At 39.8% G+C, this 121,896-nt stretch overlaps 3 protein-coding genes across 8 annotated transcripts; 1 reads left to right on the top strand and 2 right to left on the bottom strand.

The window, feature by feature from the left end:
• Positions 1 to 5,723: 5,723 nt before the first annotated feature.
• On the top strand, positions 5,724 to 9,272 carry tob1b (transducer of ERBB2, 1b). The gene is made up of 2 exons (XM_017484255.2): positions 5,724 to 6,001; positions 7,167 to 9,272. Coding segments are annotated over exons 1-2 (1,110 nt in total). The 5' UTR covers positions 5,724 to 5,999; the 3' UTR covers positions 8,275 to 9,272.
• Positions 9,273 to 48,007: 38,735 nt separating this feature from the next.
• wfikkn2b (WAP, follistatin/kazal, immunoglobulin, kunitz and netrin domain containing 2b) lies at positions 48,008 to 51,827 on the bottom strand. Its single transcript, XM_017483774.3, has 2 exons — positions 51,267 to 51,827; positions 48,008 to 50,477 (listed from the first exon to the last, which is right to left on the bottom strand). Exons 1-2 carry the CDS (start codon positions 51,492 to 51,494, stop codon positions 48,978 to 48,980), a joined length of 1,728 nt encoding a protein of 575 aa, XP_017339263.1. The 5' UTR covers positions 51,495 to 51,827; the 3' UTR covers positions 48,008 to 48,977.
• A 10,870-nt stretch (positions 51,828 to 62,697) lies between these two features.
• Positions 62,698 to 121,452, bottom strand: abcc3 (ATP-binding cassette, sub-family C (CFTR/MRP), member 3). Of its 6 annotated transcripts, none has more exons than XM_017483772.3 (31): positions 121,182 to 121,448; positions 96,984 to 97,160; positions 95,838 to 95,963; positions 94,954 to 95,091; positions 93,901 to 94,026; positions 93,716 to 93,777; positions 92,756 to 92,887; positions 90,670 to 90,900; positions 88,354 to 88,531; positions 86,205 to 86,366; positions 85,701 to 85,793; positions 84,969 to 85,172; positions 82,483 to 82,629; positions 82,074 to 82,161; positions 81,919 to 81,985; positions 80,038 to 80,164; positions 79,760 to 79,936; positions 79,359 to 79,526; positions 78,296 to 78,479; positions 77,243 to 77,351; positions 76,789 to 76,945; positions 76,350 to 76,557; positions 72,672 to 72,985; positions 70,376 to 70,575; positions 70,044 to 70,170; positions 69,272 to 69,373; positions 68,357 to 68,503; positions 68,027 to 68,185; positions 66,096 to 66,262; positions 65,789 to 65,983; positions 62,698 to 63,885 (listed from the first exon to the last, which is right to left on the bottom strand). In XM_017483772.3, the coding sequence occupies exons 1-31, from the start codon at positions 121,215 to 121,217 to the stop codon at positions 63,777 to 63,779; spliced, it is 4,617 nt and encodes a 1,538-aa protein (XP_017339261.2). In that variant the 5' UTR covers positions 121,218 to 121,448; the 3' UTR covers positions 62,698 to 63,776. The 6 variants fall into 6 exon arrangements, with proteins under 6 accessions (XP_017339261.2, XP_017339262.2, XP_053540875.1 ...); XM_017483773.3 differs by lacking the exon at positions 72,672 to 72,985 and adding an exon at positions 74,226 to 74,536 and having other exon boundaries at positions 121,182 to 121,447; XM_053684899.1 differs by lacking the exons at positions 62,698 to 63,885; positions 65,789 to 65,983; positions 66,096 to 66,262; ... (2 more) ...; positions 69,272 to 69,373; positions 70,044 to 70,170 and having other exon boundaries at positions 70,459 to 70,575; positions 72,766 to 72,985; positions 121,182 to 121,452.
• Positions 121,453 to 121,896: the final 444 nt, after the last annotated feature.

A 121,896-nucleotide genomic window follows, 5' to 3' on the forward strand; every position in this document is an offset into this window, starting at 1 on the left:
TGCTGTAAAGACCAAATCAAGAAGCTTTTTGTTCCTAATTGGAAACTCTTATGCAGCGATGCACTATGCCGGGTTTCTTAATTAGCAGCTTGGATTACTGATTCAATCTCAATATTTATAGTATTGTAGAACCAGAATGGTTTCATGCTTCTTAAAAACGGAGTGGGGCATACAACATTTCCGGGGCTCTTGATGCCAACACACATAAAGAAGCACATTCATTTTCTAACCAGTAGGTATATTAACACTGTTACCATCCTGTGTTTTTACGACTGTTATGAAAAGCATTTAAAAAAAAAAGAGTCTTCTCCTCTTGTGTATGCAATCAAATCCCTAGAGAGTGAAGATTAAAGTGCTGAATCAGACTGTAGGACAAGTCCTCTCCATTACAGCGTTACTGGTCTTTTTTGTGCTTTTTACTCACTTGCTCTGCCTATCAGCTTTCTCTTACATTTTCTGGAATCATCCGTCAGTGAAATTTAGCTCTGCCTCTTTTTTTCACTGCGTGTGCATTATCGCATGTGTACTGTAGGGTTGTGAGTCTGTGTGTGAGTGTGTGTGTGTGTGTGTGCGCATGTGCTTGAGAGAGTGTTTTCACACCACACATTCTTTCTCCCTGTTCAAGAAACAATGTCTCTGTGTTTGAAATCATAGTCATATTCCATCTGCTTCGTACTTTATCTCCAGGTGACAAGCAAAACACATGACTCATCTCCAGGCAGCAAACACTTCTCATCTCCTTCTTTTGTTTCTGTCCTTTTCTTATGCCCTGTACACGGAACAAATCAGATTCATTTATTCAATGACGGCGAGAATTCAATTGACCAGGCTTTCCTTTCTGTTTCACTGTGGAGAGGACTGAGATTATCTTTACCATCGATAGTTGCCATGGATACACGGCTCACGTCTTGTTGGCATTGCTGAAGCTGTAAACACTTGAGTGTACTTCAAACTTAATGGCCATGTTGCCACTACTTGCACAATACAATGTTATGGAACCTGCTCTAAAATGGAGTGCGTAGTGAAATGATCCTGTCAGGTTCACACATTAACTGTATTAATAGACTCGAGGTAATATGGCATGTTTCCCCTTGAAACTCAGTATGCCTAGATAGATTTCAAAACATAAGCCACACTATGAAGGTGAAGCTGAGGAACCTCGAAGAAACTCACACTAAACATTTGCGAGTGACGACTATAACCTCAACTAAGTGGCATGAAGGATGCTTGGAGAACTGTTAAACGTGCTGAGAACTTTGAGAACATGGGCTTTGTGGATTCTGGTGTGTGTTAGAAAGCCAAGCCTCTGATTAAAGACTCTTTGGTAGGAGTTGTTAAATATACTGTAGGGAGGAGACGGGGAGGTGGTGGAGAAAGAGAGAGAGAGAGAGAGAGAGAGAGAGAGAGAGAGAGAGAGAGAGAGAGAGAGATGAAAATGTTAAAGGAAGTTAACTAGGAAGAAAGTGAAGCTTCTGGCATGTTCTTTCTCCCAAACTTCTAAACCAAACAGTTCATTTCAATGACGTGGCTGACAAAATAACGTACTATATATTGTAATAGATTCACTGACCACTTTAAGTACATGCGAACTAGAAGATAATGGCAAACATGCTGGGAAAAGTCCATATCTGACTGTGAGAGTCGAGCACGTACACATTTTCCAGTAAACTGTAATATGCATGTGTTCTGGCATTTTTAGGAAGATATGATATTTATGATATTTTCCACTTAGTCATTATGTGACTCATGACGGTGTCCTCAAATGGCTAAAAATGCCTACACATACTACAGTGCCTTGAAGAAAGTGCCCTCTGATAGTCCCCTCTGAAACTATTGGAACGGCAAGGCCAATTCAGTTGTTTTTGCTGCAGACTGAAGACATTTGGGTTTTAGATTAAAAGAGAAATATGAGAAGAGAGTTTAGAATTTCACCTTTTATTTCCTGGTATTTATATGTATATGTGTTAAACGACATAGAACATAGCACATTTTGTATCAGACAACCCAATTTGTAGGCGAGCAAAAATACTGGAACACGTTATATACTGTATAGTGTGTCCTGTTCGATTGATTGTTTAAACAATAAATAGCTTTGAACATCGACTCTTGGTTTTAGCCTTCAGTTTCACCTGTGAAGACGGAATTTTTGTTAAAAGTATCAACCAAAATTGAGAGCAGAGAGCTGCCTATGGGAGAAAAGCAAGCCATTTTGAAGCTGAGTTTCACAAGAGTGGCTCCCTCCCTTGGGTGCATTTCAACTGCTGGCATCGGACAGCTGCTGGAACACATTGACAGTTTATCAGGTAAAACCTACATACTGTATGCACTGTGGACACAATTACAGACTGAAGCCATGTATAATTTGTCAGCCATCCTCAACCCTGAACTAAAATCAGTGGAAAGGGACCACCACAGAAATATTAATTACCACACATTATATGAGTGTTTATTATTACTACTATGTCAGGGTTACTGACAATACTCCACCAACCAAACAATATCTTGTCACCGGCGATCCTGTGGTGGTCCATTTCCGTTAATAAACTTGTACATCCCCACACAGTGTACAGACATGTAATAGGACTACTGGTGTAGCTTGGTACAGGATAAGGTGTTGAGAAACAGAACATAACACCGTGCAGCTAGTTTTGCATTTGTTTTGCACTAAATACATTTCAAGCTTCTGGATGAGGTTCATAACTGAAGCGAGGCCCTCCTTAAGGCTTTTAACTAGGTAACACCAGCCCTAGGGAAAGCCTGTTGGATGTTGTTCTACTAATTCACACATCTTCTTACGAAGTTCCTTCATTGCAATGCCTTATGTTTTAACAGTTGACAACTTCCTAGTTCATTCCATCCATTTTCCCACACTGGATATTTTCTACTGAGGCAACTAAGAGGTGACTTCACTGGCATCAATACTCTGAACCCAAGCCATGAAACTGTGCCAATGACTTCATCAACCTGACATATTTGAACTGTGAAGTACTGCAAAATGCCTGTGTCAGATGCTAATCTAAAAATTAATCCGTTTTAATTTTTGTCTCCCCAGTAAACAGACTGCGGCTTGTAATCTGCATGTGAAATAAACAAATACTAATCATACCAGTGACAACAAACAGGTTTCTGGTGCAATTTCGCTGCTTTTTGCCACAATGTGCCGGCACCTTTAAATTTCATGTTCCATCTGTGCTGGCACGACTCCAATGTATGAGTCAGTGTCATGCTGGAAATGCTTATGCGGTGTCTTCTGGGCTCCTGCTACTAAAGACACTCACATCCCCTGTAGTGGTACAATCTGGAATCTATCTCACCTTTCTTTACCTGTTGTTTTTGCCCACCATGTCTGCCCACCATGACTGATATTTACTGCAAACATATCAGAGATTCTCCTCCTGTTTCTCCTTATCTAGCTTTGGTTCAAATGAACAGTGGAAATGAGAGAATGATGAGAACAATTTCAACATCCAGAATACACATACAGAATTCTCCAGTTAAACTGACACTTTTAGGATAAGACAGGTGTGGTGCCTTTGTGAGATATACAAGGGTGTAACACAGTGCTGACACGCTGGAGATCAGGTGCACGTCACGAAGGGGCGGAGTAGACGTTTGTTATGGATTGAGTTGTCTTAGGTTTGTGGTTGCTACGCTATGCGCTGTTTAAAGCATGAGCTCAAACCTGCCAACTCATACTGAATGGAAGACATTATGGCAGCTTATATGGGTAAAACAGTGTTGATGTATATAAAATATGATATATTGTTAATAATCTGTTTACACACTGTACATTGAGGATAAGGGCCTAGAAGCTGACCACTGTCATAACGTTTTACGTTCCAAACACAGGTTGCAAACGGATCAGGCCACTAGCTTATTTTGTCAGCAGCCACTTGTGCCCGGAGAGGCTGATAATAAATAAAGACAGAAACTTTGATCCTCTTTCTCTGCACTATGAATGTTTATAACCTCACCAAATGATCCAGTCTTACAGTGCTGGTTCAAAGTCTGACCTGGATTACTGCCCTGTACTATTACAAGTCAGAATGGAGACTCAAGAAGAAAGGATTTCTTTGGTCCATTAATTGAGTCTAAATCAGTTCATATACACATTTAACAACAGGGACTAAATATATTAGATCTAGTATAAATTAATGTGTTCAGTCTGAAATCAGTATCCTAATCAGTAGGGTAATGTTGTAATTCAACATTAAGATAAAGATAAATTACTTTAGTTTGTAATTCCCCTTTAAGTGTACAATGGGCATAACCAAGCAAAGGGAAACACTATGTAACTGTAGTAAACAACACTTAACATTAAGACCACTGAAAATATGTATATCTCTATCTATATCTTTAAATCTTATATATATATATATATATATATATATATATATATATATATATATATATATATATATATATATATCTTTTTATGTATATCCAGTGCTATAAATATTAAGTTTTGTCTAAATTTACATAGTATCTAGATAGATAGATAAAATATAACTATGATAGATAGATAGATAGATCGATCAAATATAATTATGATAGATGGATAGATAGATAGATAGACAGATAGATAGATAGATAGACAGATCAAATATAACTATGATAGATGGATAGATAGATTGATAGATAGGTCAAATATAAAATATGATAGATAGATAGATAGACCGATCGATAGATAGATAGATAACTATGAGAGATAGATACATGGATTTTTTTTTAAAAAAAGTTCTTAATATTTTATTTGTTACATTATTTATAGAATTTGTTAAATTTCTACTCAAAGGCAAAGATTTTATTTTGTATTATTATAAATATTATTTTAGTTTATCTGCAGTAATTCCCCTTTAAGTGTGCAGTAGACGTGGCCAACATATCATTAGAGTAAATACAACTTATTTGTACAATATTTGTACAATAAAAAATAAAACATGAAAGGGGGGAAAAAGCCGCACCAGACATCTTAATAACTCGTGTAGTTTCTCAGGGGAAAGGTTGTCAACGAATAAAAATAAAGCCTCCTATAGGTTCTGTACGTCTCTGGCATACTAATTAGCACGGCAGTGTGCGGGTTGGGACGTAGCCATGGCTTCCCCTGTCAAAACAAGGCGTGGCCATGACTACGTCAGAAAGCCAAGAACCAATAGCTAAGAGTCTTTATCGCCCCCACCCACCCATCCACCCACCGAGACAAAACACTCAAGGGCACAAGCAGGTTTAATATCAGCTGCAAAAATACGAGATATTTTATGTATTTATATGTAAATCTCGAAAAAAAAAAATTATCGACAAAATGACCACCGACTACATGCTACTGAAATAAATACTTATGTTACAATAAGCTATAAGAAACGGTTGCGTGCCTGCGTGCATATGACAGGATAATGACAATACATCTATGCTTTTTTCATAGTGAAAAAAAAAGCATAAGAAGCCATAGCAACTACTCACTGTATTGAGGTTCCCTGTGTAGGCACAGAAACAATGTTAATACATAACTAGGGGACAACTGCTCTAATGTACTTGTCGCTGATTGGTCAAATAACAATATGGGTTCTCCATGGCGATTTTTTTTTTTTTGACACGCCCGTCAACAGCCAATAAGCGCTAAGGCACGATAGTGACGCCGGCTAAAACAATCCAATCGCTGATGTCGTCGGGGGCGTGGTCTTGTGGTCCTGCGTATCCGCCCACCTCAGGACCAGAGCGGAGGATTTGCTATAAAGCTGCTGTGTGACTGGTTTAAAGGGCAGAGTTGTAAAAACTCCCAGGCAGTGGGGGAAGTCAGGTTGCTTATCAAGCAGCAAACTGGCCCATCAGAGAACGAAAAAAACGAGGAAAAAAAAGGAAACAAACAAACAAAAACACCAAAAGCACTAAAACGCTGTAACTGGAATAACAATTTTACCAAACCTACAGAGATTAGAGGTAGAGATAATTGCGGAAGCTACTAACTACATCCGGGATCTACACCTGAGTCCTGCTCGTGCATGTGAGTACCAGCTCTGTTTTACTGTCAACATTTCTGAGTATAGCGTGTGATTTATTCCACTTTATTAGCAAGAGAAATACATGTAAATATGCGGTGTGATTAAATCCTCCTAAAACAAGCAGTCCGTCGAGTGCTGCTCCTGGATACAAGCTCTTTTTTCTTTTTCATGCGTAGCAACCATATCAGATGTGCTGCATGTATCCGGGTGTATTTTCAGTCAGGTTAGCTTGTTTGACTAGCTGCACTGGGACTAGGAGAGATTATCTCACAGCCTTGGTAGATATTAAGCGAGCTGGCTAGTTCTCTGCTAGTTTGCTTGTGATTTTTTTTTATTTATTTATTTTTCTCGCTGAATCCTTTTACCAACATTTCTGACGCTGGGGAAGAAAAACAAAAACAAAACAACCCCGAGTCGGACTAAAAGAAAGTCCGTGTTTTAGCCTGGAGGTGTCGTGGATAATGAAGTTCCAGTCTGTAGGACGTGTTTGACTTGGCTACAGCAAACCAAATGAAAGGGTAGTGAGGAAAGAGGGGCCAAAACAAAACCTTGTCAAAATGCCAGAAAAGGAACAAAATGTCCTAGCTACAAAAACTTCTTTTCTTTTTCTGATTTTAAATGAAAGGAACAGGTTCCGAAAATAAACCTTGCTGTTTTGGAGTCACTATGGCACCATTAGGAGAAACACGTACTGTACTAATTTGGTAAACCCTGGTGGTGGTGGTGGTGGTGGAGGAGCTACACCCCATTCACTTCGCTATGTTATTGGCTGCTTTATGGAGGAAACCCGATCGCTAAAGCGATTGCGCAATGTCATCTCCAAGTGTCGCATCGTTAGAAGAAATGCCCTATCGAGCCCTGAGAATCTCCTTGTTTTAGCAGCGTCGTGCTTTGATAATCGCCTATAACTCGAACATTTCTTCTCATGTGTCTGAAAACGGTATTAAGCGACTGTCTTTAAGCTGAAAGAATGATAAAAATGCTTCTCTCAGACCCTGCATATTAGTCTTCGGTGAATATCAAGCATTCAAGACCTGAGCTGTCTCTTGGCAGTCGGTGTAAACATAATGAACTTTAATGCAGAAAGTATTAGATGGTTGAGTTGAGAAAACACACACATGCACACAACAGGATTGAACCTTTTTTGCCTCTTTTCCCCTTCCTAAGGATAGAGAAGACTTCCTTTGTCCTGTGGAGGGAGAAATCAGCGTCCTGTTCGCCACAAACTGATCACTTACTGCCTAGGAGGTTTTTGCAACGCTCGGCTCACGAAGGCACACACGCTTGCAACTGGGAAGCAGCTATGCAGCTTGAAATCCAAGTAGCACTCAACTTCATAATATCCTACCTGTACAACAAACTCCCTCGACGTCGGGTGAACATCTTCGGGGAAGAGCTCGAACGGCAGTTGAAAAAGAAATATGAAGGGCACTGGTACCCCGACAAGCCATACAAAGGGTCCGGGTTCAGGTGTATACATGTCGGGGAGAAGGTCGACACGGTAGTGGAAGAAGCAGCCAAAGAGAGCGGGATTGACATCGAAGACATTCGGAACAACTTGCCTCAGGACCTCAGTGTGTGGATCGACCCGTTTGAGGTGTCCTACCAGATTGGGGAGAAGGGATCCATTAAGGTGCTTTACGTGGATGATACCGGCGAGAACGGGTCAGAGTTGGACAAGGAGATCAGGAACAGTTTTAACCCCGATGCTCAGGTCTTCATGCCAATCAGCGATCCTGTAGGGGTCTCCTCTGAGTCTAGCTCCCCGTCACCACCGTTTGGTCAGTCTGCTTCTGTCAGCCCGTCATTCATGCCACGCTCCACTCAACCTTTAACTTTCACCACAGCCACGTTCGCCGCCACCAAGTTCGGCTCCACCAAAATGAAGAACGGCAGCCGCAGTGGTAGCAAGGTGGCACGCACATCTCCCACCAACCTGGGCCTGAATGTGACCAGCCTACTGAAGCATAAAGCCATTTCCAATTCCATGCATTCTCTCTACGGTCTTGGTCTCGGAGGGCAGCCGAAGGCTTCCGCGCTCTCTCCTAACGCCAAGGAGTTTGTTTTCCCTAACCTTCAGAGCCAGGGCAGCTCCACCACGATGTTCAGCAACGAGAATCCGCTCAGCCTCAGCCCTCTGCAGTACAACAATGCCTTCGACGTGTTTGCAGCCTACGGGAGCCTCAACGACAAGTCTCTCATGGATGGTCTAAACTTCAGCCTAAGCAACATGCAGTATTCTAACCAGCAATTCCAGCCAGTCATGGCTAACTAACGAATCCAGAATTTATTCATGAATTTATTGTTGGCAAAAGGAAGGAGATAAAATGACGCACACTAACAAAGGACATAAAAAGATCTGTGGAAGCAAAAAACAAAAACAAAAAAAAAACAACCCTGTTAGTCACCGAAAAGAGCATGTGCCCAAGGGTGTTTGTCTTTCTGTGCCCCCTTGAGTTTGTTTCTACTAAAAGCTTGTTGTATGTGTCCAAGCTTGGTTACTTTCACATTATTTTCATTTTTTCCTATTTTTGCCAACAAAGCACACAATTTTTTTACTGTTTAAAAAAATGCTAAAATATATAAATATATATATATATTAAAAAAACAACATAGCTTCAAGTTCTGGCCTCCTACAGTATTTTCAAGTTGGTTAAGACTTGGCTGATTTTTAAGAAATTGGCACTAATGAATATATATCTGGGGTTACTTGGTCTTTTTTTCTAATTGTATAATTTAATTGAGTACAGAATTTGTAAAGTATCAGAGTATATATATTGTTTCTATGACACGGTATTGCATTTATATCTTTTTACTACTCCAGTGATCTGTGATGGCTGCAGCAGCTTTATGTTGTGTGTGTATATACATATATATATATATATATATATTTTTTTTTTTTTTTTTTTTTTTTTTTTTTTTTTAAAAAAGAAAAGAAAATTTATCGAGGAAATCCACCTTTAAAATAGATCAACAATTCTACAGATAGTGTACAGGCTATACTTTAGTGACGAAAATTCAGTGTAGGAATATTTAGCTTTTTTTTTTTTTTTTTTTTTTTTTTTTTTTGGAGAAACACAAGTTGTATTTTCTGTTAAGAGTTGAGAAGATTTTTGCTATATTAAGGACAATGTAATCATATATTAATTTTGTACCTACATTGTGCAATACTTGATAAAATACGGTATAACAAAGTATTTTGAGTCAGTGTCTTACACGTGAAGAGGGACTGAAATAGTTTATATTGAGTTTGTATTAAAATGCTTAAAAATATATGCTTGTCTTTATTTTTTTCATATTTGCACCCTGGCCTTTTTCAATAAAAGCAACTTTAGTCAAAAAATGTGTTCCCGGCATGATTCATGTGTTCTCCTTTTTCTTTAGTAATCAGGGACTGTTTTTCATGTATCACTTTAAATGCCTCGTAGCTCAAAGGTCATGATCGAAATTACCGTGTATGGTTTTTATCTTCGTTCACCTGCACGCATTTATTCAATGTGACTTCAATGTGTGAGGCAGAATCCAGTTTAAACGTACACATTCACAGTTAATGGTTAAATCTTGTGCTCAAACTCCTATGCCGTCTCTCTTCCTATCCTGGGTTTTGAGCTTACAACCTCCTGGTCTCTAGAGCAGAATCTTAACCAATGTGGTGATTAGTCGTATGAGGAAATCATGCTCAGGACTGCTTTGTTGTGTCCAACCTTCTTTATCTACTATGTTTTCCCAACACAAATGGGATCTATAGTCTATTCAAAGGATGAACTATTGATCTGACTCTCCCCCTGTCGTCGTCCCTCTTTTCTCATGACTAATATCCACATGCCAACTGGAAGGTTATTGGCTATTAGTCACTTGGATGTCTCTGGCACAGAGTCAGACACGTGTTATCATACCACGTTGTACATTTCGGGGCAAAAGTAGATGTTTTTGTTGTTCTTTAAACACCTGGTTGATTTGTACTGCTAATTATTGATTTTTTTTGTGAAATAAATTGCGTTTGGAACTTGAAGCCACTGAACAAACTAATATTAAGATGACAATGAGCTCATGAGTGTTTATTTTGTTGTGGGTTACATCAGTGTAGGATATTTAGCACTTAGGGGTAAGGAGCATTCCCAACAGCCCAGTGTCAAATGTCTCCTCATGCTTTTGGTTCAGATGACTTTCACAACGGAAAACGGGGGCAGGCTAAATTCCGTTCGGTTTGCATCTTTCATATTGTAAATGAAAATGTAATTAAGGATGTGTGTGTGTGGGGTTTTTTTTTTGTGCCTGAAACCTTATTATTAGCATGGGCCTATAATATAATGTAGACCATGGATTTTAATTTGCATAACCATGCGTGTGAGCTGTAAATATCAGCATGTGGGCTTAATACAGGTCGCACGTTTATTAAACTTTCCATGGTTTATGTCAGAGTGAGTAATCACATTGAAGTCATGTGTAAGGAGAATTTTTCGTTTGTTTTGTTTTGCTGCACGTGTACAGCTCTATCATGTTGGAGCCTCTGTAGGTCTGTAGGAGCTTGTTACTGTTGTGGACATACCAACCTTGCTATTAATCTTGAAATGTGTGCTTTGTTTTCCCAGCTGACTGTAAGCCCCGCTTGTGCGAGCTGAGATTAGAGCGTTCACAAAGCCTCCTTGTTTATTTTCAATGCTGTGGTTTAAAAGCAAGCTGTTAATGTGAACCTGGATACTGTCATATACCCAACCGTACCCTCGTCTGTTTCGGGCGCTTCTCATAATCTTTCGAATTCTCACATCATAACTAATGAGCATATTTCACAGATAGTTCCGGTCACACATGACTGTAGGTCGTATGATACAAAAACAATTTTCCTTATGAGTCATCCAAAACAATGTTGAGCTATGAGAGAAACTCCAAGCTGCGAAACACAGAGTTGTGACTTTATGAACCTATTAAGTATCTTCTAAACTGGTGCCTCAGTGTATATTGAAATGATTTCCTGAGTATTAGGACCTCGTCTGTTTTCTCTTTGGGTGGTAGAATATTGTGAGTGCACACATACAGAGGTTTTCTTCAGTCATTACAGATGTGATGTTTTCGTCGTTGTGGTCCGTAAAATAATAGAGTATCAGTGCAAAATATTGTAATATAATGAATTTAGGATCGAGTAAGGTCTGATTGTTTCGCTCCTAGATGTCTACACATTAGCCAGCACTGGTATTGAAAATCATTGTCAATGAGACAAAAAGGCCACTTTCGACATGTTTAGACTTGCTCATGAAATGCTGAGATACCGTTTAATAAGGCAGTGACTTTAGCATCACTAATCTCATTGAAGTGACCTTTCAGAGGAATGAGGTGTAGCAGAACATTACAGTTTGGGAGGTTCATTGCCCTTCCAAAAATGCTTGGCATGCAGGTAGATGTTGAAAATCCGGTTTTCCTGATCGTCAAGAACTATTTATAGGACATGTGGACGTGTCTTCCGTTTAGTCTTTTGTAATCACTTAGTGTTGTAAGTCACATGACAACTCATCATCAGTGTTTTTACAGAATGCTGTACCGTTGATTTTTAATTTCTGCCTGTAAATCATTATCGATGACAATGTCCTATATGGCTTCTAAATATAACGCGATGTTTCATAGCGTAACAACCAATTATGTAATCACAACAAACTCCAATATCTTCCCACACTATAGAGGGCTCGGAGCAGATGTGGACTTATGAAACACCAGCTTTCTGAAAATGCCCCCTTTTCTTGTTCACCCCATCGTCATTTATAGCGTACACAGTGCACAATGGCTGAGTGATTCTGTTGCAACAAAACCCATTGCACAATGAATAATTTGTCACCAAGGAGGACTCGAGCTCAAGCAGATGCAGTATTGATGGGTTTTGTTTGCCGTTTTCAAGCCTCCCTCTTTAGAGTGTATGGGTGGTGGTGGAGACCATTCCTCTCCTCATGGTCCCTAAAGTATTTGATGTTTCTGGCCCTGTGTAATTTAATCTCAGCTGGCTCCCTGTAGCTCTTGCCCATAAACCTCTGCTCTTATTATAGGAAGCTGTAACACAATTTCTCCTCTAATCTAGCCACTTCTGTTCAACCAAGATAAGATTGGTCATGCAGGGTTTTTCTGGAACTTAATTGTCTGTGTAATGTATGGTAGCCTTGGTGCACCTAACTTTGGTTAGGCTTGTGTTAGGTACGTGATTTCATTAGGATAAGGCTAACCTTTTCAATCAGAATAGGTTTTTATGCCGCCTTATGTTTTTATGCTGGTCTTCGGTAACTGTTTGGAACTGGAAAGCCTAGCGAAAGAGTTGTTTTGACGACACCCACGTGTTCGCACTCCGCGGGACTTCTCATAAGGAAACACCCTGTGCGTCAACGCTAAGGAATTTCTCAGTGATTGAAGGAATCCCTGTCAGACGTCTGATGACGTGAAGGAAACCAGCAATCAGTTTAAACCTGTACGTATTTTTTTATTTTTTTTTTTAAATCTCTGCTCTTAAGACTTCCTGTTCAAATGTTTTTCGCTCAAATTTCCCATTAACGTTACACTTCAACCTTGTTTCTAAGAGCTTCCAGCAAGCAGACAACTGGCTATGCATCTTCAATGTCAGATTAGAGTCCACAGAGGTAGGAAAATCAGTTCAGCACTCAGAGGAACTCTGCTCAACCTAAATTATTCAGCATAGATGAAACTAAAAGGCTCACTGATGTGCTATATGACTTTCAGTAAAGGTCAAGGTAAGATGGAAAAATCGATGACTTTTCCCACACTGTGTAAACAGAAAAAAAAATCAAGTGTAACGTGGGTGATGATAGAAGGACGAGGGCCAAACTCTCAGGTAATATCTTTGAAGATTCAGCTCCATCAGTGATGTACTGTCTTTCATTGTTTCAGATACAAACAAAACAACAACTGCGTGTTATAAAATTCTACACTCCGATGCAATACACATTCAAATGAGTCACAGGCAGTTTCTTACATAACTATAGTCTTTACATGTTTGTTTTTTTAATGCATTACCGCCTCAGAACGTTGATTTATAATGTTTATAATATTTGAATTTATACCTAGCGCTTTACTTATGTTTTTTTTTTTTTTTTTTAATTATTATTATTTAAGTAAATACAGTAAATTATTAAATACATACAGTAAACAAGAATATAAATAAGAATGCAAAAAATCTGACCTATAATTTCTGTTATATCTTTTGGAATGGTTTCCATTTAAAATGACTTTATGATATACAAAGGGCAAAATGCTTGTATTAAGTTTAAAACAAATCTGAGTTATTTTGCTATATTCGATGTGAAATGCGATTTCTTCTTATTAAACTGGTCATTTTATCAAACATTTTTGAATGCATGGGTTTTCTTTCAATTGTATTATTATTAAGAGAAAAATGTTGCATTCCTAAAGCACACAAGATCATTATAAGCAAAACAAATGCACTGCATAATACATAGAGACACCGCGATCCTGCACTGAATCTATTAGTACATATCTCTGTACCACAGTGGATAACTAGTGGCTTCAATCTCTACATGCCTTCAAAATCATTTCCTTGCAAAAAAAAAAAAAAAAAAAAAAAAGACGAAGCAGTTTGTCACATAACTCCCAAAACATTTCACTCACTCATATCTGTGTCATTCAAAATGATATCATAGATTCTTCAAAGTAAGCTTTAATTCGGCTTGACATACACTTGGTCTTCTCTGAGGAGTCACCTGGGAGAAATTTCCATATGCTCAGCAGTTCTTGGCTGCTTTCTAAATGAAACGACTTAAATGAACATTACTTGTCCATCCATCCATCCATCCATCTTCTATACCGCTTATCCTTTTCTTCAGGGTCACGGGGAACCTGGAGCCTATCCCAGGGAGCATCGGGCACAAGGCGGGGTACACCCTGGACAGGGTGCCAGTCCATCACAGGGCACACTCACGTTCACACACCCATTCGTACACTACGGACACTTTGGAAACGCCAATCAGCCTACCACGCATGTCTTTGGACTGAGGGAGGAAACCCCTGCAGCACAGTGAGAACATGCACACTCCACACACACAGGGGCACGGTGGGAATCGAACCCCCGACCCTGGAGGTGTGAGGCGAACGTGCTAACCACTAAGCGCAACATTGCGTGTTTCATTTTAAAATTCATACATAAATTCCCTCCTCTCTCCCATATTTGCTTAGCTCAACGGATTGCAGAACAACAGGGTGTTTAGATGGAATGAAAATCCAATAATCTTCTCCATGTGAACCATCCGTCACAGGAACAGACCACAGTCTGCGATATTTTTTGTGTGTGTTTTTTTTTTCATCATAACACAGTGCATAACACATACGCTACACTAACACATTACCAGTGATGTAATCATTAGTAATCTAGGGCGTCGTTCGGTGGATACACGTGCTCATTAAAAGCCCTTCGGTGGTGCAATGAACATCACAGACAAGATATTACTATAGGAATTCTGAAAACATTTTCCACTTCGATATGTCCCTAGTTATGAGAAGCTTTCCAGACATACAAATGATGCAGAGGACACTTCATTTAGTCTCAGACAGACAAGTGTTTGGGAAAGAGTCTGAGTGGTAGAATGTTAAATGGTAAATTCGGTTATATTAATTTTTATTTTTTTTTTAAAGCAGAGAGAGAATGAAATCATTTTAGAAATCAAAACTATGAGAATAATACGGTATATACTCTTCTAGTGATAACACTTGTCAGAGAATAGAAATATAAAAGATAAATACTGAAATGACCGAATTTACTACTTTTGCAAATATAACATCACTGTGTCTTATCTCGTCTTGTCTTATAAGGTTTGAGAGCTTTCCACATTGCAGAATAATATTATGTCTACTGACATTACGCCTGGGGGGCACGGTGGCTTATGGGTTGGGGGTTTGAATCCTGGCTCTGCCCTGTGTGCGTGGTTTCTCCCAGTTCTCCGGTTTCCTCCCCCAGTCCCCAGACATGCGTTGTAGGCTGATTGGCATTTCCAAATGTCTGTAGCTTGTGAATTGGTCTGTGAGTGTAGGTGTGTGATTTTGCCCAGGGTGTCCTCGCCTCGTGCCCTCGTGCCCAGAGTCACCTGGGATGAGCTCCAGGCTCCCACGACTCTGTGTAGGACAAGCAGTACAGAAAATAGATGGATGGATGGATGGACATTATGTCTGTTCTTCAGTTAGGGATCAGGTTCCTTAATGCATGACCATTATATATATATATATATATACTTATAATCTCAAAACTCTTCAAATGCTCTATTAAGTTTAAGACCACAGAGAGGGGTTTCAAAGTTCCAGTGCTGTTTGGCAAGCTCCAGACGCGACTTTCATCTGGCAAGTAGCTTGTTGCCATGGAGGCTGTGCTTTTACAGATTTTCAGAGATATGATGACCCTGAAATGCAATCATCATCCATAATCCTCCAACTTTGATTAATCAAGCATTTTCTTGCCTTTCTCCCATCTCTCCTTCCTTTTGAAGACCTATCCAGCTGTTTTATAATGATAATTATTTGTCAATTATCAATTTTATTGTATACAAGTCACCTGATTTACCATTATTAAGCGTGTTTTGTCTCTCTGATGTTTCTCATGTTCCTTATGTTTATATTCCAATCAGTAGTAATTCAGGTAGTGTTGAGTACAATGCTTTTTTTTGTTCCCTTATGACAAAAATGAAGAATACAAAGACATTTATTTTCTACCAACAGGACATTTTATAGTGTGTTAGGGTTTCACTGGTGTTCCTTCAGTACCAAAAGTAGTAAAATAATTCATTGTTGGATTTGAATAGTAACAAATGTATCATTTTCATTGAAAAGTTCATATTGAATGTGATATAAGTAGTCGCTGATAAAGTGTACGTCCAAACCTTGTCTTTGCCTCCAGCCTTTTGTAGTCTTCTCTGAATAGCTTTAGTATCCTCACAGTTGTGGCGTTCGCCCCCTGTAGCCTACCTCCCACACATCTTTCCTGACATGTCTGCTTTAACTTTACCGATCTACTTGGTCAATCTTCGCCCATTCTTTCTAACATATCTGTTGCAACTCTGCCAGATAACTCCTTCAAACCAGGTCTAGAGAGGGTCATTTAATGATTAATTCCTGAAGTGATCATTTTGTATAAAAAAAACACTTTCCCATGCATTCACCAAAGATGAGCCTTCTCTGGAACTATGACTATGATATATAAAAAAAAAATAATAATAAAAAAAAGGATTTATAATTATAACTTAGCTGTAATATAAGCTAGATGTTTGTGAGATGCATTTTTTATTTAAAGCAATAACACGAGGTATTGAGATCACTGTTTATCTTTACAGTATATTTGTAAGTGATCTATTCTGGAAAATGTTGTGTGCTTAAAAGGCTGATAAAAAAACAATGGTTAACCTTGAAATCTGTAAATTAGATGTCTTTTTCTGTTTGTTCAGTGTGTTGATCGTGTGAACATTATTATTCTGTGTTCTTGATTTATTGTTGTTTTGACACAAAGTTACATATTACAGAACCTTAAGTTGAAGCCGGCCAAAAAATCCTCAAAGATTAAAAGATTTGAATTATTATCTTCTTTCTTGGAATCCTATTAACTTGTAGCAGTAATAGCTACTCGCCTATTGTGTGTGTGTGTGTACTACTGCAATAGTTGTTGTGATCATTTTTTAAAGCCTGGGAATGTTATGGTGAATAAACTCCCGAGTGGAGCCCAAAACAAGATCCTTTACTGAGACTGTGTTTTAGTGTGATTGTGTGTGAGTGTGTGTGTGTGTGTGTGTGTGTCTGCTGGCTGCCTCCCCCGTGGCTGGAATGAGAAACACTTGTGTTTTGGGTCGGGTGTTTTTCCTGTACTGCTCCCCGTGTCCCAGGGTGTGTGAGAAAGCTGGCTGAGTACCTGGCAGCGACTCGAGCAGGATGAATTACAGGCTAAGCTGCACTATTCAACACCCTCTTTTTTCCTGTTTGGGTCACGACTGCTAGGCTTCATCACGGGATCAGCGAACACCAGCCGTCACCACTGCTGCAGTGTGCCACAATACATGCACAGTCTAACTGGTGATTAGGCAGTCAGGAGGAGGCGGCTTATTCGTATGGATTGCGCATAGGTTAGACCACTGGAAACCGATCTGCAGAGCCCCTGTGTGGAATTATTACAGTCTAAGATACGTTCCCTTAACCACTCATCCAGAGAGGTGCCGTAGCATTATGTGGGGCAGGAAAACAAATTAAGCATGGAAATATGGGGTAGCTGCTTATGTCTGGTATGGGCCTGGGAGTTTAATAACATAGTTTTACGGAAGTCTGTACTCAATGTTCTTGGAATGAAGCAATTATTGGAAAAATATTTATTAAAGAACCATACAATTAAATGAGCTTTATAGATTATAGATTTGATAAGCACATCATTTCTAATCTTAAAATAAAATACACCAACATTAACTGAGATATGGGATCTGATAGGTTTTGCTATTTTTCTGATTTTCCTTTGAAGCACGTCTAGCACAAACCAAAACATTTTTGGTTTTATATCTCTATAAGAACCCTGCCAAATGATTTCTGAACTATTTAAATCGCTGGCATTAAGTCTTAAAGGAATTATTTGGATTTTTAAAAAGCTTTACCCCCCCCACCCCCCGCCCCAGAATGCAGGGCAACAAAAACTGTCTAACATGCTGGATTTCCAGTCAAGTCTAAAACATAGAAATCAAACAAAACCCAACTAATGGGTGGTCTTCACCTTCACTGTGTACTGTAGTGTGTTACAGTGAGTGGTACATTGGAGCGAGCGATGACCTGCATGACGGCCTCACCTTAATGCCCTGACAAAAGATTGTCGTGTCCAATTACGGAAGCTAATTCTCAATCTAATCCCTCCCAAGCTACGAGGAAAGGGTGAATCTGAAAGACAGCAGACGGAGAGCCTAAAAAGCCGGACATCGTTCAAAGCCCAGATGGACGTATTCATTATCCGGCTTGTTAAAAGATCAGAGTGAAATTTACAAATCAAACAAGACTTTTTATAATCTGGGTTCTCTGAACGGACTGTCAATACGCGAATGCTGTCTGCCTGCTAATGGAAGATATGAAGATGGTTGGGATTTTACTGGTCTACAAGCAGGAGGAAAACATTTGACCAGTATTTGTCTAAACTACAAGTGCATTGATAGCTTTCTTTCAACGGTAAACGTACAAGTACATGTTTTTTGGTTCTTGTCAGTAACAATTCCATTACTAATACCAAAATGAGTAACCTACATCGTATTAAGCAATCATGGAGGATTTTATTTAGCTCTGTTTACATTGGTGCAGTCTAACTCTGTTTACATTGGTGCCACTAGCAATGAACTCCTCATGCTCAGTTTAATGTTTACAATGTTATGCCATTTATACAGTGTCAGAGAGCGCATTATAGTCATCAAAATGGGCAGAGGATCCCATGAATTGCACCTTGACTTGCAAAGTGACTTTCAATAAGGAGGATCAAAATAAATGATTGAACTAATCCAATACCATACAATGATGTTTGTGTACGCAGCTGCATATGACAAATTATATAAACAATTTGAAATGATGCACGTTTAACTCATGTTCTTTCTTATAGAGCAGGTTCGATTTAGTTGACCCCTACGGGTTAATCAATACATTAATTAACAAACATATGCTAACTTAAGGTGGTCGTTATTCACGCATGAATCGATAAGACTCGCATCGTAGTTAAGGCGAGCTCTTCATTAGTTCGTATTTAAGTAGATATTCATTCAGGTATTAGCGCATGATTATTCATGTACTGTTATTGCAGAGTGTTACCGCATATAGGAAGCATGCTCACAGAGCTAAAGTGCTCTCATGTGCAAGAGTTTCTCTGAACGCTCAGAGAATTCTTTGTGTGTTCGCAATTCATGGCCCCTTGCTAATACTGCTCTGCAAACTCAGGTCGACCATCTTAACACTCTTTATTAACGAGACTGTTTAAATGCCATGAAATGCCTTATCGGATACACAGCCCGCTGTCATTTCGTGTCGCCTGTTCATGCTTACATCACATGGTATTGGAAGCTGGTATCAGAACATTTTGATGAGAATGTATTGATGCATTCCTAGTCTAAAAAAATAGTCTTATATTCCAGATGTGTTATAGAGAATCCCACATGTATATTGAAACACGATTAGCATATTTCTACCTTGTAGCTCATTAGGACAGGCATTAAATTGTGTCATCAGATTTCAGTTCATCATGGCTTGCGCTGACTTTAATGAGTCTTTATTGATCACATATACATATGTACAATGAAATTTTTTTCTTCGCGTATCCCAGCATGTCAGGAAGCTGGGGTCAGGGCGCAGGGTCAGCCATGATACAGCGCCCCCTGGAGCAGAGAGGGTGAAGGACCTTGCTCAAGGGCCCAACAGTGGCAGCTTGGCAGTGCTGGGACTTGAACCCCCAGTTGACTTGCTGCAGAAGTCTCACTCGGTCTCTTCAGTTTCCTCTCTAGGGCCTAATTGCAAAGGAAAAGTCTTATGGATTTAAAGCAGGGACAATGTCAAACTAGGACTGTTGCGCACAGTCCCTGCACGTAAGCGGTGCAGCTAAACAAACCGGAAGCAGTCTGTGGGTTATTCACTAAAGAAAAAGCGAGGGGAAAGAGAGAGAGGAAGGGCTGTTTTCAGCTGTAAACGGAATCAATAAACAATCAGCAGGCTGCCTTTCGGAGAGTGTTTTCTAAAGATGTGCATCAGCTTGAAATAACTTTCGCTTCAAGTGTGAAAGTGCAATTAAATTTACTCATTAAACTTCCAAACACAAGCCTCTTAATTATGAGCAGGGGAAACATCCTGTATGCATTTAACAAAATTACATGTTTTTAGTAGCTTAATTGTTATGGGTTTGTGGGACGTTTGTGTAATATTCTGATTATTTGCTGCGAGATGGAGCATGGGAGATCGATGTTAATGAGCTGGATGCATAAAGAAGGACCCAAAACACTAGGAAATAATAACACCGTTAAAATCCCAACCTGATGCCAGCTTAGAGCGTACTCTGGAATGTGTGGGTGGAGTGGACAGTGGCCATTGGAGTTTGGTTTCTTACCTCATCACTGATAGTAACCAGAGAGGTGGAGCGAGACGGAATGTTCCACTCAACCCTTTATACCCTGAAGTACTCCGAACACCTTAACCGGTCCCAGAGAAACTGCTCTCTCACCCACAGAGCTGTTTCACTGGCTGATTAATCATAGAACAAAAGCACCACTTATGGTATATTTCCCCAAAGATATCGTCGACTAAAGTATTGGCACCCTTCAAGGGAATCTGAAAGCACAACCAGGGCCTTAATAAAAAGAAAATGTCCAAAAGTCTGGAATATAACCAGAACTCCATAACAACAAGCTCTTTGGAAGGGTTGCAAAAATGAAACCCTTCCTGAAAGTATCTAAAAAAATTTATAATAATTCAGCTAGCATGAGATGAGACCAAAACTGACCTTTTTGACAATGAACACCATTGGCATGTTTAGTGAAAAAGTGACTAATACATACTGCAAAATATGATGATCACTCACTGATGCTTAGGGTTTGTTTTGGACCTAGTGGTCCAGGGGTTCTTGTGAAACTTGATAACATCATGAATTCTGCACCAGGGTATTTTACTCCAAAACCTATTTGCCTCTGCCAGGAGGTTAAGACATGATAATGACCCAAAATATACATTCAAATCAACACAGAAATGGTTGCGAATACAAAAAAAAAAAAATCTAGACTTTGCAATGACTATATCGGTCCCTAGATTTGAACCTTATTAAAATCCTGTGGTATGAATTTGAAGCAGCAGTCCAAACTTAAGAATAGAATGAAATGTTTTTCATTGTCTCAAAACCTTGTTAGACATTACAGTAAGAGACTCAACCTTGTTAGGTAAGGCTTCACCAAGTATCACCTATATTCAAAATTATTTGTAATATATATATATATACACACACACACACACACACGCATATACTATATGCCCAAATGTATGTGGACACATGATCATCAACTACATATGGTTTTTGAGCATTCCATTCCCCCTTTTGGGGGTTGGCTTAACACTAGATTTTGGAGCATGAGTCAAGCACTGATGTTTGGTGAGGAGGCCTGGGGTTCAGTTGGCATCCCAAATTTGCTCACTGTGGTTGAGGTCAGGGCTCTGTGCAGGCCGCTCCAGTTCTTCATTGGCAAACCATGTCTTCATGGACCTCAATTTTCACACAAGGCCACTGTCATACTTTTGATTCCAGTAAAGGGAAATCTTCAAACTATAGCATACAAAGACATTCTATACAATAATGTGCTTTCAACTTTTTTACAACAGTTTGAGGAAAACCCACGTATTTGTATGATGGTCGGGTGTCCGCAAACTTTTGGCCATGTAGTGTATATAGCTCCTTTGCATGGAAGGTACCAATAATTCTGGGGATGCCTGTAGGTCATATATTAAATAATATTTAGTTATGAATATGCTGCTGGAATGAGTATTGTTGAAGAAACCTGAAGCACTCAGGATTGCTGCTGGAATATTCTGTGTATCAGTAACTTATTTACTTCTGTTATGCGTTCTTTGCTCTTTCACATGACTGCATGGCTTATGTATCTAACTAAATTGCTGTAGTAAATTGCTGTTTAAATATTAAATAGAAATTACAGACAGATAGTACCATGAGCTTGGCATGTTGTCCAACCCTCATATATTCAGGGCTCATAGTGTAAATAATCTACAAAGGAATATAATTTAGTCATGTGAGCAGCTTGTTCTGGTGTGTGTGTGTGTGTGTGTGTGTGTGTGTGTTTCCTCAAGGGATGAATGCAGAAGGAGCTTGTGAGTCCTTTACTTGTCCCGATCTACTATTATGAATTCTTGAATGTCTTGTTTTGAGGCATAGTGAACAAAAATGAATACGTTACCCTTTTTGCTCCCTCTTCAGTTTTCAATCTATTCAGCCTCTCATCTACTTTCTGTCTGGCTTTTTTTTTTTCCTCCCTCAGTCCATCAATGCAAGACTTCATTTCAGCAGTAATGTTCACAGCACTGTGATTAATTAAACCAGGTTGCTCTGTAATAAAGAGATGTTCCACTAACCCCAGCATGTTTTCCCAGCGAGAGGCTGAGCTAAGCCAAGACAGCATACTAAACAGAACAGTGTACTTCTTTCGGGTTACGGGAGCGGTGCAGTGTCGAATAAAAACAGGGCATTAACTGTAACTGCAGTCACACTTGAGAGGTCAGGAACTGAAATGAGTAGTAGAAGTGCAGACCTGGATTACAGCCTAGTACACACGGTTCTCCTAGTGTTTCTGGTGTAAATGATAAGCATTAATACGTAATGACAACGGGTGAGGACGGAGAGTTTGAAATGTACACTGGAAAGTATGAACCTTCAACTATTATGTATATATTTTTTTTTTACTAATACTGAATAATAAGCCACAATCATTGGGTCTTAAACGATGCATGTGAGTGCTCGGTCCAAATAGGAAATCACCCAAACCAGAACACTCCAAGAGAGCAAAGCCTAGCTGTGTGAATATCTAGCAAGAAGCACTACACTTTAAAAGACCTCTAATATTATCGGTAATGCTATCACGGTGTAAGTGCCCCTAAAAGGATTTGTCATAGACGTGAAAGTGTGTATGATCATGGAAGGTGGTGGTGTCTGAGCGCTGAGAGGAGAGAGAAGAAGATAATGAGAGGCGATTCTGTTTCTCAGATCTAGGATAAGCGCCCTCCATCTTGTTCCAGATTATTTTAAGATTTACCACCCCCACCCCCACCCCCCCCCTCTATTTCTCTCATACCCTGAGTATGCTCTCTCCTGTGTTCACAGTCATGGCCTTATGTTGTATCTGCTGGAGTTTCACATGAAGGAGCTCGGCATGACTCAGGAACCAGATCTGTACGAGCACCAAAATACTAAACGTCCAAGTTGAGATGAGTACACGAGAGATGGGTAGATAGATATAATAAAGAAGATGCCACAGGAGAGTAACTAGATTAATTCAGTAATAAATTACAGTGCAGTATGATAATAAAAATCCCTTCTCCAGCTTCAGAAGTACTCTGCTTGCACAGCTGATGGACGAGTTGTGTTCAAATAGTCCAGTTTCTCTGGAAACGGTATGTATTACGAAGCAATTCAGACAGATCATTTGATGACTTCCAGACATCGTGCCCTACAAATAACCCATACTTTGTTTGGCTAAACAGAAATATAAAAAAAAAAGAACATTCAGTGCAGATGTTCTATGTCCTCTAGATCATCCTGTAACTTGTGCCTCAGGTAACTGTGTCTAAAACTGAGCCAGACTTTGTTAATGTGTAAAAGGAGTTCGGTCAACGCTTCACGATGCTCAGCATTATAGGCATGACGGCTTTACATTAATGACCTTTTAAAAGTACCAAACTGTATTATGATTAACATTAAAACATGATTAATAATTGCTTTCTTGCTGTAAGGCGATGATCTATCATACTAATTTAGATTTCCTGATTTCAGCACAGCAGACGTTTACAACATTTATTATCTTCTGGCAACATACTGTATATGTGTAGTAGAGATTAAGGGAGTACTTGTGTTACCTGTATCTCTGATTTGCTGTGCCTGCGGCATGTATACTGCTGCGTCTAACCTGCCTTTTCACAGCCATGGGCCCAAACATGGAAAGAGCTACATCACAAACACATCACAGACTATTTATAAAGACAGCTATTACCCCAGGGACTTGGCATGCCTTCGGTGACCCTTTCCTACAAAAACACCCATGGCCCTTGTGTGCTTGTGTGAGTACTTTGTTTGTGTGTATTACCAACAGTTCGACAGAATTGAATCTGCTCAGTCATGAGGACATGTGAGAAAATAAATTGAAGCACTGGCTTATCAGTGCTTGTGTGTATTAATGCTATTATGAGACTAGCAAGAACAATTTACTGACACATTAATGTGGCAATGTCCTGTGAAAGGTATGAATTACTGAAATATTAAATGGAAAAGTATATTGCTCTAGAGTTGAATTATCCCTCTGTTCATTCACATACAACATTCTCCAATCAGCAGGCTGATTGACAGGTTGTTTGGGGGTTTATTTATTTATTTTTTTAGACGGAAAGTTATACTAATTAACTCATTTACAAAGGAAGAAAACAATAGGTTGTTGTGCAGAATAGAGGTTTTTTTTGTTTTTTTTTTGTCTGCCAGCTTGACAGCTACCTTTCCAAAGACCCTATAATTGTTATTAGATTCAATTCACCATAACTAATCTAAAATCATACATATGAGATAATATTCAAAAGATTTCTTTTTAAATTCAATTTGCATGCGTAGAAAATGAACGCGCTAAACACGATTCATACATATTTCCTTTAAGGCCAAGAACTGACAGTAACAGAGAGAAGGAACACATTTCAGCCCTTCTTGAGCAGGACTGAAGATCCGCACTTCCATCTAAGGGCCGCAAGCCTCAGATAATTCAAACACATCTTCTCCGTGAGAGGAGGATGGCTTTAACGCAATAAACCTAACTCTTTATTGTCATAAAGCTTTGGCATTTGCAATGTGTGCTGCATTGACATTTCTGTATGGCTCAAAGCAAGGAGAGTCACTGTTTTATCGTGACAGCAAAGGACAAGAACAAATTAACCATGATAATGACATTTGTGGTGTGATAATAAATAATATTTAAAATAGGAAAACTTCTTATAAGCAGGATTAATATCATAATGTTAATAATACATTAATCGCCTTCTGCCAAGTAACAAGGAAGAAATGGGCACAGCAACTAAGAAACTAATCTGTTCTATAAATACCACACACACACACACACACACACACACACACACACACACACTAATGAGCTAAGCCTTGCATTGCAATACTCCTCAAACACCAGTGTGTGTAAGTGAATGGCTCTCGGGTCAGTATAAGGTCACGGGCCTTCATGTCAGGGTTAAATAACCCACCTCTCGTCCTCTGTTTTATCCAAGCTTTTTAAATCCCTAACCCCAGGATGCATTACTGGGATTGCTTTATGTAATATCTGCCTGCACTGGGTGATAAAGCCCATAAAGCACGGCCTGTAATGGAGCGGCTTTGAGTTCAGCCGGAATCCAATCTAAATGCAAAAGCGGACATTAATCATACGGACTCCTATAACCACACGCCAAGTAACCAGACATACTGTAGCACACATGGACATGAACACACACATAAATACGTTCAGTAGTGAAGGCTTATTTGAAGGCGAAGTATATAGTTCATATTTCTTTATGTACAACACACTGTATATAGCAGTAAATAGAACCTGGACCACAATAAAGCATACTACAAAGTGCATCTGTCCTGGATGAGATATTTTTGATTGATCTAGCAGAATGCTATTCCTTGAAATATGCTACAGCACAAAATCCGTTTACGTCACACGGTGTGTAGCTTGAAATGAGATCAATTCTGCTTACTCGCGCCCAAAATGAAAGGGTGGCCTCAGGTGTTTGCAGATTTCTTTATCTGAAAACCAGCTGACCAACTCCATAGCCATGCGCTCACGCATGGATTGTGTGTCTTTCAGAGTCCCACTAATGTTAGCAGTTTATAAGTAAGTGCACGAAGTCATGATGCCATATGCGTATTCGCTCAGCGTGTACTAAAACATATTACAACTTTTTTTTAAAACAAAAAAAAACAACTATATCCAAAGTACTTCTGTACAACCTCATCAAAACAACTAAGTGTTTCCATTTCTATTGTCAGGACAGGTAAGCCAAGCCGCACTGCTGAAGTGCAAGCCAGTTACCTTAATATTAAAGAGGCTTTGGCGTGTTACCCTGCCACCCCTGACACCTGAGCTGACTGCTCTATTTTCTGCAGCCTCATGCACACAGGCTGTAGTAAGTTCTACTGAATAAACATTGGCTAAGATAGATGATCTAGGGGGAGGGAGCGTTATCTTCTAAGCTTGGTTAACAACACAATCTCGGGTCTACTTTTATTCTGGCAGTGTGCTGAGGCAGCAGGCAGTGCTAGTTCACTCTGCAAGAAAATCCAATGACGTGTGAAGGTCAGTGGCTCACTCACTTGGTGTAATTATCCCGCTTTACTCCACCTGAGACCTGTTGTCCCCAGGCCAGGTGACAGTCATACAGCCACGTGACCTACCTTAAGAAGAGATAGCGAGATAGACCCAGAGTAGGAGGCCTGTGTACATGTATGTGTGTGTATGTGTGCGTGTGTGTTGGGAAAGGTACATAGATCTTAATATGGAACAAATATCTCCATGATGACAAAAATGTATGACACTTTTATATTACTGAGAAGATTGTAAGAAAACCGCTGTTTGGTGGACAAAAGATTTCCTTTTGCGGCCCGAGGTTAAGGTTTAGATTATGTGTAGGCCTTATATAGCTACAGTAATACACAACTCAATGGGAAAACCCCTACAGAATATAGAAACAAATGTGTGTGTGCATGGCTTTATGGGTTAATCAGGGAAGTCTGGATCAGGAAAAGACATAGCCAACCCTATAAGACAATGCGCTAAGTGCCTTAAGTTGATTACCACCTATCACTATCAGTTAATTATACTTAATTCCCACCTCTCCCTCCCTTCCAGCTATACACTGTGATAATGAGCTACTTCAGGATTGGATGAGAGAGAACCTCTAGATCCTTTTCAAGGTTAGAAAGAATGTACAAAGTGTAGCCCTGTGCCTGGGAGCTTGGTACGCTCTGTATCTGATAAGAACACACACACACACACACACACACTCACACACACACACTCACACAGTGGGCATTTAAACTAACAGACACAAAGTTCAGAGATACTGCAGAGGCATGTGATCTACTAGTCTGTAAATACCATTACCAAAACTGTGCTAATTACATACTAGTATGCTGATGTCTGCTATTTATCTTCATTTGTTAGGAATATTTATTAGCAATATTTGATTTGCGCTCCGTTATGAGTTCTGGTGTTATACGTCTTTGAGAAATTTAGTTCTGTTAGGAAAGTGTGATAAACATTTAGTAAGAAATCTATACACAGCACTTAGCCCTAAGGAATCTCTCTAGGGGATCTTACATGACCCCTTTGACATAGCAGGCAAAGTGCATCAATGCCCTCCTATCTGTACAGGTTGACGTTAATCAAATGGTTATATTACTGAGCCTGTTATTGATTAAGCTAAGGAGCGAATCTATCCGGCACAGTGTGTTTACCTGGTTATAAATCCTGATTATAAACTTACTCTAGACACGTGTACACTGTACCATTGCTTGTCACCAAAGTAGTACCCCACAAGGGTACATGTTTGTCCCTTTAGTATATATCTTAGGAAGGTCAAATAGTGTGTCTATGTAGTCTGCCTACATAGACACGTGTCTGTGGGGCAGGTCCATGGGTCTGTAGGGTCATTGGCGACAATATACAGTAATAGGACTCCTGACATACAGCACTGGATTGTCCTCTAAGAAATTTGAGCATTGCCCCTACAGCAGTCTAGAGAAAGGACACAAGTATATATTATATATAAATGGGGGCAGTGGTGGCTTGGCGGTTAAGGCTCTGGGTTACTGGCATCCCATCCAGGGTCATCCCAGCAAACAGGGGATGTCCCCCGGACATTGCGAACGTCCACTTAGGTCCGCATTTGGTCCGGTTTATAACTTTCGCTGGCGGACGTTCAGAAGACGTCAGAGGATATCAAATCATAACACTACTGAATGTGTTCATTTCAGCGAAAGTCCCCTAAGCATACCGAATGGCCGCTGGACATCCCGTGAACGTCCGTAGGACGTTCAAGGGGACCTTACACATGGAAGTTCATGGGACGTTCGTAGAGGCCATTTAGGGAATGTCCTGGGGACCTTTTTTTGTCAGCTGGGATGCCCTGTCAGTGAGCACATCCAAGTGTTTTATTTCTTTTATACCACAGTCATTAGCCAACAATTGAAATATTTTATTTATTCAAGAACAGCACATACTTTAGTTTTAACAGCTTGTAGTTCATAAGATACATCCATCAATAATGTTCATTCCTCTCATCACTTACATATATCAGCTGTAAACAACAAAAAAATCTGTTTTCTCTTAAAGTTAATAGGATGAAAAAATTCAGCCTGCCATGTTACTGAAACAATGCAAAACACTACGTCGTCTGTCCTGAAGACTCTCCCGCTGTGGAAAACCTCTCTCACTGTTACTGCTACTGTCACTGTGACTGTGGTGAGGGAAAAACTCCCTGAGACTACATGAGGAAGAAACCACGAAAGGAACCAGACTCAGAAGGGAACCCATCCTCATCTGGGTGACACCAGATAATGCAATTAGAAATAATTGCAATAACTTCTATAACTGTGTACTATATGTTCAAAAAGTGCAATTATGTAACCAGGAAATTCTTTATACAAGTCTATTTTGTTTTCATGTCTGTTCTGTTCACTGATGGAGACTTGAGTGCAAAACTGTTCATGACAATTGCAGTCCAGAAGCTATCACAGCAATTGTAGTCCTAAACCATCTTTTTTTTTTTTTTTTAAACTCATTGGTTACCTCAAAAGTATAGATCTTTTATGCATATGAACATTTTGTGGGGAAAAAAATGACACAAGGATCCCTTACAACATTCGTGCTCTTACAGCAATTGCTTATATGACCTGATCAAATGAACAAGCCAGCTATGAGTGTCTGATACTAAGTGTAAACTTTTCTGGACAGAATTCTGCACATTAAGAGTTGGTTTAAAGCAGTTAATGGCACGTAAATGTGATATTCATGCAAGTTTGCCAGTAATCTCTTGTGTCTTGTGTCAATCAAATGGCTTCTTCCTGTTAAACTACACATTTCTTGGCCATGTCTAGTGACAAAAAGTACCAGATTTTCTGCTGAAAATTAGACTCTGTCTCTGTTGCAAGACTAGGACCTTTTAATCTCATTTAGGGTACATAATTAGATTTTTTATTTTTTTTTTACATATAATTACCAATCCAGGTGAAAGACGCATACTACATGTACAAAAAAAACTAACTTGCATGACAAGCAATGATCAATTTAACGCCTTTTTTCTTTCAGTGTAGGTTGTCATCGTGTTTCCAGAAAAGGTCACTGGCTAATTAAAATGCAGTTGACATACTGGGTGTGCAAAACAAAGCACACACTTGCTGTACTGGGCAGTTGCCAGCATTTCCAATATTACTCATTAGTCAATTTTAAGCAACACCATACACAATTAGTGGTGACGTTAGCCATCTGTCTTTTGTAACACTAAGAGAGACATTAAGCTTTGAGTGACTCCATGCTTCGTTTATGTGCCTCCTCTCCTTTTAAGCCGTTTGTCTAAAAGCCTGGAGATAAACTCCAAAAATAGAGGAGAGTGGCAACAGAAGGAGTGTGAGTCATCTATATCTGCTCTACTGTTCCCTGGCCTCATGGTAGTCTTAATGTAATCACAACACTGAATATAATAGAGATGATAATCAAATAACACTCAGGCTTTAAACCAGCGACAAAACACACGACGTCTGTGTTTTATATACTGTAATGTCGTGTTTGTTTTATGGCCTTTAATAAAGGTACATTTAAAGTAAGAACAGCTGGATTAATCCTTTTGCTATAATGTTACGCCAGTTATATGAACATCTGACTGAACTCCTGATCCTAATAACAAAATATTATTCATTCTGTAAAGACCTGTACCAGATTATCCATTAGTACTGTTATGAAACACTAATAAAATGACTAGTCATGTCCTTGTTATTCGTGTGATAATCTTTCCTCTTGCGCTGATGCTATGACGTGTCCGTGAATATGAACAACCAATGCAACGCAAGGTGAGAGACAGCTGCTGGCTTTGTGTAGGCAAGAGTTCAAAAGAGATCCAGCTGTTGCGTGGGAGAGGATGGGATACATATAGTCACTCAGTGCAAACTTGAGCACCTTTTACATATTTCACTGCTGCAGTTGCTGCGGCAATTTCCCAGCTGTTTATGAATGCATAATGGGGGACCCTGGCATTAAAGCTTGTTGTGTTCAAGAGTATGGTTGCTACATTGTCCTAAAGCGTCCATGTTCCTGGAAGAAGAAGCCTTTATTTGTCACATATACACATTACAGCACAGCGAAATTTGCATATCCCAGCTTGTTTGGAAGTTGGTGGTCAAAGCACAGGGTCAGCCATGATACAGCTCAAGAGCCCAATGATGGCAGCTTTGTGCTGGGGCTTGAACTCACAACCTTCTGCTCGGTAAGCCAGAGCCGTAACCATTGAGCCAACACTGCCCCAATAGCATACGGCACCTGGAATTCCCAGGCGGTCTCCCATCCAAGTATTAACTAGTCCTGGATCTGCTTAGCGTCCAAGATCAGTCAAGATCGGGCATTCTTAGTGGTATGGCATGAGCATACCGTACTGTAATGAACGGTCATCAGGAGAAAGTTCTGGTCATTTGATGACACATATCAGAGCAGAACAGAATTCAAAGGTAACCTTCAGTCAGATGTGCTGTGGCTGGGGCATCCAGGCCAACTCAACAAGAGTGAGGCTGACCCAGGCTTGGTGCTGGGTACACTGGCCCGTAAGTACAAAACAAGAACAATGAACAAACCAAAAATACAACAGAAAATCCAAAAAATACAGCAATAAATTCAGAAACATGGTAGCAAAATCACAAACACAAGAGCATTCACTCAAAATGAAAATGGTAAGCCCTTTAAACATCACATGCCTGTTGCTGTTTGGCCACAAAGTATGACTTTCACAAGGAAAAGGAATGGCAGTTTTCAGTCAGTTATCTAGTTAGCCTAGCAAAAACAATTTAATGCAAAGTTACTTAAGATATTATAGTGACTAGTGCTGCAGCAGCAGTGGAAATGTGATGTTCCATAAGACCCTAAACTTTCTGTGTTTTTAGATAATGCAGTCATGTTTCCAGATTTGCTGTCATGCTTCTGAATCTGCCTTTGTGTCTTTAGTTTTGTTGTAGCGCTTTTGTTTTTCATGCCTTTGATGCTAGGTGGTTATGTTTTCGGGTTGTCTGTGCGTCCATCCGTCCATCCGTGTGCCTGTCCGAGATTCTGGTTGGCACGATATCTTAGAAAATAAGTGGTTGAATGTTTGTAGTATTTATATGGTATGTCGGCCCAATTATCACTGTAACTAGCAGACAAACTGATTCGATTTTGGAGTTGATCCAAACAAGGTCAAGATCACAGCAAGGTCAGGTATACATTACAGTACTGAGACATATACAGTGCAGTACTGTGCAAAAGTCTGAGCCACATGCAAAGAGATGCTGTAGAGGAAAAGATGCCTTCAAAATAATGAAATTAAATGTTTCTACATGAAATTGTTTTAATTAAAAACACCGTAAAGAGCAGGAAACAGTAATAAATGAAACAAAGTCAATATTTGGTGTGACAAATAAATAAAATAAAAATAGTAGTCTCCAGTAGAATTAGTGCAGTTTTATAAGGAAATGAGCTGTACGTTTTATTGAGCATCTTGCAGGACCAGACACGGTTCTTCTGGATACTTTTTACTGTCGCATTCTTATTTTTGCAGCAAAACCCAGCAGCCTTCATTGTGTCTTGCCTGAAAAGTGTCTCTTACCACATAATATTCTGCTTTCTTTACTGACATACCAACATTTTTCTGTAACATTAAATTTTGTTCCAGAAAACTACTGTTTAGGAATCTAAAATGTTTTTGTACTGACTCGATAATGTAGAAGTCATAAAATAAAAAATCTATTAACAAAGTTTGTACTAAACAAAATAGGGTGTCTAAAACTTTTGCACAGTACTGTATGTAGGTAATAAGAAGGAGACTTGTTGGCAGTAGAGGCATTCCCATTTATACCACTGGTGTCAAGTTTTAGTTGTTCTGTTGCTTTTTATTTTTTCTTGAATTTGCTGTTATAGATATATTTTTAATGTGCTTGCCACATATTAGGTTTCTCCAAAGATGCAAAGAAATATACTGTATCGTAAGGATTGTACTGGATTTTGCTGGCATGGTTTATCCCCTTACATTGAAGGGTTACTGCAAAACAATATAAACCTATTCTGACTAATCACCTTTTCCCTGTGATGAAACATCTCTTTGCTGATGCCAATGTCTCCTCCACAGGTCACAAGGGCTCACTGAACAGTTTGATGAGTATGACAGTGGTCTAAATATTATGCTATGACCTTTGCAATCACCAGATCTCAACCTAATTGAACACCTATGAGAGATTTTAAATTGACATGTTCGACAGCACTCGCCATCATCATTAAAACACCAAACATGGACATACCTTTTGGGAAAAATGTTCATCCTTTGTGTTGGTATTTCCCTTTGTCACCTGTTTCTACACTGAATGACAGGAATTTGTTGCGAAGCGGATAGGTTTTGCTTGGTTGCTTGCAAAGCCTTTTAGCATATTTGAGAGGATGGAAATGTCACTCTGTGATGACAGAGTAGGACTCTCCTCCCAATGGAGTGCTTAAGGTCCTCTTGAGAATTTCTCCTTTTGTGCCAGGCTCGGAGTTTAGACAAGAGGCTTTGATTCAGACCGTGGCTGCGGTAGCTGGTTTTGTCTCAAGAAGCTGAGGTGAGCTCCGGTGTCCTAGCTCTCTGACAGCTGAGCTGCATGCTCTTTGTGTCTTAGTGAGGGCCTGGATTGTACACAATGTACTGAGGCACAATTTTCCTGGCCTGTGTTCAGCCAGCAGAGCTTGTTTGCTGCAGTGGACTAGGGCAGCATGACTTTGTACATTTCCTCCCCTTCAGGCCTTCACAACTGCAATGTTTCTCTCTTTCTCTCTCCCACTATTCCTCTCAAAAAGAGTTCCTACTGAGTTCATATTCATGTTTCTAGCATTGGAAGTACAACTGTCCCAACACCTTTATGACTAAGAGATTCACTGTATTACTTTTGGTCTGTCAATAGACTCAATAAGGAGCAGTGTTACTGAGACGCTATCATCCACTGGGTCCTTGGCAAAGAGGAAATTTCCCTCACACTGCAGGATGTTTTACTAGGATTAATAGTTTGTAGGCATTCGTTAGGCTAATAACATGCATGAATGAGAATGCATAGCACAAAATAAAACAAATTTGCCTAATAGCTTTGAAAGCTACAACTGCTTCAAATATTCGTTTCTATCTGACCCACTATTTATTTAAAAGTTTGCCTTTCTGATGTGGCAAAATGTGTTCATGAGTAACTCATACTTCAAAGTAGTAAAGCGATTGTAGCTGCCTCTAGCAGCCTCCCTCTGAGCCAGAAGAGGATTGTGGGCCATGAGAGACTGTGACTAGAGATCAACAAGGGAAATCAGGTTTTAATGGGATTTGCAACACTATAAATAAGCAAATAATTCTGATCCAACAAGTAGTGAAGTGGAACAAATGATACCTTAGCACTAAAGATCCTCTCCATGTAGCATGTAGCATGTAGCCGTGCACTGTTTAAACAACTCAGCCAGGCTTGGGCTAGGCACAGAGGGCAAAGTTAACATCACACACACACACACACATACACACACACACACACACACACACACACACACACACACAATGCAGCACTTATTGAACCTGAACACATATTATGTATTATGTATGTATGTGTTAGGTGGGTGAAATCTTATATGGTCACTATTTTATTTTTATTTGTATACAATTTTTATTTGACTTCGTTTCAAGGAAATCATTTTGACATTTACATTTACACCTCCATCATGTCAAAGTGCAGGCTCCGTGCAGGGAAAACATGTTAAACATTAAGCCGAACAGTTTCTCAATAATCTCCCTGGCTAAAAATATTGTGCCCATAACTCCTGTGCTTGAGAAACATGGCCATTAAAAGTTGCTGAGGTAAAGAAAAAGATGTTCTGCGACACTGTTCCAAATTTAGCCTCCTGCTCCTCCAGCTCAGCTCCTGCACTAGATCTGTACGAGTGGCATTTTCAACACTCCACTGCGACACACAACCAAAAACAGTTATAGAGGCAATTAAGAAAAGCTGCTGAATAAAATTTGTAAGGAGAAGGACACATGCTTCTGAAAGGTTAATCTGCGAACCACTGTAAAAGCATCAGTGCTATAATGATAGAAATGTCAATCAAACAATGTAATATCAGAGCAGTGGTTGAATGAAAGAAATCAACAGCATATCTGTAGGTGTTGATACGGGTTTTTGCAATTTTGAGACATGGCCATTTTTGCTGTTGATATTATTCATACAGGAGACATGACTAACACTGAAGTCTTGTGCCAAAACAATTTTTCCGGCCTGCATCTGATCATTTTCTATGTTTAGGTCATAGGTTTAGGAAATCATAAATGGATCTAATTTATGTACAGTATGAACCTACATCAACATACAGACATAACAATAAGGGTCCCGTTTGTGCCACCAAAACAGCTCTGAGCCGTCGAGGCGTGGACTCCACACGACCTCTGAAGGTGTGCTTGTGGTATCTGGCACCAAGACGTTAGACGCAGATCCTTTAAGTCCTGTAGGTTACGAGGTGGGGCCTCTATGGATCGGACGTTTTTGTCCAGCACATCTCACAGGGGCTCGATCGGATTGAGATCTGGGGGATTTGTAGGCCAAATCAACACCTTGAACTCTTTTTGATGTTCCTCAAACCGTTCCTGAACATTTTTTGCAGTGTGGCAGGGTGCATAATCCTGCTGAAAGAGGCCACGGACATTAGGGAATACCGTTACCATGAAGGGGTGTACTTGGTCTGCAACAATGTTTCAGTAGGTGGTACGTGTCAAAGTAACATCCACATGAATGCAAGGACCCAAGATTTCCCAGCAGAACATTGCCCAGAGCATCACACTCCTTCACCAACTTGCCTTCTTCCTTGTGCAAATAATGTAAAATAAAACGTGATTCATCACACCAGGTCATGGTCCAGTTCTGATGCTCATGTGCCCATTGTAGGTGCTTTCGGAGGTGGCTAGGGGTCAGCATGGGCACTCTGACCAGTCTTTAGCTATGTAGCATGCTGTGATGCACTCACTATGTGTTCTGACCCCGTTCTATCATAGCCAGCATTAATGTTTTCAGCAATTTGTCCTAGAGTAGCTCTTCTGTGGGATCGGATCAGACCGGCCAACCTTCTGCTCTGACACATACACTTAAACCTCAGTGAGAGTATGTTAATGAGCCGATGAGTTCAATCAGGTGTGTATGGTTATGGAGCAAAAAGTACAATTACGCTGTTAGTTCTTTTGAGCTCATTATCACTTATGTGCAAGGATTGTATTCATTTGTGTGTATTTTTCTGGCTTGTGTTAGATCCTGTCTTAACCTGATCAGTGTGTATTTTGTGTTTTATGTCTCTTTTGATACCTTTTGGTTGCCTTCAATTGTAATGGTTGTTTTCGAGAAATGATGACCCGTTTTTAAGGAATCCATGCCTCCTACGTTGTGGTATAGCAAACCAAGGAATGTTAACTGAGTTGGTGTGATTCTGTAAAGAAATACCATCACACCACACTTCCATTAAGCTAACTCTTTGTAAAAGTAAACAAACGTGAAATATAAAATGCAGTCAAAATGTTGATCAACTGCCTTTGAGAGAAATATTGTTAAAATCTTTATTCCAAATGGATACATACTATCTTGCTGTTTCTGTGTTGATATATTATACTCTATTATATGTATATCAGTACAGAGTTTCAAAGGATACAATAGCAGATTGCCAGAATCGATTTAAATGTATTGTGGGATTTCAATATTCAAAGCAGCCTATATGGACTGTGATGCTGATAAAATTTTCTTCAAGTTGTAGATCTACCGTCTATAGCAATATAGAATTATTGGCTCATTTAATTTATTTACATTTATTTGCATTGCGATCGATAAACAGGCATAAACAGGGCTTAGACGAGAATCGAGAAACGTGAGGACTAAACAGGATTAAAACCATGGAACAAGGAACAAAGGCTCCATACGTGTCTGGCAATGAACACACAGAAACACGCAATACTTCGCACCGAGCAAAGACACACGAGGGGTTTACATACTAAACGTAATCAAAGAGAGATAACACAAAACAGCTGAAACATTAGGAACGACCAATAACCATAACAGGGGTGGAGGCAGAACAGAAACCAAAACAAAAACACACGTGTAACCGTAAACAGAGTCGATGACAACCCGGAAATGCTTCAGGCACAAATCCGTGACAAAATCCTTCAAATTTGACTGCAACTTCTAAAAGAATTTGACAGCTCTATGATTTTACAGAAATGTGTTCAACCATTTCCCTTTTTTTAAAATTCATTTTCTATAACTTACTATGACCTAAATAAAACATTTGTTAACTTGACATTTTGTATTGGAGCTAATGTGGTAGACTCGAGGTCAACCGACCCACCTACCTCCCGACCCACCTATATTCCTACCCACGTACCCACCTACCTACATTCCTACCCACCCAGAAGCAGTTTTGCCGTATGCTACGTTCACACATACAGCCATTTTATCCCTGCAATTTTCCAGTCACTGTATTCTGAAGTCACCAGTAGGCTTTCCTACTACTGGTTGCTACAGTAACATGGGTGGCGCAACTAGCATCCCACTTTTCACAACAAATCAGTTTTCTTGCCACATTCTGGAGGGAGAGTGTTTGTATATAAAATTCACCAGTGTATATATGCATCATATCCTACAAGATGAAGGTAGAGCAGCGAAGATGGTATTGCAGTGGAAGTGCAAGTGCCACTTAGCAATTAGCTGAGCTTATGGACTCCTTGGCAGTGGCCTTCCATGTTTCCTGGGTGAAATATTTGGCTTGGCGCTGCTCTTTTACAGGCACCGGAGCCACGCATGTCTGCCTGAGGTCCTCGCTGTAACATTATTAACCCCCTACTGGCAGATAATTTTGCTTCTTTCTAGAAAGAAATGCTTAAATTGCATAATTATGCAAAAAATGCAAAATTATCTGGCAATAGAACAAGATTATTTCAAGCTTGACAAAAAATGTTTTGAAGAAGGTTTGATGAATCACGTTTTCTTTTACATCATGTGGACAGCCAGGTGTGTTTGCGTTGCGTACCTTGGGAAGAGATGGCACCAGGGTGCACTATAGGAAGAAGGTAAGCCGGCAGAGGCAGTGGCCTCTTTCAGCAGGATTATGCGCCCTGCCACACTGCAAAAATTGTTCAGGAATGATTTGACAAACACGACAAAGAGCTCAAGGTGTTGACTTGGCCTCCAAATTCCCCAGATCTCAATCCGATCGAGCGTCTGTGAGATGTGTTGGACAAACACGTCAGATCCATAGAGTTCCCACCTCGTAACTCACAGGACTTAAAAGATCTGCTGTTAACGTCTTGGTACCAGATACCACAAGCACACCTTCAGAGGTCTTGTGGAGTCCACGCCTCGACGGGTCAGAGCTGTTTTGGTGGCACAAACGGGACCTACATGACTAGGCAGGTGGTTTTAATGTTATGGCTGATCGGTGTATATCCTGTTTTTAAACAGGCTTTACATATTTAAATTTTCTTAATGAAACCTATTTGTCATGACTATGCATTTATGCATACATTATATTCATTTAAGATGTAGTAAAAACAAAACATAAATGAATTATGTTTAATTCTTTCTATATTGGGTGAAGTGTAGAATTACCCACAGTACAGTAAAGAACGTTTATACATTCATTTATTAATCTTTGGAGCTGGATCCAGATTCTATCCATGGAACATTGGGCACAAGACAGTAATACACCCTGGACACAGGGAGAACTCCACACGGACACAATGAGAACCCCACACGGACACAGGGAGAACTCCACACGGACACAGGGAGAACCCCACACGGACATAGGGAGAACCCCACACGGACACAATGAGAACCCCACATGGACACGGGGAGAACCCCACACGGACACAATGAGAACCCCACACGGACACAGTGAGAACCCCACACGGACACAGGGAGAACCCCACACGGACACAATGAGAACCCCACACGGACACGGGGAGAACCCCACATGGACACGGGGAGAACCCCACACGGACACAATGAGAACCCCACACGGACACAATGACAACCCCACACGGACACAATGAGAACCCCACATGGACACGGGGAGAACCCCACACGGACACAGGGAGAACCCCACACGGACACAATGAGAACCCCACACGGACACGGGGAGAACCCCACATGGACACGGGGAGAACCCCACACGGACACAATGAGAACCCCACACGGACACGGGGAGAACCCCACATGGACACGGGGAGAACCCCACACGGACACAATGAGAACCCCACACGGACACAATGACAACCCCACACGGACACAATGAGAACCCCACATGGACACAGGGAGAACCCCACACGGACACAATGACAACCCCACACGGACACAATGAGAACCCCACATGGACACGGGGAGAACCCCACACGGACACAGGGAGAACCCCACACGGACACAATGAGAACCCCACACGGACACAGGGAGAACCCCACACGGACACAGGGAGAACATGTAACACAGACAGTAAAATGTGACAGCGTATAGAATAGTATCCTACTGTGTATCAGAAAACAGATTTAATGCATGTAATACATCCAATTCTATCACAAATAAATGTACTCACTATCTCTCACTGATGTTCAGTAAATCTCAAATTAAATCTCAAACAGACAGAAAGCACACACTTATCTAAAAAAAATGTTCTAATGTTGCAAAGCTAATCATTTCCCACATTTTGTTACAGGATGGCCATAAGTTCAAAGAATCTTTACATTTTTCAGTTAAATTCACCGATGAGGAAATCTTTCAGCTGGAGACAAATACTAAACGAACCACAACAGAAAGAACAACTTGACGGTGTAGATGTGGGAGATACCAGGGGATGCCCACTGAGGCATACTCTTTGTGTTTTGCTGAGTGGGATCTATGGAAGCCTGTTCTAAAGGACCACAGTGTAAACCTCTGCAGAAACACTTAAAAGAGCTAATTCTCTTTCTGCTCTATCCACACTAATGTCACTTTATTTTCACGACCCGAAGACAAGTCAAAAGAAGCAACCGAATGACAAGCTCAAATTATTACACTCTAATTGACATCATTCATTTCCTTGTATTGAACTCAAACGTATTCTGCTACGAAACGGATGAAACTGTTTATTGTATGTGATTATTCGGGCATGCGGTTTTCACCAGTGCTAGCCTACTTTGTCAGATACTTTAGCTTTTTACCTCCAGAGCACCAAACTTGTTTTGGCTGATTTCATATGTGGATAATGAGGACAAATGTGTAGACTTAATTTTTGGTCAAAATGTTCCTTTACAGCTGCTAGAAAAAGGGCAGTGGAGATTTAGAGCACCTCATTACTGCTACACTGTTGTCTCTCCACTCTGAGTCTAATGGGATTCATGTTGGAGAGAGAGAGAGAGAGAGAGAGAGAGAGAGAGAGAGAGGTGTAAAAACAACCATAGACCACTTATTAACCTGCATACGTACATACCTGGGTAAAAATGTATGCTACCATTGGGAATTGTGTTGGAGTTTGTACTTGACGTGCTCATGGTTCAACCACGGAGTCAAACCCCAGAACATAGGTTAATAAACATAAAAAGCAGGTTACTATTTTGACATACTATGAAGTAGACCAGCATTTGGTTTTGGACATAACCTACATAAACTACGTAGTGGCAGGTCTTGATGACAAAACCAGCCAAACAACAAAACTTTATATCTGGTCCTTCCATACGCTATGTACAGGGCTGTTTCTAGACATTTGGAGGCCTTAGGCAAAATTTATGTTATAGGCCCCCCCTGCACCCCTCCAATGACAACATGTCTTTTTAAATTACTTTAAAATATGAACTTGATTAAACTTTAAGTCTGTTTATTATAATTTAATTAGGCATTACTCAAAGCCACACTGACTAAAAATTTTAAGGCGGCCAGGTTTATTAATTTTTTTATTCAGTAATTTATTGACTAACACACTCACCTACTATTTGGCATAATGAACAATTTTGCCTATTCTTTATAGTAAAATGGGCAAATAAATACAAGACAACATTACATTGCCAACAAATAATTACAGATGAACACTTCCACTTCAATAAATGAACATCAGTACCGTTATCGTTTTTCCCCCTAGCTGAGTATGTACAGGATTTCCCCCTCATATTGATCCAATCCAGACTATAGATATAGCCATGTTATGTATTGCACTGCAATACCTTAAATATGCACTATATACACAAATCAATTGCTAGTGGAAGTGAAAGAGACAAACTACTAAGCAGAAATAGTTCATGTCTTCATAAAATTGTATGCTTATTTTTCAACAAATATAATAAGTGTATTTATGATTTGAAAACTAAAATGAAGTATTATGTTAAAGCAATAATGTAAACATCAGCGGAATTTAGAAGATTTTTTTTTTTTAATGCTCGTGTGTTTGCTCTTTGACTTTGAATACAAACTTCTTTACTTTTACGTTAGTATTTTGCTAGTCAGCTCCATCATTAGTCACTGATTTAAAGTCAGCTGCAGAAAAGTTGCAGAAAAATCTCTTCATACATTCAGAAGGTGGGACCCACTTTGAAACAGTGACATTAATTGGTATCACTACAGGTGAGTGACAATTCATCTATATCCAATGGACAAAGAGTCTAGTCTTTTGCTGCCCGTCTTGATTGGTGGACTAGTTGGACTGATGTGACGGTTATTGAGGCCCCGCCTCCACGCCCAAGGCACTAGGCAATTGCCTACTCTGCCTATAAGTAGTGCCAGCCCTGGCTATTTACTGCTTTAAGCACTTCACTGCCATTTACGATATGTAATATCGACAGGTAATGGCATAAAATCTTAATGCCTAATGAGTATTTAAATGTGTTGCTCTACAGAGGAAAATTATTCATCATTCATCTATCAACCACTTTATCGTGATGATGTCTGTGCAGTATCTGGCACCAAGATGTTAACAGCAACAGATATTTAAGTTTAAGATGTTTTTCAAGTTTCAAGTTTTAAGGTGTCGACCACTTTTGGTAGGTACTAACCACTGCATACCGGGAAGACCCCAAAAGTCCTGCGGTTTTGGAGATGCTCTGATACAGTCGTCTAGCCCTTACAATTTCACCGTTGACAAAGTCACTCAGATCCTTACGCTTGCCCATTTTTTCTACTTCCAACACATCAACTTCGAGAACTGACTGTTCACTTGCTGCCTAATCTATCCCGCCTCTTTACAGGTGCCACTGTAACGTGATAATCAGCGTTATTCACTTCACCTCTCAGTTGTTTTAATGTTATGGCTGATCAGTGTATGTATGATGTATGTAAAACGGCGGATCTGGAAACATTTACCGTCGTTTGCCTTGAACACATGAGTGGTTCTTTTACAGCTGATCCGGGGTCAGGTTTCCCCATAATGCATCAGTGATTCGCTTGCTGTGGTTAGGCCTTCTGCAAATCAGAACAAATCCGGCCTCTCCATCTAAATATATCCCGTTTGGATTGTGAAATTGGTGAAAGGTCAAAATGGTTGTACATTTTGCATTTTGTTTTGGAACAATTTTACTGCACATTACACAGAGAGCAAATTGATCGAGCAAATGCAATAATTGCGATGATTACTAATGTAATCACGAAAGCTGCTCCCGAGAGGAGGCATCAGTCCGCTTGGACGCGCTCTATTTTTGACCATGGCGAGTGTGAGTGATGTCCCTGAAATACACACACACACACACACACACACACACACACACACTGCTGTACTTTGTTGACGTCAGGCTAATAAAGCTGGAAAATAAATAGGTTTGCTGCTTCACCAAAGAGAACAGCAGCTCCACCCAATGGTAAAACATTAGAAGAAGAAGAAGAAGAAGATTCTAATCATATGCTGTATTTCTGATAGATATAGCTCTTAGATTATATATCAGAACATATGACAAGCACATTTGCCCTTAGAACCTATTTTCTTCCTGCGTGAAATTTAATGTGCTTGCTGTTATAAACTTTAAGGCACATGACCATGAAGTTGGTCCGGGTTTATAGTCATCAGTGCTTTTTAATTAGGTCTACTGAGGTGTTCGGTTTAAATGATCAAACAAGAAGACCCAATTATCAATTATGCCACAATTTGTTATTAAAAATAAGTCATACGCCATATATTTATGCAGGCTTTGGAGAGATTGTAGTTTCTGAAATGAATACTTTGGTAACTGAAGACATTGTTGGGTCACAGAAACACGGCTTGGGCAATGCTGACACCTTGTGGGTCAAACTCACCCTGAGTGTCAATTTTAAACTCTGTTAAATAGTTAGAAAGCAGTAAAACATGGCATAATGTACGGGTATTGCTATAACCCCTAAATGCAACTGCAATAATCCGCTTTGATTTTAAATTGAAATGGTATAAGTTCCAAAGAAACGATTACTCAGCACGAGAGGATGTGAGTCCAAAGCCTGAGTCAGTTGAAATTCTTGGAAGATGTATGAATTGAGGTCTCTCTAATGTGCAAACGCTGCTAACAAGAAAATCCTAGCAGGCAGAGAAAAGAAAACAATTTTACCACAAAAACCCAAGTGTATGTTGAGGATCAGGCCAGCTCCATGCTAACCGCATCAGTGATAAAATATTAGTGGTTGAACTGATACTTAACTGCAATCTCTAGAAATGTTTGGATGTATAAGCAACCAGTAATAAGTATATAATATCTATACATTTACTTCTTACAAAATGAACATGAGTGCATATCCTGCCTGCAGTCCGGTTCATGTATATCTGTAACACACAAGACTCAAGAGAGGTTTGAGGATCCATGTGCTGTAGGATTATTAGTCAGCAGTCCAATACTGTTAGTTTGAGTTTGCTTTTATATTCTGTGTACTCAGGAAAGGCTTGTGAGGTAGTTCAATACTCAGGAGAGGGGGACCTCTGGGGGCAGGTAGGTGTTATGACCCGGGCAATATTATGCTGCACATAATAAACTGTAGTGAAAAATATATACTGTTAGTAAAGTATTAAAATTAGTTTACACTTTTCTTTTTACTGACATTAATGGAAAATATCAAACAAATCAAATAGCTTTCCTTATAAATAAGAACACAAAATACACTATATATTTAAAACAAAACAAAAAACCAACACAAATGAGTCTACCCTACATTAGCCCACTGAAAGAATATATTCAAGAATTCCGAGTTCCCCTAGATATAGTTGACGTGATACGAAAGTAACTGCTACTAAAACAATGCTGTATGTCTTTTACATGCAGCTAACTTTCCCTTTCAGTAGATGGGCTTTTTTTTTAAATTATTTATTTACGTTTTATCTGACTTCTACTTCAGCTGAAAAAGTTCATGTTTTCAGGTATCTCTTGTAACGTTGTAGCAAGGGGTCAAAATTCTTAAACAGCTATAGCTAAACCATAGCAGTGCTATTGTGAGATTTGGATACAGATTTTATTTGATACATTCTTAATCCTGGCCAAGCCTCCCAGGCTCAACCAATCAGCGTTCATCTGAAGGCTACTTGATGCACAGCACCGTTGATACTCACAGCATGGTTGTTTTTTTTTGTCCGTTTTGACTGTTTGTCATTCCATCAATTGGCCTCTATGCACCATGCATACCCATAACCCCTTTCTCTGTGTTGCAATGCAAATACTTTTTTATTGCAGAGTAGCCAGCCCTTAGGAGGGGAAAAAAAGAGCTACATCTAGAATTATTAAGGATTCTTTGAAAGCGAAGAATCCTTGAAGAGCCCTTTATTATTAAGAGTGCACTCATCATGGTTTGCAGATAACACACCCTCTTTTAAGTATTCACAGAACCATACACAATGAATCATTTTTAGTTATGGAAATAAGTTTTCAGCAGTTGTATCATCACTGTTAGTTTTTCTCCTGGCCTGTGCAGGAAAGACTAATGAGAACTTCATCGTTCATAGTAGATCACTAATTTATGCAACTGTTGAAAATGTAGAGACTTGTTTTACACTAACACTGTACACAAACACTTAACACTTAACACCAACACTTTACACCAACACTTAACACCAACACTTAACACCAACACTTAACACCAACACGTAACACTTAACACCAACACTTAACACCAACACTTTACACCAACACTTTACACCAACACTTTACACCAACACTTTACACCAACAATTAACACTTAACACCAACACTTAACACCAACACGTAACACCAACACTTTACACTAACACTTTACACCAACACTTTACACCAACAATTAACACTTAACACCAACACTTAACACCAACACTTTACATCAACACTTTACACCAACACTTAACACCAACACTTTACACCTACACTTTACACCAACACTTAACACCAACACTTTACATCAACACTTTACACCAACACTTAACACCAACACTTAACACTTAATACCAACACTTAACACTTAACACCAACACTTTACACCTACACTTTACACCAACACTTTACACCAACACTTAACACTTAATACCAACACTTAACACTTAACACCAACACTTTACACCTACACTTTACACCAACACTTTACACCAACACTTAACACTTAACACCAACACTTAACACCAACACTTTACATCAACACTTTACACCAACACTTAACACTTAACACCAACACTTAACACTTAACACCAACACTTAACACTTAACACCAACACTTTACACCTACACTTTACATCAACAATTAACACTTAACACCAACACTTAACACCAACACTTCACACCAACACTTTACATCAACACTTTACACCAACACTTAACACTTAACACCAACACTTAACACTTAACACCAACACTTTACACCTACACTTTACACCAACACTTAACACTTAACACCAACACTTTACACCTACACTTTACACCAACACTTAACACTTAACACTTAACACTTAACACCAACACTTTACACCAACACTTTACACCAACACTTCACACCAACACTTAACACCAACACTTTACACCAACACATCACACCAATACTTCACACAACCCCCCCCCCCCCCCCTGGATCAGCAATAAAACCATGGATGATTTTGTACAGAATCATGAAAGAGCAAACAACTCTTAATGAGCAAACAACTCTTTTTTTTTTTTACTGACATCAATGGAAAATATGTCAAAAAGCTTTCCTTACAAATAATAACACAAAATACACTATATATTAAAAAATTATCTACCCTATATAGCATTAACATATAAATACGTATGGTCATTTTAATATTACATAGGATTTTCTGACTCATTTTCCTTCTCTCTCTCTCTCTCTCTCTCTCTCTCTCTCTCGAACACACACACACACACACACACACACACACACACACACACACACACACACACACACACACACACACACACACACACACACACACACACTCAGAGCATAAAGGCTTCATCATTCTATGTAAAAGAAAGACATATCTGTTCTGGACTGCCTGTGTCCTCTGGTGTCTGTGTGGGCTAAATGGGAGGAACAGAAATTGGTGGACAGGAACTGCCAAGCTTAATCCTTAGAACAAGGTTTACATAACCTTACTTGCACTCGGCAGATCACAAGAGAAGTACTTCTGGCTCCCATAAAGCAGAGCTGGCAAGGCACACAGACGGCTGTAAATTTAATTTTATGATGCCAGCAGGATTTGTTGGTATAATGAATCATTTCAGCTTAACGATATTGGAGAGTTTCAAGTAGAATAGGAAGCAAACATGTTGTATTTAGTTGGATGATGGTATTCCCCAGTCCGTTTAACTCTACAATGTTGTACTGACCCAGTCGACCTCATTTTTCCAGTTACTTACTAGGAATTAGGAGGTCTGTTTATTCCTAATATCACACAGCATGCACTAGATAAAGGCATTCCTTTAACCTTTCTTTGTACCTAGAATTCATCATCTGAAAGAATGAAATTCTTGCTTTGCCATGTTTTCTCTTTTCTGCCACTCCTTGCTGTAAGGTCACAGATTTGCTTTCCACCACCTGCAGTAGCTGCCTTTTGAAGCCCACCCTTGAAAACTATACGGAAACCAGCTGGTGGGATGTTCGATCTCCCAAACCTCATATCCAAACATGCTTCATATCCCACCTCCCCCTATTTAAGCCTCCCCAGCATGACCATCCAGTTGGGATGTATGGGTGGTGATCTGGTGGAATTAAGCAAAGGGGCCCCACTATGGATTGATACCATATAAGAAAGTAACAAACGATACTAAAAATATCACGATAATCGAAAATGCAACCAAAGTCATTATTTAGTCATTTCCCTAGGCATTTACATGGCTAAGGCATCGAGACATTTTCTAGCATCACTTAGAGATTTATTTGAATTAATACATCTAACAATGGATATTAAAAAGTCTACACACCCCTGTTAAAATGGCTGCTTTTTGTGAAGGAAAAGAATGACACTAAGATTAAATCATGTCAGATCTCTTTCTCACATTTAATTTGCAATTGCAAAGTATACAAATAAAGTGAAAAACAATCAGATTTTTTTTTTTTTTTTTAGGGCAAATAAAGACAAATAATAATAATAAAAAAACTTATAACAAGCTAGTTGCATAAGTGTACGCCCGCCTAAGCTAATACTTTGTTAAAGCATCTTTTGATTTTGTTACACCGCTCAGTCGATTTGTGTAAGAATTAGATCAGCATGGAACATCTTGACACGGCAATATTTCCCCACTCATTCTTGCTAAAACATTCTAGATCTGTCAAATTGTAAGGGCATCTCCTGTTCACGTCCCGCTTCGGGTCGACCCGTAGATTTTTAGTTCAGATTCAGATCTGGGCTCTGGCTGAGTCATTCAAGCCATTCCTTTGTTGATTTGGATGTATGCTTTCGGTCATTGTCATGCTGAAAAGTGAAATTCCATCTCATCTTCAGCATAGTGGCAGACATTTTCAAGCTATTTTTCTAGCTGGTGTTTGTAGCTATTCAAGATTCCCTCGACCTTGATAAAACCCGCATTTCTGGCTGAAGAAAAACAGCCCTATAGCATGACGCTGCCATCAGCATGCTAAACCATGGGTATAGTGTTCTTTTGTTGATGTGCTTTTATTGCGCCAAACATACCTTTTGGAATTATGGAATTATTATACCTTTTGGAATTGCTCTCATCAGAGCATAATACTTTTTGCCAAATGTTTTTGGGTTGGATGTTTTTCGAGAGAAAGGGCTTCCATCTATCCAGTCTACCCCATAGCCCGAATATGTGAATATTATGAGAGATTATTGTCACATGCAGAGAGTAATCAGTACTCGTCAGATATTCCTGCAGATTTATTAATGTTGCTGTTGGTCTCTTAGCAGCCTCTTTGGTAAGTTTTGTCTTGTCCTGTTGTAGATTTTGGATGTATGTCCTGTTCTTGGTCATGTCACTGTGGTGTTCCATTTTCTCCACTTGACGATGATGGCCTTGACGGTGATCCATGGTACAGCTAATATTTTGGAAATTTTTTTTGTACCCTTCTCCTGATCGATTCCTTTCGACAGTGAGACAGCTGTCAGATAAAAGCAAGTAGATGCCAAGAAAATCCTACAGAAACAGCTGGTCTTTATTTGTGGTTAATCAGAATAATTTCATTGGTGACATTTGTATGATAATTACTCTTGAACATGAGTTTGAATGTGATTGGTTCACTCTGAACACAACCACATCCCATATTATAAAAGGGTGTGCCCACTTATGCAACTAGGTTATTGCAACTTTTTTATTTTTTCTATTTTTCCCCTAAAATGTTTCTGATTGTTTTTCACTTCATTTTGATGCGTTGTAATTTCACATTGAGGGTGGGAAAAATTCTGATTGGTTGGTTACATTTATTTATTTATTTATTTTTATCAGGGAAAACCCTACCATTTTAACAGGGGTGTGTAGACTTTTTTTTTATTTGATTATTTTTTTTATATCCACCGTACTTGCCATTTGTTTTGAAATGCAGTAATGCATACTGTGGCAAAAAATGATGATGATAGTCAGACAATAAGACTTATTTATTTATTCAGTGACATTTTGACATCTTTACAAATATGAATCCAAATTATTAAAAAAAAAAAAATATGGACATGCTTACACCAAATGATAATGTTAGATGGGAACAAAATACATTAAAATAAATAATGGAAAACAAAATCACTTCACAATTGTCCTTGTTAAAATATCTAGCTGTACATCAAACGTTCATCGTAACAGAAATGTGAGCAGGATAGAATACAGATATATCTGCTTTAACAAGCCTTAAAACAGAACTTCAGAGTAAATATTATACAACTTATCCATGTGCTTTCTACAGTATATTACAACAGTTTTCTTGAGACATGTCATTAAGCTCCAGTAATAAAATAATAGAGCATCAGATAAGAAATTACTCATCAGATTCCTTGAATGAACCACCTTGAATTTATAAGGTAGGCATGAATTTCCTTTGAAGTAAGGGAATAGTGTGTGCTGGGATTTGGCCCAGCAGATGGGTCTGATTAATGCTTCCTATGCCTACAAATGTGTTCTTTCACTTTAACCCAAGAGGCATTTTAGCAGGTTTCCTATGAAGACGTTGAAAGTTGACACTGTCTCATGGGTGAACAGCTGTGTCTCATACTGTATATACAACCTTGTCAAAGCAAACATCTTAACTGGCCTGGAATTTTGTGGATGTTAGACGACTCACTACTCATATACAAGAGTATTGTATATAATAAACAGATTTTTTTTTTTTTTTTTTTTTTAAAGGGAAAGAAAACTAAATCAACAGTACAGTAAGTTAAATATAAGTACAAGAAGGAAAATGATTTAAAACCAGAAATACAAAAAATATGATTGTGGAACTTTTACAGTTCCTCCATTTTATCCAACATCACTGTGCATAGTTCTTACATTGATAAATGTCATTGGCCATTTGAATTTTCAAAAGAATAGCAGTCATCTTGGGCTAAGAGCACTGCCCTATTCCCTGAACTCTTTCAGAATTTCACATGTGTTTTTATTGATCACTTCGCGCAGCCTGCGGAGCCGTCGCACACTGAACTGGCTGACGAAGCTGTCTGGCTGGAGCACGGCCATTCCGTTGTGCACATCACCCATGATGATGATCTGACCATCCGAGGTAGTGACATTGGGACACGGGCAGTTCCAGTCCATGTTCTGCAATGTCACCTCCAAGGGTTCATTCTGCAGGAACTTAAGCCCCATCTTCTCATCCTTAAGGATCTCATCGATGTTGATCTGCGCCCGGCCCGAGCCTTCCTCTTCTGTCAGCTCTGTCATGCGGCCCAATATCACAAAGTCACTCTTGCAAAAACTGGACACGATCTTGTGTTGTGATTTGCATGGCTTGCAGCGGTGGTTCTTTGGATATGGGCACAAGTCCTCGCATGCCTCTTTTGTTTCAAAGTTGTTGTCATTGCCTCCACAACCCCCGTAAATGAAGGGCTGGCACTGTTTGAGGGTGTTGCTGTAGGCCCAGCGTGGCTTATAGAATTTACAGGGGCCCTGCAGGCTTGGAAGACCACATGGGGTGGGCAGTTCAGCCTGGCAGGACAGCATGCAGGAGTCGAAGCTGTCAAAGTGGTTCTGGTTCTGATTGCAGTTACCGTAGGTGAATATGAAGCAGCTGTTCCTCTTGCTGTCATAGTACCAACTCAGCTTCTGCCCACCACAGTCACCAGTGTCTGGCTCCTTCATGCATTCCTCAGCAGGGAAAGGAGACAGGTTCTTTGGCTTCTCTTTCTCAATTGGGACTCTCTGTATCACAGAGAGTGGGAAATGGGCTTGGATAGAACCACCTGAGTTTGTGGCTGTGCAGGTGTAGACACCTATATCTTCTAGCTGGGCGCTGTAAATCACGAGCTGTCCAATATTAGTGACAACTACATTTCCCAGCACGTGATTGGGTTTCATAACAATGTTTTCTTTTCCCTCCAGTTGCTTCTCCCAGGTGATCTCAGGTTTTGGCCAGCCAGTCACTTCACACAGGAAGCTGGCTGTATCGCCCACAAACACAGACTGTTCCATTGGGCTCCCAGTTATGACTGGGGGCTGCACATTTAATGTAGTGGTGAGCAGTAGGGTGGTCGTTGGGAGGGCGGTGGTTCCTGGAGGTAGAGGACTTGTGTTTACAGGGTGGGACCTGCAGGTCACGACAGACAGGGAGATACCTTTGGAGCAAGCTTCAGCATCCATGTAGCACTTGTTATAGTAGGTCATCCCGTCAGAAGCACAGGTGAAATGCGGCTCCTTCTCACAGCGATCTCTGCACTTGCATGTGGGCTGCCCATTCCAGACGTGGCACTCGGAGCCCTGCTGAGTGCACATGAACTTGTCGCAGGTTGCCTCTTTGGTTATGCCATCAGCTCCCGTCTTCACTGACGCATCCACGTAGCGGGCTGCCACACAGCTCCTGCTCCCACAAACATTTGCGCAGCACTTTTCAAATGTCTCACATTCCTAAACAGAGAGCATAACCAGACACTGAGTTTTTTTAATAATTCACTTTTGCAATATTTTCTTTGTTTATTTCATTCTGTTTATCCCATTATTATTATCATCATCGTTGTTGTTGTTATCATGTTCTTTCTACGCACTTTCAGTCATTGTATTTCAATAACTCTGTTACATTTATTCATTTATTAGTTAATACATTCATCTTCAGTACTGGTCAGGGTTGGGGTGGATCTGGGTTCAAGGCAGGAATACACCCAGGATGGGACACCAGTGTATCCAGGTCACCGCATGCATACACATTCACACTTAGGGGACAATTTAGAGTACCTATCATCATTACATTTATTAATTAATTAAGTATATTATTAGAAAAAAGACATAGAACCCTCTGAGGGAACACTTCTATGGTTCTATGAGTGATTTCTTATTTGAGAGGTTTCCAGATAGGAAACTAATTATCTAGAAAGAACCCTTGAAATATATATATATATATATATATATATATATATATATATATATATATATATATATATATATATATATATATATATAGTTTTATCTGAGAGTGAGTCTGCAGTTTGGATCTGTTTGTAGGCTATAAACTGTTCAACTGAAATTGTTTTAGAACTTCTTGCACTTCTTGGGTTCTTCAATGGTTCTTTGGATGGTTAATGGTTCCAGAGGTTTCTAAAAGTTTTCATAGATCCCTTTCTTAAAGGGAAGCCCTCGGTTGTAAGTTTTTGTTGTTGTTGTTGTTTTCTACAATGGAACAAAGAATGGAGAAGCGCTCACCTGGTCGGACTCGCACTCCCGGGTGCAGGTGCTCATTGCGTCCACCCACAGGTTGGGGTTCACATCGTTAGGACAGAGACCCGGGTGCGAGTACGCAGCTTTCTGCAATGCCATGCCTCTCACGCGTAACATTACCAACTCCCCGGCCAAAAACAACCATATCCAGAGACGCATCGTTTTATAGGAGATACTTATTCTCGGGACATGAAGAGCTGGGATTTCTGTCATCTTTGCGCGCGTTTAGTTATTTAAAAAAAAAAACCACAACAACAACCCCAAAACAATACACCGGCACATTCAGCGGTGCCAAATATTCCAGTCAAAACCCGGCTGAACGCAGAAAGATCTGATCGATCGAAGCGTGTAGAGAAGGAAGTTTGAGGTCCCTGTATTTATACCCTATTGTAATACCGAGTGGAGCCGATGCTGATTTCCTCTGACCACAGGATCTCACCGTTACGCGCACATGACAGTTATGAATGGCTCCGAGGTTTATTATAGAGGCTTTAAAAAACATCTGTCCTAAAGTTGGGGTTGGTACTGGGATACCTGCCTGCGTGAGAAACGCCTGGAGCCCGTGTTAACCCTTCAGAGGCAAACCTGAGATGTGTCAAAGTCATGCGCCTACTACAGCTCCGAGTCTGGCAAGAGTAATGTTTTCCTAACTGTTAGCTTGCACTTCAAATAGGTGGTTTGGGGTTTCATAGCTCTGGTCTGTAACTGTTCGGTTCGATTGATTAGGTGAGTGTCTTGGTGGGGCAAAATAAACAAACAAACAAACAAACAAACAAACAAACAAATAAATAAATAAATAAAAGAAGGAAAAAGTAGAAAACGTAAGCTGAGAGTCTATAGATTGTGTTCACAATAAGAACAGGGTATTAGGGGAGAGCGGGGTCAGTTGTAACCGGGGTGTAACTATCAATTGCTCCAATCAGCAACAAGGTGACGCTCACTCTGAACATGCTTGTTAGCATCTTCTGCGTGTCTGCAAATATTGGCAAAAAACATCAACTTGAACACAAAATTTGTTGTCCTCATTGGGAGAATGTTTTCAATAATAATAATAATAATAATAATAATAATAATAATAATAATAATAAATTTAACCCCTTTTCTCCCATTTTGGCCAGTTCCTACCCACTAGCTAGCTCTCACCTACTGTATGACATAACAGCTACCAACCAGGGAGAGTGAAAGTTAGCATGTGCTTCCTCTGATACATGTGAAGGTAACCACCTCTTTAAACATCTGCTCACCACAGATTAGCTGAACACTTGGTAGAAGAAGAGTTCTTGGTAGAAACTCGCCAACTGACCTCTCCGACATACATGGCCAATTGCAGTCGTATACTCCCGACCACAGATGGTTCTTGAATTGTCAGGATTTGAATTCACGATCTCTTGATGAAAGGGAAAAACGCTTTTCTGTTCTGCCACTTGGTAACTTGGATTATGTGTTCATTTTTATATGCAAATTAAACCAAAATAGGCTAAGTATCTATTTGACTTTAACATGCTTGATGATTGAGGATGCTAAGCTGATTTGCTAGCATATCATATTTCAACATGGTTGCCAGTGTGGGTTACTTGTCACAGAGTACAAAAAGAAAGTAACAAAAGAGAAATGGGTTCTATCCTGGAAAACCCTGGCATATGGATGAATGTGTGATCTGTGTTATTAACGTTTTAACAAATGTTTGAACATTTTAACTGCGGGCATGGAAGCTTAGTGGTTAGCACATTTGCCTCGCATCTCCAGGGTTGAGGGTTCGAATCCTGCCTCTGCCCTGTGTGCGCAGAGTTTGCATGTTCTCCCCGTGTTTCGGGGGTTTCCTCTGGGTACGCCAGTTTCCTCCCCCAGTCCAAAGAGATTCAATGTAGGCTGATTGGCGTTTCCAAATATTCCGTAGTGTGTGAGATTGTGCCCAGTGATGGGAACTCTGGGCACAAGGCTCCAGGTTCCCCATGACCATATGTAGGATAAGCAGTATGGAAAATGGATGGAACATGAAAATGCACAATATGGCCAAAAGTATGTGGACACTTGACCATCACACCCATATGTGCTTGTTGAACATCCTGTTCCAAAGCCATGGCCATTAACATGGAATCTGTCTCCTTGTTCCTCAAGGAAGGTCTTCCACTAGATTTTTGGAATGTAGCTCTTGTGCACTTTCAGCTACAAGAGCATTAGTGAGGTTAGGTGAGAAAGCCCTGCAAAGTTAATATGCCAATTCTACCCAAAGGTTTGGGGAAGGCCCAATTATGGGTCTGATGGTTATGAACTGAGATGCAATTGACAATTGGTCAACTGACAACAATTGACCCCACACCATGTTAAAGTATTTTAAAGATTTTTATTCCTTATTTGGTCCTGAATTAATTTCATATACTTTGTTAACATTAAAATTGCATTTGTTTAATAGTAATAGTTATGTACCTATCATGTGTAAAAATAATAATAATAATAATTTTTTTAAAACCCAGTGCTTTAGAAAAATTAAAATTTTAATTAAAATTTTGGAATTTAAGATTTCCCAAAATATGGCAGATGTTACAACAGACCCCGCTCTCCCCTATGAAACAGCATGGTTGTGTTCTGGAATTAACTTATCAGTGCCACACTAAAACAGTCCCAACACCTGGAATCAAACTGTCAATTATACATTGACACATATTCATCTTATTTACCAATAGACCATGTACACCATAATGTCAGGGAACTGAATTTAAAGCAGAATGTAACATAAATAGTTTTGTTCAACACAACTTAACAATAAGGTAACACATGTACATTTTCAGTTTCAGTAGAATTGAAATGGTTTTTCTTGAATGCAAGCGTTAGATTTATGTGTAGATGAATTCCTCATAATAGATTTCAGAGTAAAGCATAAATTGATTTCTGTTATGGAGCAGAGAGAATGTGACGTAATTATTATTATTTTATTTTTTTTTAATAGAAAGCTGTTTTAAACTGCTTTTAATAAATGAACCAAAAAAGCTAATCTTGACCGTTATTGGATCTACATTTGGAATAATGTGCTGTGGTCAGATTGAAAAATCATTTCGGACACAGGATGATTGCAATAAATTACAATTTCATACAAAGAAAAGCCCCTATGGCCGCCGTAAATTTTGGTAGAAGAGCATTGGTGCTTTAATGGATTTTTTCAGAGAAGAGTCCAGACATTCCTGTGAGATTGATGGTATGAATGTTTTTGCCTAATAACCAATCGCATTTACATTTACGGAATTTGGCAGATGCCTTTATCCAGAGTGCTTTGAAGTCTCTATCAATAAATACGTCCTGATACTGGTTCATTAGGTCACGGACTAAGAATACCGCCAGTCTAAAAAACTCTTTTTGGAGGTAATATAGTAAGAAAAGCACACAGACTACACATGTTTTTAAAGTGCAAATATAAATACTTTATGAAGAGGTAGGTCTTTGGATGTAGTTTAAAGACTGCCAGTGAATCAGCTGTTTGGACATCTAGGGGAGGTTCAGTCCACCCCATACAGTAGGTGCCAGAACAGAGAAGAGTCTTGACGCATGACTTCCCTGTACCCTGAGAGATGGTGGGACAATTGAAGCAGTGCTAGAGGTTCAGAGGGAGCATGGTGCAGTGTGGGGTATAATTGCCTCTGCCAGAATGTTAAGACGTGACCATAGTCGGATCAAAATAATGACCCACACATACAGTCATGTGAAAGAATAAGTACACCCCATGGAACACCCCTCTTCATCTCCCTCCACTGGCTTCCTGTAGCCGCCCGTATCAAATTCAAGGTCTTGATGCTCATGTACAAGACCTTGTCTGGATCACCCCCTACCTCAACACTCTCCTGAAGGCTTACGTTCCTTCACGCAATCTGCGATCGATCAATGACCAACGCTTTGTAGTACCTACTCAGCGTGGCTCAAGGTCCCTTTACAGAACCTTCACACTAACTGTCCCTCAGTTGTGGAATGAACTTCCAACCTCAATCCGGACCACAGAATCTCTCACCATCTTCAAAAACACTTAACTAACCCTTAAACGCCAAACCCACATTATTTAAAAAATTTTTAAAAACTTACACCTCTACCCTGCACACTTTGCTTCTCTAGAACTCAATTATAAATCTTGTATGGTAGCACTACGTGTAGTGTTCTCCACTTGATATATCGCTCTGCTTGTATTTCCTCATTTGTAAGTCAGTCTGGGGAAAAGTGTCTGCTAAATGAATAAATGTAAATGTAATGAAGTTGATCAACTTGAACAAACCCACAAGGGAAACGGTCTTTTTCAGTTATTTATTCAACAGAAAATCACCACAGATGCAGATAGACTCTGAGACTAACCACATAAAGTGTGTGTTATACTGGGAAACCCCACTGTAGCCTCAGATTCCTGTTCTTGGCTGACTGAAGTGGAAGCTAATGTGGTGTGGTCTTCTGCTGTTGCAGCCTATCTGCCTCAGTGACATGTGCTGTGCATTCTGATAAGCTTTTCTGCTCTTCATGGTTGTAAAGCATGGATATTTGAGTTACCCGGGCCTTCCTGTCAGCTCAAAACAGTCTGGGCATTTTCCTCTGACCTCTCTAATCATCAAAGCATTTCAGCCCAAAGAACTGCTGCTCACTGAATGTTTTTTTGTTTGTTTGTTTGTTTGTTTTTTTGAAACATTCTGTTTAAACGCTAGAGACCGTTGTGCCGATTTTCGGAAAAAAGTGGAAACGGCTATCAGCAGAAATAAAGGAGATCGGCAGTTTTTGAAATACTCAAATAAGTCCATCTTGCACCAAAAACTATGCCATAGTCAAACTGATTGTTTCCCATTCTGATGTCTGATGTGAACATTAACTCAAACTCTTGATTTGTCTCTGCATGATTTTATACATTGCCCTGCTGCCACATGATTGGCTGATTGGATAACTGGATGAATGTGCTGGATTACAGGTGTTCCTAATTGGACAGCAGGCAGTGAGTGTACATCAAGCCTTCATTTTTAAGCTCAACAATCATTGTATGTATTTGCCATGAAGGGGGCCAACAATTATTTTAGCTACCAAAACTGAGTTGTTTGTAGCTAAATTTAAAAAAAAAAAAAATATATATATATATATATATATATATATATATATATATATATATATATATATATATATTCACTGTGCTAAACAAAATCTTAAATCATAACCATGAGCTGTACTTAAACCTCACCCTAGCTACTTCAGTGGGAGCAGAATTAAACACGATTTATATTCAAGTAAATGCTTTCTCTGGCGATGAAATGAGAGACATGTCATTTAATTAAAGGCAAACCATTTCAATTTAAAAACGTTACACAGGCTAAATGAATCTACAGTATGGTGTCATTAGTATTTTGTAGGCAGCTTGAGACTGAGACTTTGATTGGTCTCATTCTTTGATGTGGCTCAGCGCGTATATATTTTTATGCATAGTTTCGCAGCTTACAGTCAGCAGAGCTTTTAGATCACACAAATTTAATCACTTTCTTATGACTGTAGCCCGAGTAACATAAAAAAAAAAAAAAAGCTGTTGGCGTAAAATTGTTGCTACAAAACCCCCGTGTATGATGGAATCCACATTTTTCTAAATAAATCTTTACTAATGAACTTCAAAGTAGTTAGGGTGGAAGGTGCTCCTGGGGGGTTCCAGTTCCTGGTACCCCTCCCAGCACTTAATAGGTTCACTTTTACTGTGCTTGTTTTTGTGCCTTGGATTAAGTTTCTGGTGAGCAAATCAAGGAGGAGATTTTTTATAATTACTGGAAACTCGATGTCCTCATATACCCTCGCAGAGCAAAACAACTTGTACACTACACATCGAGGGTGTCAAATGAGGACAAAGGCAGATTCCAGATTATGTTGCAGCAGTGTAGCTTAATAATATTGATGATTCCTGAACAAAATACATGATGTTTGAAATAATTTAAGACTAATCTGATTTAGAATGATAGGATCAGTAGATAATACTGATAATAAAACTTTGAATCAGCAAACTTTTACAACGGACTTGCATTTACCTTAATGTAAAAGTGCTTAGTTTGTCCATTTAGCACTGTTAGCATATTTCATTGCTTTGCTAAGATGATCTATACAATGTCTTTGGAACCCCTGCAAGATGCTTATCTCATTATCTCATATCTAGAGCTCACACACATAGTGTGAAGGTGAACATGACTTTATGAACTTTAAAAAAAACAACAACAAAAAAAAAACTATTCATTCAATTAAGTTGTAATAATGAATCGTTATTTGCAAGTGAATAAGGATGTGTATCTGTTTTAATGGTTATATTTATGTATTTAAAAAAAACAACAACCCGTGATCCATTTTAAGATTTGTGACAACAAATACTGCTCTAGTAATTCACCCTATGCAAACTACCATAACTCATAACCCATTGAGAACAACAAAATGTACTTTGTAGTCTGAAAAATATGGTAAATGTCTCTCCTGTTTTATACAATAATAGAGGGTTATATTCAGCCTTTTCAGTCTGGAGAATTCCCAAGATGAGGACAGTGCACCCTCAGGCAGGGATAAAAATCTTTATTGGGAATGTGTGTAAATTGCTGGCGTATAGAGACACAGAACGCGAGGCATCTCCTTTTATGATTGATTACATAAAGAGAAGTTTTGTATGTCTCATTCTTTCACACTTCTGATTCCAGGAGACAGCTCACCTTATCTGCCCTTTGTGGCAGCAATGCATTCACAACGTGTTGAGTGAAAGGTTTCATTTTCGCACGAGAATTTATAAACTGTTGTCAATTCTGACTGATGCAACCTGGGGCGAAAAGCGGGTATGCAGGAGTTGGCTGATTATCCTTTGAAAGCTCAAACAGGGATAATCGTTATTTATACAGCCTTTTTACTTTGAGTAACTCAGAGTATACTCATAAAATAGATTCAGCACTAAGGTACTAAGATGTACTGTACTAAGGTACAATTAAGGAACCTACAATCACTTCTGTAATCACCTATAAACTATAAATGTTGTATATAAACTTACTAAAAAGCATGACAGGTATATTTAGCAAGTCCAAAGAAATATGAGTAGGCCAAGTTAAACGAATACATTTTTAATCAGGATTTAACTGCGGCTATAGAGTTTGTGCTCTTAAGTACCACTTTTTGGGTGACGTTTGGAAAAAAACAACAACCCTCTACCAGCTAGGCTGCACGTAATCCTCGAGATTAACAGCAGGCCGGCGTAAGCTTAACAAAATGATTGTGATGGGTTAAACTGTTTCAGGAGATCAGCAAGCTATGTCTGAGCTAAACCATTAACATCCAGAATGGATCTAAACCATTTAGACAGACCTTCGGTGTGTGCAGAATTTAACAGGCAACCGGTGTTGAGTAAGTATGGGGTAGTTTCTTTTCTTCCTGACTTTCTTTTCCTGGTAAGGATGTGGGCTCCTGTATTCTGAACATAGAATCTGAAGCTTATATGAAGAGACAGCAGGGCAGCCAGCCAGCAACGATGCTCCTATCAGGAGGTTCAAAAGCATGCACTAGTTTCTCAGTGTCATGTAGGGTCAGCATATGTCTTACCCTGAATTCATACCAGACATGTCACGTAAGTGTTGCAATTACATGGCGCCTAGCGTTCAATCCTCGCTGCACTCATTCAGCATGCGCTACTAGAATCGCATCTAATATATCTAATATAAGCATTCCTTTCTATCAGAATTTAGGAGAAGGAATAGCAGGTGTGCACGGTGACTGGTATCAGGCAGGACACAAGAAAAGTTGTCGGAGTGTGTGTTTTTACTTTTTTTTTTTTATTGTGGGTAGTCAGATATGAAGCCTGCAGGACAAAGAAAGTCCTCATTGATTAACATTAGAGAGTATTAGATGTGGCAGATAGCTTACCTGTGCAAAATATCACTATGGGAGCAGGCAGGATTGGTCAAGGGTGTCCTTTTGGAGTGGATGAGATTGGTCAGAATTCCTTTGGGAGCGCAAGGGGATTTAAAAGACAGTCGGTCACACAGCACTGGGAGGAAATGTGCATTCAACTTTCTCAGCATTACGTGTGAGGTCCTAAAACAGAACCTTGTGTGATAAGCAAATAAAACTTTATGTCTAAATCAAATGCTGTTGCACCAAGAGTTTATCGTACGTAGCACGTAGCATGTTCATAGCACGTCGACTGTACCCACTTTCTCAGCATGATTTCATCAGATAATTCACAGCTACATGGACAGCCCTAGGCAGTTTCATGTTTAAGAAGGTTTGGGTGCACAAAAAAACATCATCACATGCCAGGCTTCATTCAAACCTGTTCTGAAAAGTCTACCGATTCTTGTTTGCATAGACATAGGAATGCTGTTCCGATAACAAACGTCTGCTTTGTTTCGTTCTGAGAAATCTTGCTTTGTCACAACTTCTTAATACCTTCCCCCCTGTTCTTCTGACACTGCCAGCTGCTTGCAGTGATATATGTGGGACCAAGGCAGAGGCCAAACCCATCTGTGTTTCATGTGGTTTGGCCCTTTACACCATGGCAATCTGGGTCTATTGATGCTTTTGTGTCCATCATCTGTCAACGATATGATGGGATGGAACAACAAGTTTTATGAAATGAAGGAAAAGAGAAACATGCAAACCTAAATTCTTCTGACTCCAAACCACAGAACATGAGGTGTCTTGTCTAGAGTGTTCTAGTTTATGCTTGTAGCGTTGCCAATGTTTGGGACCCAAAAGGAATTACATGGCATTGTGCTGAATTATCATTCAGAGCTGTTTCATGACTTAGCCTGATTTAAGAGGTAAAAAAAATAACAAATGGTGTACTCGTAAGGATTTCTGCGGTGCATGCCATTCACTCGGGCAATTAATTTAATTTAACATCTGACAGATGAAATGAGTGCTTTCTCTAACTGAGGTATACGAAGACAAAACCTCAGTCATGGTTGTGCTGTGAAAGAATAGCAGCAGCTTTGTCACGTATACACATACACCTTCAGTTCCAGCTTTTGTTTTTATTCAGCAGGAACACATACAGTCAAAAATAAATACGCCTCATGGAAATTGTTGGCTTTTTCGACATATTAGGACAAGCAGACATTTGATCGTCTTCGAAACAGTGCCTATTAATGAAGTTGATATACATGAACAAAGGAAAGGAACAATGAAAACAAGGAAAATTAGCTTTGTCAATCGTTCAACAGAAATATCAATCGATGTGATATTCGTCTGTTGAAAAAGTAAGTACACCCTCTGCCTCAGAAGCTAGTATTGCCTCCTTTAGCAGAAATAACTTCTTGTAGGCGTTCTGCATAATTGTCCACTGGTCTCTCACATCACCTTGCTGGAATTTCTGACCACTCTTCCATGCAGTATTCTTTCAGTTGCAAGATGTTTGAGGGTTTTCTTGCATGTACTGTCCGTTTCAAATCCCCGCACAACATTTCAATGGGATTCAAATCCGGGCTTTCACTAGGCTATTCCACAACCCTCTATTTCTTCTTTCTGAGACATTCCTTGGTGGATTTGCTAGTGTGCTTAGCATCACTATCCTGTTGATAGGTCAATTTTTGGTTCAACTTCAACTTTTGGACAGATGGCCTCACATTATCTTCAGGCACTCTTTGATATGATGCAGAATTCATTGTTGAATCAATGAATGCATGCTGTCCAGTCCCTGAGGCGGTGAAGCAACCCCAAACCATAATATATCCCCCACCATGCTTCACAGATGGTATGAGGTGCTTTTCCTGAAAATCTGTCTGTGATCTGTGACAAACATGTCTGTTGTTACTGTGGCCAAAGGCCGAATCTTTGATTCGTCTGTCCAGAGCACATTCTTTCATTTGTTGTGCTTCACACAATAACCACAAGGTGGCGCATGGAACAACATACTGTAGCTGAATACAGTACAATGAAAACGGAATGTGTGGTCGAGTGGTTCCCATAAAAATACTGTTTCTGATCAAAACTTATGGCAAACCTAAATTAAACAAGGTTCTAATTTCAAGATTATGTAAAATATAAAGTGAGCATAATCGAGTTTCATATTACAGGTACGATAACTATAGTATTTAAGTTTTTGCATGTGTTTTAGGATAGCGCACTGGTAGCACGCAGTGGTAGTGAAAGGGATTTGTGCCTCAGCTCAACTAATTGTTTTTTAAATGAGCGTGGTTTTTTCACTGTGGAAAGTTCATCGAGGTAACACTGAATGAATTCCACGTGGACAACATTGCCTGGAGGTCCAGTTAACCACTGCAGTCATTCATCAAACCTTAGGTTTTTACTATTCCTTATATGTCAGTTTGAGCATCTGAACCGTGCTGAAACACTTCATTCATCCAATTTATTTATCCAGGTCAGAGATGCACGAGCCAGATAAAGTTTAACTAGCTTACCACATGGATTAATTAACTAAGCAATGTTTACCTAATTTACTGATACATAGAAGTCTTTAAGCAAAGAAATATGAAAGTACAAATCAGTAAAAAAAATATGTACAAATACTAAACAATAAGTATGCTAAATATGTATGATTTTTATAAAGTTATACACAAATTAATTCTAGACAAAGTTTATATGCATACTTGAAAAATAAGTATGCGTACTAGAATTTTAAGTATGCACGCCAAAATTTACTTAAAAATCAGTTTGCAAAGTAAGTACTGTATATACTCATTGGCAAACTGTAGTCTTGCAAAGGCTTTTTCCTAGCGCCTGTGCAATCTCGTTCTGATTGTAGAAGCATGCACTTTGACACTAACAGTTGTTTAAAAGGCTTACTAGCAGACTGAGTGATGAAGTTTTGGGGTTCTTTTGCATCAGACAGTCTGCTCTTGGGCTGAATTCGCTGGGACGGCCAGTCCTGGACAAATTGGCAGTGATGAAGTACAGAAGATGGCACACACTTTATCTCTTCACTGAAAAATAATTAGCACAGGAGTGCCTTTTTTTTTTTTTTAGAATTAAATGACTTTGTTCCAAAGTCAATGTAATTCCCTGGTGCACTGCAATTTTATCCTCAAGTGTGATTCTTTTCTATCTGTTACAAAATCTTCTCCATAGGAGTGAGCAGTCAGGATTGAAACTTGGAGGCAAAGAAAGGCCAAGTTCATTAACATTCCTCCATCATCTGTAATGGCTTTGTATCAGCGTTGCTGTGGTTTAAATTTGTAAATGGTTTATATTTTTGATAGTAGAACCATCTAAGTTCATTAGAAAATAAGGTGAGCAGATACATGCAGGATACAGAAGGAGCAACTGAGATTGGTCAGAATTCCTTCTAGAGTGATATTTAAAAAATTCATAATCTAAAAACAACTTTGTCGTCCCAATTAGGTTGTTGGAGGGTCAGATGTACAAGTGCGCGTGTCGTGTCAACATACGTGTGCTATTTGGGAAAGCTTGATAAATAAATAAAAAAAAGTGAGGCACAATATGAGAAAGATTCTGAAGTTTTAATTTATAAAATGATTTGTACTCAAAGTGAATTACATATTAATATTCGAAAACATATTCGGGATCACTCACCCGGAATAGGACAGCGGTGGCTCAGTGGTTAAAGGCTCTGGGTCCCAGGTCAGAAGTTCAAGCCCCAGCACTCCCAAGCTGCCACTGTCGGGCCCTTAACCCTCAATTGCTCAGTTGTATAAATGTAAGTCACTCTGGTTAAGTGTGTCCGCCCAAAAAATGTTTTTAAATGCCATAAATGTAAATTTATATCTCTCAAGTTTATTAAAATCTCCCATAGTGTTTTATAGTCTTACATACGTATATATTTGTTTACAGATGAAATGTGAAAATCCTGTTTTTTTTTTATTATTATTCAGAAAATAGACCTCATATGTGTTTTCACATGTTCACAGCATCCATTTTGCCATGAATCTAATCAACTTAATCAGTGAAAGCTGTTCTTTTTCTGAATCTAAATGGAGCAAACAGTGCAAGACTAGAACATATGAGGTGTAAACATGTAGCTGCTAAAGGAAGAAATAGATATGATCCCTTTAACTCGAAACATTAAAATAAAGATGGCTGTAATATTAATGCTTCTGTGCTGAAGCTTCAGCATTTCAACATCTCAGACCTGCATGTCATTCTGAATCTGATTGTCCTGCAAAAAATTTTGGTCACAACCTCAACTTTGGAACTTCCTGATGACAGCAAAAAATTATATTGATGCTATTGCTTTCGACAATAAAAGTAACATAATTCCACATTTGTAATAAAATATGTACTGTACAAAAGAGGAATGGCACCATTCTTGAAACAGCATTTTTTCTTTTTTTTCCCTATTGCGAAAGCCTTAAAAGTAACTTAAATAATACAGTACAAATACAGACTGGTTCATCATTAAAATTCGGTGGCCAAATTAACAGTAGCACTGCAGTTCATATAAAACAACAAGAATGCATAAAAGGAAAAACAATTACACGTCCACGTGAGTAACAAAACATAGATACATTCACTGTCTCTCTGTAGATGAAGGCATCGTTGTGTTTCTACAGCTCTGACGGCTCACACCAACCCTGCGTCTTTTGCCATGCCGTGGAATATTCCTTTCTGTGCGAGAAGGTTTGCTGGTGTGTCAAACTCTGCTATCTGTCCCTTGTCCAACACCACAACTCTGTGAACAAAAAGAGAATTTAATTAAAAACAATCAAGTAAAGGTAAATATTACAAATACGTAAGGTGTAAAAACTACAAATGAAATCAATATCAGCTCCAAAGAGATGCCAGCACTCTTGCTGTGGTGGTCTGGCCAATTCTCATCTACTAGCTACGTATCCGTCCCCCAACACCACACAACTACTAACCGAGGAGGGTAAGGGTAAACGCCCGCTTCGTCCGAGATACACGGAGCATCTTTTCAAACTGCGTCTTTGCATGTTAGCGTCGCGATGCAGACAGACGGATAAACATGGCATGCAGAGACATGCGAGCGTGCAGTCCTCCCACGAGATAACTACATGTCGTGTGTCTCTTCAGTGCTCCGCGTCAGGCAAATGCTGATTGTTAGGTTCGACAGGCGTGTCTCGTTGTGTACACGAAAATGGTCCGTTACTGTCCAGAGTACATCCGAAGTGTAAACAATAAAATGCCGAACAAAAATGTTCCCTCAGCGAGCTTGTCCTGAAAGTGTAGTTCATTAAATATCTATTATAAAACTCTCACAGCTGGCTTCGCACATGATCACGTATAATGGATTTATTTACGGGAAACTACAATCATGATAGCGTTTAACATGAATGTATTATATAAAATGGAAGGCTCTATAACGGCTGTAGTTCACTATAATAGTCAGTTTAATCTGGCAGGGTCGCACCTTTAATAATAGTTCAACTGAAGTGCTTCGATACAAAAGGCACTCATACTGCTGAATACAGAGGAGTTAAAAAGCAAAAGTGCTTTCAGTGAGAATTCACTTGGCTTATCATTAATCACGCACGTTTTCTTTTGCCCACAGCACTTTACCAACAATTATGCCTGTACGAGACACAGAACTCGCGTTGTAAATTCTGGTGTGGTTCATGGGACAGTGCACACTCGTGTTACGTGCAAATATGAAGACTTCACCCTGGCAGAAGTATAAATCTGCCCTGACACACTCGGAAGAAATGTGCTATCTACCATCTTCCGCATACATTAATACAAAGACACCCACAATTGACTAGTGATGCTGTGATTGACAGGAGAGAGAGAGAGAGAGAGAGAGAGAGAGAGAGAGAGAGAGAGCATGGCTGGCTATGCTAGGGTGGGCCCTTTTCCTTCCACTCGAGAGCCCTCACTGCAGTGATCGGATTTAAATGATTACAAAATCAATCGTTTTTCATATTATAGTTCTGCGACCGGGCAGAAAAGGCAAGGGCTGGCTCAATTACACATCCGTTGGGAAATAGGAAACGGAATATAAAACTAGAGATGCACCGATGTATCGGCCGATAAAGACCGTTGAAAGATTTAAATGAAGATGAGTTGACAAAAAAGTATATATTGCACAGAAAAATACATTTGTAGAGTAGTGTATTTCATATCCAGTTTGATGTCAGTGATGAAGTAGAAATGCTTGTGTTTGTGGCGAGTGAATGTGAGGTTTTTAGAATTCAGTCGGTGTTAATATGAATTAATAACATTCAATGAGTTAATAATCTAACTTTAAGCTTCAGAATTGAGTTCATGTGTTCATGTTCATTAGAGTGATGTGTTTTGTGTTGATGAGACCAGTCACTGTGAAACAACTTGTTGAAATGGAGAGAATAAAGTTTTTATTTGCATTTCTTTCAGAATTGTGGAATTAAGGCATAAAAGGCAGAACTATCGGTATGGGTTATTGTTATCGGCTGAGAAATTTATTATCGGTGCGTCCCTAGTTAAAACGTATAAATTCCATGATAAAATCGAACGTTTTGGTTCTAAAATCTGATTGGCTGGGCCACATGTGAAGCTGTTGTAAAAATCTTCAACATATGCACACCTGTATTAATGGACCAGATTTTAAACCAAACTAGTAAAGAGTGATCAAGTCATACCTTGTGTAGTCCATGATGGTGTTGAGTCTGTGAGCGATGGTGAAGACTGTGCAGTCCTCGAACTGTGTGCGGATGGTGGACTGGATGAGATCGTCTGTCTCCAAGTCAACAGCAGCTGTGGCTTCATCGAGGATGAGGATTCTCGTCTTTCTTAACAAGGCTCGAGCCAAACAGACGAGCTGCCTCTGTCCCACACTGCGCGCACCCAGAATACAGTGGCTGTGAGCTCATAGGTATAAACCCTAGTGCAATCATCAAGCACTAAAACCTATTTAAGTGAAACCTACAGGAGGTGTTGTCGATGTACCTTAAATTCTCTCCTCCTTCCGAGCACTCCAAGCTGAGTTTAGCGGGCTGGTTGCTGACAAACTTATAGAGGTGAGACAACTTCAGAGAGTTCCAAATATCGTCATCACTGTATTTTTCAAAAGGGTCAAGGTTCATCCTCAACGTCCCTGAGAACAGAACTGGTTCCTATAAAAATGATGCAGATCACATTTAAATCTTTACAGTTCCCTTCCCCCGGCCAAATGACATATTTTGTTGACTATTTTTTTTTTTTTTTAAAGAGAAAAGAAGTAAACATAACCTCTTCTGCAAACTATTTCACTTTTATGAAAGGTGCCAATAATTCTGGAGGGCACTATATCGAAGGAGTGGTTTAAATAAAGTATAATATACTTTCCCCCACTCTTTCTTAATTCTTTCATCTTTCTGTCATTTTGATAAAAGTCAATGTTTGCCACATCTGTCCATACTGGATAAGATGAATAAGATCGACTGGCTCGTCTTGGTACTTTCTATCACGTTCTAATCCGGTATTTTGAAGTTTTGACTGTCTTGATGATTGTGCTTCTGCAAACAGCAGATACTGACACCTTCATTCTCACCCTATAAAGTTGTTCCTCATTTCAGAGACAGTTGATGTGGGCTTGTTCTTCTCAGCTTATTTTCTTTAATCTCTTCCAGTTAGTTTCAGTTACCTAGTTATCCATCCATCCATTTTCTGTACTGCTTATCCCGCACAGGGTCGCAGGGAGCCTGTAGCCTATCCTAGGGGACTCGGGGCACGAGCTGGGGGACGCACTGGACGAGGTGCCAACCTATCGCAGGGCACGATCGCACACACATTCACACACTGCAGACAATTTGTAAATGCCAATCAGCGTACAACACGTCTTTGGACTAGGGGAAGACTCCGGAGTACCCGGGGGAAACCCTGAAGCACAAGGAAAACATGCAAACTCCAAGCACGCCGTGCGGAGGCGGGATTCGAACCCCCGACCAATAGAACCTGCTAACCCTTACACTCTAGAAATTCAAATTCTAAAAACCCACACCATGATTCTTGCTTTTCTTTTATAGTCTTCATCTTTCGCATAGGTCTAAGGAATCCAGAAAGCACTTCCAAGCGAAGATCAAATGCAAAAACAACAGATCACGACCATACAAAAGCGCACGCATTCATAGGAGCAGTAACCAAAAATTCACATTGCCTCATAGTAATCGAAACTCATTATCCTAAACACAAAATATATAAATACTTACAAAGATTCCGTACCTTTGCATCTTTTTATGCTAAAAATCCAACACATAATCCATAATCCTTAAAACTATACTGAGTAACGCATGAATAAAACTACAGGAAACCTTGACGACATTATGTGTATCAATATTTATCAATTCAAATGCAATCAGTCCGCTGTGTCACACGACTAGCATTGAGTAGTGTATTTGTTTATACAGTATTACTATTGTAGCAGTCTTTAATACTCCATACCGAAATCTGAGATCAGCAAAGAGGGGTAAATGAGGACTGGTGGTTCTCATGGTTAGAAGGTGAATTCGCAGAAATAAACGTGTTTAAAAGTGAATTAGGGTCACAAGAACAAGAATTACTGCCGAAAACAAAGGACAAGCCCAGAATGTTAACAATCTGGACGTGAACTCGCGGCAAATTAGCTACAGTTGTGTTTGGAGTCGAGCATGCTAATTAGCCACTGATAAACATTTCAAGATGTTTTGTGAGTCTAAAGCTGCTTTGGATTGTACATTCTTGCCAGCATGAAATTTTCTGGCGCTCAAACTAGCGTTTTTTGTTGTTTTTTTTTTCCGTTTTTTTTGCGGACACATTAAAACCCGACATGAGAGAAATATTAATTTAACAATAAATTTTCAAAGCGGTGTTTAAATTAAAACAGACTGCATGGGGCGGGTGAAGGGGACTGAGTGTTCGACCTGGGGGATGATGGTGAGTTTGGATCTTAGGTCGTGCAGGCCGATCTCAGCGATCTTCACACCGTCGATGGTAATTTCCCCTTCGGCTGCCTCCAGAAGACGGAACAGACACAGTGTCATGGAGGACTTGCCTGCGCCGGTCCTACCCACAATGCCAATCTGCAAACACACAGATTTTCCAAAATTAAAAAAAGGGATATATACGGTATATACTTATTTATGTTATGTTTTGTATGTAAGTTGTCGCTATGCACAATACAATGCAGAGTAAAAGGAAGTCTTAGAAGCAATACTTCAGCAGTATCTGCACTACTTCAAGTCATTACTGACCTTTTCTCCTCCTTTCACCTGGAGAGAAATGTTCCTCAGCACCAAGTCAAGCCCCTCCCGATACCTCACACTGTAATCAGTAAACGTCACGTTGCCCTCAGAAGGCCAGTCAGATGAAGGCTTTTTATCCTCCACCTCCCATGGTGCCTACGGAGATGCATCAACTTTTTTCAATCAGTAACCGTGCTATGTCCACACAGCAGCTTTATAAGTAGATTAATACGGTGTTTACATATGAATTAATAAGTTAAATGATCATACAGTGCCCTCCACTAATATTGGCACCCTTCGTAAATATGATCAAAGAAGGCTGTGAAAAATTGTCTTTATTGTTTAATCTTGTGATCTTTTGTTAAAAAAAAAAAATCTCTCATGGATATCAAATAATTACAAACACAACACAGGTTTATCAAAAAAAAAAATTCTTTGTTAAATATAGTTATACAAATTATTGGCACTCCTATGAATTCATATGAGAAAAATATATTTGAAGGATATTCCCACTTTACATCATTTTAGTACACCTGGGTGACTAGGAACAGAAAATTGTTCAACCATGACTTCCTGTTTCACAGGGGAATAAAACTGAGGAGAAAAATACCAAAAAAAGTACTTGAAGAGGTGACTTTATCCAGGAAAAGGGATGTAAATTAATCAAATTAATCGGATTTAACAGATAATGTTGTCTAAATGGATACAAATACAGATATGAATACTTATTTATTTATTTATTTTTGTAGAAAGCTAGCCAGAAAGGCTAAAAGTTGCCAGTTGACATAATTGACTAATTTGCATATTCACTGAACCGTCACGATCGTCATGACGGTCATGATCTAGGCTCTTTTCTGAAATAAAGATGCTAAAAAGTCACCAAATATAGCGACAAAGTCATGTCGCTATGTTGGCAATACTGACCTCAGGTGGCGTCTCTGAGTACTCCTTCACTCTCTCTACTGCAACAATGTTGCTCTCAAGGTCAGAGGTCATTCTCACCATCCAGTTCAGTGACATGGTGACCTATTGAACAGGGAAAGTGAAAATCTTTATGTGATGTGAGCGTTAAAGACGGCACTAAGTAAGACTAAACAAAAGTTCTACTCAACTACAGGGAAGTCTTGACAAGTGGATTTAAAAATTTTTCCCCCCACACAAAGAGGCTGATGTGTTACACAGCTATAAAAACACTGCGGCACTAATGTCTCAAGGGTAACTGTTTTATTGGTTTCGGATTAAAAAGCCACTGTTGCAGAAATGATGAGAGTGTGAACTGTGACTAACACGTATGACCAATGTGATGAATATATTTACAGCCAGCTGAACATGTACTGTATGTCAGGTGTCAGTTATGCATACCGATATCTGGATAAAATAATAGCAGGATGAGTAAAAATACTTTTTATTGAATTACAATTTGTGTTTGTCATTGTATAAGATCTGGCCAACCTTATACAATGCACCTTTCTCATACTGTAGTCTGAAACAATTTCGTGCTGTTTCACAATATAACACAGTGATGTCTACAACACTGGCAGACGTGTTTAGCACATTTGTTTATGTCATACCTGCATATGGACTTAATAAATCTGCAATACACAGCATGAATATGCTGACATTGATGTGCTCTGCACATTTACTACATGGACTATTTACTACAAAGCTGCTTGACAAAACTGTTTCGATACACTACCTGCAGGGCGTAAGTGACGGAGAGCCCCACCAGCCCTTCGCTTAGGCTCTCCTTCCCGATCACGGCAAACAGAGCAGCAAACAGCACAATGCAATTTCCAATAAACTCAATTCGTACCCCCAGCCACCTGGACCCATCAAAACACACCACTGTCATTACACATAAAAACACAATGGCTTTCAGCATTCGCCTTCATATGAATGGTGGGCTAAACAAGCATCACAGGTGGTCTTGCCAAAGACGTTACTGCAAGTCAAGAAAATAATTGGCAGAGACTGAGACTGAACATCTGCAGACAATCATGCGTCCAGAGGGAGTGAGGCCAGACCTACCTGTTGGAAACAATACCAGGGTAGTAACTCTTTTGGTTCTCATCCACCTTCACATCATTCATGAGCACAAAAGGAGTGTTCAGCCCATAAGCACGGATCACGCTAATGCCAGTGATGGTCTCCGAAAAATGCGAGTATATAGGGGATCTACTGATCGACTCCAGTCTCTTTAGCTGCCGCGAGGTGGCTACATAAAATCTCTACAGAGGAGATGAGGAGGGGAGAGACAGACAGCAGGTTTAACAGCTATGGCCATAACAGAGCAGAAATGAAACAAGGAGCACACAGTGTAATGGGGTGAGGATTCCAAAAACACCAGAGTGAATCTACCGTGTAAACAGTTACCATCATTTTAGTGTTTAAAATCGTTACACAAAAACGACATTGTTTCTCACTGAGGATTATACTTTAAATGAATAATGAACGATTCAGTTTTTCATTTAAAAAAAAAAAGAAAGAAAAGAAAAGTGAATCAGACTTCCTCTTGTATAAAAGACAGCGCAACTTCGGAAGTAGTTTGTACATGAATGTGCCATATATTTCACAGGTGAAGCAAACCATTTAGCTTTTTTTTTACAGCATGTCCCAAATGTCTCCGTATGTAGGGGAAATTAACACTTTTTTAAATTATTTATTTATTTTTTTTAGCAAAATGTCTTGCAAAAATTTTTCATACTTAGTTCATATGTATATATTTTTTCAGAGCGCCTTTGAGAATGCCTTTGTCAAAAGAAGAACGTACTGAAATCATTCTTGTGGCTGGGAAGCTGTCGCAAGGTTGAGATGGACGTTAACAGGGAACGTGGCGAGCGCATCACACGCACACACGACACTTTCGCCAAACTTATTCAACCAATTCAAAAAGACCGGAAGTGTAGTGGACCGACCGAGAAGTGGACATCCGACAACATCCACTGACGAAGGCTCAACCGACACGGTGCTGGCAAACATACTCCCCTGTATTTATGGAGACTTTTGGGACACACTGTATAATCATTGTGCTAAATAATATACTAATTATCAGTGCTGAAATCTCTGCAGGTGCTTCCTGGAATCCTCGCCATTTTAAGTGACAGTTATCAAACAATAATAATAAAAAAAAAAAAGATGTACCATGTAATATTATTGCGTATTCAGTTTCACTTTTAACATGAATGTAACAAAGACACAGAACACTCAAAGCAAGGTTAATCAGTCCCAAATAATAATAATAATAATAAAAAAAACCCAACAAACATAAACAGATCATTTTGATTATTTAAAATCTCATGCAATGCTTGAAGCCACACCAAAAGCAAGGAAAGAATCATAAAGAAGGCTGGAGTAAGTCATGTGAATGTAGTATGGGTTCGCAAGTTATACTTTACAATAAGAGGCACATATGGACATGTTCAAAAATCCCTACAGAGTAGCTGTTGTGGTTAATACCGGAAGGGATTGACCCCTATAATACCGGAATTATCGGAAGGGTATTGACCCCTACTACACATGCCCTCCACCGTCTCAGATAGGCCCCTTTGTATAGCATTAAAGATGTTAGGATTGGTGGTCAGTTTGGATAAGGGTTAGTATGACTACGTCATATTCTGTTGCTCAGAAGCTTCCCATAGGATCAAATTTACTACAATGTTATGCTCTTGGAATGCGCAAAAATCACTGAGGAGTATCAGATCTAAAACTAGCGCTCACTGATCACAACCCTCCATAAAAGCCAGCTGGTTTTTCGTTAACAAAAGGCCAGGTAGAATGGAAAAGTCATTCTGGATGACTGGATGAGATGATATTAGTATGATTGTATGGGTAGAACACTAGTATTAAAGATAGAGAAATCAAGTCTGGCTCAAGACACAAGTTAAATGAGGCCGGGGACAAAAGCGACATATCAGACAGATCAAAAGAACCTGAAAAAGCACATGATAGAATCATCTTCTACATCTCAACTCCCACAGCAGACTACTCCTACAAACAGTTGTTCTTTATGCACACCCAGTTGCATCACTAGCAGATCTGGATAGAATTGAATTTCACCAACACGGTAAATTGGTAGCAATATTTTGTTAGATATCAGTGACATAAGTCAATTAATTCAAAAGAGGTTTTAGTCTGCACCACTTGGAGTTCCCATTTCAGTTGGATAAAGAACATCTGATGATAAACACTCCCAAATGACTTAACCAGGCAACCAAACTACAGCGTGTCCCACTACAACAATGGCAATGTGACTACACAGACTAATACAGTAAACATAATGACACATGTTAGCATGCTGCATTAATGAGTTAATGTTCCTAATTACCTGGACCCACCAATAGAACATCATTAACGGCACTATGACTATGAAGAACATAGGGGTGAGGGCAGAGCATATGACCAGCACAGTGAAGGTGTACCAGAAAGTGCGCATCCAGATATCGATATTTTCTGGAATGAGAGAGTCTATTGTGTCCACATCTTTGCCGAAGCGATTCAACATGCGCCCTGACGGGTTGGACTCAAAAAAGATCTGCGGCGCCCTCAGAACAGCGCCGAGCATGTGGAGGTGGGTGATGTAGGCAGCCTTCAGCATACCGTAGACTCGGCTCAGTAAAGAGTTGGCCAGAATCAGCACACCTGTGTGGAGGGGAGGGGAGATTTAATCAGCTGGTCAATGGAGTCGTATACTCATTCGTTCACTCCCAGAGTCACGCTTTGTGTTCAGTTCATTAGGGGGGTGTTTGAGGGCATTTCAGGTTGACTGCTATAACATGCCAGAGAGATCTGGAAGAAAAACAAAGGTAGTGTGAAGTATCACAAAGAACCCACATTCGACGTCTCGCCGGTACTCATCCATCAAAGTAAGTCCAAAAGCGAAAGGAGGGACGCCAAACATATGAATAATGCTCTGTGCATCCGATCTGAGCTCTGTTATATCTGAAATGAAAAGTCTACTCTACAATTCCCTATACCAGCGGTTCTTAACCTGGGGGTCAAAGGAAAACTTTCATTTTAAACAATGACGCACAGAGACGTTCACAGAGAAGCCACTGGCGGATTTTTGGATATCGCATCGACCTATCTCTGTGAGACTGGATTTTCAGCACTGAAGAGCAAGTATAGAGCCAGGCTCATGGTCGAAGATAGTTTGCGTCCTTTCCTCAGCCTACTAGCCACGACTGGACCGCATCCTGTATCAAAGCCCAACCATCCCACTGAGTGAGTAGTCTGAAACATTGGGTGGGCAGGGGGGATGTCAAAACATTGTCAATCTTACAAGTGGGTTGCCTTCACAAAAAGGTTAAGAACCGCTGCTCTATTCCATGAATTAATAAATACTGATGTAACCTCATGTTATCACCACCAGGGGTCAGTAACACATCAGAAATCCTGAGCCTAGGCTGGGCGCTTACATAAATCCCCAGGCTGAGGATTGCGCAATAAAAACCAACAAGTGTGTGTGTGTGTGTGTGTGTGTGTGTGTGTGAGAGAGAGAGAGAGAGAGAGAGAGAGAGAGAGAGAGAGAGAGAGAGAGAGAGAGAGAGAGTGAGTGAGTGAGAGAGAGCGAGAGAGAGAGAGAAAACATGCACGCAAACAGGCAAGGCAGGAAGTGGTTGGGAGAGAGGAAATGAACACTTGGTTAGGGAGGGGAGGAGAGAGCACGAGAGGGAGACAGAAAGAGAGTGCGTGTAGGGGAAGTGAAATGAAAAGAACTAAGGAGAAAGGAGAGAGGAAAGGGAAAGGGAAATCACAGCTAGAACCTTCTTTGCTGTCAGCTTTGCTGTATGCCAGAGCACAAACCCTTCTATTTCGAAAGGAAATGAAAACATTATTGAGGACTCCTTCAGTTTGGCTAATGTTGAGAAAAACACAATACCTGCACAAAGAAGTAAATTATAGCCAAGGGGCCAATGACCACAGCAAAGATGGGTGTGCTGGAAATGATAACGATCACGGTGGAGAGGGAGGTAAAAAAGGTGCCCAGGAACATGAGGATAGTGGAAGGTAGGGCATCGTCGATCACGTAAATATCTTTGGAGAAGCGGTTGATGATGCGCCCTATGGGTGTAGTATCAAAGAAAGACTGCGGGGTGCGAAATTTGTTGTCCAGCAGGCCCTGGTGCAGCTTGCGGGCAGCCTGGATTTTCCCCAGGGCCAGAGTAAAGGAAGAGAACATGACCAGGATGCCTGCCACAGAGAGAGGAAGGGGGATGAGAGAGTCACTACACTATGCAGACCTGTAGGGGAAAGGAGGTTAGGGAGCATGTATGGGGAGAAAGGAGGTATAAAAGAACAAGTAATTTGGATTATGAGGTTGGACATGGGGTTATTATAGATTACTGAGCAGGAACACAAGGGAAAGAACAATCCCTGAATAAACAAATACATGTGTTAAAAAAAAAAAAAAAAGAAAAGAAAAAAAAAAGAAAGGAAAAAAAATGGTTATAGTTCCAGTTGTAGTAATGCTGAGGTGAGTGCAGTGCTATAGTCCAATTATATATCCTTACATTATATTCTTATGCTTTAAAAAATAATACTTTCCCTTTTTCTAACTGTATACGAGTAAATTCTGGTCTATGTAAATTCCATTTTATGTCCCAGACAGTTGTAGAAAGCATTTCACTACACGTCAGACTGTGTATTGCTATGTGTGTGTGTGTGTGTGTGTGTGTGTGTGTGAGACAAAATTTTCCATCTGAATTGAATTTGCACTTTATTAATTCAGGAAATCCAGTCACTTTTATTTACTACTAATTAACAATGTGCAGAAATAATACACAATATGATTGACCTGTTATTCTGTTGTCTTATAATAGTGTTTACAGAAACACACTCACTGACTACTTTATTAGGAACACACACCTGCAAATCATGTTCGGCAGTGCATAATATCATGCGGATCCGGGTCAAGAGCTTCAATGGGGTTTTTTTTAGTTACTATTGACTTCCTGTCAGCTCAGACAAGTCTGGCCATTCTTCTATGACCTCTCTGATCAACAAGGTTGTTTCGTCATACCACCAACCGTCTGTAAACTGTTGAAACGGTTGCGTGAAAAAATCCCAGGAGATCAGTCTTTTCTGAAATTCCAAAACAAGCCTGTCTGTCACCAACAACCATGCCGAAGTCACTCAGATAACATTTTTCCCCATTCTGATGTTTGATGTGAATATTAACTGAAGCTCCTCACCTATATCTGCTTGATATGATGCTTTGCTCTGCAGCCACATGATTGGCTGATTGGATAACTGCATGAATGAGTAGGTGTTCCTAATAAAGTGGTTGGTGAGCGAATATTTACATATTAAATGTGGTTTAGAATAATAATAAAAGTTTTTATTCATTCCATCATCTATGGGGGCACAGTGGCTTATTGTTTGGCGCGTTTGCCTCACACCTCCAGGGTCGGAGGTTCGATTCCCGCCTGCGTGTGTGGAGTTTGCATGTTCTCCCCGTGCTGCGGGGGTTACCTCCGGGTACTCCGGTTTCCTCCTCCAGTCCAAAGACATGCACTGTAGGCTGACTGGCATGTCCAAAAGTGTCTGTAGTGTATGAATGGGTGTGTGAACAGATTGGCACCCTGTCCTTGTGCCCCATGCCCCCTGAGATAGGCTCCAGGTTCCACGTGACCCAGTAAGGATAGGCGGTATAGAAAATGGATGGATGGATGGATTCCATCATCTTCAGTAACTGCTTTATCCTAGTTCAGGGTCATGGTGGATCCAGAGCCTATCCTAGCAATTTTGTGCAGTCAGTCCACCTACATGCATAGTTTCTGAGGTGGGAGAAACCAGAAAACCCAAAAAACCCAGAGGCAAGTGACACGTACATGGGGAGAACATGCAAACAACCTCCACACAGACAGTAACCCGAGCTCAGGACTGATTTGCCAGCTCGCTCAGTATAATGCCCTATACATACTGTATATATCAATATTATGAAACCCACCTGCAGATGAAATTAAGCACCACTGTAATATATAACCTGTAACCTGTGCCATACCTTGTGTAAAGCCCAGTGCTGCATACACCCCCACTCTCATTGGTACATCATCTGTTCTAGTGCTCTTATTGGTGTCGCCCGTCCACACAGTGAGCCAAATGTTGGCTCCGATAGCTGCTGCGCTCTGAGCTCCGTACAGGAAGCAGATGAGAAGGGACATCAAAGGCCCCACAGCTTTCACATACTCCCAATAAACCTTGAGTTTCACCTAAAAAAATGAAATGAAGCAGGTTTCATATGTACAGTGTAAACATACTGGAGCTCCAACTCAGCCAAGTTGCACCTGAGTGCAAACTAACAGGGCCTCTTTATTTCCAGTGTATAATCCATACGCTCCCACACCTTTTTAAAATTAAGAATGCATAACAAAATGACAGCATCAAAAGTTCAGTACAGGTTTTGATTATAACCAAAGACGAGGGAAGCAGAGAGCACCGACCCGGCCTGTCTCTGCAGTCTCAGCCAGGATGAGCTTATCCACTTTGGAATCCTTCTTCTCCTGCGGTGGCTCCCCAGGCCTCCTCTCGCTAAAGCGACGTTTGCGCACTGATTTCGTCCTTGGGTTCTCCACATCGTTAGACATGATGCTGATTTGCCTGTGAGAGCAGACAAAGAACCACTATGGAGAACCATAACCCATATATCTAGTATGTACACACTGGATTTTGGAAGCATTGCCTCATTTAGCATCTTTTTAGAAACAGCATGAAAGTGTTCTCACTGGAGAACACATAATAATAGTAATAATATTAATAATAAGAAGAATAAGATGAAGAATGGTCCAATTCCTGAAGTGCCACATGACATGCATACTTTTGTGTTGATTTATGAAGCTGAAAAAGGATGAAGCTCAAGTGGAAAAACAGAAGGATGCTAAAAGGCATAGAGGCTACCTCATAAACTGTCTTCGAGCCTCGTTGACTGCAGGTTCGTGGTCCACCATATCGGTGTGGGTACTGAGAGCATCATCAGGGAATAACTCTTCTTCATCGATCAACACCTCTGCAACAGACAGATACATGTCCAAACAAGAAGAATAAACTCCCCCCCCCCTAATAAAAAAGGGAAATATTTGTACCCACATCAAAGAGATAATAACAACCAGTCAGATTTCAGCGTAATGCCGGATCATTCTCATAACAATAAAATGCAACAGGTCCAGGTCCTGGTAATGTGACGGGTCTAGATCAAGCGGAACTTCACAGAGTGGTTGCAGGAAATTATGTATGATGATCCGTATGTCACGGGTTGCCCGATGTCCCCAGTTACACACCTCAGTTTCAACAGGGTTTGAATTGAATAAAAAACCCCTCCATTTTGTCTCTGCTTCTCGAGCCGATTAAACCAAACAACATCCAGGAGCCTAGAAGCGTCACCGTTGCCTAATAATGGCAACCAAAATATGCACGGCTTTTCTTGGAACGCTAGTGTGCATTCCTGGAAATTCACTGTCCTATAAAGCGGCTATTCTTTTTTTCATGCCGTATTAAAACTGATTATGAAATGGCCTATGCAGTTTGGTCGTCAGAGCTCATGGGAACTCGGGGAATTAACATGTATGTAGAACTGAGAACACAGACCAGTGAAGTCGGCATGGGAGAAAATGGGAAATGAATCTATAAAGAAATCGATATTTTTCTTTTGTTTATCCACTGTGTAATCAGTTGTGTTTTAGTTAACATATTTTTCCTTATTTGTTCATCTCATTTACTCATTAAGCTATTTTAATTATAATAATCAGTATCGTGAGGATCAATCAGAACAAGCAAACCTATATGGTGTGTGTGTGAGTGCCCTCAAACATGGACCTGTCAGATTTTATGGCTGTGAAATTTCTATTCTGAAATAAGCAATGAAATCTCTCTCACGTCCCTCAGTAATGACCGGTATGACTGACTATCTACTCTTTTCACCTATAAATGTTCAACATGTCGGGTTTTGTATACCTGTTACTTCATCATCCTCTATTATGTCCTCTAGAGAGTAGTTCCTCAGGAACTCAGCGAAGGTCCCATTCTCACTGAGCAAGTACTGGTAAGATCCCATCTCTGATACCCTGCCCTCCACTAACACCATGATGTTATCCACTTGGGGCAGGAAGCAGATGCTGTGGGTCACCAGGATTCGTGTCTGCACCATGAAACACACTTACACTCAATCACAATTGCTCGGATTATTGTAAGCAATATTACACTGGCATAGACTGTATAGGCCTCTTATTTCAGTGTTGCCATTTACTGTATGTTCCAGAGGTATGTGCTGATGAACTTTTATACAATACACCGCAATCTTCAACTTGCGTAATACATTCTAGACATTCTAGATAGCATTTCTGGTCACTTTTTGCAAACATTGACAAAGGATAATGATTTCTAATTTACTACCTAATTAATTTGTGCAAATTGAAGGAGATGTTGTAACTGTTCTACTCAATCAAGACCATGCTATAATTCTGATGGAGGCCTAAAGTACATTCAGGTCTATTTCCCAGCAAACATATACTGTTTTAATATGGAGTTGTGTTCTAGATTGACGGAAGTTGTTTCCATGGTTAACGTTAGCTAGCTAATATAACACTGTATTCCTATTTGAAAAGCTAAGCTAATCCGCACCTTTAATATCTGTATACCGTGTTGATATTTCTGTAAAGCTGCTTTGAGACAATGTCTATTGTAAAAAGCGCTATACAAATACAATTGAATCGAATTGAATTGAACATCCTGGCACTGTATGCTGCCGAACATCTCAACAGATTATTTTTAGCCATATAGAACAGATAAACACCGTGCGCCCGAGGTAGCTTTGATGTCACCAGATAAGAGATTAAATTTGCAAAAGTCCAGCAGTATTTGATACAAGAACCGTTATCAGAGCATCACTAATTTGAATACAATATGACTGGGACATGATAACCCATAAACCACCATTCATCATTGTCTAGCAGAAAACATGTAAACATAACTAGTACGAAGTGTATAACATCCCTTTATTTTTCATCTTTGATTCTACCTTTTGACGGAGTGCTCCTTCTGGCCCAATGACATTGTCAAAGATGTGCTTGGCGACATGGGCATCCACAGCCGACAGCGGATCATCCAGGAGGTAAACGTCTGCCTCACTGTACAGAGCTCTGGCCAGACTCACCCTTTGCCTCTGACCTCCAGAAAGATTAATTCCCTGCACAAACATGACATCCTTTCATCATGTTTCGTAAAGACTTGACAGGACAACAGACAAACACAAGATGTTCATGTTCTGTTCAATATACAGCAATGGCTCTCTCACTGACCCAGATCGTCTCATCACTATACAGTTTAAAAACCTATTTTAGAAGTTGAGAATTTTTAGAAACATGATAAACAAACTGTGCGATTAAAAGGCCCGGCATTTAGGGCAGAAAGCCTCTGTACCTTCTCTCCTATCTCTGTTTGGTCACCTCCAGGGAGTATTTCGAGGTCAGGGGTAAGGGCGCAAGCATCCATCACGCGGCGGTACTTCTCCTCTACGTAGGGCCTGCCGAACAAGATGTTGTCTCTCAGCGTGGCGTTCTGGATCCACGCCTGCTGCGGCACATAAGCCACCGAACCCTAACACAAGAGGATTGTTCATTCCAGGGCATAATTTTAGCTAGGACAGTAAACTGGCCATTAGGTGTACACCTAATATAAGATGAGTTGAAGCCACTCACTCTTATGGAGATCTGTCCATCTAGCTTCTCCATCTCTCCTAGCAGAGCTGACACAAGAGATGTTTTCCCACATCCCACATGACCCACCACTGCTAATACCGAGCCCTGCGGCACCATCACGTTAATGCTGGAACACAGGATATAGATAGATTCATGTACATAACAATAAATCAGTTTAAAATGACAAATAAGGAATTATTAGAACACAGAATAAGGTATGTGTTTTCAACAAAAACTACTGTACAAAAATCACACACATATTGCCTCGACCATCTTCACTGGTCTAAACTTCACTGGCTTCATTAACTATGAATTTTACATTACACATGTTACTACGGCATAAAGAAATACACTATATAGCCACTATGACCATCACACCCATAAATTCCATAAACTGTTGCCACAAAGATCGAGTCAATTCAATTCAATTTTATTTGTATAGAGTTTTGAACAATGGAAATGACCACAAAGCAGCTTTACAGAAATACATCAATTCTGGAAATACATTTTACATCGATGAATTTCTCCCTAATGAGTAAGCCTGAGTTGACGGTGGTGAGGAAAAACTCCCTGAGAAGACAAGAGGAAAAAACCTTGAGAGGAACCAGACTCAAAAAGGGAACCCATCTTCATCTGGGTGACTCTGTATAATGCAATTATAGATTTTTTCCCTTTTATAACTGTATAGAGTCAAAAAGTATAACTGTGTAAACAGGAATTTATGAGCAACTCATGAGTATCAGCGTCATTATGAGTCGGTTCTAATTCATTATAGTTTTAACTTGAAGTTATCAACAGTTCAACGATGGAGACTCGCATGCTAAACTTTTCATGGCAACAAAGCCGGAAGCACACGAATGTCTAGAAAGTCTTTGTATATTTTTCTAGTATTAGGATTTCCCTTCACTAGAACATGACTCATAAAGACATGGGTTGAGAAGGTTGGAGTGGAAGAACTCGAGTGTCCTGCACAGAGCCTTGATCTCGTCCCCACTGAACACCATTGAGATGAACTGGAACACCGACTGGCCTCCTTGTCCGACATCAGTGCCCAACATCATGGCTAAATGGGCAAATCCCTCCATCCACGCTCTAAATCTAGTGCAAAGCCTTTCTTAAACGAGTATAAGCTGTTATAGCAGCGATGTCGAGAGCAATGTCCATGGATTTGAAATGGGATGTTCGACAAGCCCACATGGGTGTGATGGACAGGTGTCCACATACTTTTGCCCATATCGAGCCCTGTCTGTGAAATGTAACACGATGCTATTTCAGTTATCAAGTTATTTATGCCATTATCATAGTAGAAGTGAAAACGCAAACGAAACGTTCTTGCATTGCTCTTTCGTTGCGCCATCCTTCACGTTTCTGTTTGCGATATCTGATTCCTTCTGTAGTGTTGCGGGTAAGAATGTAAAGAAGACAGCATGGTGTGCCCTCATGCTTTCTATTTGTCATGCTTTTAAGAACTTGAGAAAAAACATCGTTTCTAAACTCGGTCTGACGGCTCCATTGAAATTGATTTTATCTAAGCAACACGCCTTGACAGTGTTAGGCCAACTGAAACATTTTGCCACTATGTGGTGCAACAGTAGGTAGATAGATAGATATGGATAGAGAGTATATAGCATGTTTCTGTTTACTTGGTTAAGTAAACCGCACATCAAATATAAAAATCCACATTGACAATTTTTCATAATCAACATAACTGATTACGTCACACAGTCAACTACAGGAATAACTGCACTGTAATTAAGAATCATAAACGCTGTAAAAGAAAAGCAAAATATAACATTTTTAGAGTTATATGTTAATTATAATATTGTACTAAATCATTGTTTTAATACCACACTACATCCTTGTGCAAATGAATATCCTTACTTCTGAAGAGCGGGCGGATCTTTCGCGGCCCATGAGAATTTCCCGTTCACGACTGTTACCGCATATTCTGAAAGCGTGAGTAAAGATAGGATTCATGACTCATTCGAGCAACGTGAAAAAACATGGAAAAACGACGTGTCATGATGATGCGTTACCCGAGGCTGCAGGTTTTCTATCCACATTGTCTGGGTCCAGCTCATCGTGACTCAGGAAATGCTGGATTCGCTTGAGAGACACGCTAGCCTGTGTGCCAGGCGTGAGGACAGGAAAAGAAAACAATGTGACACGTCGTGACACACCTTATGATGAATGTCCCTGGAAATGTTTTCCAAATTCTTAATAAAGACATGTTCCAGCTGGGGATGAGCGCAAACACTGTCTTTTACAGTAACTAATTATGCACAATGTCACACAAACACGAGTCTTCTCGGGCCTACAGATACAACGAGTGACAACTTATTTACACCGAAACGATTAGCTTATTTAAGAAAAGGGGAAAAAAAAAAGGTTGTGTTAAAACCTGTTTGGAATGCCTAAAAATGAACTGAAGTGAAGTGTACTCACTTGCATGACGCTGCTTATGACCTGTGGAAGCATGTTCAGGGGAAATCTTAAGATGTTGAACAGAGAAAGCGAGACAAAGGCCTTTTCCGCATCCAAGACGTTGTTTTTGTCCACATTCACATACACGGCAAATGTTGTCAGTGCAACCTAAGGAGACATTTTTAGGAATGACTGTTAGAACACTCGTATCTCTTCCCAACAGCCTTGACACTCGAGCTTCCCCACTCTTTTTAGGAAAATCGTTTTTTTGTAGGACTTTTCCAGGACATCACAGCCTTTGCCCACAATAAGGTTATGTTAGAATGACATCCTTAAAATGAACCTCAACAAGGCAACCTGTAGTAACCCTGTAATGACTGAAATAGAAATCCACTCGCACTAATGATTTAAATGATCATGATATACTGACATGATTACAAGTATTAGAAGTGAAGTATATAAGTTTACTCACTGTTACACACCACCAAGGTCAAAAATTTTGGGCACTCCTACTTATAAATGGCTTCCTTCATTTGATATATTTTCTACTATTTTACAACAATAAGGAAGACATTAACACTATGAAGTAACGCCTCTATGCAATTATGCAGGGATCGAGAACCGCCTTAAACAAATCAAAGCTATTTTAATAGTTTAAATTCTTAAAAGTATTCTTGATGAAGCTTGCACATACTCTCGGCTAAATGAGAACGACGTGGTTGGGGAGACAATTTAAGTCAGAACTATCTCTTTAAACAATTACTTTTTGTTTCGTCTTAAAGACGATGAAAACACTGTATACAGTATATTCAATCTAATCTGTCCAAATGTTTTATTCACAGTGTATATTTGAAGTATATAAACTATGAGGATATAAGTATATAATTGTATAAAAGGCTATAGACAATGTGCATTTCTTTCTCTGCCTCAAAATAAGGCTCAAACAAGGCTTTAAACTGAAAGACTTACAGCCACACGATATATATATATATATATATATATATATAAATAAAGGTTACTTTGCTTTATGAGTTGCTCCCATGTAGCATTCATATTGACTACGTTTACATGGACCACAGTAATCTAATTATGGACCTTATTCTGAATAAGACAATATTGTGATTAAGGTGTTTACGTGAGTCTCTTTTAGAATACTCCTTACATGTTCCCGTTTTACACGTTATAGAACATAACTGGATTAACGTCAAACGTCATTAGGTTCCCGCTCCACGCCGTCCGACGTTCCCTCGAGTTGGTCTTCGTTATGGTACCGTGTTGGGTGTTTTTATTTAATTTTTTTACGAACGCTTCAAGTGCGGTCAATTATTTGTCATGCTGTACGTGTAAATAGACGACTGCTTGAAGCCGTGGGCTGCGTCCCAAACCGCGTAATTACCGTCTATATAGTAGCCGTGATACTTGTATTTTTCCCCACTACAGGCCTATAGTAGGCAAGTACGCGGTTTGGGACACAGCCGTACTCTCTTGTTCGCCGTACTCTCTTGTTCGCAATGTTGAGCACTGCCGTGTGTGATCGTGTCCTGTCGCAAAATGCGGTGAAAACTCTCACATGACGTTAATAGAGTGATTAAGGTGTGTACATGTCTGTAATACACGTCGATAATGCGACTAAAACAGGAATACTCTACATGTCTTAATTCCATTTGTGTTTACTTCGAGTATGACCTTAATCAGATTAAGGTAATTAAAAATTGCTGTTTACATACTAGTTTCTTAATCGGAGTATTGTCTTAATCGGGTTAATATCGGATTATTGTTGTCCATGTAAACGCACTGAGTTTCATGATAGTGCCAAAGGGGCACTGAACTTCACTTCCCATCAACCCCAGCACGTCACATGTTTTCAATCACTCGCACCTGTGTCTCGTTTCACCCTGATTAACACCATTATATAAGTTCCTGTTTTCAGCATCTTATTGTCAGGCGTTTGTTGTTGTCGTCATGCTCGTGTGTACCATAGTCTTGCTCACAGTCTGCACGTTTTGCATTGTATCTCCTGTACAGGTTTGTCTTCACACTGTTATGGTTATTTGTATACACTTTGAATAATAAAAATCTGCACTTGTGTCTGCCTTCGCCTCCCACGCATGACACATATGTCCACACGGACACAAACGCTCTCCAAACTACAACCGCTGACTCTAGGAATTGATGCTGAAATTGAGTACTGACATCTTAGAATATTGTCATGTATTTTAGCGTATTGTTTTCCTTAGTGTGTTTTCTCCACAGCTAAAAAGACATATAAGTAATGTGGATAAATAATCCACATTGACACTGTTCTAGACTCTCATTATGATTTTATTCTCTTTACTCTCTCTTTTTCCAGGTATTGACTGTCTAATCATTTCTAGATTGCCAAGTCTTATACCATTGCTATCCCATTACCACCTATCAAACTACGACAAATGACGTTGCGATCTAAGTGCACTGTGCCTAATTTCTATACAAGCAGCTATATATAATAACTGGATCTTCAAACCCACCAGAAAGGGGGCGCTTGTCCAGGCCATGACAGACAGTGCGCTAAGGTAGCCTTGCTTGCGCAGCACACTGAGCTCCTTTTGCCGAATATGTAGGACCTGCTCCTTGAAGGAAGGCTCCCAGGCGTAGAGCTTCAGCACTTTCATTCCGTTCAGGATTTCATTCATCAGCTTGATGCGAGCGTCTTTGTACTGCATCTGCTCCACCTGGAGACCATAAAACAGTTCAAATAAACACTTGAAGTACTTGTACTGAACTTTTTAACAGCTTGTGGAACGTCTACAAAAAAAAAAAAAAGGTTCATTAGATGTTCCAAGTATTTTTTTTTTCTATAGCAGTCTATTTGCTGTTTGAATATGATGTCGAGCAGCATAAGGATTGGACGAGTTTCTGGCCCAGTTTCTGGGCCACCAAAACATGGGCCTTGGCAAGCACACTAGGGATTTATTTTGTCTGGTGTGCTAGGTACAGCCCTGATATACAGCCCCCTCCAAAAGTACTGGAACACCAAAGTTAATACTTGAGCTGCTCGATCTAAATATGATCTAAATATGAAAAGATGATTCGTTTTTGGTTAAGAATTCCCCCAAAAAGATTTTATGTGATTGAAACAGCCTTACCGCACATTGAGTTTACCACACACCACGTAAACATTACAACATGGTAACGCTTGACTCAGCAAACAAATATTAATCTCTACATCACTTGGCAGACAGACAAAAAGAAAAAGAGACCTGATACGCTCTGGTTTTCATGGCGATCACAGCATTAAAAGGAATCAGGAGAACCATGACAGCCACACCTGCGAGGACAGACGGGCCCAGAGTCTACGAGATGAAGAAGAAGAAGAAGAAGAAGAAAAAAAAAAACTGATGGCAAAAATATCAGTAAAAAAATACGACACTAATGTTTTGGTGCGTCTTTATCTAGCAAGATCTAACATGTAGCAGTTGGCACATTTTAGATAAGCACTTTTCTGTTATTGCATAATATGTCAAAATGTGCAATGATTATGATGTTCCTGTGACAGACAACTAAGACATTATAATCCTCATAGAGACACAAACGGTAATAAACTGTCACTGTACAGGTTAATATTTCTGGGTGTAAGAAACATGAAATGAATGTTGTAAAAGAATATTGTGAGGACATCCTCCTACCCCTACTCTCTGTATATTTTCTGCTTTTTGTTGAAGATTAGCTTTAGACTATAAAGGTAAGGTGGCTTAATAACTGACCTGCCAGAGGAAGAAGAGAGCCAGTATGATCTGCAGTGGTGCAGACCACAACATGTTCAGGAACGTAGTGAGGTCCATAAAGCGCTGAGCATCCACCGACATCAAGTTAACGATCTCTCCGACAGTGGAAGAACGCTTCGCTTCGTTCGTAATAACCAGTGACTGCACAAACAGAGTCAGCATCATAACGATCAGGTTGGGTGTAGAGAGGTTTTTACTAGTCGGATTAATTAGCATGGATCTTTTCGGGATCGGGAGCATGCAGGTATGTGGAAACACTGACATAGCGGTCGGATGACTCTCCTGCTGGCACAACACACAGTCGGCGTGCAGTTAAACTTTATGAGAGAATTAAGATGATACCCAGACAGGGGTTTGATTCACGCCTCCACGCATGTTCTCCTCATGCTTCGGGGTTTCCTCAGGGTAATCTGGTTTCATCCCCAGTCCAAAGACGTACATTGCTGTCTGACTGGCATTTCCAAATTGTCCATAGTGTGTGTGTGTGTTTTAGTGCGAACGTGTCCTGCGATGGGTTGGCACCCTGTCTAGGGTGTCCCCCGCCTTGTGCCGTGAGCTCCCTGGGAAAGGCTCCAGGCTCCCCGTGACCCTGGCTGGCTATAAATTTGCTACGAGTTTCTGGCCCAGTTTCTGGGCCACCAAAATATGCGCCTTGGCAAGCACACTGGGGATTTATTTTGTCTGGTGTGCTAGGTACAGCCCTGATATACAGCCCCCTCCGAAGGTACTGGAATGTCAAGGTCAATTCTTATACACTGAGGACATTTGGGTTTGATGACTACGAGATGGAAGATCACAATTTGAGCTTTCATTTCGAACCCTAATGTTTTATGTACGTATAGTGAAATAAAGCGTATAGTAAAAACATAAGAACTGGCCTTGCCGTTCCGGTACTTTCTGAGGGGACTGTAGTACTTGGACTATAACAAGTGATTATTAAAAAAAAACAAAACCTGACAAACACATAACCACAACTCTATCAACTAATCTCCCTCACCACCACACCTGTTCCTTCCCCTAGAACTGCTTCAGACCTGAGGGAAACACTGTATCGAGTATATTATAAAAGCTGATGCAAGTGGTGCTGACTCACTGACGTGCCAAAGCACAGCATTAGCATAAGGTTCAGAAGGTTTTTTTTGGTTTTTTTTAATGACAGGAAACTCATTCACTGTAGTATAACTGGAATAAACATTCTACTGTACTACATTCTACAACCTTTCTTCAATAAAAAGGCTGGAATAGGGTTAACGAAACATTACTCATCATTACAACTTCAGGTTCAGAAGAAGTGATATAATCCTCCCAGAATAGCTTCAATGTGGCGTTATCTACTGCTGAATAACTCGTACTGTATTTGCATTTTACTTTGTTAAAACTGCACATGAATCCATTACAACCCATTAAAACCAGCAAGTTTCCTTCTGTTTTGTAAGGAGATCGGATCGGTGAGGTTAGTTCTCAAATTCTCTTTTATTATCTTTTCAACTCTCTGTAAACACGGTGTATAAATCAAGCAGACACACCTTCAGCTGTGCTAACACAATCAAATATCAGTGGGTAAAAGTGCACTGTAACAGAGTAAAAGATGCATACCTATCCTTTCACCCACACCAGGGCACGTTCCCTTATCATTACTCATGCATTCAGTAAAGCCATGACACATCACTCTGACTATATTTACTGCACATTCTAAGTCACATAGGCTTTTGACGTAAAATTTAATGCAGTTTTATTGGTAACAATGGACATTGTCCCAAAGCAGCTTTACAGAAATATAAATTCAGGACATAGATTTTAAATGTATGAATTTATCCCTAATGAACAAGCCAGAGGCAGTGTAACAAGGGGAAAAACTCCATGAGACGTTATGAATGACAAACCTTGAGAAACGTAGTCTGACCTGATGGTTCAGAGCAGTTAAACGTCAGATGCACATAAAGACATGACTGACATTTTGTTAATTATTTAAACAAGAGGCTTCATTCTAGCCTGGGGCTATTACACAAACAACTGCTTTGTCCATGAGTAGTGGGAAAAATCGGATTCAGATCAGCAGGGATTTTTGTGTGAGTTTAAAATTAACATCAGTAACGTCACATGACTGGGTGTGTGTGTATACATGTACCTTTCTGTAGATGGCACCGATGATAGCTGTGCGCAGCCTCATGCCTGTAACGAAGCAGTATTGAAAGTGCTGATGCAGGATGAGTGTCTGCAGAAGGGCACAGCCAAACATGAGGAAGGCTAGCGCGAAGCCCCACCAAGACGGCACATTCTTCCTTTTGGTGAACTCGATCAGCAGCCTGACGGTCACAATGAGTGGCATAAGCAAGTTATAGGCATGTTCAACCTAATACTTATCCCATGCACATATGCGATATGGGCGATTGCGACAAACAAATATTTTTACACTAAGAAAAGCACAGAACACTCGTTTAATCAAAAATCACTTATGATAAAAGACAATTGTTGAATTATTGACTATTCGCTGCACAGATGAAGAAAAAAGGTCACGTGACGTTTTTCCAGTCGTCAAACTGTCCAGCTTAGGCGAGCCTGTGCCAAAGTTAGCCTCAGATTCATGTCCTTGGATGACAGGAGTGTTACCCAATGTGGTTTTCTGCTGTTGTCTGGCTCAAGTTTCAATGTGTTGTGCATTCTGAGATGCCTTTCTGCTCACCACGGCTGTAAAGAGTGCTTATTTGAGTTTACAGTCTTCCTGTCAGCTCAAACCAACCTAGCTATTCTGACCTAACTCTGACCTCTCTCATCAACAAGGCTCCCAGAATTGCCGCTCATTGAATGTTTTTTTTTTTTTTTTTTTTTTGCCACTATTTTGTGCAACTAGGGACTAAGGAACGTTGTGTGTGAAAATCCCAGAAGATCAGCAGTTTCTGAAATCCTCAGATAAGTCTGTCTGGCACCAACAACTATGCCACTGTCACATGATCACCTTTTTTTTCCTCTTTCTGATGTTTGATGTGAACATTACATTAACTAAACCTCTTGACCTGCATTGGCATGATTTTATACATGATTGCTTGTTATGTGGTTTTAACAAAGCTTCAAACGCTGCAGAAAGACAGATCAGAATCAAGTCGGATTACTTGTGATTTCACTGTGTTACCCATGTTATATCACTTGTGTGGTTATGCTAATAAAACACAAATAACTATCATTCTTCCCTCTGAAAAAGTGGCCCCAGCTTTTTAAGGATCATTTATAACAATTAAAAGCTTACTTTGCAAACGCCTTTGACTGAAGTCTTAATTAAAGTAACGCGCAGCGTTATTCGACATGTTGACATCATTTCCACCGAAACAGGAAGTCAGGGCAGGACTTGTAGCCCCTCCCCCATTTTAAATAGGCAATAGTGTTTAGCTTACCTCACAGCCAATTTGACCTAAGCCATATTTGACCGTACCATAAATTTTTATAATTTTGGGGGTGGGATGCTTTTCAGATTCTAGAGAGAATTTGATTGGACGGAAACCCTGAGGAGAAGCTGAAGTGCAGAGTGATGTCATTAAAACCGTTGATCCGTATTAGTGGTAGAGAGAGAATGCGTACATCTTCTAAACGCGAATTTTGCCACTGTTTTGGAGCGCACTAGCTTATAGATAACCTTTTTTTTTTATTGATAACCCTTTTTAAGGCTGACGTATTCATCCTAAAAGCCACAAAACTTCCATTTTGATTTCACTTTAGTGTTCTACAATGGAATGTTGATGATAATGCTTTTAGACCTCTATTATGTAAGTGAGCTGTCTGTCAGCACTGTGTTGACTTATTTGTGTAGTACATGGAAATGTATTTAAATAACCACATACATACCACATACATAAGGAAGTGCTGGAAACAAGCCTGGCAAATTGGACTATATCTCTGATCATAATTTCACAAACACTATTGGAAAGAAATGTGCTGAGATAAAACGAATTTGCATATGGCCTTTGCATTGCAAATGACTCAAATTCCCTACTGGCTTATGGCTGTGAAAAAAACAAAAAGAAATAGCAGCAGAGGACAAGCCAGCATTGTGCTCATGTTGATCATATTGGCATACGAAGCTCTGTATGTAAGTGAAGTGAACAAGCTATAGGTAGATGTGTGTTTGCTGCATACACAAAAATGCAGACTGATATCATCTTTAAGTACTCATACAGTGCTGCAACATCTGTTCCCTTACAATAGTCCTTTTCATTCCACTTCATTAGTTCCCATTGGTGCAACTCAAATATGTATTTAAATGCATAGCAGCATTGCAGGCAACCCAGCAACGCTACAGAGCTGCTGACAGCAACTGATAAATAGCTCCAAGATAAGGCTGATCAAACATCTTTTATAACTTCTGCCTTTCAGTAACTAGCTCTAACTCTTCACACACCACCCTCTTCCCTGCCATAAATTACAGGCCCTCTATGCCATCCTTGCTCTTCACCTGAGCAGCTGAGGGTTGATGAAGACGACGACATCCTGTAGCAGCTTGAAGGCTGAGCCGATGAGGAAGTAGGGCCCAAAGGCTCTGATTAGGGCGTGCAGGAACGAAGGTTGCTGTGACTCCTTCTTCTTGGAGAGCAGCACTTCCACCTCCTCAGGATTTACACCCATGTGGTTGCTCTCCGCCTCAGCTTTAGAGTACACTGCCTGCCCATTCATTTCCTGTGCAGACCTGTGGGGGGTTATTCACAGAGCAGTAGTTATGAAATACTTTCGATGGAACTGCTTAGCTTTTAATTGTGTTGTGGTGTATTTTTTTTTTTTTGCATATTAAAAGTTGCCTGTGGAAATGTCATGTGACACAGTAAAAGCAAAGCAGCTTTCAGGCAACTTTCTTTGGAACTGTTTCAACAGCTAAAGGGATTGAAATCACATGAAGTCTTTTTTTTTTATTTTCTGTGTTTCACATCCCTACAATATTTACTCTATACACCAATCAGCCATAACATTAAAACCACCTGCCTAATATTGAAATATAAGTCCCCTTTGTGCCACAAAAACAGCTCTGACCTGTCGAGGCATGGACTCCACAAGACCTTTGAAGGTATGTTGTGGTATCTGGCACCAAGACGTTAGTAGCAGATCCTTTAAGACCTGTAAGTTACGAGTTGGGACCTCGATGGATCGGACTTGCTTGTCCGGCACCTCTCACAGATGCTTGGTAGGATTGAGATCCGGGGAAATTGTAGGTCAACTCTCTGTCATGTTCCTCAAACCATTCCTGAACAAATATTGCAGTGTGGCAGGGTGCATTTTCCTACTGACAGATGCCACTGCGATTAGGGAGTAGCACTGCCATGAAAACGTGAGTTTGCAAAGTTTTCAAACTTGACACCGCTTAGCAGAGAACAGAAAAGGTTGGCTATAAAAGAGAAAGAGGAACATTGCAACAGTTGTTTGGGCTCAAGTTCAACTTTTAAAATCAAAGGAAATTTTGCACAATAGATTATATTGTGATGGCGGCTAGAAGCACATGGCAAGCATTTCCTGCTACCATGGATAAACAAACAACAACAACAAAAAAGTGAAAGTGAGGTGAAAGAAGCCAACAAGAAAGCTACATGGAGTTACAACTGCCTTTACTCATGCAGAGTTAAACAAACTGCACTAGGAAAAGATGAAAGTCACTCAGATCTGAAGTGAGACAGCATTCTCCCAGGCGTCTGCTTTCACCTGACTTTCTCCCTGATTGTGAATTCACAAGTGAAGCAATGCCACTCACCATTGCCACTCAAACCTTTCTACTTTCAACCTCGTTAAACCGTTTCAGACTTTCTAATACATGAAACATGAAATACTGGTACGTGGACTTTTTACACATTAACACATGTATTGCATTCTACAACATTTTTTTAATGAATTTGAATCTTTAATCAGATTTTGGTGTTTCCAAACTACAAATACAGGCATGATCAGTGTTGATCACCTAACTTCAGAGACTTATTTGTGACGTTTGCTTTTGCCTCCGGTATCTATTCATATCGCGTGTTAATAATGCCATCAGCCATGTGAATCTTAATATTTTTGCTCATCTGTATTGGAAAAATTGCTCAAACAGAAAGGATCGAGACTGTTAGTAAGTCTTGCCACAGATTCTCAATCAGATTAAGGTTGGGGTTGGACTGGGCCGTTCAAACGCATTCAGGTTCATGATTGTGATCTACATCAGAGTAACTTTGGCAGTATACTTAGTATCCAATTGGAAGTTGAACCTATGCCCAAGTTAATGGCTGACTTGAGCAGGTTTTCTTCTAGGATTGCCCTGGATTTAGCTACATCCATCTTGACTTCAACAGTTTCCCAGTCCTTGCTGAAGAAATGCATCCCTACAGCACAATACTACCACCACCATGCTTCACTGCATGGATGGTGTTCTCAGGTTAGTGAGCAGTGTTTTTTTGTTGTTTTGTCCCAAGGCAAGAAAGTAATTATTCCAGGATTTCATGTAATATATTTTAATAATGCCTTTCTTCTTGTCACTCTTCAATAAAGCCCAGGTTTGTGGAGGATCTAGAGCCTCAGCATACCTTTGTAGTTTAGACTTCTCCACTTCCCATTCCTTGAGGAGTTTGGGTACCACCACCTCCGAGCTGTCATCCTTGTTCAGGGACCACAGGTCTTTGTTTTCCAGTGGAGATCTGTAGCCTTTTATTGCCATGCTGGGAAACAGAAACATATATCAGACATATGCATTCACTAGATAAATACAAAACAAGGTTAAGCTAAATAAGTCATAAAGGACTGATTTGAGACAGTCAAGGGAGGTTATGTATCCATGCATATTGTAGATTTAATAGTAACGTAACTTCTCATGTCATGATTATTTGAATACTATGTGATTCTTATATGGTTTTTTTTTTTTTTTTAAAGCAACTAGAAAAACTAAATACACTGGAACGAAACCTAAAGATGTGTTCAGGTAGCTGAACAGCAATATTTGTTGGTTGGTCACTAATGTTTATTTATAGGATAGGTTAAATGTAAGCTTTTGATTTTTTTATTTTCTTGTATTAGATTCACTTTTGGACATTTTATCGGACACAAATGTAAATAAATAAATAAAAAGTTTGTGGGCAGCTATTTGGATACTGCCCACAAATAAATACATAAATACATTGTGACCTACGGGTTTTTATGTACTGGTATTATACCACCTCTATTGTTTTCCTACTCTGAGGCTACGTTTAGGTGGTTAATGGTAAATAGCTGGGTCAGATAAATGTCCCTGTGACAACAAATGCTACTATTTGCAAATCATTTCTCTATCTAAGCTGCAGTGGCAATGCTCAGTAATACTTGGCAGTCCACCTTGACAATGATGATAGTTATGACCTTATTCATTAAAGTTTTCTGATCGCTCTGTCTGTACACAGTGTCAAGCACAATATCTAATAGAAAACAAAAATAAAGTCTTTGGCTCAAGAACAAAACCATCCATTTCCACACATTGGTGTAAACCTATGGCCAAAAATAAACACGGTTTCTACCTTGTAAACCACCAAAAGGTCATTCTTGAGACGAAGCCAGCAGATGATTCTGGGCATGGATTCTAGAAAGGAAATGAAAAGAGTATGGACACTTCAGCATCTGAACTGTATGTGTTAAATTCACTTACCAAATTAATAGTAAAAAATCCCCCACCTGCTACCTCTCCCTACACACCCACACTTACAGGATCTGTGACTACGCTGGAGAAGAGTGGAGGCTTCTCATTGAAGCAGGACAGAATGAGTTCCGCCACCGTGAGGCCAAAATACAAGTAAAATGTCGTGAAACGCAGTTTGTCTTTCACCCCATCCTGCATAAAAAAGAACAGGCTTTCATTTAGCCATCACACTTATTAACAGCACAAACACAAGGACATCCTTCTCTTCACCCCGTCCAGTGTCTGACCTTCCTCTATTCGATTTGTTCATACAAATCCGTGGAAATTTGCTTTCATTGAAGACAAAAATACAGTGTATTGACTGATGCAAAAACAACGGTCTAGTACATTGGCCTGGATTTAATTTTTTATTTTTTTTTTGATAATTCAGTAGCTCTGTAACATAAAAGAGAACTTAAAAAAAAAACTTAACATAAAAGAGAAAAAGACTGTAGGAATGACAGGGAAGGTTTGAAATGAATTTATTTATTTGAGTATTTAATTTTTTAATAAAGTAAAAATGTCAGAGAGTGTATGCTGTACATAGCTCTCGGGGCATGGTCTTTTGCTTTAGTGCATTTTGATCTGTTATAGCAGTGAGCACAAATATTTAGACTGACTGCTGAACATTGAAATTATCACAAACTAAGTTCTGTTTCATTCCTTATGATTTTTTTTTTTTTTTTAAACAACCATGATATTACTGATTACTAATCATGACCACAGATAAACTACTGCAAAAAAGAAATGGTGATCTATAGAATCCTAAACACTGCTACCAGATGTAAAAATATGTCAACTGGAAAGACCCTCATTGCTCTTTCATTAGTAAACTCTCCAGAGAACTGTAGCGAAGAAGTAGATAAGTTGACATATGAGATAAGTTCACTTATAAGAGAGTGAAATAAAGGAGAGGGAGAAACGTATGGCAAGGTGCACAAAGTAAATACTTTCAGGGAAAGCTACAGCTCTGTTTTGCCAAGTGGGGAATAAGCTTCTATGAACAGGCACATCTGTAATATATTTCATTCACGCTGCAAGTGTGCTTTAGGCGGTGACAAAAACGAAATTGGTGCGAACCTCCTGCCGGGCCTGAAGGATCTTCGAGCGGAAAGGCACGATGGCACACAGTACAGAGATCGTCCAAAATATAAAAAGGACTCCAGAGGACTGCACCCCTTTCAGACGCTCATACTGGATAAGAAAGGTGGCTAACAGCTGTCAGGACGAAAGGGAGAGTAGGGTGAGACAAAAGTCAAATATAGATATGTAAATATTGGGTTCAGTAGATAAGGAAAGGTTTTGCGTTATCATGGTGATATTATTTTGAACGGAATACGCTCCACATTTACAATTTACTAGGAACACCTGTACACCTGCACATTCGTGCAATCGTGTAGCAACAGAGCAATGCATAAAATCATGCAGATACAGGTCGAGAGACTCAGTTAATGTCACATCAAACTTTATAATTGGGGAGGAAAATGTGATCTCAGTGACTGGTGACTGCAGCATGGTTGTAAGTGCCAGATATATTATACATGACCAGAATGGTTTGAGCTGACAGGAAGTCTACAAAAAACTAAACAAAAAAAAAACCCCACTCTTTATAACTGTGGTGAGCAGAAAAGCATCTCAGAAACCACAACATGCCAAAAGACCACATCGGGTTCCACTCCTGCCAGCCAAGAACAGGAACCTGAGGCGACAGTGGACACAAGCTCACCAAAACTGGAAAGTAGTAGATTAGTAAACCATTGCTTGGTCATATTTTTTCAGCATTAAGTGAAGCTCTTGACCTGTATCTGCATGAGTTTATGCATTGCTCTGCTGCCAAATGATTGGCTGATTGGATAACTGGATGAATGTACAGATGTTTCTATTAAAGTGGCCATCGAGTGTGCTTGGCAAATACATATTCTGACTCTGAAACGACAGCATTGTTCAAACGTTTCTATAATTACCATAGTCATGCCAAGTACTAATGGAGTGACAAAGAATATGGGAGGTCTGAAAACTCTCTGCTCCATTTCGCTGAACGAGTCAAAGAGGTCTGTCCAGCATACAATCCATAAAATAACTCCAAAAATCTGCATACAGAGGGGGGAAAAAAGAGGGACAGAGTGAAGACATTTAATCACAAATCCACAGTAATATTCTGAAAACGGTAATATAACACGTGATGGTTACATTTCATTTTAAATACCACCTTACTTAAACTCAGGGTCGCTTATAAAACCACACAACAATGCACAATCGTCATTATCAAGACGAGAAGAAAATAAGATGAATAACACGGTAAGTCAAAATCACTAAAGGGGCGGTATAAAAAGCACTGGGATGAAGACGAGCTGAGATGCGAGATGAACAGAGAGAGATTGTATATACAGAATGTGAAAATGTTTGACAAGCTGTGATTTAAAGAAGGTGAGCTATCACAGAGGCTCTGTGGGAGTGAATTCCACAGCTGACAGGCCTGCACCCACGAAGGAAAGGAATGGGAGGAATCTAAATCTAAGGAATGTGAGGAATCAAATGACTTCAACAGGTAGGGATATAATGTAAAAAGGAAAGTAAGAGCTCTGAGGCCGGGGAGGTTTTGTGAGGAGGTGGGATTTGTACCGAATACGGTAGGAGAGAGGGCGACAGGGGCAAAACACAACAGTCATGCGCATTGCCGACAACCTCCACAGAGTAGGGGCGAAGGTATCACAATCCACCGTTCAGAGAAGACTTCCAGAGCAGAAATACAGAGGTCATACCACAAGATGGAAACCACTCATCAGCAGAAAGAGTCAGAAAGCCAGATTGGAATTCACGAAGAAATACAGAGATGAGCCACAAAAATTCTGGAACCAAGATTAACCTCTACCAAAGTGATGGAAAGGCCAAAGTGTGGAGGAAGGAAGGATCTGCTCATGATCCCAAAGCTCATCTGTGAAACATGGTGGAGGTAGTGTCGTAGCGTGATTTGTGTTAACGTACTGTAGGATTGAATGTATTTTAGTCTAGAGAGTGTCTTGCAATAATATAGGAAGAAGGTGTAAAAGATTCTGAAGTCTGAATGACCGTATCTGCCAGAATGTCTGCATACACCAGCAAATCCTTACCGTTTTTATTCTGTTTAATATAGACATCATAATGTAGCCTCTGTTGTTCAACTTGAGGTAAATGAAGTAGAAAGGGAAGACCAGCCAGAGGTAGATGCAGGGGATCCATGGGAGCACAGAAAGCTGAAAGCACTCTGTCAGGTCGGGGTTGTTGTGGTATAGGGTAAGATTCAGGTCCTGCAAATGGGAAACAAATGGCTCGTTACAGCGTATAGGTCATACCTGCGTTAGCATATGTATATACAGTACAGTGAGGGAACTCAAGACATTCATGCATACGTATGAGGAAATCATAGACCTGACCTGATCTAAAGCTGACTAACGTCACTTTCGGCCGGAGGTTTTAAGTTTACGGATTATTCCAGGGGGAACGCTGGAATTTCGTACTCAGAGGTTCAGAAAAGAAATTCAAAAGATATCTCAATATTTACGCAAGAAGTGCGCTTACAAGAGTGCTAAAATTCATTTTCGGTGTGGCTCATTCAGAGTATTAAAATAACGTGCATGCAGTTCATGTCTCTGAGGTTGGAGGAATTTTTCTGGAGCCTAAACTGTATGCATTTTAGGCTGGGGTAAAAGGCACTGTTGAGAGTTGCAGCAAATAACTGGACAGGCCACAATATTTGATTTATTTATTTAAATATCATCCTCCGATGTTAATTTTCTCACAATTTAATTTGGTTATGAGATACAAAATCAAAAATAAAAATAAAAAAACACAAAGAATGTGTGTGCAGTGTAAACAGGTCTATTTGAGATTGCTTAATAAACCCACATACTCTTGGGTCCTTTTGTGGTGACTGGAAATTGCGTCAATTCCTTTTTTTTCCACCTACTATTTGCTGTCATAAGTTTCATAAGTAATGAAATCCAAAAAGTTGGTAGTTAACATTTATATTGTACTACGTATGGTTTTCATGTCTAAAAAACGGACAGAGAGCCCATCAGCATTTCTCGGTACTTCACTTCTCTCTGTTTCATCTTAGGTATTTTCCCAGGTTCACAACAACATATTTTTGGTTTGGATCAACATATGTTCACAACCTAAGCCTATACCAACATATGGATTTGCATATTGACCTGAGATATGATGAACACCTATGCTATATAGGTATATCAGAATGTACATGCGCAAAGACAGTAAGCACGTATGTGCTTAAGTATGTCTATATTGACAAATGGGGAAGTACCATGTGGACATCCATCAAGAGGAAGAAATCAAAATGAAAGTACAAAACATGGGGTGTTATTATTACATACAGTAGTACTGTGAAATTTCACATAGAAATGCACTTCCCAGCAGCATTTCTGTGAGATCTGAGGAGACGGTCAGGCTTTGCTCTACGTTCTGTGCACATTACATTTACAATATTTATTACTTATTATTCCACACACGTCCTGTGTACTGGTCGGCGTTGCACTGTCCTTTACTGTGCCTATTGTCCTGTTTAGTAATTGTTGCGCTGTTGCTCACGTGCACTTTATGTAGTACTGTGTACGTCTTTGTAGTCTTATTTATTACTCTGTGTAGTCTCATGTAGCGCTGTATTGTTTATGTAGCACCATGGTTCAAGAGGAATGCCGTTTCATTTCACTGTGTACTACACCGGCTGTATATAGCTGAAATGACAATAAAGTCACTTGAACTTGTGTTATTACTGGGCAGCCACTCCTTTTGAGGAATTTACTGGTCCAGGAGAAATGTTCACTTCCACCCTTGCTTGACTGCCTAAACAGTAGAATATCTTTGACTCCTACCTCTCTCTTTTACTTTGCAGGAAAGAAACCTATTAGAGACACTAAAAAATTACGCATATTTCTATTAACCAGCATTATCACCCATATTGCACCCATATTGCATTATTATCATGGAAAAGACATGGGATTATAGTTGTAGGGCAAAGTTTGGAATACATCATCTTGTATTTGATTACTTATGTGTAGTATTTACAATATTATGTTAAAACCAATATTACCACCGTTGAAATACTTTATATGAACCAACAGGGATCCTTTTTTGTTGTTGTTGTTGTTGAATGTTATATGACCACAGAAATTTAAAGTCTTTAAGACCTTTAAGGCTTGTATTATGTCAAAGCCACAGCATTCAATAGCCAGGAATGTAGAAGAGCACAAAAGACACCACTTTGTGAGTAAGAAGAATGGCCTTGTTCCCATCTCCCTTCTGGTGATTATCTGCAACTGTCTGTTCATATAAACAGTCTAAGGCAGTGAGCCCTTTCTTCTGAAGGTCTCCTGTCTTTTGCAATCTAATACGGTGTGAGCACATGCTTGAAAAGATGTGATGGTTGGCTTGTCGCAATTAAGAAAATCTGGCTGACAGTTAGCTACAGTACAAACAATTGTGATTAGCAATTTCTCTTTTGTGTTGTATAATTATGCACATACAGCACCTGAAGCTGACCTCCTGTACATCAGTCCCTCCAGGATTTTGCAATTCTGTGATCGCAGAAATTAATGCAAAATCACGAAAACACAGCAATATTCGGAGGAGCTTGCGATTTTTCTAAATTACCGCAGATTTGGGCCAAGTCACGTCATGTGTCTAATTCATCACAACGCGCATTCAGTCAAAGTCCTCTCCGATTCACGTGCGTCGTACATGAGTACAGCTAAAAGCTCTCATTTACGTCACTATGAAAGACCGTGCGAGACAATTTCGTGCAACTGCAATTTCGCCAATTCGAGTAGTTTTCCACAATAAAAGCACAAAAAAAAAACCTCTGAAAGTTGCATCACGAATTTAGAAAAAAGACGCAGCAAAATCAAGTATTTTTTGCTGCAACAATCACAAAAAACTGCACTGACTCCTGTATGGACTAATAGATGGCTAGTCACCACATTTAGAGAGCTAAGATGTACCATTTAAATAAGTGATACAGCATGACAATATAAACAAATTAAAGAACTTTTTAATCATCTGGAATAAAGAAACCATAGCTACATTTGAGACCTGTCTGACCCAGTGAATCAGTACACTGCACTTCAAAAATGCCAAGAAGGCAGAGCCATTTACAGAGTTTGTGGACATTTGCACAATTTCCTCACCTAGCTGGCTAGCAGACAGGTGTCTGCATATTACTGTTACAGGGTGTAGGCTAAAACATAAGTAGGTATCACATGCAAGGATGATAGTATAATGTACTCAAAGCTGGACTACTCCTAGTCTAACGCAGTCTGATGAGGTGCTGTGGCCACTGTTGATTTACCCGTTTTTCCTGAAACGTGGTAAGAGACCCGTGTTCACAGGCTTATGAATTCTCTAAGATTATCAGCAACACATACGTGTGGTATGGAATGAGATTTGTGCCAAAATTATAAATTATTGAACGTAACTTTTCAAGAAATGAACAAAAATATATAATGAGAAAGAAGAAACCACTGAAAACAATGGAGTCAGTGGCAAAAATTGAACACCATCTTCAAATCGCCAGCGTTCTCTGTTAACATTTTTCCAAGCTTCATTTTCGATAGTCATGGTTTATGAATGCGCTGCCAGAGTTTTAGTTTGTGCTTTCAAACGCTTTGTTTTCATGCTCCGCAAGTTTACGTTCACCATTCTGGGACAAACCTCTTGTGTGGGCGGGGCTTAACAGCAATTTACTCTAATTGGCTAGTGAGATTTGGATTGACAGCTTCCTGACCAGGAAGTAGAGACTTCAGTGGTGTGAATTTTGGACAGTGTTCTGGATGCGCTTCTCTGTATAGTTATAGTGTTTACTTACTTACTTAGTCAGCATATTAGATCATAATTAATATATTTGAGGTTTGGGTAGCCTCATATGACTATTTTTTTCGAGATGAGCTCTCAGGAGCATCACAGAGCGACGTCGTCATCCTCCTCCTCCTCCTCAGCTGGACACTTGAGTTGTCGATCCAAATCTCACTAGCCAATGAGAGTAAATCACTGTCAAGCCCCGCCCACACGAGAGTTTTGTGCCAGAATGGCGAATGTAAACTTGCGGCGCATAAACAAAAACTCTGGCAGCGCATTCATAAACCATGATTAGCGAAAACGAAGCTTAGAAAACTAGAGAATGCTGCTTATTTGAAGACCATGTTAAATCTGTGCGAGTTCACTGTTTTCAGTTTCAGAGGGTTTTTCTTCTTTCTCATTGTACATTTTTGTTCGTTTATTAAAAAGTTATGTTCAATCCTGTTTGGCACAAATTTCATTCCGTAGTGTGGCAGCCTGAGAGAACTATTCAAATGGTGAACTGCTGAAATTTTCTACTGTATATAGTAGAGAAAACTGATCTGTATGCATCTCAACCACAGTAAAAGTTTAAAGCACAGGTGGAATCATGCACATTTTGACAGCTAGTATTGGATATAACTGATTACGTCCGTTTTGCTATGCCACATACTGTAGCTACGTAACAATATGATACGAATTCAATTTTTTAAAAATCTATGATGATTTTGGATGATTTTCCTTGTGACAAACTATGCTATAGTTAGAAAACCGGTTTATTTTAAATCAGCCACACCCAACTAGTTTTCCCAGACTGCCATGTTAATGAACTGGTTTTATATTTGTTGTTTTCTTTTTCTTCTTTCTTCATGACTGGCATAGCTAAAGAGAAGTTTGAATAGAGAGGGGGTTGACACGTGTGAGACAGATGTCCGCTCTCGGTGCTTTTTCAGTCGTAAGATGTATTTAAATGAAAATAAAGTAACTTTAAAAATAATAATAATAATAATAATAGATGACATCAGGAGCAATTTCTTCACACAGTCATAAAATGGACAAACGCTTTACGTGCTAGGATGTAGCATAAAGTGAGCTTGAGGTGAAATGTGCCCTCTCTGTGGGGAAAGGCCTGTCGCAAGATAAACACAGCTGCCTGGTTTGCTCTCAGTCTGTCAGCACAGCACTAAGTGTGAACACTCATATTAACCAGCATGGCCTTCAATCGAAGCCTGAATTTTCCTGAAAGGCTTTTAGCCTTGCATCAGTGATTCACTGTGAGATTTCCCTGACCTTCTGAGATATGAGCCAAGCTGAGTGCACATGAGGAAATCAGGAGAAATGCATCGCATCCAAAGAAACAACAATTTAGACAAACGTGTAAACATTTACACAGAAGACTGAATATTTCAGAGAGTTTGTACTGCATGAGACTGCATCTGCCTCCTACCTCGGCAAATTACAAACTCCTGAGTAAATCATGCCAACTGCTGCCATGACACTGCATGGATAATGGGGTTAAAGATAGCACTGCCTGATCTATTCATGTGCTACGCCAATCTCTGTCTTCTTTAGCAAGGCCTCTTTAAGCAGGCAGCCAGATGGCCCAATATCGGTCCTCAAAACTGGATGAGGGACAGGCTCAATTTATCAAATTATCCACTCGTACAAACTAGCTGCGAGGTGAACTATAACCAAAAAGAACACCTTGGTAGGTTTTATGCATTCATTCTCTTCAGAGGTAATACGTGACCATCACAAAAGCACAGTATTGGAACCGTTCCTGAAAATGAGTATAAAAAAACAGCAAGCCATAAATGATATTTTGAGCTCAAACTCATATGGACATTGTAGTTTTAATTTTTAAAAACACAAAATGTTTTATAAGTAATAAAAATAAACTCTACAAAAATGTTTATTCCCCTTTCGGTTAATATTTTATGATGCCTTCCTTAGAGAATAACAACACCGGATCTCTTCTTGTAATGTCTAACAAGGTTGCCGAATGTTGTAGACGGGTTTTAGTCCACTGTAGAGGGATCTAAGGTCACTTCTCAATGCAGAACTTTTTAATCACCCTCATAATCTTAGGCTTGTGCTTGTGGACTTCCCTCTTCGATTCAGACCACAGGATTTCAGTAGAATTCAAACCCAGAGACTGAGATGAGCATTGCCAAACACTGGTTTTGTGTTTTTCTTGAACCGTTTCTGTGTTGATCTGGAGGTATATTTACTGCATCATCTTGATGAAAGAACTAGCTGTGGCACGTTGGAACCTCCTGGCAGAGGCAACCAGGTTTTGGGCTGAAATATCCTAATAATTCATGATGCCATCAATGTTCACAAGAGCCCCAGAACCACCAGCTAGAAACAGCCCCAAATTCCAATAGCAGTTCAAATGACGCTTGGTACGGTTAATTTTTAGCAAGGGGGCTGTGAATGGGTCTACTGTATGCTCGCATTTACTCTGGATACAGGTTTACTGATCACCAAAACTGCAACAAAGCATGCACTCACATTATTTCCTGAATTGCAAATGATACGATAATATTTATTATGTAATAAATGTTTCTTTCATTGCACTTTCCAGAAAACTGCATCTCACTTCACTCACTATCAGACGGCGTGCGATCATTCATTATCAGTCGTATTGAGGAAGTACAGCACATTTACAGCTTTGAATAGTGACTGATTACCGGCATGACAGTTTGCGAGTGCAGACCGAGCCCTGAACTAAGTGACATGGAGAGTGTTTGCGGGACCGTTAAAAATGGGGAGAACGCTGAGCTCATGCGCTGGAGTTACACAGCCAAGCCTCCCATTAAAGACCCTTGGTCGGAGTTGTTAAAAGGAATGAGGGGGTTGGGAGGTGGTGGTGTAGAAACGTCATCATTAGTGGAGAAACAGAAGGATGGGACTTATGAAGTTATTAGAAAATTTACTAGGAAGGAGGTGGAGCTTTAGGCGTGGTCTTTGTCCCTCACTTGAATTATTTCATAATTCCATGCCTCACATTCTTCCTATCATATATTGTCATTAAATGAATCATGCCAGTACTGGCATAATGCCAGTAAACTAATCAATGTTTACAGGCATGACTCGAGTCATTCTGAAAGAATACAAGCATAAATTACAGGTTTTTAGCTACTATAAGGTATAACAATTAAAGAAGGAATGATGCAGTCGTGTTATAAACGTGATATACACCAATATTCCATTTCATCATGCAATAAATGATATCTCTAGGTGAATTTCGGATTAAATGTGACGTGCATTTTGCTTTCAAAACAGGACAGCAATCTGAAAATAGATTTTTTTTTTTACATATCATTTACATACGAAGTCGCGAAAAGGAAATGTTTAACTGTTACTGGTGATGAACTTAAAATGGTTATAGTGCCAACATTTTACAGACAGAAACGTGGAAACAAACAGTTCCATCGTCGCCAACCACCACAAAAGGACAATTACAGCAAAAAAAAGTAGTGGCTAAAATGTTAAATTAAATAGAGAATCATTTTGTTATGTGTATATTTTTAAAAAAGCTGACGTGAATAATGCTTCCGAAAATGTTCTTCTACGGTATGAAGAATTTTCATGGTCTGAATTAAAAACAATCCTGTGCTTCATCAACCTCATTGGTTACTTAACTTTTCTTGCTGTCTAAACTTAACTTCTCTTCCTGTCCTTGAGAATTCTGCACCTGTTTTATCTTTCTGAGCTTCTCCACCCGTTCATCCCTCCCTGTCTCTCTCCAGGAGTGTCCTGCTGATCTGAAACCACCAAAACATACGAGACAGCAAGACAGGTGATGTATGGAGTCATGTATGGAATTGTACAATGGGATCCATGGTAGGAAGGAGTTTTTTCTGACTATGAGCCCCTCCCCCAAATGAGCACAGAATCAGTCCTGGGTGTAGACTAAAGTCTTGAGATTAGGTGTGAAAACACCCTTAGCAAAACAGGGTACTTCATGAGTGTTTCATGGAAACTTTATGACATTCATAAATGTCATAAAATGAGGTTTGTTTTCCTCATGTTCATAGACTTAATATTTAAATAACAGTGTTCAACGCAGAAAAAAACCCCTCAATGCGAACATGCTTACAGCAATCGATTCAACTAAACTAAATATCTGTCAAGCATAAGGATCTGTCAATGAATGAACTTGATATCATTCATTCAGTCATATTCGCAGAGAGAGCTGCTGATGAAATACACGAGTATACAATAGGCTTGTGCGATACTGTCTTCTCATTTGAAAAATTCTCGATGAATGACTTAATTGTCCTTAGTGCTTAGTCCTAAAGCATTTCAGGTTTAAGGAGAGTAGAGGAGAGAAAAATGATATTATCAGCTGTGCAGTCTGGAACTGCTGGTTGGCAGTGGCAATTGCAAAAACTCAGCTGGGTGGGTTTTGTTGTTTTTTTAAAGGTGATTCTGCAGTATTGCATAGAAAACGGTTTAAAAAAACCCACCAGAACAGTTCATTTTCAATAGAATCCTTTTACAAATCTGCTGTTTAATATCCACATGGCTGACATTTTCGCCATAGATCTGCTGCTCAAAGTGTTGGAACGCATTAGAGCAGAGAGAAGGAAAGAAAATCATATATTTAATTAATCACTTTCTATTTATCGTCACCATTAAAATCTATTATATCGTGTTAGATCTGACATGACAACGTACGTCTGTTTAATCTATTTAGGCCAAAATCTTTTTCTTTTCTCTTTCAGCTGAAAATGGTTAAAAATGGAATTTTGCAATGGATCCCTAATAAATACAGTGAACCAAATTGAACTATATACTTGTCTAGTGTAAGATGGGGGGAAGGGGTCGGGGCTTCCAGGCGACATAATAGTAATTTAATATTGCAGATTTCAAAACACTTGCGCAAATCATTCCAGATTAACTTGCCGATCGCTTCATCTGACGTTTTTTATTGGAAGAGAACGTCTGCTCTTTTCGGTGTATTTTGAGGGATAACGACTATAGTACATTGCAGAGCTCCTAAATGAAACGTGTAAGGGTTGGCACGTCTGGTAATACGATATAATCCGAGTATACATCGCTGGATATCGTGGCAGTGACAAATCATGTAGAGTTGATGAAATAGGATTAAACAAGACTACTATTCATAATACATCATCCTTTAGTCATTTGCTTCCTTCTAATTGAGTTCACACTGCAAAACAATGGATGACTGAAATATACACAAAGTAAATGTTTAAGTTTTTTTTTTTAAATACAGAAGTTTTATTTTTATGCCAAGAGACACACAAGCACTGAGTCATACACAACCTCACAACCCATGCATCCAAATCATGCATGCGCCCACCAACATAGTGTTTGTAAATGCTTTCTGACATTCACAAACTGCTCCTGCTGAGCTACCTCAATGCTCGCCAAACTCACAGCAGGCTTTGCGTTCATGTGCATGCTTGTGTATGTCTGTGAGTGAGCGAGGGAGGGAGGGAAAAAGACTGACGTGCCCTTGTGTAATCTAATCCAGCCGGAACAGCCAGGCGGAGGCGGGTGAAATAACTAAACCTGTGGTTGAGGTAGTGGATATGGCATGTGTAGTCGTATGCCCCAGCGTTTGTTTTCCTGCTTCCTGCAGGTCATTTCTCTAACAGTGCTCTATTTGCAGTGTGCTAGAAAGGAGTGGACACAAGAGCTTGCAAGTTATTTGAAATTTTTCCTCTTATTTCACGTCGTATGTTGTATTATATTCCAGACATATACGGTACGTATAGGGTGGTGTATAGGAATGTTAAAGTTCATGCCAGAGAAGCCAGAGAGCCACTTTTGGGTCCTCAAGCAATGCTCTCAAGCATTCATCTGTGCTTGGTTTGAACTCTGTCTCGCATGTAAGTCACATTGGATAAAAGCAAACTGCCAAGTAAATACGAAACACATTTTCATATCTGCAGTTCACCTCTACCACTGATAAACCACACCTGAGTGGGATGTTGTCCCACATGAACCTGACTGATATGAAAGCTTCTAAGTGACATTATTGATGTTTGTTTAAACGATAATCTACCACCAGATATCGCGACGTATGTTTGAGTTCCCAGGAGCTTCAGAGCAATCGTGAGGGAAAATTTTTTGTTTGTAATTCCAAACCATTGCACTTCATGACACTGTACACACGGGCGCTCACGCCACAAAGGCCTCCTCTCATATGGAGTTCCTGTCTGATCCCTGTAACAACAGTATACATTGTTCTCACTGACCCACTGAGAAAAAGTAATTATGACAGAATTGGCAAGACTACCCTTGACATCAAACAAAAGTTTAATAACTGTGTTTATAATCCACTTACTTGAATGAACGCTATAAAAATGTCATTTGTGTACAACTAAAACACTAAAAAAAAAACAGTCCTAACAGGAGTCTGAGGATAAGAGGTCCAATAAAACATAGCATTAAAACATAATTAAGTACTTTGTTACTCCACAATACAAGGAAGTAACACTACATTTCGCTAGGTGGATTTTGGAAGAAGGGCAGGGAAATAGATTTTAATTGGACATTTAATTAAAATCAAATTGTCACGTCCCGAGACGTAAGGGAGTAGAATATGGAAGCAAGCGCAGGTAAAGACGTTTTTATTTAAGGAGGCAGGCAGACAAATCCAAAACGTGAAACAGATGCGTGGTCAAAAAGAGGCAGTGGGTCGGGTGATCGGCAAACAGGCATAAACGGGGCAAAGCAGGAATCAAAGTCGCAGTCACAGAAAACAGGGTCAAAACACAAAAGAAGGAAACATGAACTAGTACTATGAACTGGGAGCGGAAAAACCAGCGTGGACTAAATAATCTAAAGTTTAAATTAACTAATTCTATCGAGGTACATAACATTATCTATCTAACTGTTTTAACTATAATACTCCGCGAGGTGTAATGGGAAGCGAGCGGTATATATCCCGAACATAATCAGCGTTAAGTGCTGGCAGCTGAAAACAATGAAGCCACACCCTCGAACAACGACCAATGACAAAACAGGGAGGAGACAGAACAGAAACAAAACAAACAAACATCCGAAGAGCATGCGCTCGCTGAGCACTTGTGCACATAGCTCGTGCATGCGTGCGGCCTCCGTCTCTCCGAGTGCGCTGCCAGAAGGGGAGATTGTGACACAAATACGATACATTCCCAGCTATTTGGTCATATAATTAAGCTTTATTGGATGTGAGGCTCCCCATGTCCAGTTTTGCTTTCCTAACCACTGCAGGTTCCATGTGGCTTTTTTTAGTGTCTACAGCACTGCAGTAAAACCAGACAAAGAAGTGAAACTCATATGAGTGTGCAAGCTGACCAAGTGATTTTCTCACATTATTCAAGAAGTACAGTCCCCGAATGGAATGGCAAGGCCAATTCAATTGTTTTTGCTGCAGACATTTGGGTTTTAGATCAAAACATGACTATGAGTTTAGATTTATAGCTTTTATTTCCTGGTATTTATTTGTTAAAGGACATTAAGTAACATATTGGGACATGTGACTGACAGGTGGTCCTTGTTACCCAGCTGTGTCCTGTTAGATTGAAGGTTTAAACAATAACTAGCTGGGAACATCTACTCTTAGTTTTAGCCTTCCGTTTCACCTGTGAAGACTGCATTTGTTGTTAAAAAGGATAAGCCAATGTCACGATCAGAGAGCTGCCTATGTGAGAAATGCTGAGGTCTCATGGATAATCCCGGAGACTCCGGAGCCTTCAACCCGCACCACCCATTCCTCCAGCAGCATGTGCCGTACTCGGCTCTTCCCCGGATCTTGCTCTTCCATTTCTGACAACCCCAGAAGCTCAAACTCTCTCAAAGAATCTCATAGAGAATATTCCCAACCATCTCCTGCTTTCCTAAAGCTCACATCCCATTCCAGATTGTCCAAGACCTCACATAGTGATTCTGTAAATCGAACTAATCCTATTTCTACCTCCAAGCCCTGCAGCATTTTAAAGCTGAGAAAAGAGGGGAAATCAATCAGAGGCATTGCACAAATATTGGACATAGCCAATAGAACAATTTGGAATGTCCTGAAAAAGAAAGAAACCACTGGTGTACTGAGCAACAGACACTGAATGGGTTATCCAAGGAAAACAACAAAAGCTGATGACTGGATGATGAAAAGCTGTGAACCACACCCCCCCCCCCCCCCCCCTAAAAAAAACAAAAAAAAACCAACATCACTCTGCTCCAGGGGCGCCGTATCATGGCTGACCCTGCGCTCTGACCCCAACCTCCTGACAGGCTGGGGTATGCAAAGAGAACAATTTCACTGTACTCTACTGTGACCAATAAAGACTCATTATCATTAACAACAATCTCCACAGGGTTGAAGGTCTCACAATCCATCAATCGAAGAAGACTTTGAGAGCAGAAATATAGAGGCCAGACCGCAAGATGAAAACCACTCATCACCAGTAAGAATTGGAAAGCCAGACTGGAATTTGCAAAAGTACAGAGATGAGTAACAAAAGTTCTGGAATAAAGTTTTTTGTTACTGACGAGACCAAGATTAACCTTTACCAAAGTGATGGAAAGGCCAAAGTGGGGAGAAAGAAAGGATTTGCTTATGATCCAAAACATACAAGCTCATCTGTGAAACATGGTGGAGGTAGTGTCATGGCTTGGGCTTGCATGACGGCTTCTGGAACAGGCTCACTAATCTTTTTTGATGATGTAACTTGTGATGGTAGCAGCAGAATGAATTCAGAAGTTTACAGGAATATTTTGTTAATAAGGAGGAACTTGCAGCAAGACAGATCCAAAACACAGTGCCAACGCAACAAAGGACTTTATCGGGTTGAAAAAGTGTAAGGTTTTAGACTGGCCAAGTCAATCACCAGACATTAACTCAACTGAACTGGCCTTGCCACTCCAACATGTTATGTCCAAACTGTACATAACAATTTCAGATTATTTCACTGAGATATTGAGACTCATAAATGCTTGGATCTTGCCTTTTACTGTAGATCAATAGCTGATCTCAGCACATCAAGTCTACATTATAAACTATACAGGGAAAAGGTTGGAAAGCTGTTTAATGAAAGTTGTATCAGTAAATGCAACTATAGATTCATGCAATTATCCAATCAGCCAATAATGTGGCAGCAGAGCAATGTATAAAATCAGTCAGATACAGTAACCGTTGACTATGGCATGGTTGTTATTGCCAGACATGTTGAGGAGAAAAGCATCTCAAAAAACACTTCACACCCGGCCCAGTTTCTGTGACCACCATAGCCACAGATTCCTATTCTTCGTGTTACATATTTTGAGATGGTTTTCTGCTCACCACAGTTGTAAAGAGTGGTTATTTGAATCACCATCCTCCTCTGATCTTCTTCATTAACAAAGCCTTTTCAAATGTTTCTTTGGTTGTTTTTTCCCCCCACAGCATTCTGTTCTAGATTCTAGAGCCTGTTGTGCATTAAAATCCCAGGAGATCAGCAGTTTCTGAAATACTCAAACCAGCCTGTCTGGCCCCAACAATGATGTCATGGCATGGTCAAAGTCACTGAGATCACATTTTAACCCCCCATTCTGATGACTGATGTGAACATTAACTGAACCTCTTGACTTATATCTGTGCATTTTGTAATGTGTAACCCATGTGTAACCATGGGTTACATATTACATGTGTAACCCATGGACAATAATTTTCTATTGTTATACATTAATCAACCAGTTGTTATTTTAATGCTATTGACTGATATTAAAGACAAATGACATAAACATGAACTAAATATCCTTCTCATTCCACATCCTTTGTTTCAACTTCAATGTAGTTTACCATATTTTTAAGGAACGGGGTTTTTTTTTTCCCAGTCTACAGATCCAGACATATTTTAGGGCCAAGCATCGAAGGTGCGTGGGCACCTATTGTATCCGTTAGTTTTCTTATTATTCTGCTTCTTCTTCCCCACAGGGAGACTATGGCAACCCTATAAACCGTAAGTAGGAAAATGATGAAATCTGGCACACTCATAGATATGACCATGATTAGTATCTCGACCAATTATGGGGTCTCTAGGACCAACTCTATAGCGCCATCACTAGTTCAAAATTTCACTTTTCAAATGGTTATAATTGTTGATCACTTTGTCCTAGAGAAAAGTAATTTAGTTCACCAGATTACTCTCCTCATGCTGATCACAATCCATGTCTTAGTTATGATGTTGCAAATGTAACTATGTTGACCAAAAATTGGATCAGAGGCTGTATCTCAGCTATACTTTGATCAATTGTAATGGAACTGGGTATGCTTCATCAGCAGCATGATCTGAGAGTTCATGCCAGATTTGAGAACAGCGCCACCTACAGGTCATGAGATTTGAAAAATGATTATTCTTGCTTAAAACTTTTGAATACTTTGACAGAATATAATGATCTTGGTGTCTACAGATTCAGTGGGTCATGTCGAATGCATGGATACCAATTTTGCCAGGGTCGAACAAATCACCTGTCTTCCATTTTGAAATTTGTCATATATTGTAATACCTTTTAAAATATTTGACATATCAGCACAAAATTTAGTAGAGATCATTCCTAGCATGTCCTCTAGGTACTTGAGACATTTTAACACAGTGCTACCTAGTATTATAGAGATATAAGGTTAGATATATAGAATTGATATAAATATCAATTCTAAAGGTCCTGGGTTCGATTCCCATGTAGTGCAAGTTCTTAAAAATTTGTGTAATGTTTTGTCTTTCGGTTCCTTTCTTTTGTGGCTCAGCATTGCAGTAACCTTTCAACCTTTTGGCATGCAAATAAATGCCTCTGTTATGTTCATTTCCTGTTCAGTCTTATTCTCAGCTGTGCTTCTGAACCTATCTTTTATTCATTCATGTACATTTTATTTGTCCTCTTCGTGTTCTTCAGGCTCCGCATTGCGCTTACTGTGCCTTTGGCTTGGCCCTTTTAAACTTGCTTGCAGCTTTAACTACTATTGTAATGACTTTCCTTTCCTATTATTTCACTGTAGTTACTGAATAATTCATAGTAGTTACTGTATAGTGTGCTTGAAAATCAATAACTGAATAATAAGTTGCGACTTGGGGGATTTCGCTGTAACTGGTGCATCACAAACAGAACTATTCTTAGAAAAGTCTGTATTACAGCAGTGCTTAACAGTATCTTCTGATTTTATCTTAGTTTGAAAATTACTCATGTGGTTGTATTCTTGCTACTCCAGTTATGAAAGAAGCATACATTAGGTGTAAAGTTGTGTCGAGTTACACTGGGGTTCAGAATTTTATTTTTCGTGACTCTCTTTTTCTCAGAATATGAGATGAGCCGAGATATCGCTCCAGTGTCGTTTTACAGCTGTCAGAGATAGGAGATGTGCAGGATATGCTTTGAAATTTTCACAGTATGATAAATCTAATTTCAGGTATCATGTTGTTGTTAACCGACCACTTAAAAACAAACAAGTCAGTGGTGTATATTAAAAAGAAACATTTGTGTTCTTTAGTGCATTTAACAGCTGTTAAATACAATAAAGTTATGAACATGCTAATAGGGTCAGCAAAGGTTACAATGTAGCGTGTTTACAACAGTAATGGATCACACAGCCAAAGGGTTTCAGTACACGGGGAAAGTGGCAGTGGAAGACTTTAAGAGGTTATCGGCTCAGATTAACTGTTCACCTGAATTGGCTGGGGTTTGTCCTTACAACCCCACTAGGCAATAAACCAATGAACCATTTTGATGCTGTAAATAGTCATGAGAATGTCAGACAAGTCCAAATTCAGGAAGTTGACCCCCCCCCCCCCCCCCCCCCCAAAAAAAAAAAAAAAACCAACTAATTACTAATTAATGCTAGACATACTGTGAATACTGTAATAATAGGACAACAACAATTAATTGTCTGTAATAATTGTTTTTTAGTGTTTTCCCCATTGCCATATATGTTTAGTTGCTTGAGTTCTACACACTGTAATGTTCAGTATGAAAGACTTAATGTGATAATCTCTTCCAGATTAAGTGGCTAAATCCACTAGCACTCATGTAAAATTAGGCCAGGACATCACTATGTCTAATTCCTGTTCATCTTGATCTAAGTATGGTGCCAGTCAATATAGGTTTGTGTATACAAATCCAATATGTAAGCAGTATTAAATCCAATAACTTCTACATATATGACTTGTACAATAATTATTTTACCATGTACACTTTCTGAAATGTAATTAGGTGATAGGCTTTGTTATCACTGTTGTATTCTTCTTCAATACAATGTTTTTAGCATAATAGGTGGTTAAATAGGTATTTGTGACTTAGTGGTTAGCATGTTTGCCTCGCACTTCTGGGGTTGGGGGTCCAAATCCTGCCTCCGCTTTGTGTGTGTGGAGTTTGCATGTTCACCCTGTGCTTAGAGGGTTTCCTCCGGTTTCCTCACCAAGTCCAAAAACATGCTGATTGGCATTTCCAAGTAGTTCGTAGTGTGTGAGTGTGTGTGAGATTTTACCTTGCAATGGGTTGGCACCACATCCAGGGTGTCCCTTGCCTTTTGAATTCCCTGGGATAGGTCTGGGGTCCAAGGTCTCCCGCGACCCTGTCTAGGATAAGCAGTATGGAAAATGGATGGATGGTTGTTCTTAAAAAAAATGCACGGTACAACCCACAGAAAAGCATAAATATCCTTCAAGATGTATTCTGAACATGTATTAGTCCATACAGCGCTAACTGAGGCTCTGGGACTCCAAAGGACCACAGTGAGAGCCGTTATCTTCAAATGGAAAAACTCGGAACAGTAGTGAACCTTCCCAGGGTTTCCCAAGGCCGACCTTCCAAAATTCCTCCAAGCGCACAGCAACTACTCATCCATGAAGTCACAAAAGAGACCAGGACAACATCAAAGGACCTACTGGCTTCTCTTGCATCAATAAAGGTCACTGTTCATGACTCCACTAACAGAAAGCTACTGATAGCCAACAACTCCTTACGTGACTTCATGGCAACTACAGGACAACATTAACCGCCTGTGACAGTGATATGTGCCATATGTGAGGGAAAGTCTACGCAGAGTCAACCCACGGAAGGCTGCTGGACCAGCTGGCAGATGTTTTAACTGACATCTTCAACATCTCCTTGAGCAGCGCCATCGTTCCGATGTGCTTCAAGGCTACCACCATTGTCCCTGTGCCAAAGAAGTCTTCAGTGTCCTGCCTCAATGACTCCCGTTGCACTCACATCCATCATCATGAAGTTCTTTGAGAGGCTAGTCATGAGGCACATCAAGACCCTGCTGCCCCCTCACTGGACCCCCTGCAGTTGGCGTATCGTCCTAATCGCTCAACGGATGATGCCACCACCACCACCCTACATCTGGCCCTCACCCACCTGGACAGAAAGGACACCTATGTTTGAATGCTGTTCATAGACTTCAGTTCAGCATTCAACACAATAATTCCTCAGCACCTGATTGGAAAGCTGAACCTACTGGGCCTGAACACCTCCATCTCCATCTGGATCCTGGACTTCCTGACTGGGAGACCTCAGTCTGTCCGGATCGGGAACAGCATCTCCGGCACCACCACACTGAGCATGGGGGCGCCTCAGGGCTGTGTGCTCAGTCCGTTGCTGTTTAATCAGCTGGCTCACGACTGTGCAGCAATGCACGGCTCGAATCACATCATCAAGTTCGCCGATGACACGACTGTGGACGGTCTCATTAGCAAGAACGACGAGTCAGAATAAAGAGAGGAGGTGCAGCAATTAACGGACTGGTGCAGAGACAACAACCTGTCTCTGAATGTGGACAAAACAAAAAATTAGAGCACGGAGCGACCACTCTCCGCTGAACATCAACGGCTCCTCTGTGAAGATCATCAAGCGTAACAAATTCCTTGGTGTTCACCTAACTGAGAACCTCACCTCATCAGATCGCAAGACCCTGCAGCGGATAGTGAAGACAGCTGAGAAGATCATTGGGGTCTCTCTTCCCTCCATCATAGACATTTACACCACACACTGCATCCGCAAAGTCACCAGCATTGTGGATAACCCTACACACCCCTCACACACATTCTTCACCCTCCTGCTGTCTGAAAAAAGGTACCGAAGCATTCGGGCCCTCACGGCCAGACTGTTTGCAGATTCTTCCCGCAAGCCATCAGACTCTAGAAAGACACTGGGGCAAAGATGGCACCCATGGAAACCCACTGTTAACCCAGAAGAACATTAAGGCTCGTAGGAATTTTGCCAAAACACACCGTGATCCCCAAACCTATTGGGAGAATGTTCTGTGGATTGATGAGGCGAACATGGAACTGTTTGGAAGACAGGGTCCTGTTACATCTGGTGTAAACCAAACACAGAATCCCACAAAAAGAACATCATACCTACGGTCAAGCATGGTGGTGGAAGTGTGATGGTGTGGGGATGCTCTGCTGCGTCAGGGCCTGGGTGACTTGCAGTAATTGAGGGAAGCATGAATTCTGCTCTCTACCAGAAAATCCTAAAGGAGAATGTCCGGTCTTCAGTCCGTAAGTTGAAACTCAAGTACAACTGGATTATGCAGCAAGACAATGATCCAAAACATAGGAGTAAATCCTAGTCCTAGAAGTAAGTGAAACTCTGATCTCCAGTTATCTGAAGCGTTTGGTTGCAATTAGTGCTGCTAACGGTGGCACAACCAGATTTTAAGTTTAAGGGACCAATTAGTTTTTCACATGGATGATAGGTGTTGGATCATTTTTTTTTTTTTTTGCTTCAATTAAATAAATAAATAAATACTGTGTTGTGTGTTTCTTAAGCTTGGCTTTTTTTATTTTGTATTTCTTTTGAAAATCTAAAACTATTTATTAATGCACAAAAACAGAGGAAATCAGGATGGGGCAAATACTTTTTCACAGCCTTTTGCAAGTTATGGGCATAGCGATAGAGAGTACTTCATTGATCCCCGTGGGGAAATTTGGTAACCTACTTATGATCAAATGCAACTTGCACGGCCAAAAGCCCTAAAACAAGTAATTGTAATAAAAACAATCAACCAATGTGCACTGAGGACATGAGGTGTACACTCGCGTGCCTGTAATTCACAGTATACTGAGATCACAAATTGGTCATAGTTATTACAGACACATGTTTGGAAAACCTGGCTTATCCGACACGAGTATTACGGAAAGCTGACTCTCTGCAACCTTCCGTTGCCGAGTTATGTGAAACACAGTGATGTGATGTTGACAGATGTGGGAAAATGTAGGCTGTTTTCACATGCAAGATCTGTGCTGTGTTTAAGGCCAGTATCAGTGCAACACAAAATGCTGATTCATTTCCACAAACCTCAGACTATTACATTACAGAAATTACTTTGACTTGGCACTGTTTGCTTAGTAACTGACTCTAATGCATGAACACTGAAAGTTCACCCAACTCTACCACATTTGAACAGATAAACCAAAAGATAAAAGCTTTGGTCTGGGATACTGTGAAACCCCGCTGAGCACAAATTAAAGAAACGCTTACATTCAAATTCAGTGTGACAAAATCAATATAGCGAGTTGTTAAAATGTTGGTTAACTGGTGAGAAACACTTCGGTCTGTTCTGCTGAGCTCAGGAAACCTAGCTCTCATGTGTGACCTGAGCATGACAAGCAAGAGCTCTTAACTTTCTCATGAACGCCCTCTCTTAAACTTGTCCTCTTTTCACACAGCTCTGCTATACCCAGTCACCCAAAACTACATTTGAAGACACTTTAAGAACCGAGTTTTCCACAAGGCAACCTTTCTACGGTAATATGTTGATATTAATTCACACTAATCCACGAGTGAAAAGCTCTGATCCTAAGTGAACGTGGACGTTTCTGGTGTGATTAGAAGTACCCTGAAGCCAGAGCGAACACGGGTCAGCCACACCGTTGAGTCTTCCCATTTCTGTCTTCCCCTCCTCCGTCCGCTTTCTTCAGCCTGTTGATGTAGCACTCAGGTTTGCATATTCTGGCATACAGAGCGTGGTGCAGAAATCTAAAACCTAGGACTTTGAAATCTACAGACGAAGCCTTGAAAAACCTCTGAACACCAGGCCTTGCGTGAGTTTCTTGTCCCCCAACACTGACGGAACAAAGGACATCTAACATTCCGGGATATACATGGACAGTAGAAATAAGCTCAGTGCTTAAACTTTTTGTGCTACTGATGAGAAGCTTGGGCCTAGTGCCTTGAGCAAGATCCTTAACTCTCCACAGCTCTTGGACACTCCTCTCGCTTATTATTAGTATGAAAATTCTTCATATCGCTTTAACGGATTAAATATATAAGCAGTCACACTGATACTAAAACTGCTATACTCACAAATCTTATCTTTAGTGATTAGCTAAGGCTGTGAGGGCCAATGCGTGCGGTTGCATACAGTATATCATACAGCAATATGTCTCAGCTCTCGCTAAGTTAAAACCAAGTTGCTAATCATGTCTAATATCCTGACGAAGAATTCCAATGGATAATTCACTTTCTTGGAGAACAGAGGTTTCTAGTACAACAGTAAAGTGTTTTTTTTCCCTCATCGACACACAAATACTGCTCTTGATCTTTCGCTTTTGTTTTCAAATATAGATTTAATATATAAAGTTGAGGTAATAAGTTATGAGTTGAAAGGTTATAAGTTACATACGCCTTGAATTTTTTTTTTAAATAAGAGAGATCATAAAAATTGCTCTTAGTTTTTTTTTTATTTAGTCCTGCCCTGAATGTTTCACATTCACATAACAGATGTGTAAATATAGTCCACAATACACAATAATAACTGAATTTACACAAATGAACTAGTTCAAGTTTACATTACACTTGATTATTAATACTATGTGTTACCTGGATGATGAACGACTGTGTTTACGTTTTGTGATAATTGTTCATGAGTCCCTTGTCTGTCCTGAGCAGTTAAACCGCCCCACTGTTCTTCAGAAAAATCCTCCAGGTCCTGCACATTATTTACTTTTCCAGCATCTTCTACATGTTTGACTCTTTTCCAACGGCGACTATATGATTTTGAGATCCATCTTTTCACACTGAGGACGACTGAGGGATTCGTACACGGCTATTACAAAAGGTACAAACGTTCACGGATGATCAAGAAGGCACCACGATACATTAAGAGGCAGGGGGTGTAAACTTTTAAACAGGATGATCGGTGTAAATTGTTATTATTTCATCTTATGGGAAACATGTCTTATGTAGCTTCTGAAGAGCAGTACTAAATGAAAGAAAAAAAAGAATAATAATAGCAACTTACACCGATCATCCAACTTACGACCTCAACTGTATCCAGCAGTAGCTCTGGATACAAGGTAAATCACAGGTTTATATTAATACACTCGTTCTAATATGTTTCTATAGACATATCATATACGAAACTACATGAACAGATTTTAAAACATGACAATATTGATATGAATGTGTATGTGTGAAGAGATATTTATTGAGCAATGTTGGAAGGAGTCTCCTGTGTCAGTGCTTTGTAACTGTCATAATTAAAGCTGTAACGTTTTCTGACATAAGAAAGGTTTCAGGTTGGAGGGCTTAGTGGTTTCTCAGAAACATGACTAACTGCATTTTTTTTTTTTTATTAAAAAGTCAGGCTGGTAACAGAATGATTGCTCACAGATGTTATGACATAAGCAAAAACAAGAACTAACTTGAAAATATCAACTTCGTGTAGTGTCGCCTCACATCACTACTTTGACCCGCTGTGTTTTATCCCTGTGTGTTTTAGACATGTACACTTGATGCTCTTGTCACAATTGTCCCGACATTTGGACACTTTTTAAATTAGCGTGTTATGCTGTAATCAAGCCTACAGTATAATTATGTATTGTATATGTTATCAATAAAGACTCATTATCATTAAACTTGAAGTGAAATCAAATTATTTTAGATGTTTGTTTTTTTTATGTATAATAATAATTTTTACATTATTCTGATCGAGAAGATCAAGGATACTCCACAATATTCGGAGGAGCTTGCAATTTTTCAAAACTGCTGCAGATTCTCCGCAGATTTCAGTCGAGACGCAGCACGTGACATCATCACAACGCGCCAATGCGCATTCAGCCAAAGCCAGCTTCGATTCATGTGTGTTGAACATGAGTGCGGCTAAAAGGTCTCATTTACCAACAAACATCACAAGTCCCGTAGTTTTACGCAAAAAAAAAAGCACAAAAAAACTCTGCAAGTTGCATCGCAAATTTTGAAGAAGAGAAAAAACGGAGCAAAATCGAGCATTTTCGGCTGCAACGATCACAAAAAAACTAGTGTAAGATTCTCATATATCATATTAAGAAAATGCAATGCAATATATATTGTTTGTTTGTACCACCAATAGTGGAGCGGATTTTTCATCTTCATGGAGAAGTTAAAACATCGTATTTTATCGGACACTGTTACAAATGTCTGTTCATAACATCCTGACATGTTACGAAAAAAATGTCAACTGTAAAAATGTAAAACGGATTTTGAGATAAACCAGATTTCCAACGTGGACACAACTACATGGGCATTACCTTGTTTAAATGAAAAGTTAAGAATGTTAAAGTTTAATATATTAGTAGTCAGGATTTAAAATGCCCATGCTCAAAGAGAATAGCATTTTTCATCCATCCATTTTCCATACTGCTTATCCTACAAAGGGTCGTGGCGGAGCTTCTCACAGGGAAATCAGGGGACACCCAGGACGGGGTGCCGACCCATTACAGGGCACAATCGCGCACACACATTCACACACCCTCTACGGACAATTTGGAAATGCCAGTCAGCCTACAACATATGTCTTTGGACTGGTGGAGAAAACCTGAGTACTAGCGGTAACCCCCAAAGCACGGGGAGAACATGCAAACTCTGAGCACACAGGGTGGAGGTTGGTTTCAAACCCCTAACCCTGGAGGTGCGAGGCAAATGTGATAACCACTAAGCCACCATGATGTTACTCCTATCTTTCTAGGTGTAAAGCTATACACTTTTTAAAGCAGAAATACTTTAGTGTAGGGTTGCAGCAATGCAACACAATAGTAAGGAAATCTAAGATCAGTTAGATATATTGTAAAGATCATGCTCTACACTCTCTGTCTCTAGGGTTGTACCCTTCACCTTTTGTACCTGTAGTAGGCCTATGTATCTTTTACCTGGAAAGTTGCATGCAGTGTACCTTTAAAACTATTTATGGTTCATTTATGTACCTTAGATATCCATGTTTTCAGGTAAAAGATAAATATTAAAAGGTACATAAGCTGTACTACTGAGAGAACCATCCCGGAGACAAGGAAAGCGACAGATCCATACATCATGAATCCATTTCATCCATAATTCCTGACTCCTTCACCACACTAATGTTTTTACATTCCTACTAAGAAAACAACAACAAGAGAAACAATCTCAAAAATTTGAATGGTTTCCACTACAAATACCATTACAAACCATCAGCTAACCATTAAAACCAATACCATTATTGGTCCTTGTATCTAGGGCTGGGTGATATGACAAAAAAAAAATCATACCACAATACTTAAGCACATTTCTACGATATATGATGCGTTGTGTCACTATGTATGATTTAAACAGCAAAATAGTAGTAAAATAAACAAAAAAAAAAACTTAAACTGTCTTTAATGCCTACAAAGACAAAGAAGATTATAAAAAATAATTATTATTATGTAAAATCAAAGCGTCCATTCAGTACCATTTAATTTGTAAGGATTAAAAATGTTTAAAAAAAAACAAAAAAAAAAACATCACTATACCAGCGATATCTCAGAAAAGTGTATCATGTGATCATTTACCACAATATCAATATTATATCAATATATCACTCAGCCCTACAGTACCCAATAGACATAATCCTCCACCAATCGACAACAAATTAACAGTAGAGACCGCTACAGTTTCAATTCCAACCAGTACCAATTCCCATTATAACCATTAAAACCATTACAAATTCCATGAAGGGTTCTGTTGCAGTTGGTGCTCACTACCAAACCTGTATAACTCTAAGAGGCTATTTGAGAACTTAATAAAATAGATCCCCAGAACAATGAATTTAGCTCGGAAAACCTTATGAACAAATGCAGTTTGTTTGAAGAGAGCTTCATTTAGGTTGAAAGTAACAACAAAACAAGCAGGCAGCCATGTCACCTCCTGCTAGACCAAGTTAAAGTGCTTGCACTGATGCTACTAGTGTGTCCTTAACCCCAAACAGGAGGAATAACCTACATTTCAGACATGGTGTAACTTTGTTTTTGTGTTGTAGCAACAACATCTTGGTGAACATCCTTCAGCGTGCAAAGCTCCAGAGGGTTTTGTTTTTGTTTTGTTTTTGTTTTGTTTGTTTTTTTGCTTAAGGCATTTGTAAAGCTCGACTCGGCTTTTATAGCCTACAGTAAGAGAAAATGCGATTTATGAGGAAAGTCTAGTCGTTTTGTAAAGTCTAATGTAAGCACCATGTTGAGCACTAAGTCTACCTGGATATTAGACGTATCGATACTCACCCAAAAGGGAAGTTGAGATCCGCACAAAGCCTTCATCTGGGCGCTGCGCCTCAACTCCACTCTTCCTCGGGCAGAAAGGACGCGGCTCCGTGTCTGCTCAGCTGCTTCTGGTCAAACATATAGCTCACACACACTCACACACACTCACACACTCTCACACACGAGTGACTAGAAGCGTGTAATCCGGCTGAGAGATGGATAACGCAAGGGAAAGTCTGGGTCCCTGCTAATACGGAGCAGGAGAAGTCATCCGGAGGTTGTCATGACACGCAAGGCCCCGCCCACAGCCACACACAGCCACACACACACACCCACACACCCACACACTTGCTTTTCATAGTCGTAACATAATTATTAAAGAATCTAATAAATGCTGTGTTACACCTAAACTCCTTAACCTATTAAACCTATTGGCTCCATTTTTTTTTTGCTTTGTTTTGTTTTTGTTTGTCTGTCTATTTGTTTGTTTGTTGTTTTTTGTTTGTTTGGTTTTTTTTTTTATAAAATTTTGTACAAACCGCATTTCCATAAAAGTTGGGATCTTTTCTAAAACGCAACAAGAACAAAAATCTGTGATTCGCTCATTTTCTTGAACCTTTAGGCTACTTAACGGAAAAACGTACAAATAAAAGATTCGTATTAATACAAACAAATTTAGAACTGAAGGTCTGGAACATACTCAGAAAAGTTGGGACAGAGGCATGTTTAGCACTGT

This window comes from Ictalurus punctatus, chromosome 13 (genome assembly GCF_001660625.3).
Source record: "Ictalurus punctatus breed USDA103 chromosome 13, Coco_2.0, whole genome shotgun sequence".
Lineage (NCBI taxonomy): Eukaryota > Metazoa > Chordata > Actinopteri > Siluriformes > Ictaluridae > Ictalurus > Ictalurus punctatus.

What these genes read in the sequence shown, in the direction of transcription:
- wfikkn2b (XM_017483774.3), bottom strand. Translation starts at nt 51,494, where the DNA reads ATGACAGAAATCCCAGCTCTTCATGTCCCGAGAATAAGTATCTCCTAT. An exon ending in GGGAGTGCGAGTCCGACCAG is followed by an intron (nt 50,478 to 51,266) that starts GTGAGCGCTTCT and finishes CTCTCTGTTTAG; the next exon opens with GAATGTGAGACATTTGAAAA.
- abcc3 (XM_017483772.3), bottom strand. Translation starts at nt 121,217, where the DNA reads ATGAAGGCTTTGTGCGGATCTCAACTTCCCTTTTGG. An exon ending in TCGGTGCCATCTACAGAAAG is followed by an intron (nt 86,367 to 88,353) that starts GTACATGTATAC and finishes CTGTTTGTGCAG; the next exon opens with TCACTGGTTATTACGAACGA. An exon ending in GGACAAGCGCCCCCTTTCTG is followed by an intron (nt 82,630 to 84,968) that starts GTGGGTTTGAAG and finishes ATGTCTCCTTAG; the next exon opens with GTTGCACTGACAACATTTGC.